The 134,030-nt window shown below is 54.0% G+C and overlaps 4 protein-coding genes across 5 annotated transcripts in view; 3 read left to right on the forward strand and 1 right to left on the reverse strand.

Annotated features, from left to right (window-relative positions):
- Positions 1-40,111: 40,111 nt before the first annotated feature.
- Positions 40,112-42,923, forward strand: MAP10 (microtubule associated protein 10; the record flags this gene model as incomplete). The annotated part of the gene is made up of 1 exon (XM_081114292.1): positions 40,112-42,923. One exon carries the CDS (start codon positions 40,112-40,114, stop codon positions 42,818-42,820), a length of 2,709 nt encoding a protein of 902 aa, XP_080970418.1. The 3' UTR covers positions 42,821-42,923.
- Positions 42,924-56,292: 13,369 nt separating this feature from the next.
- NTPCR (nucleoside-triphosphatase, cancer-related) lies at positions 56,293-61,692 on the forward strand. Of its 2 annotated transcripts, none has more exons than XM_081114320.1 (5): positions 56,293-56,425; positions 57,788-57,950; positions 58,573-58,666; positions 60,164-60,373; positions 61,091-61,692. In XM_081114320.1, the coding sequence occupies exons 1-5, from the start codon at positions 56,392-56,394 to the stop codon at positions 61,157-61,159; spliced, it is 570 nt and encodes a 189-aa protein (XP_080970446.1). In that variant the 5' UTR covers positions 56,293-56,391; the 3' UTR covers positions 61,160-61,692. The 2 variants fall into 2 exon arrangements, with proteins under 2 accessions (XP_080970446.1, XP_080970447.1); XM_081114321.1 differs by having other exon boundaries at positions 58,646-58,666.
- Positions 61,693-62,376: 684 nt separating this feature from the next.
- PCNX2 (pecanex 2) lies at positions 62,377-120,777 on the reverse strand (the record flags this gene model as incomplete). The annotated part of the gene is made up of 34 exons (XM_081114324.1): positions 62,377-63,266; positions 63,989-64,434; positions 65,225-65,409; positions 66,253-66,527; positions 67,200-67,430; positions 67,850-67,994; positions 70,221-70,333; positions 72,212-72,445; positions 75,345-75,598; positions 76,105-76,320; positions 78,504-78,562; positions 80,736-80,865; positions 83,522-83,630; positions 87,270-87,447; positions 88,650-88,791; positions 90,256-90,406; positions 91,562-91,654; positions 92,711-92,807; positions 94,107-94,216; positions 96,869-96,960; positions 97,499-97,609; positions 99,606-99,777; positions 102,971-103,003; positions 103,089-103,242; positions 105,193-105,338; positions 106,809-106,941; positions 108,880-108,973; positions 111,150-111,295; positions 111,441-111,576; positions 112,373-113,524; positions 114,140-114,176; positions 115,317-115,437; positions 116,117-116,322; positions 120,625-120,777. The coding sequence occupies 34 exons, from the start codon at positions 120,775-120,777 to the stop codon at positions 63,108-63,110; spliced, it is 6,213 nt and encodes a 2,070-aa protein (XP_080970450.1). The 3' UTR covers positions 62,377-63,107.
- Positions 120,778-125,351: 4,574 nt separating this feature from the next.
- MAP3K21 (mitogen-activated protein kinase kinase kinase 21) overlaps positions 125,352-134,030 on the forward strand; it is a gene marked incomplete at its 5' end in the record, with an annotated part of 25,528 nt that continues 16,849 nt past the window's right edge. Inside the window, one exon of the mRNA XM_081114291.1 lies at positions 125,352-126,171. Within this exon, the coding sequence (XP_080970417.1) occupies positions 125,352-126,171 (820 nt within the window). The remainder of the gene's footprint in view (positions 126,172-134,030) is intronic.

The following is a 134,030-nucleotide window of genomic DNA, read 5'->3' on the forward strand; positions in this document are numbered from 1 at the left end:
GGTAAAAAGATCCCCCACTGGCAGACAGGTGTTTTACTGAGCTCAGGTCTCAAAAATTCTTCAAAATACCATTGTAGTCCTGGGGTGAGGGGTGAAGGATGGGGGGTGGGGGTGGGAGGACTGACAAACCCATATCACACAGCTCTAACTGCCAAATCAAGATGCTCTGATAATCCCCCTATGACATTCCATAAAAGGAAAGCTCTCCGAGAAAGGCTAAAATTTGAAAACAGAAGAAGCATTTGAGCTCAGCTGGCGTAGCTCAGGCATTGAGCATTGACCTATGAACCAGGAGGTCACGGTTTGATTGTGGGCTCAATTCTCAGTGTGGGGCCTGCAGGAGGCAGCCGATCCATGATTCCCTCTCATCATTAATGTTTCTCTCTCTCTCTCTCTCTCTCTCTCTCTCTCTCTCTCTCCCCCCTCTCCCTAAAATTTATATATGTATATATTAAAAAGCATCTGATTAAAAATATACACTTAGCCCTAACCAGTTTGGCTCAGTGGATAGAGTGTCGGCCTGTGGACTGAAGGGTCCCAGGTTCGATTCCGGTCAAGGGCATGTACCTTGGTTGTGGGCACATCCACAGTGGGGGGGTGTGCAGGAGGCAGCTGATCAATGTTTCTCTCTCATGATAGCTCTCTCACCGATGCTTCTAACTCTCTATCCCTCTCTCTTCCTCTCTGTAAAAAATCAATAAAATATATTTTTAAAAAAATAAAAATAAATAAAATGATAAAAATATACACTTAGACCAGCTGGAGAAAACCGGGCAGCTTCGCCTCCATACCTGCAATTTATCTCCTGCTTTCTTTTCAGGCCCAAACGCTTACGCTGCTCGTTATCCGAATTGGCGTCGCCCCATCTATAGGTAGCATGTGGGTACTGATAAAAGCTGTTTCTGATTCCATTTCCCATTTCCCAGATGTTTGCTAGCGAGTTCTTTTTTTTTTTTCTTCCCCCTTCAGCTATTTATGAATACGCTCTGATTTAGAACAAACAAACTCAACATGTTATATTTTAAGCTGAGCGAGACACACAATAAATGACAGCTACCAAGATAATTGCAAAATATCTCTCCTGCTTATATAAATACGTTTGCCTACCTAGGCAAGATTTGGGCAGGTTGCCGTGGTCTTGCTTTAGGTAAAAAAAAGCACTTATGACAGGTAACAGAAGCAGCTGCTGAAATGGCCAAGTGTAGGCTATTGTACGTCTCATAAAAGGGATTGTGCTTAAAGGCGAAAAACCAAATATTAATTATCAGCTGGGGGGGGGGGAGAAAGCTGTTCCTCACGTAATTCTTGGTATAAAATCATGCACACCTACGTCCACTACATCCCTTCCCCAAATGCATCCCTGGTGGAGATTTTAGCTTGAATCAATTCCATTACCGATGGTATCCAAAACTCAAGAGGGATCCTGTCTCCCCGTGAATACATTCTCATCCACCTCTCGGAATCCAGCAGTGAACTCTGAAATCCGGGGGTCAAACCTCAGTGGAACTGTTTGAACAGAATGACAGATCTCGGGGGAGAACTCCGAATTCTGCCCATGAGGACACAACCTGACACGGACATCCTTAAACCCTGGGACGTAGAGGCAGGACCCAAGCTGCCTCTTCGCATTCATCTTTGGGGAGGCCGACATCCTAGGCCGCCTCTTGGGGATCTCCATAAATACTGGTTTCACAGGGAAGTAACACAGTTCTTAGAAAGTGACGCTACTGGAGTTTTTGCCCCCCCCCCCATTATTAATTATAAAACTGGAAGGAAAAAAAAAAAACCTGATTGCAGAGACTAGGCGACTCGAGATCTCAGTTGCCTCCACGCCTGTCATAAGAAAGCCATCTAGTGTTAACATGTAGCAACGAGCGCTGCAGACAAAAGAGGCAGGAAAGACGTCTCTGAGCGACTCATTTGGAACTTACTGAGCAGACCTAGGAGAACCGCCAAGTCTCTTTGTTTTTTTAAAAAAAATAAAAATAAAAAAAGGCCACGCTTCTCAAAACCAAGTCGAAACCTGAGCAAAAAATCCAAAATCTCTGCCATTGCACGTTGACCCCGACCCCCTGTGGAGGCCACGACGCTGTCTGTGCGCCCAGCGCACTGGAGGGAGGTTTGCAGCCCGCGCGCCGGAGCCGGAGCCGGGCGGCGGCGGCGGCTGGATTCATTGCACCGGAGCCGGTTAATGATGACAAATCCCTCCCCGGGGGGCGATGACAACTTGTGTCCCTCCCCGCGGGGCCCGGGCTCCCGCTCCCGGAGGATGCACCGAAATGGATCGCGCGGGTTTGCCGCCCGGTTGCAAATTCATTGGAGGTGCCCGTGGGGACCCGACCCGGGGGCCGGGCGCGGAGGGCGCCGCGAACCTGGACGTCCGGGCGGCGGCGGGGCGTCCGACTCCCAGGGAAGGTCGCGCCCAGTCCGAGGGTCGCCGGCCACTCGGGGTCCCGCGAAACGGGGGTTCCGGGGGGGGGGCGGTGCCGGCGCAGCGGGGGCTCGGGCACCGGCTCCCAGGGAGGGAATCGCCGCGGCAAGTTCGGCAACAACCCCGCCCGGGCGCCCTTTCCCCTTCCCTCCGGGGTCAGTCACCGAGGAGGCGCCGGGCACCCCGAGGGGGTCCCCCTTCGTGCGCGGGTCACTGAGACGGAAATAACCTTCCAGCCGATCGATCGGCAACTTTGGGAGATCGGAGCGGCGGCGGCGGCTCCGCTTGCACCGGCGGGACCCCAGCGAGCCGGACCCCAGCGCCCAAGCCCCCCCCAAAGCGCCTCGCCGCCAGCCCCCCGAGGCGCCCAGGGGCAGCCCCTCCCCGCGGAGCAGTTCTCGCCGAGCCCGGCCCCAGACGCCACCCGCGGGCTCCCGTCCGCTCGCCCCAACACGCACCTCAGCGACGCGGCCGCCGGAACCTACCGGGGCCGCAGCCTGGCCGCCCGCCGCCGCGCTCTGCCCATCGGCCCGGACTCGGCCCGCGCCGGGCTCCGCTAGAGGCGGCCGGACCCTCCAGGAGGCGGCGCCGGAGCTGTCGGCCTGCGATCGGGCGGCCGGGCGGCCGGGCAGCCGGGCAGGGCGCGCGCGCTGCTCCTCCCGCGCCGCCGCCGCCGTCCGCGTCCTCCTCGCGCTCCGCCGGCTCTGCCCCGACTCCAGACGCCGCCGCCGCCCGCCCGCCCGCAGTCCCGCCCCCCGCCCGCGCCGCGGCCTCTCATTGGCCGCCGCTTGCAGGCCCCCTCGGCCCCGCCCTGCCATTGGGCGCTGGCGCAGTCCGTCCCGCGGGGTCTGGGGCATCGGGAGCAGCTGGTGCGCGGTTCCCAGACCCCGGAGCGGGCGGGAGGGGAGGGCACCGGAGCGGCTCGGCCCCTGCCCGGGGCCCGGGCTGCGGTCTCGGGGAGAGGGTGCAGCCACCCTGGACCGGCCCCCCAGAAAGCCGTCGCCGTCCTCCTCCGGACCCCTTCGCCTCTCCCGCAGGGAGACGTGAACCCCGAAGCGGGCCCCGAACTGGCCCCTGCGCAGTCGCGACCCCGCCCGCACCCTCGGGTCGCTCGGGTCCCCGCGCCTCGAAGCTCTGGGTGTCGCCGCCCATGAGACCCAGGCAGCCGCGGGCACTGCGCGGGGACCTGCCCTGGACGCCGCAGGGTCACCGGTGACCCCAAGAAGAACTGCATCACCGTGTTCACCGGACCGCAGAAGGGCAGCCCTACTGTGTGCCAGCCCCTACACTGTGCCAGCCCCTACTGTGTGCCAGCCCCGAGGACCAGGCAGGGAGCGCTCTGGACCTCCCAGGCAATGCCCCTGCTCACCGTGGCTGGGGTGGGAGGTTGCACTGAGAAACCCACAAATAAGTAGAACTTTAGAATGAGGTTCTGTAGGTGGCCGAGCTCAGAGACGCTAGGAACAGGAGACCTTTGGGGGTCAGGAGGGAGGCTGGGAGAGGCACGCAGTCCCCCCTCCCGGCCCCTGCCGCCAACCCTGCCCTCCAAGCAGGCCTCAACCCCAGGAAGCAATGCTCCTGGATCTTTATTCCCACCAGGAAATGAACGATTTATACCCATCCTCTCTTTCTTTTCAAAGTATATTTTTATTGATTTCAGAGAGGAAGGGAGAGGGAGAGAGAGAGAAACATCCATGATGAGAGAATCATGGATTGGCTGCCTCCTGCATGGCCCACACTGGGGATCGAACCCACAACCCGGGCACGTGCCCTGATGGGGAATCGAACTGTGAGCTCCTGGTTCATAGGTCGATGCTCAGCCACTGAGCCAACCCGGCTAGGGTTCCGTCTTCTCCATTTTCCTTGAAGATGTCGCTCACCCAGGGGGAAGCAGGGCCTGAAACGATTCGTTGTAGGTGGTTTCACACTTGCTTTGGTTGCGGAAACGTTAGAGGATCTCTGGAGATTTATGTAAGCTAGACTGGAGCTGACTCTGCCTACATGGTACAGGGGGGTCCCAGCCCCCCAGCAGGAGTGGCCTGGTATGGATAGCTCTCACTTACCTTCCAGCCCCACCATAGGGGTTCCTGAGCCGGGATTAGGGGGCGCTGAGCTTCCTGAGACTGGATTGGGGTTTCCAGTTCCTCCCTTTCATAACCTGAGAAACGTTAGAGGCGGCCCCTCCCACGCTGTATTTCTCCCTGATCTAACGCGTGGACAGATTGTCCAATCTTTTCGTCTCTTTATAAAATATGGGTACAATCCGTGGAAAGGGGAATAATAAAAACCAGCCACAGAGCAAGGCGACGACCTGGGGAAATTCCTGCATTCTCCGGGTTTGGATGGGCACCCAACTGTCCCCCATCATTCTCAGCATCTACAAGATTGTCATTTCCCCTTTCAACAGTTGTGGAGACCGGGGGACGTTCCAGAAAGTGCTCGGCACAGCAGATATAAAGCTACATAGGACGTAGACCCCGGGCTCCAGGAGCTCACAACGGGTGGGAACAAAATCCCGCAGGGGCAGCCATGGAGGGACATACTTTGCACCATGGCCGGTATCACCCGCACATCTCACACTGCATGTAATTGCACGTGTGGCATTGTCTCTCCCACTGTTCTGTCTCAAGGGCCACCAGAATAGAACCACAGCCCTGGCTGGTTTGGCTCAGTGGATAGAGCATCGGCCTGTGGACCAAAGGGTCCAGGTTTCATTCCGGTCCAGGGCACGTACCTCAGTTGCAGGCTCCTCCCAGGCCCGGGCCTTGGTCGGGCGCGTGCAGGAGGCAACCCATCGATGTGTTTCTCTCACCTCGATGTTTCTCTCTGTCTTTCCCTCTCTCTTCCACTCTCTCTGAAAATCGAAGGAAACATATCCTCGGGTAAGGATTTTAAAAAAGAAAAAAATGACATGTCCCACACGGCGCTAACTCCTGAGGCAGTGACTGCCTGACTCCATGGCTTGTCCCTGTGGTGGCTCTTGCGAAGGCAGCTACCATTGTCCATTGTCTGAGAAGCACATTCGGGGTGTCCCCCGATGTCCCACACAGAATGAGCCGATCAGGAGGTCCCGCCAGACACTCTCAAAGACCGTGTTGCCCGTAATTCTCTCCCTCTCCCTGCTTCCCACTCTCCTCCTGGGGTTTGCAAACTCCAGTGGAAATATCCTAAGTTCTTTGACCACTAGCAACGTTGGTGGCATTTTGTAAAAGTCCATGAGGGTTTCTCAGAACTCAGGACCCATGCTACCCTCCATCATCAGAATATTCCCCCAGGCCGGTGTGGCTCAGTGGTTGAGCATCGACCTAGGAACCAGGAGGTCACAGTTTGAATCCCAGTCAGGGCAGGTGCCCGGTTGCAGGCTTGATCCCCAGTGTGGGGCGTGCAGGAGGCAGCCGATCCATGATTCTCTCTCATCATGGATGTTTCTATCTCTTTCTCCTCTCCCTTCCTCTCTGACATCAATAAAAAATATATTTTAAAAAAACCAGAAACAGAAACCTCTCACCATAGAAACATGTTAAGATATGATCTTGTGCAGTAAAATAGGTAGCCAGTTCTGCTCCAATTTTATTGCTTTAAATATAATTTTAAAAAATATGTGTGTGTGTGTTTTTTTAAATATAATCAACCACTGAGCCACTCTGGCCAGGCATCTGCTACAACTTTAAAAACTGGTTGAGCTGCAGCTGAGAAAGCCGGGCTGCTGGGCCTGGTCTAGCAGCAGCCCTGATGGACATGAAGCACAGGTTCTTCTCCATGCAGCCCCGTGGACTCATGTAGGAGTCGCTACACAATGTACTAAATATCACATCGTCTCCGCAGGAGCCTAAGGAGAAACCCATCTAATAAAAAAATCAATGCTGCAATTATATGTGGAGGACCACTGAGTGCTCAGTTCTGCTTGGGGAGGCGGAAGATTATTCCGTCTAAATATCGAGACCATCCTCAAGGAAGCACAGTGCAGCTGAGCTGGCACCTTTCCATTGGAGATGATTCTAAGGACAGCGCAGCTGGTGTGGCTCAGTGGATAGAGCCAAAGGGTCCCGGGTTTGATTCCAGTCAAGGGCATGTACCTGGGTTGCAGGCTCCTCCCCGGCCCAGGCCCTGGTCAGGGCGCATGCAGGAGGCAACCAATTGATGTGTTTCTCTCACATCCATATTTCTCTCTGTCTTTCCTTCTCTCTTCCACTCTCTCTCTCTCTAAAAATCAATGGGAAAAATGTCCTCGGGTGAGGATTAAAAAAATAAATAAATAAGAACAGTGCAAAGGTGGTGAATTCACATTTTAATTTGTCCAGATGAGTGCCGTGGACATCTGGAAAGACAGTGTTGATGGAGGGGTCAGAAGTCAATGACTGATACCTTTCAGATAAAAATGGTTTCTTATTTTCTTTTTTAAAAAAAATATACATTTCTATTGATTTCAGAGAGGAGAGGGGGAGAGAGAGAGAGAGAGAGAGAGAGAGAGAAAAACATCAATGTGAGAAAGACACATCCATTGGTTGCCTCCCGTGACCGGAATCGAACCCGGGACACTTCAGTCCGCAGGCAGACGCTCTCTCTACTGAGTCCTCCAGATTTTATTCCTACTTGGGACTTAGAGTATCCTTTGATCAGCGGTTTCGGCTCTACTTTTAAGAAATAAAACAAGGTGATAACATGTAAATTGAATTGATCTGTGAGCGCTGCTATTCTATACCACTAGGTGGCGTCTATTAATAATAACTCAAAACTACCGCATACTAAGCTGGGTAACAATTCTAAAGAAATTAATACAGAAAAGGCCAGGGATCGAGCCTGCAACCAAGGTCCGTGCCCTTGACCGGAATCGAACCTGAGACCCTTCAGACCGAAGGCCGATGCTGTATCCACTGAGGCACACCGGCCAGGGTCCCCTTGGGTATTTTTCTCTTCGAGTGTGGACCACGGTCCTAAATGAGCTCTTTGTTTTCTGTGTCCAAACCACCGGGGAACACACTACTCCAAACACACTTCCGGTTCCAAACCCTTCCTGAGTTCCGAGCCTACATTCCCCTCCGCTGGCTGACAGGTAGGCCTCCCACCATCTGGCTCCATCAGCTCCCTGCCTCTCTCGGTAACAGTGGCCACTGCAGACTCAGCCCAGACCCGCAAACAGCACTGGTACATCCGTGGCCGTGCCCTGCGGGAGGTGGCAGAAGCAGCTGGGCCTGTGGGGGGCCTGGGGCAGGGAGGAGGGGGGCCAGAGAAGCTCAAGGAGGTGTTGGAATGGGACAGGTGTGGCTTTACCCAAACCCAGAAAGGAAGCTGCGGTCCTACTGGCTGCAGGGGCCCAGGAGCTGCCATGCACCCGGTGGGAGCCCCAGAGACACCGGTAGAATCAGTCTTGTGCACTGAGGCCCCCCCTTGAACTTGTCCATCACGGTGTACAGGTGGGGGTGAGAGCCAAAGCAAGACCTGTGAGCCTGGCTGGCGTGGCTCAGCAGATGAGCGTCAACCTAGGAACCAGGAGGTCAGGGTTCGACTCCCGGTCAGGGCACAGGCCCAGGTTGTGGGCTCCATCCCCAGTGTGGGGTGTGCAGGAGGCAGCCGATCCATGATTCTCTCTCATCATTGATGTCCTTATCCCTCTCCCTCTCCCCTCTCCCTTCCCCTCTGAAATCAATAAAAATACATTTTAAAAAAGAAAGGTAGACCTGTGATTATCTGAGCATGGCCCTCTGTCCCTGAAGACAGCCTGCGCATCTGTGGTCACGTTCAAGTTGAGTGTCTGTGTCGCCACGTGGTGCAGATACCATCTCCAGTTCCTTGTTATCACTGTAACAGGTACAATCCACGTCTCGTTTCTCTAACCACATTGGATAAGAGACGTAGATAGATCTGTCAGAGCGGCTTGGCCACGGCTCAGGAGCGCTGAGGGCTGCTATGCGGGCCTGACTGGTTTTTGAGAGGACAGCCCGGAGGTGGGCCGGAAGCAGACATTTTTGCACCTCTGAGGCATCAAACCTGGAAAATACAAATGGGCTTTAAAATTTTTTTTAGTAATATATTTTATTGATTGTTTTTTTTACAGAGAGGAAGGGAGAGGGATAGAGAGTTAGAAACATCGATGAGAGAGAAACATCGTTCAGCTGCCTCCTGCACACCCCCTACTGGGGATGTGCCCGCAACCAAGGTACATGCCCTTGACCGGAATCGAACCTGGGACCCTTGAGTCTGCAGGCTGATGCTCTATCCACTGAGCCAAACCAGTTAGGGCACAAATGGGCTTTTTTTTTTTTTTAATCCTCACCTGAGGATATCTTTCCATTGATTTTTAGAGAGAGTGGAAGAGAGAGGGAGAGACAGAGAGAAACACTGATGTGAGAAAAACACATCGATTGGTTGCCCCCTGCACGCACCCTGACTGGGGCCTGGTCTGGGGAAAAGTCTGCAACCGAGGTACGTGCCCTTGACCAGAATCGAACCCAGGACCCTTTGGTCTGCAGGCCGACGCTCTACCCACTGAGCCACACCAGCTAGGGTGGCCGGGAACCCTTTCTAATGTTAGTGCGCTGGCTAAGACCGCTTCTGACTGCCTAGTAATCGCCCAGCCGGGGACCGTCTCTGTAGCTGGCGTTCTCCAGGCAGGGAACAGACGTGGCATCTGAAGTTCGCAGCAGCCCCGACGTCATCCGACATCCGACGGCCGAGATCATCAGTCAAGTGCCCCAAACATGCAGCCTGGCCATTCATTACCAGACCCGCCGTTAACTATGACTCAATAGTCTCCCCGAGTAAAGCCCCACCCCAAAGAAGAATATTATAACCATGTTGACGTCTATCTATATAGCTACACACACATTCGTGGCTCCAAGAATACACCACAGGCCATTCCATCGCCCTCGTTCAGCGGTTTCTCAGCGAGGACCTATCCAGCCACGACTGACAACATACAATTATCACCGTCAGGATCCCCGCTTGGAAAATTGACTGGTATTCACGTGGAACAATAAGATCAAATTTGCTGGCACTTGACTCCCAATCATGGATACAAAGAGGGAATCGGACGCAGGGCAGTCATTGTGTAAGAGAGGGGGCCGAAGGCGGGAGACTCCGAAGAGGGAAAGTGCTCCGTGTCAACTGTAAACATGTCGTTTAAGCGCTGAGCGCGTTTGTCCCAAACGTCCTGTTTCCCCCTTTCTGGAAAGTGACACCAGTCATCTCGGTCGCCTACCTGCTGTTTGGAGATGAGAGGATCCCTGTGGCATCATCATTCAACTCTTGGCGTATACCAAGAGTGTGTGATGGATTGGTGGATGAATGGGTGTATACTGAACTCTTTTTTAAAAATACATTTTTTTATTGATTTCAAAGAAGAAGGGAGAGGGAGAGAGAGAGATTGAAACATCCATGATGAGAGAATCACTGATCGGCTGCCTCCTGCACGCCCCCAACTGGGGACCAAGCCCGCAACCCTGGCATGTGCCCTTGACCGGAATTGAACCCGGGACCCGTCAATCCACAGGCTGACGCTCTATCCACTGAGCCAAACTGGCTAGGGCTATATTGAGCTCTTACTGTGTGGTGGGCACCCTCTCGGGAAGAGGGCTGTAATGCCCAAGGTTCAACTCATAGTTGAAACTGGTTCACATCTAGCCCTAGCCAGTTTGGCTCGGTGGCTAGAGCGTCGGTCTGCGGACCCAAGGGTCCCAGGTTCCATTCCGGTCAAGGGCACGTACCTCGGTTGCAGGATCCTCCCTGGTCCAGGCCCTGGTCAAGGCGCGTGCAGGTTTCTCTCACATCGATGTTTCTCTCCCTCTCCTTTCCACTCTCTCTCTCTCTCTCAAAAAAAAAAGCAATGGAAAAATATCTTGGGGTGAGGATTAACAAAACAAAACTAAAAAAGAAACTGTTCACATCTAGAGTCTGGGGATGTAAAATTCCAAAATAGCGCAGGGCACGTGACAAGGATGGAAAGCCAACTGGGACCCATGCCCATTCATTCATTTTCTTCCCTTCACCCAGCCACCCATTCATCCATCAATCCATCACATCCTCCTGGTACTCGCCAAGCATTGTGCCAGGCCCTGTGGTTGCAAAGATAAAGGAGAGCTCAGAACATTGTGGGAGAGACAATAAGTAGACGAATTCTCCTAAAGCAAAAAAAACGTTGCGGGGACTTGAATCCGTTCCAGCAGCCGGGAAGGGGTGGGGTGCTAAGTCAGCTCCAGCGTCAGCTGTAAACAGTGCCAGGTGCTAACCAGGTGGGGAAGGAGCCTGCTTTGGATTGAGCCGCCCTCCCCAGGTCCTCTCCAGCTGTCACTTTTCTCTGATTTTCACCGATTCACTCCCTGACTCTGACAAAGGCAACATCTCCCCGCATTTTAACTTTTCCACTGGCCGCGGCTCAAGGTTATTGTATAACAAGGTCATTTTTAACGAAATCCAGTGAAGTGTTTTCTAGTTTAGAGCTAACGGGAAAATAATTCTTCTGCTCTTTAAGGTGAAATCTCCTTAACCTAACTTGACATGTACCACTTAAAGGTTTTAAGCTGGTCTTTTTATCTGAAATGGTTGCTTCACTAAAGGATACATCTTTTAAATATATATATATTATTGATTTCAGACAGGAAGGGAGAGGGAGAGTTAGAAATACCAATGAGGACAGAGAATCGCTGATCTACTGCCTCCTGCACGCCCCACACTGGGGAAGGAGCCCACAACCCAGGCACGTGCCCTGACCGGGAATCGAACCGTGACCTCCTGGTTCATAGGTCGGTGCTCAACCTCTGAGCCATGCCGGCTGGGTTACATCTTTTTTTTGTTTGTTTTATTATTTCTCCCACTTTTACATGCCGACTGCAAAGATGAGCAAGGAACATTCAATTTAATTGACAGATACGAGGAAATGTGAAAGTTAAGTCTCTGAATACCACATAAACCCATCTATGTGGCATAGACACAATTTTCAATCCTCCTTAAATTCTTAAATACTATCTGATCCATTCAGTGATTTCAGTCTGAATAAGCATTTTTTTTTTTTTTACTGAAAAGCAACCTGAGCATAACCACTTGACCTTGAAATTTACAGTCAGCATTTGTACTAACAGAGTCATTGAACTTTATACAGAAATTCCGTTTGAGAGAATACAGATGTTATGACCACTCTTATGTGCAGGTTCTACTGACGTGTGCCTACAGAACTATTATAACCCGCTCTCCCGTCCCCCTTCAGAACATAAAACTTGCTAACCGAGCCTTTCTGGCTTTTTCCAAAGGAAACATGACATTATATCAAAACATAATGCAAGCCCGGCTGGTGTGGCTCAGTGGTTGAGCATCAACCTATGAACCAGGAGGTCACGGTTCGATTCCCGGTCACAGCACATGCCCAGGTTGCAGGCTCAACCCCCGAGTAGGGAGCATGCAAGAGGCAGCTGATCCATGATTCTCCCTATTCATTGATGTTTCTATCTCTCTCTCCCTCTCCCTTCCTCTCTGAAATCAATAAAAATATATTAAAAACAAACAAACATAATGCGGTTTGTGGCTGCTGTGAGAAATAGCTTCTTCCAGGTATAAGTAGAAACATAGACAGGGCTACTTTCTTAAAAAGCAGGTGAAGGAAAGAGACAGCAAATCTGAGTTCCCGCTTGGGAATGGCTTGGACACCATTTCACAGAGAATGTGACAATATTAGCCGTCTCTGTTGCCGCCCAGTGATTCACCAGCGACCATTTCCACTCCCACGATTATTGCTCTTCATAACAGAACATTCATCATTCAGGAAAGACGGGTCCTGCTGCCAAAAAGTTGACAAGGAAGACTCTCCTACACAAAGTCCCAACTTTGCCTCTGAGGGAAGATAAACCCATTCAGTCCACCTCGTGCGTAATCACCGGGCTTGCCAGGCGATGCATTATTTCCTCCACTGAGCTGGGAGCCAGTGGTCCAGGGACTAGCTCGGCTCTGCCCCAGACTTGCTGTGGGATTTGGGACTTCACTCTATCACCCAGAACCTCAATTTGTTTTTAATATATTTTATTGCTTTCCCAAAAAATGGGGGGGAGAGAGAGAGAGAGAGAGAATCATTGATCGGCTGCCTCCTGCACACCCCCTACTGGGGATCGAGCCTGCAATCCGGGCATGTGCCCTTGACCAGGAATCGAACCCTGACCTCCTGGTTCAAAGATCTATGCTCAACCACTGAGCTATGCTGGCCGGGCTCAATGCTATGATTTTATTCACTCAGCTCTTCTATAAGGTAAGTGAGCACATGTGATTACTAGAATGCAACAACCAAAGTAACGATGAGCATGACCAGCTGATTTCATAAGACACCTGCTGATCGACCGTATGGCGCAAAGATGGCTGCAGCTCCTACCGGTTCCAGCTCCTACTTGCTCCACCCCTGCTAGGAGATGCCATTTATGCCCATCCCCCCGGAGCCTGGGCAGGCGTCTGTGGCTGCCTCGATGCGTTGAGCGTGGTGGCATCGGAGGCTGGATGGTACAAATGCCACGCACCAGGCCCTGGTTCTCTTGCTAACGCTCCCCCTGGGACTCCAGCCGCCATGTTGTGAGGAAGCCCAAGCAGCTGCAGAGAGACCCCCGCGGAGGAGAACATAGGCCCCTCTCTTGCCCCCACAACCAGTCATGCGAGTGAGTGAACCATCTTGCAGTGTGTCCTCCCGTCGCCTCCTGAGCGTCTCAGCTGACACCAGTTGGAACAGAGACAAACCAGACCCACAGAGCCGTGTCCAGATTACAGATCTGCGAGCAGAATTGGGGGTGGCTGTGGCTGTGTGAGCCACGGTGCTTTGAGGGGACTTGCTTGTTCCACAGCAACGGGAAACCACAGCACAGCCGCTGGGCAGGGAACACGGGCTCGGAATGCGCGTGGAGAGCAGCCGCGGGAAACCTGACTCGGGGGGCCGGCGCGAACAGGGCTGTGCTGGCTCGCTCAGCAGGAAACAGAAGCCGAGGCTGCGGTCTGGAGGCCCAGCTCTGTCAGGACCATCGCCGCTGAACATCTCTGGTCCTTTGCCCCGAGTTTGTGGTCTCGGTGGAACAGGGCAGCTGTCCCGGCTCCAGGCACCGTGTCTGTGTGCCAGGGCCGGGCAAAGGAGAGAGGGGAAGAGGCCCTGGCTGGTGTTGCTCAGTGGATAGAGCGCTGGCCTGCGGCTGAAGGATCCCAGGTTCGATTCCGGTCAAGGGCACATGCCCGGGTTGTGGGCTCGATTCCCAGGAGGCAGCCGATCCATGATTCTCTCTCATCATTGATTCTTCTCTCTCCTTCTTCCTCTCCTCTCTTTTTCTCTCCCTCTCCCTCTCCCTTCCTCTCTGAAATCAATAAAAATATATATTTTTTAAAAAGGACGAGAAACGGAGACCCTGAGAAATAACAGAACTTGCCCAAGGCACGCGGTTAGGCAAGGTCATGGCCGCCGGGGGCTCTTGGCTCCCTTGGCAGCCGTTAACCCGTACGGGTTCTCTCCAGCCCCAGCACATATGCTGGCTCGGAGCTGGGCATCTGTGTGCGATCCAGCTTCTCAGAGCGTGTCGACTGGGAGCCAGTTGGATGGAAGTACAAAGAGAACAGAAAACTCTTTTTCCTGGGCAGCTGGAAAGTTTCACTGGGCATTTATTTTTAGCATCGCGTGCGCACGTGGGAGCCGCCATGGCAACAGAGGCACCGGGAGAACCTTCTGGAGACACTCACAGGGACAAGGGACGGGCACAGAGCACCGGGGGAGGGGGGGCGTGGGGGGCGCTGCTTTAGCTCCTCGGGGAATCGCTGGACACGTCCCACCACTAGGAACCTCATCACCAGGGAAGAGTCCACTCAGAATCAGCAGGACTCCCCTCCATTTAGGCCAGCGGTTCTCAACCTGTGGGTCGCAACCCCTTTGGGGGTCGCACGACCCTTTCACAGGGGTCACCGAAGACCATCGGAAAACACATCTATAATTACATACTGTTTTTGTGATTCATCACTATGCTTTCATGATGTTCCGTTTGTCACAATGAAAATACATCCTGCATATCAGATATTTACATTACGATTCATAACAGTAGCAACATTACAGTGATGAAGTAGCCACGAAAATAATTTGATGGTCGGGGGTCACCACAACATGAGGAACTGTATTAAAGGGTCGCGGCCTTAGGAAGGTTGAGAACCGCTGATTTAGGCCGTAAGTGACTGATGAGAGCATCCATGTGAAACTACCTTCCCTCCCTCTCCCCCTCCCCCCCAGCACTAAACCACGCGGAAATAAAACTAAAACAATGATCTCCGACCTCCAGGTCTGATCACCTGGCATGTCCAACTTCTGGACCACGGAGCATCAGGAGAGGCAATGAACCCTTCAGGACGGCGGCCATCCTTTGGTGAACTTGGCAAAGGCGTGCACCATCTCCCTCACCTCACCCAGGATGAGCCCTAGGCTCCCTCCCTCCCCTCAGGGCAGGTGGCGGGAAGGCTGAGGGGCTGAGAGAGAATCTGCAGCTCAAGCAGACTTTGCATGTGTCTCTTTTCCCCGCGTCCAACTCTTCAGTTACTTGTGGGAAAGAACCCGGGCCCATTTGGTAAATTCTCCACTTCCTGAATGTCTCTGTCCGGGGCTCAAACATGGACAGACCCAGCCCCTGGTCTGTCAAGGTCACGGTTGGTACATTTGGGGTTAAACTCTCGCTTCCTAACCTTCATACCTAAGACCCACCACCATGCCTCTTCCCCATTGGGGGGTTAGCCACAGTCACTGAACCCAAGCTACGCAGCTGGCGAGCTGGCTGAGCCCATGAAGTGGGATCTACTTCAGCCCAATCTTGCTCGTTTAGCATTTCTCTGCTTGGGAGCTTTTTATGATGACTTTTCAGAAAACCTTTACCCAGGCCCGGGTAGCTCAACGGTTGAGTATCGACCCAGGAACCAAGAGCCCACTGGTTCCATTCCCGGTCGGGGCACATGCCTGGGTTGCGGGCTTGATCCCCTGTCGGGGGCGAGCGGGAGGCAGCTGATCCATGATGCATCTCTCACCGATGTTTCTCTCTCTTTATCCCTCTCCCTCTCTCTCTAAAAAAATCAATAAAAAAAATCAAAAAAATAAAAAGAAAACCTTGAGTGTTTCTAATTAAATTTGGTTCCTTTCCAAAGGATAGAAAGATAGGAATGACGTTGAACTTGTGCTTCAGGGTTATCTTGAAACATGATCATGACTCATAGAATGTTCCTCATGGACATGTCTTCTATGATTTTAAACGCATTTCGGTAAACACCTAAGTGTCATGGGAAGAGCCCTGGGTGGAGGCCCCAACAGTCCTCTCATTCAGTCGCATTCAAGACCCGGGGACAGCGTTGCTCACAAAGAGGCATTTAATAAATAATAAATAGAGCCGGCAAAGAAGCCCGTCATTATAGTCACGTGGCTGGGAAACCTCTATTGATCTTGACTTCCCCACAAAAACCACATAAATATATAATGGGGTTATTGAACCAGCTTCCTGCGAGCAAATGAACTCTGGCATTTCTCAGGAGGTATCCATGGATATCATGGAACAATATCCTAAAAATAAAAGAAGGAGACATAGAAATAAAATAAGAAGTCTGTTCTTCTCTGAGCCCCAGAGGAGCAGGATGGGAGGAAGATGTTCGATGTCTTTCTACTTGCTGTTCCTAACAGATTCTAGGAAACATTATCCATGCTCAGAGGGGAAGAAATCCGCAAAAGGAATATTCATCATTTGTTGATCCCCCCCCATAAATTTCTAGACACGGAGTATAAACCCCGTGTCCTATTAGGGCGAGTCAATTGCCAATTTAAATCTCTGGTCAACTACTGTGCTCACGAGAGGCTAAGCCAGGATCCAGAGCAAATAAAAATATATATTTTTTTAAATTGATTTCAGAGAGGAAGGGAGAGGGAGAGAGAGATAGACACATCAATGATGAGAGAGAATCATGAATCGGCTGCCTCCTGCACACCCCACATTGGGAATGGAGCCCACAACCCAGGCATGTGCCCTGACCGGGAATCGAACCGTGACCACTCCGTTCATAGGTCAACGCTCAACCACTGAGCCACGTCGGCTGGACTCATCCTTGAGTGTGGCCAGTGTGCCTAAGTATTACCATTCACAGCGGCTCCATCCCAGGCACAAATGTGGGACAGTAGGCCACCAGGGCAGCAGCAAAACAGAAACATTCGGCGGAGGTTCCACGTCAGTAGGAACGATGGTGTTAAGAGCGGAGCCTGTTGTTAATTTAGAATATTCGCAAGTGTCGGTATTAGACAGGAAAGCTGTGAATGGAAAGCAAATTCCCCTACACATGGCAGGTTGGGAACTGGCCACCAGATACCCTCTCCACGAAGGGGATGAGACTGAATTTCAAGTCCTACGGTTCCGTCTGCCAAAAACCCAAAGCCTTCCTTGAAACAGATTGGTCTCCAAATAGATAGTGTACAACTTTGAATTCGACATAAAGCAGCTGTGGAGCCCTAGCCGGTTTGGCTCAGAGAATAGAGCGCCAGCCTGTGGACTGAAGGGTCCCGGGTTTGATTCCCGGTCAAGGCACATGCCCAGGTTTTAGGCTGGATTCCCGGTGCGGGGCATGCGGGAGGCAGCCGATCCATGATTCTCTCTCATCATGGATGTTTCTCTCTCTCTCCCTTTTCCTTCCTCTCTGAAATCAATAAAAACTTTTTTTTTAAAGGCCTGCCTGGAGACGGTGGTGTCTTCTCACCTCCAGCCGATGGAGGCCACGCGGCCGAATGCTACCAGAATTCCCCATTTTTCAAGGACAAGCTATGACCACAAGGGTTTATGTGAAATCTCGTGAGTTTTCAGTGTGAGCTGCCATTTCGTGTCTTTGCGACGTCTGCGATGGGTAGCTCCGGTATTTTGTGGTGACTAATGTTAACCGGGATCTCAGACCATGAACATAGGTGGTTTAGTCACCGACAATGCCTCAGGCTGTAACGGAGTTGTCTGCCTGACTCAGCTCGCCCTCCAGCATCCTGCGGGGCTTCTGCGGTGCAGCTACCATTGAGTTGAAGCCGATTCTAAATAATGCGCCGCCTGGCCAACAGCTATAATTCATTGTAATGGACAGAACCATCCAATAGATGAAGTCAGAGATATTTACCTTCCTAAACTCAGGCACAAGCCAAGTCACGTGACTTTAATAATAACAAGGACGTGGTTATCATTTCTGCCTCGAGTACAAGGCACTCGGGAGAGAAACGTGAGCTTTGAAATTGCCCGTGTGGAACTTGGCAAGCCTCTTGGAGAATGGTCAGCGCTGGGCTGCGGTAGCCAACACTATCGATTGGCGTTCCTGGTCATGAATAGTCCCTTTCCATGTCTACGTGCTGTTGCTCTAGTGCAATGGTTCTCAACCTTCCTAACGCTGCGACCCTTTCATACAGTTCCTCATGTTGTGGTGACCCCCAATTTCATGGTTACAAATGGAACATCATGAAAGCATAGTGATGAATCACAAAAACAATATGTCATTATAGATGTGTTTCCCGATGGTCTTAGGCGACCCCTGTGAAAGGGTCTTTCGACCCCCCGAAGGGGTCGCGACCCACAGGTTGATAACCACTGCTCTAGTGCTTGGCGAGACAATCAGGGACCACCCGGCCGGCGTGGCTCAGTGGGTGAGCATCAACCTATGAACCAGGAGGTCATGGTTCAATTCCCGGTCAGGGCACATGCCCAGGTTGCAGGCTCGATCCCCAGGGTGTGGCCTGCAGGAGGCAGCCGATCCATGAATCTCTCTCCTCATTGATGTTTCTCTCTCTCTCTCCCTCTCCCTTTCTCTCTGAAATCAAGTAAAACATATTTTTAAAAAACAAAAAGACAATCAAGGACCAATAGCAGAAGTGCCCTGCTGTGTGTCCTGGGGGGCCATCTTCCCACCACGCACCGAATGACAAGCACGTCTGACATGAGGCTGGCGGACACCGAGCCCATGATGGTCTAACCGTGAAAGGTCTGCTGCGAACGGCCGTCTCGCAATCAGTTCTCATTTAGATCCAGGAGTTGACCTCCCTGGAGCCAACTGGAAACGCACACGGCATGTGATTTATGTTAGGGGCAGGGAGATGGGGCGGGGGGAAGCCCATTAAAGAAGAGAATAATTGAACCCAAGTGCTGTAAGATTGGGGGCGACGGCAATTATCTCGTGTTGTCCCTTTTCTTCTAGAAGGGCCGATTACTGCCATGTAATTTATGGGCCCAGAGAGAGCCATAAAGCCATGGAGAAGAGAAAACAGATGAATCCGGGCTATTAAACAACGTGAGGTAAGGCTGCGTATAGACCCCCATCCCCTCCTTTTGTCAAAGCTCCCTGGAACTTAAATACAGGGCAGGAGAAAATAATGGCGGCTCATTATAAAGACTGCTCTGTCCGCTTCGCACGCATTTTTACCGATGAAGAAAAACCACGCCATCACTGCAGCCCTTTTCTTAACTGAACTCCGTGTTTCCATATCTTGGACAGTTTCATAGGGCCTGGAAAAGGGATGTCCATTTGATAGACTTGAAAACCATCAGCCAGAGAGGCAGCGGTGTTCATATTCCCGTGTCTACGTTGGGGAGTTATTAAAAGTGTTTTGCAAACACATGTCCCGACTTTCCACCGCACCTCCCCACCCAGGGCGAGAGGGGAGGAGGGAAAGCAGGCGTCTACCAGCTGCAGCCACAGCCCGCGGAGCCAGAGAGCAAATACCAAATCGCGTCCAAGAGAGAAGACCAAGAGCCGGCAAATAGGAAACAGAAGGAGGAGCCGGGGCTGGTTTGGGGAAGCTGGAGTGTGGGGGTCACGGGGTTGGAGAACCAACACAAGGGCCTGGGAATCAAACAAGTGAGAGTGGAGGGAGTGGCCGCGCGATGCTTGAGATTGTGATTAGTACTTTCCACGGGGAGGCGCCTTGGAAAGGAAACAAGATGGAAGAAGCACTGCATTGGTCATGTTTTTCTTCTACGAGGCCTGGAGCATGACTGTCTTCTATGTTTTTGTTTTGTTTTGTTGTTGTTGTTGTTAATCCTCACCTGAGGTTATTTTTTCCATTGATTTTTAGAGAGAGTGGAAGGGAGAGGGAGAGAAAGAGAGAAACATCCATGGGAGAGAAACACATGGATGGGTTGCTTCCTGCACGAGCCCCGACCAGGGCCAGGGCCTGGGAGGAGCCTATAACCGAAGTATGTGCCCTTGACCGGAATCAGATCCAGGACCCTTTGGTCCGCAGGCCGATGATCTGTCCCTTGATCCAAACTGGCCAGGGCACATGGCTGTGTTCTAGAAGAGCCTGCTCCAAAGTCATTCTCTCTAGGAGTGTTTGTCTCGTCAGCTCTCTTGCATTTGGCTTGAATATGTACGCTTTGTCTCCTCAACATGAATATACCCAGCATGCATCACCGAAATCGTTGCCCAATTCAAAGTTTATCAGAGTAAGCATGAGTTAGCTATCAGACATCTATATATTCTGAGCACAAATATTCTAGATTTTTCCATATTGTCTTAAGATACACAGATGTAAAAACTATTATTCTAAACAAAAGCATAGTGAAAGTAAAAGCTAAATAAAAGCACATTATGTTTTTCCTTTCTAGAAAGGCATTCTGTTTCATTCTATTGTTTTATTTTCTTCATGCTTTTAGGATTTATTATTATTTTTCAAAATATATACTCTCATGTAAGCTAAGTACTGAATTCCTTCCTTCTTTCCTTCCATAATGAATTTAAAAATATTTTTATTGAGAAGGATAGAGAGATAGAATCATCAATGATGAGAGAGAACCATGGATTGGCTGCCTCCTGCATGCCCCACACTGGGGATCGAGCCCACAACCTGGGCATGTGCCCTGACCAGGAATCGAACCGTGATGCCCAACCACTGAGCCACACTGGCCGGGCTCCTTCCATATCTAAGTGAATATTTATTCTACGTTAACTATAGACTTGCTGTATGGGTCTGTATGAATGTATATGGTAATCTTTCTCAAGACTTATGACAGTGTGGCTGGTCTTTAAGAAAGCCAAAGTAGCATCAAGTTATTTTTTAAATAAGCATATGTGTGCTTCTCTACTAGGTTATAAGCTCCTGAGGACAATTAAAGGCACATTCTACACATTTTGTATTGTTGGAATCTAGTGTAGTAGGATTCTAATTCCAAATAGGAATTATGTAATAAATCAATGAGCATTTATTGGTGAATGCATTGAATATGTGACCGTGCTCTTGTGTGTGTGGTGTGATGTGTGCGTGTGCATGTGCGTGCGTGTGTGTGTGTGTGCGTGTGTGTACATCTCCACATGCTGTAGGCCTCCCTTCTCTCCTCTGAATTCCTTATATTCCAGCCAATCAGAATTACTTATTGTCACCTAATAACCTCATACCTTCTCTATTTTTTCCTTTCTTCATTCAGAATTCCTTTCATTCAATCAGTTGTTTGCCCAAGAAAATGGTTCTATTTTCAAAGTGCTGAAAGAAAGTATCCAGTGAAAACGTCTTCAAAAATTAAGATAATAGCCCAGCTGGCATGGCTCGGTGGTTGAGCGTTGACCTATGAACCAGGAGGTCACGGTTCCATTCCTGGTCAAGGGCACAGGCCCGGGTTGTAGGCGTGATCCCCAGTGTGGGGCGTGCAGGAGGCAGCCGATCCATGATGCTCTCTCCTCATGGATGTTTCTACCTCTCTCTCCCTCTCCCTTCCTCTCTGAAATCAATAAAATATATTTTGAAAAAAGAGAAAGGAGGAGGGACAGGCTGTGGCTCCCCCAGGGTGGCCTTGTACCAAGGAAATTAATGAAGTTCATCGTGAATATGGGGTAAACTGGAAAGGCAGCATGGATAGTGGAGATAGTGTGACAACTGGTTTTGAGGATTTTGGATCTGAATCCTTATCTTAATTTGATCCCCACGGTGGCACGTGTGAGTCTACTCGGGCCATTTCCCGGATACCATCCTGTTTTTTGCCTCTGGCCATGTCTTGCTTCTTTCTGGTTGTGATCCTGATAAAGATGGTCAAGCGATTTTTATTTTATTTTATTTTTTTACTTCTGTAGGAATTTCTTCAAAGATTAGGCACATTATGTTTGATTGAGCCAGGAAGCGGCAGAGAAATGAGGAGCAGATGTTGACGGTTGATTTCCAGTTGGTTCATTCTCCATCAGCTGGCAAGCTACGCTCACCCTCACTTCGGCGACAGTTCCCCTTTCAGCCAATACGTTGAGTTTTTAAAAAAATTAGCAATGTAAATGAGACCAACACATCTGGATGGTAAGCGAATTGGCCAGATGCTTTGGTGGTTTCTCAATAAAAGCCAGAAAGGAAAAAAGGGTAAGAGTATAGGCGGGGTAGCTCCCCCACCTCCTCCAAGTCCATGGGAAAGGACACTGTGTGAATCATTATTGACAAGGTGCAATTAAAGGGATCATCAATTCTGGAACTTAGCCCTGAGCCAAGACAAGTGGCCTTCCTTGTATTGAGGACAAAGGGAAGGTTGCGTCAGACTCTTCTGTATCTAGAAATTATTGCTCAATTACTCATAATTTTTGAATTATATTTCTATGTTTTCTTGGAGCCAAGCCAAGGTATCAGTTCTCTGAGCGAGCTGGATACTTTGCCAAATTGGAAATAGATTTGTTTCCCATGTTGGGATTACTAATGAAAATCGCAGGCATAAATTCCCGCGCCCCCCCCCTTCCTTTAAAAAAAAAGGGGGGGTGAAATACATCTTGTTTTGTCCAATTGCTTTTTTCTCAACACAACACATGCTACTGAATAATTCTTGAACAGTTTGGGGGAGAGATCTCATTTGGGGATAAGTTTGTGTTCCCATTCAGGCTCTTTGCTTTTAAGCTTTGGGCAACTTAACCTTTGAAAGCTTCTGTTTTTGCTTCTATGAGATAAAAACAATCAGAATGACCGTGTAAAGTTATTTTGAGAAATAAATGATTTCACAAAACTCCAAGCACCTTTCCTATGAAACCTGCTATCTACTGTCTGTGATTTGCAGGTGAGTAAGTCAGTTGGGGGTAATGACCGCCCCACCCAGACCTAAACATCAGGTTTACCAAAAGCTGCTGTCATGGATTTAAGCAGAAAGAAATGAGAGCAGAATAGAAAATTATGCTGCAGACTCAGGGTGGTGAACACACGATACAATGTACAGATGATGTGTTCCAGAATTGTACATCTGAAACCTATATAATTTTATTAACTAATGTCACCCCAAGGAATCCAAGAGAAGAAAGAAAGAAAATTATCCTGCAGATCTGTATGTGAGTTAATGTGATATATTGAAATAGAAATATTCCACATGTATTTTCATTCATTCATTCAACAAGTATTCACTGAATACCTATTATAGTCAGAAATGGTTCTCGCTTGCCCTAGCCAGTTTGGCCCAGTAGATAGAGCGTCAGCCTGTGGACTGAAGGGTCCTGGGTTCAGTTCTGGTCAAGGGCCCATGCTCGGGTTGAGGGCTCGATCCCCAGTAGGGGGTGTGCAGGAGGCAGCCGATCCATGATTTTCTCTCATCATTGATGTTTCTATCTCTCTCTCCCTCTCCCTTCCTCTCTGAAATCAATAAAAATATATATGTATTTTAAAAAAATTAAGTCCCTAACCGGTTTGCCTCAGTGTATAGAGCATCAGCCTATGGACTGAGGGGTCCTGGGTTCGATTCCAGGCAAGGGCATGCACCTTGGTTGCGGGCACATCCCCAGTAGGGGGTGTGCAGAAGGCAGCTGATCGATGTTTCTCTCTCATCGACGTTTCTAACTCTCTATCCCTCTCCCTTCCTCTCTGTAAAAAATCAATAAAATATATTTAAAAAAAAAAACACATTAAGGTGCTCAATATGAAATACATTCAAATCAGCTCGATATCGTGAATACCTGGTATTGGGAGTGAAGTACAAATGCCTTTAGGCACACAGAAGCCCTGCTGAGATTTGAACTCACTCCCTCACCCCTGATGCCCAGGGCGGTGCCCAAGGCTCCCACTGGTCCTGCCCAGAGCCCTCTTCTGTACCGCCTTCTGCAGGCGCAGCTATGCTCCCGGCCTTGCTCATTGCTTCTGGAACCTTCTGGGCACTCTGGTTTGCCTTGTCCAGGGCTCCCCCCGCCTGCCCACATCCGCAGAAGGTGGGGTCCCCCTCTAGCTCCTCTGAGAGCGGCCCGTCTCAGCTGGGACCCAGTGACAAGGAGGCAGCCTGGTCGCCCCTCCCTGCACCTCCTCCATCAGAGCGCCCTGCACACCGCCAGGCCCCGAGGGACCCGGACAGCTCAGTTTTTTGCCAACACAGGTTGTTTCAAGAGGCCAAGCCCTTTCCTCGGAACATTTTCAAACACAAGGCGCCCACAGAGCAGCCTTTAAACAGAGCATGAGAGCGGTCTCCTCACACCTCGGAGAGGCTGTGGGCCCCGGGTGAGTCATCCGCCCACCCGGGAGGTGGGGAGCTGGGATCAACAGCTCCTGTCCCCCCAGGCCCTGCGGGCTCCGGGGGCTGGGACGCTGTTCCTGCTGCCACAGCCTGTGTGCGCCCTGCGCTCTGCTCACGAGCGGGTGTGCAAATGTGAGTCCCCCGTGTGCATGCGCTGATCGAGTCCCCGGCCAACCGTGTCTTCCTAGCTTGGCAATTAGCTAATTAATTGAGAGCCAGGGTAAACAGTGGAGCCCAACGTCTAAACTGCATTAATTACTGTTTATAGAATCCAAGGGAAGCCTGCCGGGCAAGGTGCGATCTAACTGGAGGTCCTTGTGATCGTGGCCATGGTGCCTGCAGATGCCAGAGGAGGGGAGGGGGGCAGGGAGGGCTCCAAACAAAACGCTCATCAGGGGGCTGGCTTCCCAGCTGTGCCAGGAACTACACCTCTGGAAAAAAAATATACATATATTTTCTGTTGATGTCAGAGAGGAAGGGGGAGAGAGAGAGAGAGAGAGAGAGAGAGAAATATCCATGATGAGAGAGAATCATTGATGGGCTGCCTCCTGCACACCCCCACACTGGGGATGGAGCCCGCAACCCAGGCATGTGCCCTGACCAGGAATCGAACCGTGACCTCCGGGTTCATAGATCGACGCTCAACCACTGAGCCACACCGGCCGGGCCCAGTGACTACACTTTAAAGGAAGTAACTTCGTGTGTAAATCTAACCCAATATGCAAAAAAAAAAAAAAAAAAAAAAAAAAAACAATCAAAATACTTAAGATTCTTGGTCAGAGACCTGGGGTGACCAGAAGCCAGAAGTGCGTTAGTAAGCCGGCAGTGGGGTCATCGCATTCCTGGTGTCCAGATGAGGAAGGTTTTATTTTTTATTTTTAAATATATTTTATTGATTTTTTTTACAGAGAGGAAGGGAGAGGGATAGAGAGTCAGAAACATCGATGAGAGAGAAACATCGATCAGCTGCCTCCTGCACACCCCCTACTGGGGATGTGCCTGCAACCCAGGTACATGCCCTTGGCCGGAATTGAACCTGGGACCCTTCAGTCCGCAGGCCGACGCTCTATCCACTGAGCCACACCGGCCAGGGCCAGATGAGGAAGGTTTTAAACAAACAGCACATACACTGGCATGCACCTGAGGCTTGTCCTTCAGCCATATCAGGGGGCTTTGCCGTTATTCACGCCAATGCCGTGGACATTTACTCAACACCAACTGTGCTCGGCACTTACAGGAAGAAAAAGATGAGAAAAACACTCATTTGTAGGCAAGCTGCACTCTGGCGATGAAGCTGAGACATGCACACAAACAAGTAGGCCCTGGGACACGTGCTAGAAAGTGCTAGAAAGTGCTAGAAAGTGCTAGGATTAAGGTCCAAAAAGACACGAAGATTGGCTGAGGCATGAGCAAGGTTTTGTGAAAGAGTTGTCCATGGATAAAAGCTCTGAAGGATGGTAATACTGGTGTGTTTTTTGTTTGTTTGTTTGTTTATTGTTGGGGGGGTTTTGGGGGGAGGGGGGTACGAGGGGGGAATGGGAAGCGATGTAAAATGCCTTCAAATCAGAGGAAGCAGAAGATACCCTGACGTCCGCCAGGGACTCTGCGAGGCTTTCCCTACTCTTCCTTCCCTCCCCCTTTCCCGTCCCATCCGCGCCTTCCCCGCCCATGAGGTGCTGAGTGAAGTCCCGCCACTTCCTCTGTGGAAGGCGGTGTGTTTATCCGGGGTGTAGACCGGGGCGGGGCGGGCGGGCGAGGCGAGGCGGCTTGTTGGATCCAGAACTGGAAGGACTGAGATGCAGGCGGGTTTGGCAGGCGCTGCCGGTGTAGGCAGATAAAGGGTCAGTGTGTGCAACCGATCCAAACACTTCTTCTCATTCAACAGACATGTGCTTAATGCCTAATGCTTTTTTGTGGGGTTTGTGTGTGTGTGTGTGTGTGTTGTTTTTGTTTAATTTTTTTTTAAATTGATTTCAGAGAGGAAGGGAGAGGGAGAGAGAGAGATAGACACATCCACGATGAGAGAGAATCATGGATCGGCCGCCTCCTGCACGCCCCGCACTGGGGATGGAGCCTGCAACCCGGGCATGTGCCCCGACCGGGAATCGAACCGTGACCTCCTGGTTCCTAGGTCCACCTTCAAACACTGAGCCCCGCCTGCCGGGCTCTGTGGCGTAATTCACCTGCCGAAGAGGCGTGAGCAGATCCGCATACTTGACCTCGAGATCTGGACCTTCTTGGAGAGCAAACTTCCTTTACGTCGTCCCCGGCGGCTTTTCCTACGCGTGGGCCCGCAAGGCTGCCAAGTGGGGTGACCATGAAGTGGCCCCAGAGTAAGCCACGGAGCAGAAAACGAAGAAACACCCCCGTTTTCTCACTTTCAGAAAACACAACTCCGGTTTTCGCACTTTTAACAAGTTGGGAACTTGTTAAAGCTTCTTGTGATGTGGCTGGAAGTGCAAAAACTGCTTTCCGTGAGAGGAGAGAGAATCACAGGCCCTGAGCTGGGAATTCTTGCTGCTGCCCCTCTAGGCCAGGCTTAGGTTTTGATACGCTCACCCTCGGCGTAGCCTGGAGGGTTGCGTGTCTTGTTTCCCATATAGGATGGTGGTCGGAGGGTCTTTAAATCTCCAGGCCCTGCCCTGGCCAGTTTGGCTCGGTGGATAGAACATCGGCCTGCGGACCGACGGGTCCTGGGTTCAAGTCTGGTCAAGGACATGTACCTAGGTTGCAGGCTCCTCCCGGGCCCAGGCTCTTAGTTGGGGCTCATGCAGGAGGCAGCCTTTCGATGTGTTTCTCTCACACCGATGTTTCTCTCTGTCTTTCCCTCTCTCTTCCACTCTCCCTAAAAATCAATGGGAAAATATCCTTGGGGGAGGATTAACAAAATAAATAAGTAAGTAAATACATACATAAATCTCGAGGCCCTATCACCCCAGTGGGTATCACTGCAGAAGTTTATGGAGCTCCGCGCTCCCCTCTGAGCAGGAATATATATTACACTGAACTTCTGCTCTTGGGTGAAGATGAATATTAATCAACATAAAAGAAACTGTGTTGCCTTTGGATTTCCAAGTTATCTTATCTATAAATCTCCTATAAAAAAAATTACTGCTCAGTTGACAATTGCCAGAATTGTGTGTGTGTTTGTGTGTGTGTCTGTGTCAGTATATTTTTATTGGTTTCAGAGAGGGAGAGAGAAACATCAATGATGAGAGAGAATCACTGATCGGCTGCCTCCTGCACGCCCCATACTGGAGATCGAGCCCGCCACCCGGGCATGTGCCCCAACCAGGAATCGAACCGTGACCTCCTGGTTCATAGGTCGACGCTCAACCCCTGAGCCACGCTGGCCGGCGAAACTGCGTTTACTTGTTTAGCCTGGTGTCTTTCCAAGCGTGGTGAGCACAGATAACGTCTGATCATCCCGGGAGCGAGTCTCTCTTGGTACCCATGTTGGGAAACGTCGCCTTGCGAACATCCCCCTGGAAGTGTATGGGACCCCACACCTCTCTCTTCAGTAGGAGGCGTGCCTGTTGCCACAAGATGAGCTAATAGCTCACGACAGCTCAGCTCAGCCTCCTGGGAGCAGACAGATCGATGGGTTCCCGTTCGGGCTGTTTCTCCACTTCAGAAGGCCCCGGGCCCGAGGCAGTGGCTCTCTCCAATCTGCCTCCAATTTGCACGTTCGCCCACCAATCTGGCTTTCAGGTAAAGCGGGGATGAAAACAGTCTTTTTTTCCATGGAAATCTGCCTTTTGTAAATGTCTGCCATTTTCTGGCTCCGGATCAATCAGAAATGCCCCGACAAGAGCTGTCTTTGGAGCCTTTGGGGGTTTTTCATCACCGTCTCCGGAAAACAGCCTAAGATGTGACTCCCAAGTCGACAGAGCTTCGGGTTGGTTTAATTCCATCTCTTCGGTCCTCCTTCCAACAGGGAGAGGGAACTGGGGAGAACGGGAGCCTTCGGAGTCACATCTGGGGAGCAGGGAGGGGAGACAGAATCGCACTCTATCGAGGAATCCGGGCAGCCAAACCCCCAGAGGAACTGGTGCCTCTGGTCACATCTCTCAGGGGGGACTGGAGCGGGACTGGGGGTGCAGGCGGCTCCTCCTCCACTGGGCAAAGCAGGAGGAGCTATTTGCAACGTACTTTTTCTCCTGACAACCTTTCACATCCCGTAACTTCAAATTCCTCCTGGGACCCAGCTGGCGTGGCTCAGCGGTTGAGCATCGACCTATGAACCAGGAGGTCACGGTTGGTTCAATTCCCGGTCAGGGCACATGCCCGGGTTGCAGGCTCGATCCCCAGTGTGGGGCGTGCAGGAGGCAGCCGATCCATGATTCTCTCTCATCATGGATGTTCTCTCTCTCTCAGCCTCTCCCTTCCTCTCTGAAATCAATAGAAATTTATTTTAAAAAATAATAGAATAAATGTCGGCAGTCCCTAAGGTGAATGATGCACCCCTGGGGGGCCCAGGTCCAAGGCGAGGCACACGTGCCAGGGAGTGAGACAGGGCCCCATCTGGGAGCATTCCTGGGGGGAGGGGAGGCACTGGTGAGCCAGCTCCATCCTGCCTGTCCCCCCCGCCCCGCCCCCCGCCACACCCCTGGGGAAGCTGTCTGTCACCTCGTAACTCGCAGGTGTGTGTTCGTCACTGCTCCCTGGGCGTTGGTTCTGGATGACAAAGCACAGGTGTTGGCTGCATCCTCTGCTTCTCACCTCCTCCTCCTCCAGCACCGGAGGACGCGTCTCACTGCGGGTCTCCCGGGAACCACCAGGTCAGGAACCAGACAAAAGAGCTCACCCGAGGGGCTGTCCTACGCTAGTGCGATGGGGTGGGGGGCCCCAGCCTCAGACCTGTGATACGGTGGATCTCCTCAACTCAGCAGGCCCCCAAGTCCAGCTGTCTTCCCCCCCGCCCCCCTGTAACTCAAGCCAGCCTGCCAGGGCCTCCTGCTCTGATCAGCCCTGTGAGACGGGACCCCTGGGAGGTGTCTTGGTGTCGTTTTTTAAGGAAGGTGTTTTGTTTCATTTTTTAATCCTCACCTGAGGATATTTTCCCATTGATTTTTAGAGAGAGTGGACGGGACAGGGAAAGACAGAGAGAGAAAGAGATATCGATGTGAGAGAGACTCATCAATGGGTTGCCTCCTGGACCGCCCTGATCAAGGTCCAGGGCCAGGGAGGAGCCTGCAACCACGGATCCATGCCCTTGACCGGAATCGAACCTGGGATCCTTCGGTCCACACACCCACGCTCTCTCTATCCACTAAGCCACACCGGCCAGGGCTAACGTATGTGTTAATTGATTTTTCAAGAGAGAGGCAGGGAGAGAGGGAGAGAGAGAAACATCAATCAGTTGCCTCCTGCACGCACCCCAGCAGGGGACTGACCTTGAACCCAGGGCACGTACCCTTAACCGGGAATCAAACCGGCGACCGGTTGGTGCGTGGGTCGATGCTCAACCGAGCGAATGGCCAGGGCTCCCTGGACACTTTTCATCTGACGGCTGAGCGAGCGTGGCATCCTCGCGAATGATGCTCTGTTAATCCTTCTCCATTTGTCATCCAGCACTGCTGTCGGGAAAGACTGATGTCCGTGAGCTGTCCAATTGCCCGGGAGCACAGGGGCAGCGGGACAAATGTTGGACCCTTTGCCAGTTTTCACAAGAGCGAGTTAGTTCCCAGCCTCTGCCGACGGCAGCCGACGGCGGTTTTCCTGTTCGGTCTCGCGGTGCCCTCGGGAATACGAAGGTACCGGAGGCCCTTCCGTTCTTTGCAGTTCTTCTTCGTTTGTAAAACCAACCTGTCCCATCTTGGGTGAGTGATGGCCTCTGCGGGCTGGATCCGAGCCCTCGGGCCCGGGCTCGGGGGTCTGAGATGGATGTTCGCGTTGTCTGGGCTGAGACGTCCCCGGCTCACCCTGTCCATTTCCTGGACCAGCTCTGAAGCAGTGATTTCCCCCAAGAGCCGGGCAGCAGGAAATGAAACTCGGGGATGACAACATGAGCAGAGGGCGGTCCGGTCCTCCTGGCCGTCCTTGCTCTCCGGCTCTGTCAGTAGACAGAGCTGGGAAAGAGGCATTTTAAAGAGAGAAGAGACAAGAGCATCATGGGATGGGCAACTGAACTGGAAGCGAGAGTCTTTTTAAAAAATATATATATTTTATTGATTTTTTACAGAGAGGAAGAGAGAGGGATAGAGAGTTGGAAACATCGATGAGAGAGAAACATCGCTCAGCTGCCTCCTGCACCCCCCCCCCCAATGGGGATGCGCCCGCAACCAAGGTACATGCCCTTGACCGGAATCGAACCTGGGACCCTTGAGTCCGCAGGCCGACGCTCTATCCGCTGAGCCAAACCGGTCAGGGCTGGAAGTGAGAGTCTTAACTCCCTGGTTTTGTATTTGTAACTCCAGTCGCTTCTGATGAACATCTTGATCCCAGAGACGTCAACGTCCTTACTCATGTATGTTATCTAATGTGTGTTCGTTTCAGAACCTCGCTGGGTAGACCCCTCTCACCTTTTCCCACACGCCTTGGGCTTCCTGGCTTTGTTTTAATATATTTCCTTATTGATGTCAGAGAGGAAGGGAGAGGGAGAGAGAGAAACATCAATGATGAGAAAGAATCATGGATCGGCTGCCTCCTGCACGCCCCCCCCATTGGGGATCGAGCCCACAACCTGGCATGTGCCCTTGGCAGGAATTGAACCCGGGACCCTTCAGTCCGCAGGCCGACGCTCTATCCACTGAGCCACACCGGCCAGGTGTGTAAATGCATCATTCCGGTCTGTCGCCACGTGGCCGCCTCTTCCTGCGTCCAGCACGGTCCTCGTCTCCTCTCCTGTCGTGTTGGGTGGAGGAAGGGCTCCCCTGCTCCAGTGGGACCTCATCGGAATGCATGACGCTTGCGTAACCCTGTTGGCCAGCCAGGTCCGGTTCTGAAGTGCTGGGGGTCAGGACTCCAAGTCATCATTTTGGGGGGGGACACAGTTGACCCTATCACACCCTTCTTCCTCTGTGGTGGCCAAGGATTCTGGCTGATTTCTGTGTTCTCACTGCCCCCTGTTGGTCATGTTGGCTCTTCCAGCACCTTCCTACCGAGTTTCGAGGATTAAATTCCTTCCCTCAAGCTCCCTGGGGTGGGCCATTGCTTGTCCTTCAGGCCCGATGGAGACGGCCTCTCTGTGGGTTCACTCAGGTGATTGGAGTCCACATTGAGGTCTCTTTGGTTCCAAAAATAAATGCCCAAGTCACTGGGTTTGAAGGACTGGACACTTCAAATAGTACTTCAGTAACACAAATGTGGTTCTGGAAAATAGGAAGGGTTAGAAGAGAGAGAAACTGGAAGCAGAAAACACACTCCACCGGACACTTGCTGGGCGTCACCTCCACCTGGCTGGCCACCCTGATTACGTGTCTCTGAATGAAAGTAGATGGGACATATGCCAACTGCTGCAATCATTAAAAATTATTCTTGTGTGTGTTCTGTTAATGGTAGTTGAGAGAGTATATATATATGTGTGTTTATATATGTATTATATATCATATAATAAATGGCATTTTCTATAATATGATATGTAATAACTTTTATGTATACATAATAATTTGTATATATACATATACAGTGATCAAACTTTTTCAAAAATATATTTTTATTAACTTCAGAGAGGAAGGGAGAGGGAGAGAGACAGAGAAACATCAATGAAGATAGAGAACCATTGATTGGCTGCCTCCTGCACGCCCCGCACTGGGGATCGAGCCTGCAACCCAGGCATGAGCCCTGACCGGGAATCGAATGTGACCTCCTGGTTCATAGGTGGACGCTCAACCACTGAGCCCCGCCAGCCGGGCTACAGTGATCAAACTTTGTACTGCCAAGGCCATTTGAAAAGATTGTCCCTGTTTGTCAGGCAGACTTCCGGTAAACATTCCTACCAGGAGAAAAACCCTGAGTCGCAGGAAGCAGAGCCTGGAATGGTTTACACTGCAGCGGTTCTCAACCTTCCTCATGCCACGACCCTTTCATACAGTTCCTCATGTGGTGGTGACCCCCAATTTCATGGTTACAAATGGAACATCATGAAAGCATAGTGATGAATCACAAACACAATATGTAAGTATAGATGTGTTTTCCGATGGTCTTAGGCGACCCCTGTGAAAGGGTCTTTTGACCCCCAAAGGGATCGCGACCCACAGGTTGAGAACCGCTGGTTCACAGACAGCCCTTCACCAACCACCTCCCTTCTCCTCCGGCCCTCGCTCTCCTGGTCGGGGATCTACAGTGAGTAGGTTTACAATGTGCCTAGCTGGTGGTTTCCCATCCCACAGAAGATGACAAGCGGGAAGTTCAAAGGGAACAAAGGGTAGCACCAGAAGTCGGAAGCTAAAAGCAGGAGAACTGCCTGCCGTGGCCAAAGACACATGGAAATCACGAAGCCACGGCACCAGGTGACCAGCGAGAGTGGCACCCACTGGGCATGGCCTGATGCACACAGGGCTCATTAGGTGGCGTGTCTACACTGAGAAACCAGAGACCTGAGTCAATCTGTTTCAGCCTTTATTTTTTATTATTATTATTATTATTATTATTGTTATTATTTAATCCTCAATTCCATGCCCTTGACGGGAATTGAACCCGGGACCCTTCAGTCCGAAGCTGACGCTCTATCCACTGAGCCACACCAGCCAGAGCTCCCACCTTTTATTTTTGAACTAAAGGCCCAGTGCATGAATTCGTGCACAGGTGGGGTCCAGGCGGCCCTCCCCGATCGGGGCTGATCGAGTGGGGCTGACCCGGGGTAGGGGTTGCAGGGGGTTGGCCAGCCGGCCCTGGCCCTGGTCGAACTCCTGATGGAACTCCTGGTGGAATTAGCCTTTTACTATATAGGCTAGAGAAGGTTTAATTAAACAAGTGGCTGGAGACAAAGAGCTTCTTGCCTGACTCTGAGATGGTGCGTGCAGGGCATGAGGAGGGTAGACTAAGCACAGATGTCTCCCACCCTGCGCCTCCCCTCACCCCGCCCCCCCCCCCAATCCTTTTAAGTGACGGGAAAAAGAAATCTTTTCAAGACGAAATTCCTGACAGCACGTGGAGAACAGGGGTGGCACGGAGGGGTCCTGAACTTGTGAGGAATTCCTGGAAGACAGAAAGCAGATGGGATGAAACGGACACGGACTGAGGAGCCCACAGCCCGACACATGCACAGAAAACAACCCCACGGGGGAGATAAGAGCAGCTGCAGAGGAACCCCAAGCTCCTGGTGTGGCTCAGTGGATAGGGCGTCGGCCTGCGGATCCAAGGGTCCCGGGTTCGATTCCGGTCAAGGGCATGTACCTCGGTTGCAGGCTCCTCCCCGGCCTGGGCCCTGGTCAGGGCGTGAGCAGGAAGCAAACCATCGATGTGTTTCTCTCATATCGATGTTTCTCTCTGTCTCTCCCTCTCTCTCCCAGTCTCCCTAAAAATCATTGGAAAAATATCCTCAGGGGAGGATTTAAAAAGATAAATAAATAATATAAAATTCATATGGAATCTCAAGGGACCTTGAATAACCAAAACAATAAATAATAATAATAATAATAATAATAATAGTAATAAAACAATGCGAGCAGAAGGGCCCTCAGCAACCACTGGGGTAACGAGAGGACCACACATGGAAGTCGTTAGCAGTGGCTTCTCCTCAGGGACGAACAGACCCTCACTGGCTCCTCCAGGCATTGATCAATCTCATGCTTCCCCTCCAGATGTAAGTGGACAAGCAAGGACCCCAGACATGCGGCGTGGAGACCATCACAATAAAAAGGAAGGCGGAGCCTGGCCGGCATGGCTCAGTGGTTGAGCGTCAACCTATGAACCAGGAGGTCACAGTTCAATTCCCGGTCAAGGGCACATGGCTGGGCTGTAGGCTCGATCCCCCGTGTGGGGCGTGCAGGAGGCAGCCGATCAGGGATTCTCTCTCCTCATGGATGTTTCTCTCTCTCTCCTGCTCCCTCTCCCTTCCTCTCTGAAATCAATAACAATATACAAAAGAAAGACACTTCCTTGGTCTCCATTGTGGTAACCATGTTGTCTTTAACCTCACACCGGGGAAAAAGGTGGAACAAGCCATGTATGTGCCATAGTTGTCCGTCAGAGGCAGCCTCCAGCACATGGGCCAGCTGCCCTTGGACTAGAACGCCTTGGGCATCGTAGGAATTTGTGAGACCGCGCTTTCCAAGGCCGTCATTGGGAATAAGGCTGGGAATCCTGAGAGAGACGCTTCTCCTTCCCTTTTGGCCTGGCCTTCCCTTTCGGTCTGGTCTGGTTTGGTTTTGAATCTTGGCTTCCTAGACTGAACGAGGGTTTTCTTCGACGGACAGCGAAGCAAGACCTTCCCAAACCATCCCCGCTCATGTTCCACCCAGCAAATATTTAGAAGCAAAACACATTTCCTCCGAGATTCCATTCTCCAGCAGTGCTTTCCTGGGTGGATGCAAATCGTCTGAAGATGCAGGAATCCAGTTCCCCAGCCTCGCCTGGGATGTGCTGAGCCTGAACACACACACACACACACACACACCCAGCCTCTGCCTCCGTGTATCAATTGGCAAACAGACCTCTCCCGGTGACAGGCCCAACGACCTGCTGTTTTCAATTACTTCTCGCTTGATAAATGCAGGGGAATCGGCGTGTGTCGTTTCTGCAAACCCCGCGCAGGGCGGGGAGAAACCTTCAGGCGTCACCCCGCTGTGGGGGGACTTTCAAAGGCATCTGCCCTGACCGTGGGGAGGAGGGCCTGGGAGGGATTTCGTGTTAATAAAGTTGTCTTACAAGAGGATTTGCTCCTGGGCCCCGCTCCCCCCCCCCCCCGCAAGTTGCTTCAAAGTGGTTTCTATTCTGGGGGTTTTCACTCTGGGGCGACCAAGGAGACCTATATGGGGGGGGGTCTCTGGCGAGAACTTCTGTTTCTAAAGCTAATCTAGACTCTCCCAGGAAGGGGGTTCGGTGGCTCGTTGGAAGTGTCTGTAGAGGGCGTTTGCTGCTGTTAGTTTTAACTCCTTGAGTCTTAAAAGACATGATAAAACATTTGTGTTTCCCCTTCGGAGAAGGGACTGCCAAGCGGATAAAGAAAAGGGAAAACTGGTCGGGCTGGTGTGGCTCAATGGTTGAGCTTCGACCCATGAACCAGGAGGTCACGGTTCCATTCCCGGTCAGGGCACAGGCCCGGGTTGCGGGCCGGATCCCCAGTCGGGGGTGTGCAGGAGGCAGCCGATCCAGGATTCTCTCTCATCATAGATGTTTCTCTCTCTCTCTCCCTCTCCCTTCCTCTCTGAAATCAATAAAAACATTTATATATTTTCTTAAATGGGCATCTACATCCTGAATCATTTTCATGTACTATTTAGTCCAGTTTAATGTACTTTGTGATGCACCACACACATACTAAAATTTTAAATGATCCCATGAAAATATATATAATGGGATATTCTAATATCGCCCTTCCTCACCCCAGTGGGTCACCCCAAGGACACGCCCACTTCGGCATCAGCAGCCTCAGGTGTTTGACTGGCTTGCCCATGGTCACGAGAGGGAGAACAGAGCTGGCACTGTGGTCTTCCCATTCCAGGTGGCATTGTTTGCTGCGATAGTGACCTGTCTCCTTCCAAATATATGCTCTCGAGAACTGGGCCACGATCGACTGGGTTAATAGTTTCCACTCCTGTAAACTCTACCCTTTGAAATATCTGGTTACCACAAATAGCTGAACTTTAGATTTCAGGCTGACATGAAAGGCACACGTTGGCTAAACTTAGAATCCCTGGAAATGGCTTTGAGGTTATTTCAGAGGCAAAGCTTTCACTTATTAATTTGCTGCCAGGCTGGTGTCACCCTGGCTGAAACCTCTGGTGTATTCTTAGAAAGGTCCCCCACCCCACCCCTCCTGCATGGTACTGAACCAACATTAAGAAACCTAGAATCAGCCGAAACCAGTTTGGCTCAGTGGATAGAGCATCGGCCTGCGGACTGAAAGGTCCCGGGTTCGATTCCGGTCAAGGGCACGTACCTGGGTTGCGGGCATATCCCCAGTAGGAGATGTGCAGGAGGCAGCTGATCGATGTTTCTCTCTCATCGATGTTTCTAACTCTCTATCTCTCTCCCTTCCTCTCTGTAAAAAATCAATAAAATATATTAAAAAAAAAAAAAAAGAAAAGAAACCTAGAATCAGCCCAGCCGGTGTGGCTCAGTGGTTGAGCATCAACCTAGGAACCAGGAGGTCATGGTTCAATTCCCAGGCAGGGCACATGCCCGGGCTGTGGGCTCAATCCCCAGTGTGTGGCATGCAGGAGGCAGCCAATCAATGATTCTCTCTCATCACTGATGTTTCTCTCTCTCTCTCTCTCTCTCTCTCTCTCTCTCTCTCTCTCTCTCTCCCCCTCTCCTTTCCTCTCTGAAATCAATAAAAAAAAATTTTTTAAATATATTTTATTGATTTTTTACAGAGAGGAAGAGAGAGGGATAGAGAGCCAGAAACATCAATGAGAGAGAAATATCAATCAGCTGCCTCCTGCACACCCACTACTGGGGGATGTGCCCACTTCCAAGGTACATGCCCTTGACCGGAATCGAAACCTGGGACCCTTCAGTCCGCAGGCCAACGCTCTATCCACTGAGCCAAACCGATTAGGGCAATAAAATTTTTTTTAAAAAAAGCCTAGAATCATAACACAAAGACCCTTCTTTAGAAACATAACTTTGTCTTCTTGTTTTGGCGGGGAAGAAAAGCCGGCAGGGGAGGGCCGTTGGGGGCGACCAGGCCCGCAGTGGGTTTTCCTAACCCACCTTCCCCCAGTTGCAAATAACCTTACAATCCCATCAACGGAATCTCTGAAATGGATCTAACTGGATCTGACCAGAATTCTAAATGAAATGTCCTAAGCCCGGAGCGTTGATACTTTAGAAAGTGCTGAGAGGGTTCCTGGACAGTTATTCCCTTGACACTTGGGTCAGTCTGGCTCTGTCCTCATCAGAGCCCCCGGTGCAGCACGTTTTCTGTCTCATTGGCTCTGGGTTTCTCTTTATTTTTAAAATATATTTTATTGATTTCAAAGAGGAAGGGAGAGGGAGAGAGAGAAACATCAGTGATGAGAGAGAATCATTGATCAGCTGCCTCCTGCACGCCCCCTACTGGGAATCGAGCGTACAACCCGGGTACGTGCCCTGACTGGGAATCAAACCGTGACCTCCTGGTGGGAATCAAACCGTGACCTCCTGGTTCACAGGTTGATGCTCCACCACTGAGCCAGGCCGGCCAGGCGTGATTGTACCATTTTATAATCCCACCCACAGTGCACAGAGTTCCAATTTCTACACAACCTGGCCAACACGTCATTTTATTTTCTGTGACAGCAACAGCAGCCATCCTAATGGGTGTGAGGTGTGACCCTGGGCCTTCATGAGGGGCCTGGGGAATGAGCTGAGTGGCCAGCCCTATATATCCAGTCTCTCTATTGATGGCAAGGAGTGCTGCCCCATCACTGGTCAGGCTTTGCAGGGGGGGAAGCAGAGAAACAAAAGAGAAGGCTGAGGTTGCAAAGAGAGGGAGCACTGATTCCAGAAAGTCTAGGCTACGTGAATACGGCGTCTATTTTTAGCGGGGCCGGATCCCTGCTTCCTGCTGGGGTTGCATACATTTCCAATAACCGTTGAAAAGAAGCAGAGCTCACACTCGCAGGGTATCGAGGGCAAGCCCAGCTGTGGCTGCAGCGGGGCCCGCCCACTGCCGTCGGGTGGGCACCCCCCCCCCCAGCCCTCCTCAGTGAACGTTCACACCCGCTGCTCCCCGAACAAAAGGAAACCCGCAGAGACCCCGCGTCACAAAATGGCCCTGGAGAGATCAGCACTTAATCCTGTTTCCTTTAATCTAACAACCGAAGGCCACGGATCAGTCAACCGTCACTGCGCAATCTAAGGCCCATGGAACGCAGTGGGGTCTCTTTGAAAAGGCCCACGAGTTCTCTGAAGTTGTCTTCGGCTTCATAAAACTCTACTCTGGCCCTCACGGGTTTGGCTCGGTGGATAGAGCGTCAGCCTGCAGACTGAAGGGTCCTGGGTTCGAATCCGGTCAAGGGCATGTACCTTGGTTGTGGGCACCTCCCCAGTAGTAGGTGTGCAGGAGGCAGCTGATGGATGTTTCTCTCTCATTGATGCTTCTAACGCTCTATCCCTCTCCCTTCCTCTCTGTAAAAGAAATCAATAAAATATGTTTAAAAACAAACGAACAAAAAAACTCTACTCCGCACGGAGCACGCTGCACATGGGGAGGAATCAGAGCTTTCTTGTCAATATTCACATTGAACGTTTTTAGCTCAGATACTCCCCAAACTGTGTATTCTACACAAGCAAGGCCCAGAAGGGATTAGATTCTTCATTTACACATACACCACATATGTACACATCCCCTGGACAGAAGCAATTCGCTGTGTTCCCTGTAAGAGAGAACGTTATCAAGGAGCTTACAGAGAACCAGGGCCATGACTCACATGTGTGAGAATGATACCACAGAACAGAAAAATGGTGCACCAAGGATTGAGTGTGACGGGAAAGGTTACTCCAGCCAGGACCAGGAAATGACTTCAAAAAGACTTTGAGCCTTCGCCATTTTGGCTCAGTGGATAGAGCGTCGCCCTGCGGACTGAAGGGTCCTGAGTTTGATTCTGGTCAAGGGCACATGCCTGGGTTTCGGGCTCAATCCCCAGTAGGGGGCGTGCAGGAGGCAGCCGATCAATGATTCTCTCTCATCATTAATGTTTCTATCTCCCTCTCCCTTCCTCTCTGAAATCAATAAAAATATATATTTTTTTAAAAAAAGGCTTTAAGTTAGCCCAGCTGGCATGGCCCAGTGGTTATATGAAAGGGATAAAGAGGTGGTTCTGCATAGTGACAGCAGAGGCCCCTCCCCCTCTCCTTTTGTATGTATGTATTATGCATATACTATCTTTTTAAATTTTTTTTCATGCCCTCGACTGGAATCAAACTTGGGACCCTTCAGTCCACAGGCTGACGCTCTATCCACTGAGCCACACCAGCTAGGCTGTATAAATATAGTACATTTTAATTGACTTCTCTAACTTTCCACCAGCTATTTGAGGGCACGGTTTACATCTAAAGGTTGTTGGGTTTTTTTTTAATTAAAATATGCATGTATTTATCATGTCTTGAGAATTGGCTCTGTAGGTACCCTTGTCACCTGGTAACACCATGGTATATATACATATCACAGTGACCCCATTTTAAAATAATATAGGAATCTCTAAGACTAGATCCCAGCCAACTTCCTCACCCTTCTTTCTTTTTTTTTTTTAAAAAATATGTTTTTATTGATTTCAGAGAAGAAGGGAGAGGGAGAGAGAGAGACAGAAACATCCATGATGAGAGAGACTCATTGATTGGCTGCTTCTTGAACGCCCCCTACTGGGGATCGAGCCCACAACCCAGGTATGTGCCCTTGACTGGAATAGAACCTGCGACCCTTCAGTCCACAGGCCAATGTTCTATCCACTGAGCCAAACCGGCGAGGGCCTCACCCTTGTTTCTAGCATTTAAATGGAACCGTGTGCTCTTTCCTCCTTCATACGTGTGGTTTCCTCTTCTCAGGGCTGGATTTACAGCTGCTTTTCCTCCGCCCAGAATACTCTTCCTCCCGCAGATCTCAGGCTTGAGCTCTCTCTTTAAAGTTTAACTCAAGACCTTTGCAAATTTTAAATACACACACACACACACACACACACACATAATCGATTCCAGAGAGGAAGATAGAAACATCAACGATGAGAGATCATGATCATCTACCTCAGTGCTACCTTCATTACCCAGACGGAGGCGACTGCAGACAGTTCACTGACCCTCCGTAGCCTGGGGTCTGGAAAGGGAGCCCCTATTTCCTTTCAATATTTTTCCAGACAGGTTTGATCTGACACCAAATCTTGCACGGGGTCTGCAGTGCTAAAAGCACGACCAAAGCAAAAATAAAACATGCATTTTTGCGGCTGCCACTCGGAGCCTTGGTATTAACATCAGCAATTGCACGAGGGCAGGTCTGCACGGCCAACTACATTCAGCGGCGAAAATCCCTGCAACAGCCCCAGCGCAGACCTCCGGGGGCGGCCCCTCCCGCTCAGCAGCCCGGACGCGCATGCGCAGGCGCCGCTTCTCCCCGCTCTCGCGAGACCCGAGGTTTGCAGAGACGGCGTCAGCGTCTCCCAGGGCAACAGCAATGGCGGCCCCCTTGTCCGAGCGGCTCTTCTCGCTGGAGCTGCTGGTAGACTGGGTGCGTCTGGAAGCCGGGCCGCCGCCGCCGCCCGTAGTCGAGGCGGAGGAAGAAGAGGAAGAAAAGGAGGAGGAGGAGGGGGAGGCTTCCTCGCGCTCGCTGTGCCCCGCGGTGGCCTTCCGCCTGCTGGACTTCCCCACGCTGCTGGTGTACCCTCCCGGGGGCCCCGCCGCCGCCGCCCCGCAACCCAGGCCTGGGCTGCTCAGCTTCGGTCGCGGCAAGTCCTGCCTCTTCCGCCTGCACCCCTCCACCCTGCGCTGCCGGCTCCTCGCCACCCCGCTCTACACCCTGCTGCTGCGGCTGCCCCCCGGGCGCCCGACTCCCGCCCCGCGGCTCCTGGGCACCTGCAGCATCTCGCTGGCCGCCGCCGCCCTCCAGGTCCTGGGGCCGGCCGCCTCCTGCTGCTCCCACGGGCATCGAGGACGCTTTCCTCTGCACAACCACGTGGGGGAGCGGGTGGGAGACATTTCGCTGGCCTACCGCCTGACCGACCTGGGCAGCAGCTTGCTGGGCCATCTGGAGCGGCCAGTCCCATCCACGGCGGGTGAAGGGCAAGATCGGGGGGTACAGAGGGCCGTGGAGGGCAGCTCCCCAGCCCAGCAGGAGAGACAGCTACCGCAGCCAAACACGGACCCAAGTCCAAGGGATCCTGATGGGCCTCCGAAGGGTTTTCACAGCCGGGAGGCACAGAGGGATTTGAAGAAAGTCGTTTTCCACCACGAGGCCAACACAGGTAGCACGGGGTCTGTGGAGAATGGTAAAACCAAGTCTGTCTGTTCAAATGCCAGCGGTGTGGGCAGGATTAGCCCCCCAGACCAGGAAGTCACAGACTTGGACCTTGAGACGAACACATTTTGCCCTCCTCCCCTGTATTACACTCACGTGACGCCAGAAAAAAGGCCTCCCCTACAGGGTAAGGTCACCATTAAGCCTCAAGCGAATGGATCTGAAGAATTGGATGGTACTTTTCCAGAAGCAAAACTTGTCAATCCCCCAACACATATTCATCGTCTGAACGGTACAAATTCTGCAGCACATGAGACTCCTGTGGTGCTTAATCCTCCCCGTGCTCAGGACGTAGAAGCAAGTCATCAAAGTACAGGTCACCCTCAAACGGAGCAAAATAGAATGAATACCATAAGGCAGTTGCCTTTGTTAAATGCTTTGCTGGTTGAGTTGTCCTTGTTATACAACCAACCTGTCGAAAGCCCTATGCATATCCACCCTCACTTAGCCTGGTTATATAGAACTGAGGAAAAGAAATCACCAGAATCTTCTGCCAAATCCATAGCTAAATCTGAATCAAGGAAAGGGACGTTTCCTGTGGGAAAGGATGAAAAGCCAGTGAGCCTTCAGTATAAAAAGAACCAAGATGAAAAGCTTAAGTCAGGTAAATATTTTGAAAAGAACCACACTGCTCCCTCCAAAAAGGCTCCCAGGGGTAAGCTACTCTATGGTTTAACAAATACACTTAAGCTACGTTTAAAGCAAACAAATCCCAGTATGTTGGTGGTACATGAAAAGCGAGAGCAGTATAGAAAGATGCAAGTGCAAATGTTCGGTGCAAAACCCCGAACCCCATCATCCAAAGTTAAAATACTAGGCTTTGCAGAACAACACCAGAAGCCACACCAATTGCCTAAAGATAAGTATTTAGAAGCAGATACATCTTTCGCTGAAAATTGCCATTCTTTAAAGCTGGTTAGCGGAGTTGTTGACGACCCTAGCACAACCAAAGAAACGCAACTGATATGCGCAACCGAAAAGACAATTGACAGTGGTGAACATCGAACCAATGATGGTTCATTGGAAGAAATTGTGAGTCCTGCAAATCCCATCGTTCCAGAAAGATTTGCTCATACAAATATTTTGGAAGGAAAAGTGGACATGAAAGTCCAGAGTCCATTTGTTTTCCAACAGGTTGCAGCTGTTGACAAGATTGTAAGAGAGAAAGATACAGAAGACAAAGCCACCGAGAATGACGTTCTTACTGCTGATGCGAATGAAAGTCAGCCAAGTAAATATAGTTGCTCTGAAAGCATCTCAGAACTGAAATATTCAGATGACTTCACCAGCCCTTGCTACTCTGAAGATTTCTGTACTGATGATACCAGTAGAATTTTACAGGCTCATGATAGGAGTTCATCGGCAGAAAATCCAAAACAGAGTCAATATAACAGTAAGTCTAGTGCAACTAGATTGTCCATAAGGAAAAACAGCCATGAACAGAGTGTTATTCCTACCCCACCTTTTTCAGCCGGATCACCAGTGCACTCATCTAAAAGATTTCATATTTCGAAGACTCGAGATGAAAGTTTGGAGGAAGCGTCTACTCTTTCTACCAGTGACTTATCTTCATGTTGGACTGAGGAAAAAGAAAACCAGCTAGACCAAAATAGCGTGAATCCTTCTAAAGTTACAAAGATGGGTGAAGACAGCGCTATGAAAACAAGAACTGATTGCAGGTCTTTAGAAAGAAGCCAGTCAATTCGGACATCTCAAGTGAGTTCTTATCTGCCATCGAATTTGTCAGAAGGCAGTAAATCCGAACGCTTTGAAGAAGACAGCGATGAAATTGCTTCACTAAATATTTCCGAGCAATGCAAAGATATTTGTGAATTACTAGTAAATAAACTTCCAGGATATACGGTGTAAAATCTGGTTTTTTATTTTAAAGCATTTAACTTTTATAACCTATGTGTATGGTTAGTGAAACAATTTTTAATAACTTTATTTTTAGCCCATAAATAATGTGAATAATTCTTTTTAAGAGATATGTTTGTCATTTCTTTGATTTTTAGTGCTCTGCATTAAATCTGACAGTGTTGATCATGAACTCACCCTGTAATCTGGTAAGACTTAAGTTGTTTATCTTATAAAAATAAAAGTACCTATTTTTCTAAACTATCTCTCTCTTCTTTTTTTAAGTATGTTTTTATTGATTTCAGAGAGGAAAAGAGAGAGAGAGAAAAACATCAATGATGAGAGAGAATCATTAGTCGGCTGCCTCCTGCACGCCCCCTACTGGGGATCAAGCCCACAACCTGGGCATGTGCCCTTGGCAGGAATTGAACCCAGGACCCTTCAGTCCACAGGCTGCTGCTCTATCCACTGAGCCAAACCGGCGACGAGGCTGTAACCTCTTTGATGACAGAGACTGACAAGTGTCTCATTCCCCCTCGTGTACCCAGCTTTTCACACAGCTCCATGTATTCGGGTGCAGCTACCCTTGATAAATGTCTGTTCGACACATAGATACTTAAATAGTCAAGTGGGGAAGAGCGAGTCGTGTTTGCTTAAGAGGTTCACAATAAGTGGCAATGGAAATGGAAGGAATCATCTTCTTAGAGAGGGAGAGAGAGAGAATATATATTCCTTTCCCCCCGGGGAACGATCAGCATTCAGATGTTCTTACGCTGGGGAGGATCCAGGAAAAACACTTTGCTTGAGAGGAAATTTCAATTACACGGTGGAGATTAGAGTTTCAGCCCTTGGGGATAATTACAGCCATGTTTCCCATTATATATGCCCAAGTAAGACAAAAGAAAGACACGCAACCCCAACGGAAAAGCATTGCAACTGGTAATCAAATGGTTTGCCTTTATTGCAGTCCCAGGAAAATCATTTCAAAGCCTCAGTGCTTTGCTCTAAGACCCGAAGACTCATCGCTTAATAATGTGGTTAAAAACTCCAAGTCTTGCCTCCCAAAACACTTGGCTTGGGCAGGAATGTTTTCAGCTATCAGGCTATTACTAGAACCATGAAACACAGGGATGATGTCTGGCTAACACACAGATGGATGTGTTATTTGTACAACTTGCCACTTGGTATTCTTAGCCTTTCGTTGCTTATTCCTCACTGCGGTGTGATACATTCTGTGGCTAGAGATGTGCTTTACTTATTTATTAAATACTAGAGGGGCCCGGTGCGTGAAATTTCATGCACTGGGGGGGGGGGGGTCCCTCAGCCCAGCCTGCACCCTCTCTAGTCCGGGACCCCTCGCTCCTTACGGTCCACCTTCAGTGGAGGCGGGAAAAGCTCCCGCCACCACCACTGCGCTCACCAGCCTTGAACCCGGCTCTGGCTGAGCGGCGCTCTGGGAGCGCACTGACCACCAGGGGGCAGCCCCTGTGTTGAGCGTCTGCCCCCTGGTGGTCAGTGTGCATCATAGCGACCGGTCATTCCGCCGTTCGGTCAATTTGCATATTAGGGTTTTATTATATAGGATGGTTTTATTGATTTCAGAGAGGAAGAGGGAGGGAGTGATAAAAACATCAATGATGAGAGATAATCATTGATTGGCTGCCTCCTCCACGCCCCCTACTGGGATCGAGTCTGCAACCCGGGCATGTGTCCTGATCAAGAAACAAACTGTGACCTGGTTCATAGGAAGATGCTCAACCACTGAGCCACACTGCCCGGGCTAGAGATGTGCTTTAAACTTCTTTTGTATTGCCTAAGTAACCTTCTAGAAGGCTGGGTTAAACATCTCTTAATCTTGCTGCTCAGACTCCATTCATTTTCTTTGGGTGACATGTTTATGGTAAAGAAAATATGTCATAATTTATACAACTGTTTTACGTAAATATTTCTGTTTCCTTCTAGGATGAAGCCGGAAGGAAATCAAATGCAGTCAGATCATCTGATGGGACAGTCCCTGTTCATTCCTGGGTTATTCCAGCGAGAGAAAGAGCCCGTTCTCACGTCAGACCCCAGCTGCCTTTATGGTGAGTCTGTGGAAGAGAGAGGGAAAGACAGACACATGGATGTGAGAGACACACATCAATGGGTCGCCTCCTGCACAAGCCCCAACCAGGGCCCGGGCCGGGGAGGAGCCTGCAACAGAGGTACATGCCCTTGACCGGAATCGAACCTGGGACCTTTAGGTCTGCAGGCCGACGTTCTATGTGCTGAGCCAAACCTGCCAGGGCGACTGAGGATTCATGTCAATACAGTCTTAAGTTAAATGAGGGAAAGATAGATATATACTTGCCCAAAGTTGACATGTTACTTATGATGGTATCCGTGGTATAACTAGGAGTAATAGATTAAAATGAAGAAAAGGACATTTTTCGCAGAAGTTAAGAAAAATTCCCTAGACAGCGAGACCTACTAGACTGTGAAATAGGCTTTCAAGTGCAGTGATGGAAGCACAGGCCCCCGGGACATTCTAAACAAAGGACGCTGGCTGGGCAGTCCTTTGCGGAGAGGAATTCTGCCTGCAGACCTGGAGCAGGAAGAGGGCAGGGGATGGAGATAGGACCCTGTGGCTACTCACAGGCCCTGTGGTCTGCAGGGAGCGGTGGGGGGTAGGCTCAGGTGGGGGAGGGGGGGAGGAAAAACAGTGCCTCCAGGGGGAGGGGAAGTACAAGAGTCAGAATGAACAGGGCCGCAGCGACTGTGTCCAGGTCTGTGCAAAAGGCAGCTGGAACCAAAATTTGGCAGTGGAAACGGAGTTTGGGTGGAGACAGTAGATCCAGATCCAGAGGAGCTTGCTGGATTAAAAGCGTTTAATGGTGGCATGAGCCGGCCGGCATGGCTCAGAGTTTGAGCATTGACCTATGAACCAGGTGGTCATGGTTCGATTCCCGGTCAGGGCACAGGCCTGGTTTGCAGGCTCAACCCCTAGTTGGGGGCGTGCAGGCGGCAGCCCACCAGTGGTTCTCTCTCATCATTGATGCTTCTCTCTCTCTCTCTCCCTCTCCCTTCCTCTCTGAAATTAATAAAAATATATATTTTTTTTAAAAAGACATTAAGCCGAAACCGGTTCGGCTCAGTGGATAAGAGCGTTGGCCAGCAGACTGAAAGGTCCCGGGTTCGATTCTGGTCAAGGGCATGTACCTGGGTTGCGGGCACATCCCCAGTAGGAGATGTGCAGGAGGCAGCTGATCGATGTTTCTCTCTCATCGATGTTTCTAACTCTCTATCTCTCTCCCTTCCTCTCTGTAAAAAATCAATAAAATATATTTTTTAAAAAAGACGATAAGCTTTGCAGTAGGCTGCAGGACAGGTCAGAGGACAGAGAGGCTAGAGTTGGGGCATCCCTGGAGGAGCCTCTGAGAGCATGACATAGCATACTGACTTTCCAACATTCTATGCAAGTGGGAATATGTGTCATGTGATCACACACACACACACACACACTCCCCTACACATGCACATGGCTGCCACAAAACAACATACAAAATAATGTCACGTTTGATGTGGTTGAACTTACTTTTGTATTCTGTTTCTTTCTTTCTTTTATTAGAGATAGGGAGAGGGAAAGACAGAGAGAAACAGAAATCTGAGAGAGACACATCGATTGGTTGCCTCCTGCACGTGCCCTGACCCGGGCTAAGGCGCGAGCTTGCAACCGAGGTACGTGCCCTTGAGCGGAATTGACCCCAGGACCCGGCAGTCTGCAGGCCGACACTCTATCCACTGAGCCAGACCAGGTAGGGCTGTTTCATTCCTTTCTGATGCTGGCTGGGATGCACACGATTGATTTCATGACCGTGTGATGCTAGTGGGCCACAGCCTGGTCCGGAGGGGAATAAACGCTACAGTCAGACAAGGCAGCGAGCAGGATGCGTGCTTGAAGAAGGTGGTGGAGTACAGCCTTCCTTAGGTGGGAAGTTCCCCGAGGCCGACCCCCCTGGGCCAGACCAGGGAGCCTCAGTCAGTCACGTGGAGCAAAGGCCCTGTGACCTCAGGGAGGCCTCGTGACCTCCGGGAAACGGTGCAAATTGCCCATTGACACCTGCCAGGGTCTTCGTTGTTCCTTCCAAACTCAGGACTCACAACGTTTTTTAGGAAAGTTGCTAGGGACACAGGGTGTGGGAATGGGTGAAACACTAGCTGGATTGTTTTGATAACTCAGAATAATGCCGGCACACTACAGAAATCTATACCTTGGGCAGGAAATATACGGGGAGCCTTCTGATCTAGGACGTGGTGGGAGGGGTAAGCATTCATCACACCGAGCTTTTCACAGCCCCGACTGTTTGCTCAGTGGCAGTCTCCTCTCGCGATCTTCACAGCTCCTGGTAGCCCGAGTCCCTCGGATAAATGTGTTTATAAATGGCTCTACTTTCCCGTGGCTCTTCCCCCGGCAGACATTTCCCTGTCTTAGCTTCCTAATGGGCTTGTTGATCTAATTCTCCCTTCATTCCTTGATGGGTTTAGAACGATCCTCTCTGGGACTCATTTCTCTCCTGACAGTACAATAAAAGGGCATTTTCGTCCTTTTTCCCTCTGGCTGGCAATAGCATCTTCTTTCCCTTTCTGGTCCTTTAATTGGCGTTGTTTATACCCGCAGGGACCCCTCTATTCCTCTCCCTTTCCAAAAAACACTGCCTCTGCTCACACCTCATTGGTCTCGGGAATTCCCCCGTGAGCCCCTGCTGGCAGCGCTCGGTCCCCTGTGCCCTGGAAGCTCATGTTCAATCTTGAACGTTGGCTTCCCCTCCGGGTCTTCATTATGCGTTTCTGAAAGTTCTTCAGCTTCCATGTAGACGTGCGGACGGCAGCCCAGGGGTTTCACTGAGCGGACCCTCTCGGAAAGACCTTTATAAGCCTTTAAAGCAGCGGTTCTCAACCTTCTGGCCCTTAAAATACAGTTCCTCATGTGGTGACCCAACCATAAAATTATTTTCGTTGCTACTTCATCACTGTCATGTTGCTACTGTTAGGAATCGTCATGTAAATATCTGATATGCAGGATGGTCTTAGGCGACCCCTGTGAAAGGTTCGTTCGACCGCCAAAGGGGTTGCGACCCACAGGTTGAGAACCGCTGCTTTAAAGGGTTTGTGCTGCCGAAACCGGTTTGGCTCAGTGGATAGAGCGTCGGCCTGTGGACTGAAGGGTCCCGGGTTCGATTCCGGTCAAGGGCATGTACCTGGGAGATGTGCAGGAGGCAGCTGATTGATGTTTCTCTCATCGATGTTTCTAACTCTCTGTCTCCCTTCCTCTCTGTAAAAATCAATAAAATATATGAAAAAAATAAAAAATAAAGGGTTTGTGCTTTTTAAAAGGCAAAACGAAGCAGTTGCCCTAGGGAGCAGTGTTCGTTTGCTTTCCGGCTCAGTGGGACCAGGTTGCCCTTCACCAGGTGACAGCGACAGTGCTGGGTCTGTGTGGACGAGCTGGACGAGTATGAGTTAGAGGTGGACAGACTTGCCTTTTATTTTATTTTACTAGAGGCCCGGTGTACGGATTCGTGCACCGGTGGGGTCCCTCAGCCTGGCCTGCGCCCTCTCGCAATCCAGGACCCCTCCGGGGATGTCGGAGTGTCAGTTTCGACCTGATCCCCACAGGCCAGACCAAGGGACCCCACTGGTGCGTGAATCCATGCACAGGGCCTCTGGTATGCATATGAGATCTTTGATTAATCTCTTCCCGCCCTCCCCCCTCTCCTCTTCCCTGTGAGATTCATTAGTCTGTTCCATGTTTCCATGCCTGTGGACTCTGCTCCTGCATTGAACATCTGCCCCCTGGTAGTCAGTGCGTGTCATAGCTACCAGCCGGTCGGACGGTCGGACAGTCGCTTAGGCTTTTATATATATAGTTTTTTTTATTTCAGAGAGGAAGGGAGAGGGAGAGAGAAAGAGAGAAACACCAGTGATGAGAGTATCATGCATTGGCTGCCTCCTGCACGCCCCACACTGGGGATGGACCCCGCAACCCGGGCCTGTGCCCTTGGCCCGAATCGAACCGTGACCTCCTGGTTCATAGTTCTTTCTGTGAGTATTTGGGGCTGTTGAAAATTACAAAACGGCCCTATACGAGAACTACTCTGTGGATTAGACAAAAAGAGAAACGAGCCTGGGAGATCATGAATTAATTTTGGCAAACCATGTTGTAGAGAAATGTTTAAAAATGGCAGAAAGAGACTGAGGGAGAGCGAAGCACTAAATAATAGAACACAGCAGAGGACTATGGGTTGACATATGAAGACTTTGTTTTAATTAATATTTTAGGTATTTTATTTCCCGTTCTTGATTGAATATGCAAGTCAAGTCTGAAATCGGGGGGTGTAGCAATTGTACAGAAATTGCAGTGGAATGAACTGAAACATGCTAAAGGACTGTCATTCTGTAATTTTCTGCTTTTGTTCTCTCGGGATGGATTTGAGGATGTTTGCCAATAGGGTGGGAAATCACTTGTAATGGCATCGGGGGCGGGCGATTGGCTCTCCCGTGAATGGGCGGGGTCAGCAGGCCACCCCGGCACCTGCAACCACTGCACCTGCCAGTCCTCCTCCTGGAAGGACGCCCTGAGGCCGGCTTTCCACACTCGGCTGCCTGTTAGAAGCTCTGGGGAGCGGTTACAGCTGTCAGTGCCTGGGGCCCACTCGGCACCAATTACATAGCACTTGGGGGGATGCGGGCTAGGCATCCATCGCTATTTTCTCAGATCTCTCCAGGTAATTGTGATTTACAGACAGGAGTGGAGAACCATTGCCCTTGGGAGAAGCCAGCCAGTAAATGAAATTGCCTGTGAGCCTGACAGGGACCAAAGAACAGAGAGGGGACCAGTGGGAAGAGGGGCCAGAAGAAATGAGTACGAGAGAGAAGAGCAGCGGAGGATGCTCACATTTGGTCCAAAGTGGGAGAGAGACCAGAGCATCACTGTCTCTGACACCTGAAGCCCAGAGATCCAGCGAGGAGCTGGGCTGCTGGTGGAATTCCCGGAGCTGAGTGGTCCCTAAGAAGTTTTATTTTTTAAAATATATTTTTTATTGATTTCAGAGAGGAAGGGAGAGGGAGAGGGAAACATGATGAGAGAGAATCATGGCTGCTTCCTGCACGCCCCACACTGGGGATCGAGCTGGCAACCCGGGCATGTGCCCTGGCTGGGAGTTGAACCGTGACCTCCTGGTTCATAGGTCAACGCTCAACCACTGAGCCACGCCGGCCGGGCCCTAAGAAGCTTTAAAGCACAGTGGGCAAAGGGCCCTTCAGACAAAGCTCCTGAGAGTCTTTTTAGTTCCAAAGAACTCTAGCCAGTGGGCAGCAAAGCTTCCGAGAGCCAGGATTTCTCCACAGGGGAGCGAGGTCCCCAGGCAGGCAGACCAGGTTTCTCCTGCAGGAGGCAGTGAGGGAGGTAGAGGAGCCAACCCCCAGGCAAAACTCTCAGTAATAGAGACCCCAGTGATCTTCAAAAGGCATTTATGGCCCAGCCAGTGTGGCTCAGTGGTTGAGCATCGACCTAGGAACCAGGAAGTCACGGTTCGATTCCTGGTCAGGGCACATGCTGGGGTTGCAGGCTCCATCCCCAGTAGGGGGCGTGCAGGAGGCAGCCAATCGATGATTCTCTCTCATCATGATATTTCTATCTCTCTCTCCCACTCCTTTCCTTTTTCTGAAATCAATAAAAATATTTTTTAAAACACACCAGGAGAGGATCATGTCTGTCAGGAGTGAATGCTAATAACCCCTCTGGGAAGAGGCTGGTGTGTTCAGGGGAGGTAAAAGAAGGAAGCTAAATAGAAGGGGAAGGTTGACAAGATGGCCAGATAGTAGTCCAATGGGATCTCTGGGGTATGGGCCGCTGTTCCTAGAATGGATTCTGCAGAATTAAGCAGCCTTGGAGCCTCCAGGAAAATGCCAGGTGGCTGTCTGTGCCACTGGTGCTCCTCCCTAGGGGGCAGGCCTGTGCCCATTCCTTTTGGCAGGTAGAGGTTCTCTGATGGTGGGTGACCACACACAGGGTGGTATTTTCTTGACCAACAAGATAATGTTGGCAGAAGGATTTTGCCTCCTAGGAGCAAAGGTGACGTGCGGACATGGGCATGCATTCCCAACCACGGAAAGCTGATCCGATGAACTCATTAAATACCATGAGGTAACCGCTGGCTCCCAGTCCTAAAACACAGATCCCAGCTAACTCACGTAACATGCTAATTTTCTGTCCCGATGGGATCTTTGAAATGAGTTTTTAATGATTATTTTCACAAAGCACCTGCGGATCTTCAGATCTCGGGACACCGCTGGCTTGATTCTGTGTGTTTGTCAGCCAGCATGATTGCGCATCCCTGGAAACAGGAGCCCAGAATTCCCAAACTAGTCAAGTCCCCCATTTTCGACACCCCCTCTGCGTTTGTTGGTATCAGCCACAGCCTGTCATTCTCCACAGAGAGTGAGTTTGCTGGTCCCCTGTCAGCACTCACACAAACAAGCATTACTCGTCCTCCCGTGCTCATCCGTCTAGGCCTTCTCATTCGTCAGGCAGCTGTCACCGGGGGCAGCCCTGCTCATAGCCTTTCTCGGCTGATTCTGGACTTGATGCGCCCACGCTCTGTCCTCGAGCCGTCACTCTGCATGAGGGGATGCTCCCGAGGTGGACATGGCCACCTTTCATCCCCTGCTTCCAACGGACATTGGTCCTGTTATGAAGTCACTGGTGGATAGCATTTGTTCTTGCTGTGACCTGGTAGACAATTGTACGTTAACATCGTAAACTGACAACAACTGGCACCCAAATTGCAATCCTTCTGTTATGTCCCAAAGAGAAAAACAAGCCGGGTTGGCGTGGCTCCGTGGCTGAGCATTGACCTGTGAACCAGGAGGCCACGGTTCGATTCCTGGTCCAGGGCACACGCCCAGGTTGCAGGCTCCATCTCCAGTAGGGAGTGTGCAGGAGGCAGGCGATCAATGATTCTCTCTCATCATTGTTGTTTCTATCTCTCTCTCCCTCTCCCTTCCTCTCTCTGAAATCAATACAAATATATATATATATTTTTTTTTAAAGAGAAAAACAAAAGGCAAATGTACCAGGAAACAGTGGGAACAAAGGGAAGATGTTTGTTCGTGTTGAGTGGCCAGCACTGCGCGGCTGGAATTCCAGGAGCAACAATTAGCTCTGAACTCAGCCAGTTGTACTAAATGCTTCCCTTTTGGCTCATTTTCGTGGCGGGAGTGACTGCCTCCTCTGTTGTTTTCTGTGCAGTTTCTCTCCCAGGCAGCTGCCTGCCGTGTTGTTTCCGTTCACGGTGCCTCTGGGACTCGGAAATAGATTGAGTCCTAAGGAGACATTGGAAGGGACGTGCCTGAATGGCAGCTGCATTGTTTGCAAGGCCCCGAGGTGAGAGCTGGATGTGATGATCGGTCCTTCTCCCCACGAACCTCGGGGATTCAGACACAGGCAGCACTTGCAGCTGGTGGTGCCACTTCCTGGGTCAGCAGTGTTTGCCCACAGTCAGGACGCTTCTCACAGCCACAGAGGGTCAGCCCTGGAAGAAGCTCTAAAGATCACCTACCCTAGCTGGTTATTATTATTATTGTAAACATATTCTTATTGATTTCAGAGAAGAAGGGAGCGGGAGAGACAGAAATCAATGATGAGAGTGAATCACTGATCGGCTGCCTCCTGCACGCCCCACCCTGGGGATCGAGCCTGCAACCCGGGCCTGTGCCCTGACCGGGAATCGAACCATGACCTCCTGGTTCCTAGGTCCACCCTCCACCGCTGAGCCCCGCCGGCCGGGCTGAACCTGTATTTCTTGATGAGCTCAGAGTGACTTGCCATTGAACAGCCCCCGGTGATTTCTCCTCCCTCAGCATTTGGACGAGAGGATTGCAGCCCAGGGAGGCCTCGCAGGCACACGGAGGGGCAGGGGGCTTTCTCATGTCCCAGGCGAGGAAACCCGAGATGCATGGAGGCGACAGGATGGCCAAGGTCAGACAGGAGCCGAAGTGGAAGTGGACGAGTCAGCAAAGTCCGGGACGGGGAGGAAATGTGATGGGGGGGGGGAGGCGGGGTGGTAATAGATACACTGTCCAAGCGGAACCACGTGAATGTGCAGTGTAAATTCTTCAAATTATTAAAAAACACACATGCAAAAAAATTCCCCAATTGAAACCGAATCAGGACTGTATTGTGCAAGCTGGGACACCGAAGGTCGAGGCTTTGGAATTAACGCTGCAAATGTCCCTTCACCTGCCTCCTAAAATACAGCCAGCCCGGCCAGTGTGGCTCAGTGGTTGAGCATCGACCGATGAACCAGGAGGTCACGGTTCGATTCCCAGTCAGGGCACATTGCCGGGCTTGTGGGCTCGATCCCCAGGGTGGGGCGTGCAAGCAGCAGCCAATCAATGATTCTCTCTCATCATTGATGTTTCTATCTCTTTCTCCTTCTCCCTTCCTCTCTGAAATCAATAAAAATATATTTAAAAAATAAAAAGTGCTCTTCTCAGTGGTGCTGTTTTGTGAATTCAATGAGATGATGCCTGCAAAGCATTAAACATTGAGCTCAACACCAGTGGACTCCGTTTCTGAACTGGTATCAGAAGCTTCCGGTTTCAAAATGGAAACCATAGTGAGTTAGAGGAAAAACACTTTATAAAAGTTATCTATCCCTTTAAAACTTCTCCCCAAATCCCAAAGGCTTTGGGGAAGGGAGGGGGTTGGGAAAGCAAGTCCCAGGGCTTTAAGGGAAGTGAATTCAGCGGAGGACAGTGGCTCCTCTTTGAGACATAAGAAGAAAGGGAAGATTAATTTTCTCCCCAACTTAAAACAGTGCCTTTGTTTGTGTAATTAAACTACCGCTTGTTTGTGAGACCTGGCAGACAGGCGACATGGGCACATCCCAAATTTGCAGTTGAACAAAACATGTTTTAAGTAAAGCAAGGAAAGCATGAATTTTGAGTTTGCTTGTTTACATTACAGTAGGAGATTATGAGGAAGTTTCAAAAAGCTCTTCGGTTTTCTAAGGAGGACTCCTGGCTTCGAGTTCGTGAGAAGCTTGCCAGGAATTGATACCCATGGAGGCCTAGACGGGTGCTGAGAAGCTCTGAAACCCGGGCACCTCCGGCCCCATTCACCCTGGCCCAGAGGCAACGAAGTCAGCCCTGACGATGTGACGGGGGACTGGGGAGCGGACATCCTGTCCAAAGAGCACAGAGATTTAGAGCAAAAGTGCCCATTTCTGCCATTTTCCTTGGCATGAAAGGAGCCTGGAAAGTCCTCTGAAAGAAACTCACAGAGCTATTGATTGCTGAGCCCTGTGTAATGTCGGTCTCCACCCCTCCTTCCCTTCGTTTTCTCCACTTTTTTCCTCTTTTTTAAGTGGAGCTGGGATTCCAACTCAGGAAGCTTGTCTTCAGAGCCTTGTTCTTTTTTAAAATAGATTTTTGTTGATTTCAGAGAGGAAGGGAGAGGGGGAGAGAGAGAAAGAAGGAGAGAGAGAAACATCAATGATGAGAGAGAATCATTGATTGGCTGCTGCTTGCATGCCCCCTACTGGGGATCGAGCCCGCAACCCGGGCATGTGCCCTGACCGGGAATCGAACCGTGACCTCCTGGTTCATAGGTGGACGCTCAACCACTGAGCCACACCGGCCGGGCACATCAGCTGCTGTTGATTGCAGCTTGTATGGAGGTGAAAGATGAACCTAGGTCAGTGATGGCGAACCTATGACACGCGTGTCAGAGGTGACACGCAAACTCATTTTTTTTTTGGTTAATTTTTCTTTGTTAAATGGCATTTAAATATATAAAATAAATATCAAAAATATAAGTCTTTGTTTTACTATGGTTGCAAAGATCAAAACATTTCTATATGTGACACGGCACCAGAGTTAAGTTAGGGTTTTTCGAAATGCTGACACGCCGAGCTCAAAAGGTTCGCCATCACTGCCCTTGGTGCAGGGCCCTACATTACCAGTGATGCCTTATCAATGTTGCAGAGATGCTGGTGATGGCTACACGGTACACATCTAAATGTTTGTAGATGATTCCTTTTTAAACAGCAAGAGACACAGGCCACCTGACCGGTGTACACGGCGGTCCCTGGCGGTCCCAGGTGGCCACAAACCAATTAAGTCGCGCTCTCCCTGAAATTGCTTTCTCAGCCAGGATGGAGCATGATTGATCACAAGTCACGCGCTACACGTGTTGGGCTGAAAGAGTTTGCAGGTAAATCTGGCCCCAGGCCACGCACGGCCACTTCATCTCGCCGCGGAAACGCCACGTTGAGTGGCTACGTGAAGGGGAAGCCACTTTATTCTTTGCACGGGGAGATCCCCCAGCTGGGTCTTGCGTTTGTCCACGCTCGGGGCCTGGAGACAAGAGGGGGAGCTGGTCTTCCTAGCAGAGCTGAAGCGGGGACTCCGCCTGATGAGCGTTCTCACCTCCTGTGGGTTGTAGGAATCGCCAGTTTGGGTTTTCTTGGCTTTTTTATTTTTCAATGGCAGTTGACACTCAATAGTATGTTGGTTTCAGATAGCGCAGGGGTTGAGACATTTACATACCTTACGAAGTGATCCCACCTGGCACCATGTATAGTTATGGCAGTATTACTGGCTGTATTCCCTAAGCTGCACTTAACATCCCCATTGACTATTCTGTACTTCGCAATCCCAGCACCTTCTCCAAACTCCCTCCACTCTTCCAGGGGGTGGTGGTGGTGGTGAATATACTTTTATTGATGTCAGAGAGGAAGGGACAGGGAGAGAGAGAAACATCCATGATGAGAGAGAATCATGGATCGGCTGTCTCCTGCACGCCCCACACTGGAGATCAAGTCCACAACCCGGGCATGTGCCCTGACGGGAATCAGGGAATCGGACCGTGACCTCCTGGTTCCTAGGTCATCGCCCATCCACTGAGCCAGGGCCCGATGGGCTTGCCAGGGAGTTTTGAACCAAGGAGACCCAGATGCCCAGGACTGGCCAGGACCAATGACTCTGACGCTGTGCAGGCGCAGCCGGGCATCGGCAGGTGCAACCAGGGCATCCCCCTTTGCAGCTGTGGCTGACTCCGCGGGGCAGGCAGTTGGAACCCTTGGCAAGGCCTCCTCCTGAGGAAGCTGCCGGGACTCATGCCTCCTTCAGGGCTGGCCCCCAGCCCGCGGCCCGCGGCCCCCAGCCTCGTGACCGGCAGCCCCCACGCGCGATCCCAGGGCGGAATCCAGCGCCGGTGCTCGCGTGGAGCAGCCCTGGCGTCGTCACTAACCCCCCACGCGCGCCTCCTGGCAAACAACCCACGCGAGCCCAGCACCGAGGCAGGACCACCACCCTCCCAGCCCCGCCGGCGCACCCCATCCCCCGAGGCTGAGGGCGCATGCGCAGACCGAGGCCCGGCGCGGGAAGAGCGCGGTGGGCGCCTGCGCAGCGAGGGCGGTGCTTCCGGCCGGCGGGGGCGGGGCCCGCGCACGTGGTGGGCGGGACTTAGGCCGCGACCCTTTCCGGGATTGCGTCCGTGACCCGAACCCGGCCGTGACCCCCTCTCTGGCGGCTCCTGTATGGCCCGGCACGTGTTTCTCACGGGGCCCCCAGGTAACCCGCCTCGTCTCCGCCTCCCGGAGGCTGAGGGGTGCGCATGGGGGCGCGCGGGGAAAGGACGCGCAGGGGGGGCGTGCCGCGCGGGGGGGTGCGCATAAGGGCGTGTGGGGTGGGGAGGCCGCCTGGGGCGCGTGGGGTGGGGTGGGGTGCACATAGAGGCGCGCGCAAGAAGAGGACTCGCAGGGAGGAGTGAGCGGGGGAGGGCGGGGGGGGATGCGCATAGGGGCGTGTGGGGCGGTGGGGGTGCGCATAGGGGCGTGTGGGTCAGTGGGGGTGCGCATAGGGGCGTGTGGGGCAGTGGGGGTGCGCATACGGGCGTGTGGGGCAGTGGGGGTGCGCATAGGGGCGTGTGGGGCAGTGGGGGTGCGCATAGGGGCGTGTGGGGCGGTGGGGGTGCGCATAGGGGCGTGTGGGGTGGTGGGGGCGCGCATAGGGGCGTGTGGGGTGGTGGGGGTGCGCATAGGGGCCTGTGGGGCGGTGGGGGTGCGCATAGGGGCGTGTGGGTCAGTGGGGGTGCGCATAGGGGCGTGTGGGGCGGTGGGGGTGCGCATAGGGGCGTGTGGGGTGGTGGGGGCGCGCATAGGGGCGTGTGGGGTGGTGGGGGTGCGCATAGGGGCGTGTGGGGCGGTGGGGGTGCGCATAGGGGCGTGTGGGTCAGTGGGGGTGCGCATAGGGGCGTGTGGGGCAGTGGGGGTGCGCATACGGGCGTGTGGGGCAGTGGGGGTGCGCATAGGGGCGTGTGGGGCAGTGGGGGTGCGCATAGGGGCGTGTGGGGCGGTGGGGGTGCGCATAGGGGCGTGTGGGGCAGTGGGGGTGCGCATAGGGGCGTGTGGGGCGGTGGGGGTGCGCATAGGGGCGTGTGGGGTGGTGGGGGTGCGCATAGGGGCGTGTGGGGCGGTGCTGCGCGCATAGGGGCGTGTGGGGCGGTGGGGGTGCGCATAGGGGCGTGTGGGGTGGTGGGGGTGCGCATAGGGGCGTGTGGGGTGGTGGGGGCGCGCATAGGGGCGTGTGGGGCGGTGGGGGTGCGCATAGGGGCGTGTGGGGTGGTGGGGGTGCGCATAGGGGCGTGTGGGGCGGTGGGGTGCGCATAGGGGCCTGTGGGGCGGTGGGGTGCGCATAGAGGTGCCCGGGGTGGGGGCTGCCGGCCTGGGCTCTGGGAGCTGGCCATCTCCCTTCTCAGATTATGGATTCTGTGAGTGCCCTCGTGGGTCTCCTGGGCACTTAGCATTTCTCCCAGGGTCAGCTGTCCCCCCTGGACCCACCTAGGAGGCCGTCTCTGCTCCCGGGAGCCCACTCTGCCGGCGCACAGGGCAGCCTGACAGCCGGGACTCAGTGGGGTTTTCTTTCTTTCCTCAGGTGTTGGGAAAACAACTTTGATCCAGAAAGCCAGCGAGGTTTTAAAGTCCTCCGGGGTGCCCATCGATGGGTTCTACACGCAAGAAGTCAGGCAAGGAGGCAGGAGAATAGGATTCGACGTGGTCACGTTGTCCGGCCTGCGGGGACCCCTGTCTAGAGTCGGGTACTGAGATTTCTCCTCTCGGGTGGTGCGTTCCCCCTGGGCACAGCGGTGAGCCACGTGTTCTCTCCTCCCTGGAAGAATCTCAGCCCCTTGGAATTCGTAGAGCAAGAAAACAGGTTGAAGTCATCATCTGAAAAACAGTATAAGAATACCGCCTTTCGCTCAGGCTTATTCCACGGGCTGATAAGCTCTTCTCACGCGTGATCCTAGTCCCGTCTCTCATGATGCTTTGCAGGGCTGGTGGGTGCAGCAGCTCCCCGGAGCATGGGGGTTGGTCCCACCAGGCCCGTGGCTGATGGTGGGCACCCTTAGTGGTAGCCCTGCTCTCAGCTCTGCACACTTCTGCTGTTTGTTTGTTTTGAGAGAGAGAGAGAGAGAGAAACATTGATCAGTTGCCTCCTGTATGCACCCTAACCAGGGATCAAACCCGAAACCTAGGTGTGTGCCCTGACCAGGAATTGAACCCCCAACCTTCTGATGCTCCCATCCCTGAGCCACCTGGCCAGGGCTGGGGGTGGGTTTAAGGATGACGTAGCCTCCGTGGAAGGTCAGAGGTCAGTGGGGTAGCCAACCACCAGAAACCCGTGCAGGGGCCTTTCAGCGGGACTCACTGTCTCCCCAGGGCAGGGCCTCCGCCTGGAACACGGGAGTGCCGGGTCGGGCAGTACGTGGTGGACCTGGCGTCCTTCGAGCAGCTGGCGCTTCCCGTCTTGCACGTGAGTGTGGGTTCTGCTCCTGGAGCCCGTCTGTTGCGGTGCATTGTGGGAACTGCTGGCCCTGGACCGCAGGGGCTTTGCGCTTAAGGAGAGGCCCGTTGAGCATTTTACAGTTTAAAAGTCTTGCCCTGGCCGGTTTGCTCAGTGGATAGAGCAGGGGTCCTCAAACTTTTTAAACAGGGGGCCAGTTCACTGTCCCTCAGACCGTTGGAGGGCCGGACTATAGTTTAAAAAAAAAACTATGAACAAATTCCTATGCACACTGCACATATCTTATTTTGAAGTAAAAAAACAAAAACGGGAACAAGTACAGTATTTGTATTTGCATGTGGCCCGTGGGCCGTAGCTTGAGGACCCCTGGGATAGAGCGTCAGTCTGCAGACTAAAGGGTCCCGGGTTCGATTCCAGCCAAGGGCGCATGCCCGGGTTGTGGGCTCGATCCCCAGTAGGGGGCGTGCAAGAGGCAGCCAGTCAGTGGTTCTCTCTCATCATTGATGTTTCTATCTCTCTCTCCCTCTCCCTTCCTCTCTGAAATCAATAAAGAAATATATTTTTTAAAAAAGTCTTCAAGCGATTGAGCTTTGATAAGGATCCGCCACATAATTTGCTGTCGCTCTGAAGTATAAGTGGATTCCTTGTCACATAAATTCAGCCCTGGCCCTGCATGGGTGGGGGCTACTCAAGGATGGGAACCTGAGGAGCTGGGGGTCATTGGGGCTCCTGGCCCCACCCCTGTTCCTAGTGGGGTTTTTTTTAAATATAGTTTTATTTCAGAGAGGAAGAGAGAGGGAGAGATAGATAGAAACATCAATGATGAGAGAGGATCATGGATCGGCTGCCTCCTGCACGCCCCACACTGGGGATCGAGCCCGCAACCCAGGCATGTGCCCTTGACCGGGAATCGAACCCTGACCTCCTGGTTCATAGGTCAATGCTCAACCACGGAGCCACGCCGGCCCGGCCCTAGGGGGTTTTCAAGGACACGGAGTAAAGTCATCGGAAAGGGGATCCAGGATTTTAAAGGACACAACCCCGCTCACTTCTTTCTTTTAACCAAGACGCCTTTTGTTTTAATTTTTCCTTCTTTCCACCGACCCTCATGTTGCAGATTATGAGACACAGGCCTCTGCCTGCAGCCTCCCCCCCCCCCCCCCACAGGGTTATTAAGAAGGGCTGAGGCCTGTCTCATGGCTCTAAGCCTCAGGCACGGGGCCCTGCCTGCTTCCTGGGTGTTTGTAAACACACAGTGTGGCTCTTATTGAACTGTCCTGGGGGAGGACCAATTGCCCGGAGAACTAGGAGGGTCAGGAGTGGGGTTTTCCGGGTGGGACAGTCTCCAGGGCAGAGGAATTTGCAGCGACCTGTCTCGCGTGGACTGGGAGGTGCTCTGTCTTCCTGGCGTAGCTCACTCCCTGGTGTGACGTTGCTGCGTGACTGGGGGGGGGGGGGGGGGATGCCTAATGGGCCTTGGGTCCCAGCGACCGTCTGTCCTCCCAGGCAGGTGCCGGCAGCAGCCCGGGGCCGAGAGTGTGCGTCATCGACGAGGTGGGGAAGATGGAGCTCTTCAGCCAGCCCTTCGAGAAGGCTGTTCGGCAGACCCTGGCCGCCCCGGGGACCGTGGTCCTGGGCACCATCCCGGTCCCTAAAGGGAAACCGCTGGCCTTCGTGGAGGAAATCCGGAGCCGGGCGGACGTGCAGGTGTTCAGTGTGAGTACAGACGCCGCCGTGGCTGCGGGCGGCGTGAGTGGGTGACCTGAAACCGCAGTGGCTCTCAGTAGACCGTGGCTTTGAATGGTCCCCCTTTTAGCTCTAGGACGGAGTGTGGGTGAGCCTCCCTTTCGAGGAAATGACCTCCACTCCCTGTGCAGACAGACCTCAGGGAGGCCTCGGGGCCCAGCTGGCTCTCCCGACTGAGGCTGGTTCTCAGACGGAGCAGCCTGGATGCTGAGGAGCCCCCACCTCACACCTGGCTCACACCTGGCACCCGGCTCATCCTTGGTCCCTGGTCCTACTTCATCGCATACCTCACCCCTCCCGGCCTTGCGGGCTCTTGTTCTAGAACAAGCATGTCAAACTCAAAGGCTAACACAGCCCCAATAAACAAGGCAGGCGGCCCATGGGCCACGAGTTTGACATGCTTGTTCTAGACCAGTGGTTCTCAACCTTCTGGCCCCTTAAATACAGCTCCTCATGTTGTGATCCAACCATAACATTATTTTCGTTGCTACTTCATCACTGTCATGTTGCTGTTATGAATCGTCATGGAAATATCTGATATGCAGGATGGTCTTAGGCGAGCCCTGTGAAAAGGTCGTTCGACCGCCAAAGGGATCGCGACCCACAGGTTGAGAACCGCTGCTCTAGACCATTGACGGAGGCACAAAGGGAGGAAAGGGGCTCTGAGGCCTCCTGCTTCCCCCGCAGGTCACCAAGGAGAACAGGAACCTCCTCTTGCCGGATATTGTGAGGTGTGTGCAGAGCGGCGGGAAGTGAGTGATGGGCTCGCCCACCTGTCCAGCAGCCCGGCCCGAGGGCGCTGGGTCCCTCCTGCCCCCCCACCCCCCCCCCCGCCCCCCGGCTCTGAACCCAAGTGGGTTTCTGCAGGGAAAGCCTGCAGGTGTTTCCCATAAAGGGTTCAGGGGGCGAGTCGGCCCGCACGCTGGCCCCCCGCAGGCCTGGTCACGGCCGTGCGTATCCCTCGGCTGTTTATTTCCTCTGCGGTTGTGCGGCTGATTGGGGTAAATGCTGAGATGAGGAAGGTTCCGGCACCAGATGGGATCCGCCCCAGTGAAGCTGATGAATGTGTGTGGGGGAGGGGGGTGACTGCCTCATCTGTTCTGCACTTCGCCAAAGTGAAGCCCTCCCAGGTGCGTCTGCATCGCGTGCAGCCTGAAGCGTGAAGTTACTTGATTTTTAAAAAGGATTATTTTGAAAGAAGAGCCTTTCGGGCCCTCCCCCCACCATCTTTTACTGTTTCCTTGTTTGCTTATTACTTTGTGAAATAAAGGGAGCGTGATGGTTGCAGACACGTGGGTGCTTGTGTGGAGGGATGCAGCGTGGAGCGGCCCCTTGGCGCTCGGTAGGTGTGGGCGGGGTCAGGGGTCAGACCAGGGCTCCACCTTGGCCCGGTCCTTAAACCTTTCTGTGCCTTGTTTCCCGCCCCGAAAACGGGAAATGTGTCGTCACGGGGCAGCTGTGGCCACCATGGGAGGGACCCCCATTACCCCCCGCTTGCTCCCCGGGGAGCCCAGGCCAGGCCGGGCTGTCAGATGGCGGTGGAGAGAGAGGGACAGCCCGCAGCCGGCATGGAGGAGCCACTGGTCCCCGGAGTCGGAGGCTAGCACTGCCCTGGAGTGGTCGGGGCTGTGGTGTGATTCAGTTTCGTGCGTTCTGGTGATTTCTGGTGAAGATCTAGGGATTTCTGGGACTTCTTAGCAGTTAGCATTAGCTACAAACCTGGCTGGCGTCGGTGCCGGGTGTGCAGTGAGGAGTGTGTACGACTGTTTCCACTGTAAGTGTTTCTAAGTACTGCTCTTCCGAAGGGAGGTTCCGGGGGAGTGATGGGTCCCTCAGGGCGGGAGCCGGCCTGCAGCTCGGCCCTGGGACACAGCGGGGGAAAGTCCCAGGATCGGCCCAAATGCTCCTCCCAGGAAAGGACTCATTTTAAGAAATGACAAGTTTCGGCAGAACGCAAAGAACTGGAAACAGCAGTAACTACAAACCCTTTAATTCCAAAAATACAGGCGTGTGCAGGTGGCCGGGGACCCGGTGGGGACTCCTTGGCCTGGGGAGCAAGCGTGTGTCCCGCGAGGACCCGGCCCGGCGGCTTTGGGACGCCGCTCTGGCGAGTGGGGCACCGCGTCCTCCCCGGTGGTGTCCGTCCGCCCGGGCTGCACGTCCAGCTCTCACGCGGGGATGTGGGCTGTCACACGGGGCCGTGGACATGGCTGCATGCACGTCACCATTCACACGCACCCAACGTCGGCGTGGACGCTACAGAGCAGGGAGTGTCTGCGTGGACGTGACCTCAGCACCTGGCCCGTGGCTGGTGAGGTGGGGTGGCCACTAGCTGCTCTTTCTTGGTGACGGGAGTGTGCAAAGGTCAGCTGGTCAGCATGCGGGTGTCGGATTCCGTCGGGCCGGGAGTGGCGGATGGGCTCTGGGCTTTGGTTGAATCCAAATTCTGGAGATTTTTGGGTCTCATTCCTGCTGTAGGGCAGTGGGCGGGAGGCCTGGTCCACTGGTTTTGTCCATCGTGTGAGACATTGTTCAAGAACCTGAGATAAAGTCAGTTTCCACACCAGCTCTCACTCGTCCACGGGGAGGGCCCACGTGGATGACAGTGTTGGCTGCTTTTGGTTTTGGGGGGAGCAGAAGGGAGAGGAAGGCAGGCGGAGCCGTGGGGCACTCGGTCTCTCCCACTGCGGGGCCCCTCCTGGCCCTACTGCTCGTCCGAGGCGCTGTGCTGGGAGGCCGTGTCGTCCAGGCCCATGTCCTCCTGGCTGGCCCTCCTGCAGACCACACCGAGGCCCGCGGCCAGGCGCCCGCCACGCTGCCCCTGCTCGGCGGCCTCGGTGGGGTCGCACGGCTCGGAGAAGTGCTTCCGGAGAGAAAAGAGAAGCTACGGCTCAGCAAACAGGTACGGCCACTTCCAACGCGTGTGCGATGCTGCCTGCCCAACCTGCTGCCCGCCAGTGGCAGGGGGTGAGCGCAGGGGGACCCCAAGGGGAGGAAGGGGGCCTGATCCACCTCCAGTAACTGCCCCGGGGCCGTGAAGGAGCCTGGGAGCCTACAGTCCGACACGGATGTGCGTACCCCGTGCCTCCCATGTGCCCTGACGCCTCCCGCCCCGGGACAGGAGAGGCGGCCGGGTGCCGGGCACGCGTCTCCGTAGCTGGCTGGAACCCTGGCTGGTGACAGTCCCCTGGGGGGTGTCCCCGGAGCTCTCTCTAAAGTGTAAGCAGACAGGTAGGCGGCCTCGGCACTGAGCGGACCTCGCGCGGGAATGGGTGGCGATGGAACCCAGTGCTGACGTGTGCCCTGCCCTGTCCCTCAGGTAGGGCGTGGCGTGGTCTGAAGAGAATGAGGTGGCCCCCACTCCCGCTGCTGGATGAGGGGGCACACCCCCAGGTGGGTGCAGGCTCGGGGACTGAGCTGTGATACCCGCCTGCCTAGCGTTACCCAGGGCGTGACTAACGTTTGTCAGCCTCAGCGCGGCAGACGCCTCCTGGCTGACCTGTCATCTGTCACTATCGGGGGAGAAGGGGTCTGGGCAGCTGGACGGGCCACCAGCCAGGATCCCGGCCCCCGGGCGCCCCTTACCCTGGTGGCCTGGCCGGCGGCCCGGGCCGAGGGGCCGAGCGCCAGGTTGACGCTGCTGGAGGACTGCGTGTCGCTGGTGGTGCCGCCCTCGGCGGCCGAGAGCCCCGAGATGACGAGGGCGCTGGAGAAGCTCCTCTTGCCGAAGAGGAAGCTGAGGGTGGAGCTGCTGGAGGAGCCCAGGCTGGACCGGACCAGGGCCTCGGCCCGCTCGCGGACGCCCAGGTGGCCGGTGGTGGCGGGCGGCGGCTGCGAGTGCAGGGACGCGGCCGAGGAGCGCAGGGAGAGCCGGCTGCCCTCGAGCCGGGGGGCCAGGCCGTGGGCCGACGAGGACGTGGGGAGGAAGGCCGGGCGGCTCTCCAGGATCGGGCCCGACGAGCTCAGGAAGGGCGGCCTTGGGCTCAGCGCCCCGCGGGCCTGGACAGACTGGCTCCTGCCCTTCCTCCGGCCTTTAAAAGAAGCAGCGCGGGTTGGCATGCGGGTGGGCACCCACGTCAGTGCCAGGCAGGGAGGTGGGCGTCCTGCTCTGCCTGGGCCCCACGGAGGTCTCCCTGAGAGCCGCACGCTGGCCCAGACCCCCGCAGCCCCAAGGCCGGCAGGAGGCATGGGTGGGGGCAGCAGCCAGGGTGAGGGACCCGCCCCGTTTGCCAGGACTTTCCTGGCTTTGACACTGAAGTCGCCTGTTCCTGGGAGTCCTGGTCCAACACGCCAGCAGCGTCACCCACCCCTGGTCACTAACCCCTGTGCCTCCCACACGCAGTGACAGAACCATGAAAGGGGCCACCCCCATGAAGCTGCCTGGGCCGCAGGCCGGGGTTACCCCGCTAGGGGGAGCGTGGCCGCCTGGCGTGGGGGTCTCACGGGGCCAGGCCCCTCTGCAGAGTCCCTACTGATACTCGGACAAGTTCCTCTCGCAGAGGAAGGGGAGGGAGGAAGGGACCCGGCGAGTGAACGGGGACAGGATGTTAGTTTCCCTGCAGCCGGGCAGGGCCAGGCATCTGCTGGGGTTTACGCAGCGCGGGCTATGACCCGAAGGCTCGGCCGTCACGGCAGGTCCGTGCCGCTGCCACTGAGGGAGGACCACCCGGTGCCCAGCACATTCCAGAGACACATTCTGAGCCTCTCAGCAACACAGGCCCTGGGGGTCACAGGGCCCCCCGGACTCTCTCAGCAACACGGGCCCTGGGGGGTCACAGGGCCCCCTGGCCTCTCAGCAACCCCGAGTCCCGCTGCACCCACCTGTGCTCCGTGTCCCTTCCCGGGGTGACCAGTGGTGGGTCCCCTCTTTTCTGGGCTGCTCTGTGCCGCCCTCCTGGCTGCCCCCACTCGGGGCGCTGCTGCCGCCTGCAGACGGGGCCCCCCCTGCGTCTCCGTCCTCAATGTTGCCGCCTGCACGCTGCTCAGCATGGCAGTCCTTGCGCATCCTGTGGTGGAGAGACGCTGCTGGGGTTCTTTCTCCCCAGGACATTCTAACACCCCCAACGCCCCCACCCACGTCCGCGCCAGGAGGAGCTGCGCTGCGGGTGAGCTGCACGCCTGGGCGGCAGGCGGACAGAGGGCTCTGGTCCCCAGATCTCGGTCTAATGAGGAAACCCTCACACCCGCTCCCGTGAGCTCTGGCCTCAACCTCCACAGAACCTCAGCTCTGAGCCGGAGGACAGGGGCCACATTCAGACAGAACTTCTTGAATTCACTCCAAATAACCAGAGACCACCCGCCGACCAGCGTGGCTCAGTGGTCACGTGTTGACCTATAACCCAGGAGGTCATGGTCGTATGCCAGGTCAGGGCACATGCCCAGGTTGTGGGCTCGGTCCCCAGGAGGCAGCTAATTGATGATCCTCTCATAGTTGATGTTTCTCTCCCTCTCTGAAATGAATAAAAATAGAGGAAAAAACAAAAAAACTACTAACCAGTGACCGACACAACCAGGGGAGGAGACTGAGAGGTGAGTGCTGGGGACCCCGGCCTGGTGCCTAAGGCAGGTGTGGGTCCTAAAGACCCCGAACCTCTGCAGCTGCGAGCGCTCACGCAGGCGCGCAGCGCGGGGACGTGGAAGAGAACGGACGCCCCTCTGGCTGGGCTGCTCGCCGACCAGCCCCGAGACTGCTGACTGAGACGTGTGATCTGTAGGTGGCGCGTGGGGGTGGTGGCTGTAGCCACATGAGAACGTGGCCGTGGCCGTGGCCGGGAAATCCCAGCTGGAAGCCGAGCGCGCGTACCGGCCCCTCTCCAGCGACCAGGTGATGCTGTGGGGCCGGGACCTACCTGAGCCACTTGGTCCGGAACCAGGCCCTGAGGCCGTCCAGCGTGACGGGGCCGCACCAGAGGCCCCTCAGCTGCCGGTGGGTGCCCAGGTAGGAGGTGGTCAGCGGGGAGACGTACATGGGGTAGCCCAGGGGCTGGTCGCAGGAGGAGCAGATGAGGTTGCGCAGCACCTGCCGGTTGTTCTGGATGCTGCCGCGCTCCGGGTTGCGGTTGCGCAGGAAGATGAGCTCCTGCTGCTGCCCGGCCCACAGGGCCCGCACGCACTCCTTGTTCACCTGCGGGCGGGAGGGGGCGGAGCAGGTGGCGGCGGCCGCGCCCTGGGCCCACCTGCAGCCAGAGCCGGGCTCCGGCTTGATACCCATGATGCCCCGCTTTGGCCCAGAGCCGGCTGTGTGGCCGGGCACCGCGCAGGCCTGCCCGGGGGAGCGATGCCACTCCCAGGGCAAACGCGGAGCAGAGGAGAGGAGGTGAGTGTGTTTCAGCCAGTGGCCAGTGGTGGGAAGATTACGGAAGGAGAGCCCTTGGGAAGGAAGTTCTCGTGCCCAGGAGTAGTTCTGAGAGAAAGATCTGGAATTTTAGGGGATTAGAAAGTCTTTTTTTTTTTTTAATGGGGTGGGGGGAGAAACATCAATGATGAAAATCGTTGATCGGCGACCTCCTGCACGCCCCCCACTGGGGATCGAGCCCACAACCCGGGCATGTGCCCTGACCGGGAATTGAACCCTGACCTCCTGGTTCATAGGTCGATGCTCAACCACTGAGCCACTCCGGCCGGGCTTTAAAAATAAGCAGATGTGCCTCTACCAGGACTTGCTGAGGCCCTCGCCTGTGCACTGGTCATCGGAGGCGGGAGTGGCCACTCTGAGACTGACTGTGAACAGACGCCCGTGCCAGCCCCGCTCCTGCCGCTCACACCCCGGGCCCGGGTGCCGGGACCCGCTCGGTACCTTGATCACCTTGAAGCGGAGGAAGCTCCGGTGCAGCATGATGACCTTGTACTCGTCGGCGCCCTCGTCCACCACGTGCCGCAGGGTGAGCAGCTCCGCCCTGTTGGCGAGCACCGCGCCCCGCCAGGCCGGGTCGCCCTCGTGGCAGATGACCACCGTCCGCTCGAAGGACCGGATGGCCTCGAAGAGGACCGCGGGGTCCTCGTACTCGTCCGGGCAGGTGAACTGGTCCTGGGGGGAGGGCGGGGCCGAGGCTGGGGGACGCGGCCAGGACCCACTCCCAGGCCTCACCCTCTGCTCTTTGGACCCTGAGCTGGACAGAGGACGCCTCGTCCCACCATCCCAACCGCTGGACTTGCCCGGGGAAGAGCTGCGAGGCTCACTTTTCCGGGACTTCCCAGGACCATGGGGCGCCTCTGGTTGGTCCCCTTCTCTAGCCAACTCCCCCCCATACTCGTCAGCATCCCCAGCCCTAACCGCTCTGCAGGGCAACCTGCGCTGGCCGGTCGGGAGCATGTGGGCTGCCTCGGTACTCCGTCCCCAAGTCACAAACCCCCTTGTGAACGTCGCGCGGGGAAGGGGACCGCGTTGTCAGAGCTGAATTCCTCTCGTACGGCTTCAGGCTGGTCCTTGTAAAGGAGGGTGCTGACCTGGTGGAGCTTGAGGGCCATCCTGATGGCCGGGGCCACCACCTTCTGCAGCAGGTCCATGTCGGCGAACACCCACTCGTCCCGGGCGGCGACCCTGAAGTCGCCCTTGAAGAGGGCGTGGAGGCCGTGCAGGAAGGAGTCCAGGCTGCAAGACAGGGTTTCTCAGGGAGTGTCCGTCGGAGCTGCGTCAGGGTCAAGTCAGAAGGTGTCCCAGCGAACGAAGCAGAGCTGTGCCTACGCTGGGCTGCCGTGCAAGGCTGACCTGGGAGTCAGTGTTCCAACTCACCTGGTATTTTTTTCCAAAGATTTTCTCGTGGGTTTTGAGAGAGAGGAAGGGAGAGGGAGAGAGTGAAACCCATCACCTGCCTCCTGCACGCCCTACACGGGGGATAGAGCCTGCACCCGGGCATGTGCCCTGACCAGGAAATGAACCAGCCACCCTTCAGTGCAAGGACGATGCTCAACCACCTGAGCCGCACCGGCCAGGGCCATCATCTGTCGTTCTTTAATGTTAAATATGTGAGAATCACTTGTTAGGTCGCATAGGTACACCTAAGGGCACACTTCTGATTTTAAAATTACACAAGGATGGAGCGCACACACACACACCATGAGCCGCTCATGCATTCAACATAAACTATAAACATTAGCGAACTGAATACATTGTTACAGAAAAAATAATGTATCATGACCACGTACAGCTTATCTCAGAATGGTAAGGATGTGGAAAACGATTAAACATTTCACTCAGAGATTTAAGGAGAAGAATATCACCGGAATGTGCCCCCCAGATTTTGAAAGACTTGACATTCTTTCCCGATAATATCATGGAAATAGCTCCTAAAGATCAATATCGAACAAAAAATGGGGAGAGCATAGAAGTGGGCAGGCAATTCACAGGGGGAAAAAATGTGATTGACCAATAAACATGAAGAGTCTTAAACCCTCACTGGCAATAATGGAAATACAAATGAAGGAAGAGGGAGATACAGGATTTTACCCATGAGACTAGGAAAATGAAAAGGATGAACTGTCCAGCGTTAGTGCGGCTGCGACACAGCACCCTTGGAGAGCGTCCAACCTGGGGCAGCCTTTTGGGGGACCACTTTCGCCGAGTCTCTTAAAATGACGCTTAGAAATCATTTGAGCGCCAGAATCAATTCTTTGCAAGCCCACCCATGTACTGAACTCTAGCATATGAAATGCAGGGCACAGCTGTTGGGTTGAAGCAGAGGTGGGGCTCCAGCCTCCCTCACACGGTGGGCCTCCCGCCCCCACGATCTACCCAAGAAGTCAGAACCTCATGGATCCGAACACTGGCCTGGGGCAATGTGCATGCACCATCAGTCACCTGCAAGTCATGGCTTTACTGAGAATGGGGGGCAGGGCTCACAGGGGTGGGTCCCCCGGAAAGCGAGCCTCCCCCCAAACCACTGCATTGCTCCCAGACTGATCTCATCGCCGCCTTTGGAACGCGAGGGGCTGTCACAGAGGATTAGGAGCTGTTTGAAACCCAGGAAATCCCATCAAAACCAGGCTCGGAAAGCAGCTGGAACGCATGGTGCTTAATCAGGGAAAATAAATAAAGCCGGGCAGGCGAGGAACACCTGGTCAGGGACCTCGGCGGAAGCTACGCCAAGAGCCGGCCCGGGGAAGCCTTGGGAAAGCGCTCGGCTCAGCCCGCAAGAGCGAAACCTCTGCGGCCTTTGGTTTGCAATTTGTACAGGAAATTGAAATTTCTAGAAACCTTCGAATCGAGGGACGTGCAGATCACGGCCGGGGTGCGCTGTGATTCGAGCCGTGAGCCCTGTGAGCGGAAGGCCAGGGGCTCCCCTGTGAGTCAGAGATCAGACCTGGGTGACAGGGTGAGAGGCTGGGAGGGTCAGGGGAGCTTCAATTTGCTTTTGTTCTTTAAGAAGAGACACTTGGGCTGTTTTCGCGCAGAGAGAGCAGGGCCCGTGGAAAGAGTTTGAACAAACAGCAGGGGCCTCCATTCGGCAAGGCCGCCAGGCAGAGCAGGGTGCAGACGGGAGCAGGGACGTGAGAGACGACAGGAGGAAAGGGACGTTTACTGAGCAGGGACCTTTCCGGGCTTTCATGTGCACGATCCCCTCGCATCTGCCCAGCAAACCTGCACGGACCCTCAACACAGACGCCCAGGGTTCCGGGGTCTGGACTGTTCCCCGTTAACGCCAGGTTCAAGTCTAACGCTCGAAGGGGTCACTGATGGGTCTGTCGCTGCCCTACAGGGTCACTATGGAGGGACCGTCTGAAAGACGCGGGAGCAGCCCACGTGCAAAGTGAAATGATTGAAAAGGTCTGTCAAAGCCAAGCAGTGCCGGTGCCTGTCCACCCCCCGCCCCCCGCGTACCTGAGCGCCATGCTGTGCGCGGCCGTGCCCAGCGCTCTCCTCCCCAGGATGCAGAGGGCGAAGGCCAGGGTCACCAGCGGGGAGTCCTCGTCGCTGTCCAGGGTCTGCGAGGCCTGAAAGAGCAGGGATGTTACCTCGCCCGTCACAGCTGCCCACGTGCGCCACGGCGTCACCCGTGTGCGGCCGGGGCAGGTGAGGTCCGTTCAGCGTCAGCAGCCTCCGCCGGGAGCGGCTCTGGGCCGCTGCTTCCTGCCTGAGGTCGCCTCTCAGGTGGCTCACATGCCAAGGGAACACGTGAGGGAGAGGAGCTGGCATGTGGCTTGCTGACCTCGTCGCCGGGAAGTTTGCATATGGCACCTCAGGCCATGACGATGGTCAGAGGTTAGAGTCAACTGAATGCCCACCTTCACCCCGTCCGTGCCCACCTTCACCCCGTCTGTGCCCACCTTCACACGGTCCATGTCCACCTTCACACGGTCCATGCCCACCTTCACATGGTCCATGCCCACCTTCACCCTGTCCGTGCCCACCTTCACCCAGTCTATGCCCACTTCACATGGTCCATGCCCACCTTCACCCTGTCCGTGCCCACCTTCACCCCATCTGTGCCCACTTCACCCTGTCCATGCCCACCTTCACCCCGTCTGTGCCCACTTCACCCTGTCCATGCTCACCTTCACCCCGTCTGTGCCCACCTTCACACTGTGTCCACCTTCACACGGTCCATGCCCACCTTCACCCTGTCCGTGCCCACCTTCACCCAGTCTGTGCCCACTTCACATGGTCCATGCCCACCTTCACCCTGTCCGTGCCCACCTTCACCCAATCTGTGCCCACTTCACATGGTCCATGCCCACCTTCACCCTGTCCGTGCCCACCTTCACCCCATCTGTGCCCACTTCACCCTGTCCATGCCCACCTTCACCGCGTCTGTGCCCACCTTCACATGGTCCATGCTCTCCTTCACATGGTCCATGCCCACCTTCACCCTGTCTGTGCCCACCTTCACACTGTGTCCACCTTCACACGGTCCATGCCCACCTTCACGTGGTCCATGCCCACCTTCACCCTGTCTGTGCCCACCTTCACACTGTGTCCACCTTCACACGGTCCATGCCCACCTTCACACGGTCCATGCCCACCTTCACCCCGTCCGTGCCCGCTTCACCCTGTCTATCCCCACCTTCACACTATCCATTGCAAAGAGGCTTTCTGTTCTCCCTCCGATGAGAGCCCCCTGAACTGACCAAAGTCCACAATTGGCAACTAAAGTACGCGACTCGCCCGAGTCGGCTGTAAGAGGCAGCAGGAGGGGACGGGCAGAGGGCACTTCAAGCCCAGGTGTCTTTAGCAAGAAAAGGGGAACGAATGACCTCAGGAACCAGCTGAGGGGAGAGGAGAGCCGTCCTGGGAGCAGTAGGAATCTCGACAGAGGCCCTTGTGGTTTCCAGAGAATTCCCCTCCGAAAGGCCAGCGCCTGGCCTGGAGAAGTAAACTGAGGCAGGAAATGAAATCCAGGCCCTGACCCTGAGCACGGACCACGGAGACGGGCCTTCAGGCTCCTCCATCGGAGCTACGGCCCGTGAGCTCTTTCCACGGCTAACATTTACCAGATGCCAATGCTTTTCTGGCCTTTATTTTATTCGTCTACCAGGGAGGATAGGAGAGAGACTGGCTGTACAGTTTTCCTGGTTTCTTTTTTAAAACAAAACTATTAATTTCATAGAGGAAGGGAGAGAGAGGGAGAGAGAGAAACATCCATGATGAGAGAGAATCATCAATCATCAGCTGCCTCCTGCACGCCCCTCACTGGGGATGGAGCCCACAACCTGGGCATGTGCCCTGACCGGAATCAAACCGTGACCTCCTGGCTCATAGGTCGACGCTCAACCACTGAGCCACACCAGCTGAGCAGTTTTCCTGTGTGGTTTTTTTTCCACTTAAGAGTCAAGGCCCCAGCCCCGCCCCCCCCCCCCCCCACACACACACACCTCCTGTGTCCTCTGCGCGCAGTGCTGGATCCACTCGAGGTAGACGCTGCAGTAGCTGGCCCGCGTGACGCCCTGCAGACACGGCACGTAGTCCTCGTCGATGTTGATGTTGAACACGGCGAGGTCGCGCTCGATGTGATGCCACTTGGCAAAGGGCTGCAGCGCCGTCAGGAGGGACGCGTTCTTGATCCAGGAGAGGAGCTTGGGGGACGTGACCAGGTAGTAGATGATACTCTGCGGGGAGGAACCAGGTCTGAGCCCTCGCAGCCGCTCCGAAGCCAGAGGGCTTGTTAGTCACTGGAGCTCCTCACGCCAGCAGCTGTCAGAGAGGCAGGGGACACGCGATGGCCACGTGTGTCCTGTGTTTCCTGCGGGGGTTAGTGACAGAGCCCACGGGAGACATTCCCAAACCTCTCTAAGGGCCCCTGCGGGGACGAGGGAGAGGGGAGAACAGGATGTCACAGACCGACAAGGACCGACTCTGGGGGGAGAGAGAAGGACAGCCAGCCCTCTCCTGGCTGGGACGCACGTGAGACCCTGGCTTCTGTGGGCGCCAGGCTGGGCTGATCCCCCAGGGACGGGCAGACCCTCCTCCAGGCCTTGCCACGCAGTGTTTGATGCACTAAAACAGCAAAGCTGCCCTCGGCCCTCTGAACCAGGAGGTCAAGGTTCGATTCCCAGTCAGGGCACATGCCCGGGTTGTAGGCTCAATCCCCAGTGTGGGACGTGCAGGAGGCAGCTGATGCATGATTCTCTCATCATTGATGTTTCTATCTCTCCCTCTCCCTCCTTCTGAAATCAATAAAAATATATTTTAAAAAAAAAATAGGTTGGCTCAAAGTTACAAGCACATGAGGCTCTGTGACCGTGGCCAGAGTGCCCGCGTCTCAGCTGACAGTTACAGGGGGGAAGAAGTGTGTGTGTCCACACATCTGGCTCCAGCCCACATCTGGCCTCGTTTCCCTGGTAGGTCCTAATCACGTGTCCCCGACAGGAATAACAAACAAATCAAAAGACGGTCGTTTCGCTTTCCACTCATTTCCAAGGAATTAAAATACCCTCCACGGATGAAGTCCAGAGGTCAAAACCCCTTCCCCCGGTTCTGGCAGAACCCTACAGCCTTGACTTTGGAGCGTGACCCCAGCCGGGTGCTCAGCTCTCCCGGGTGAGGGGACTGGGGACCATCCTTCTCACCAGGAGGAGAGGGGACACGCCAGCAGCTGCAAACCGTACCCCATTTCCACTTCATTTAGGCAGAAATTCCGTCCGGAACGCGGACGCTGTGAACCCCCCCGAACCTGTCAGGATGAGATGGACAGGCCGCTGAGTGAAACTGACAAGGAACCAACTGCACGTGAGAACCAACTGCGTAGACCCCGATCCGGGCTGGAGGCAGGACCCCTTCTGGCGGGACCCTCCGGCTCCTCATTTTAATTGCAGATCAGCGCGTCCTCTCACTCCCGGACGCGCTGGGGTGGCTCCTGTGGACCCAGCTGCCAGGCCAGCGATAAGCCATCTCCTTTGTCCGGAGACAATGGCACCGGGACCCAGGCGCCTCGGGAAGCCGCGTCTGGACCCACAGGAGGGTTTTAGACCCGAGCGAATGGAGAGATGGCGGGGACCCAGGGGACCCTCCGGCCCGGCGAGGAAATGACTTCAAATGGATGCATGGGGGGCCGGGAGCTGACCCGGTTCATTGGGAGATCAAACAGCCCTTCTGTGCGAAGGAATCAGCCTACGCTTTCCTGCCAATGAAAAACAGTATGGAGAATAACATGGACCCCGTGAGAGCTGACGAGATTCAGAGCCACGAAGGCGCCTGCAGTGAGCCAACAACCAAAGAGGGTGTTCCTCACCTTTCACCCCACAACGCTGCTCCCTCTAACGGCCGCGCAGCCTCCCGAAACCCTCACCTCCCGCCACCAGGGAAGGAGCTCGGGGAAGGACAGTCCCGAGACCTGGACCCCGAGGTGGCCTCACGGCGAAGGCGGTGAGGACGAACCACGCGTGTTTTAAAGATTCCACCACGGAAAAGGGCGTCACAAGCACTCCTGGCTGCAGTCACGTCGGGGTGTGGTACGCGTTGTTGAACCTCCGACCTCACAGTCTGTCTTCTGTCTCCTGTCACTGTCAGCACACGCTGGGGCGCCCCGGGGCAGCCCCTCCAAATTTCCAACTGTCCTCTGAGCTGGTGAACTCCTGACCCTCTGCGCCTGGGATTTTTGTCTTGTGTCTCCTCGTTGCTGCCTCCGCCTCGGCTGGCAGGGAGTTTGGGGTCCCAGGTGAATGGGGGTCCTCACCTGGAATGGCTCTGAGGATGCTCCCATCATGCAAAGTGCTCCCTCGGAACAGGAGCCACCCCAGGGCCGTTCTGAGCCACAGCTGACCCGTGGCCCCTCCCCAACCTGAGAAAAAACCTTCGCCCCGCCCAGCTGTCACCCTCCGACCTGGGTCCAGTCTCACTCTCGTCCTCCAGGGATCTGGGTTCAAACCGGCCCGTCTTCCGAGCTGCATGTGCATTGGGCAGACGGTACCGAGCAGGTAAGTGATGGGCGCTCAGTCCCCACACGCGGAGGAGAAGGGCTGCTGCGGCTAATCGGGAACGGGTCGCTTAGCTCTGTTTTTGAGTTAAGTTTAGCTTGAGACGTCATTCTGGTCATTCTCAAGGGCAAATGCGCAGAGCATCTAAATGGACACTTGTAACGTGTAAACGGCTGGGTCATGTTTTCAGGATGTTGCCACTCATCACCACCAGCATTACCATAACTGGAGCCGTGTTAGAAGAGAAACAGCCCCGCCGGCGTGGCTCAGTGATTGAGCATCGACCTAGGAACCAGGAGGTCACGGTCTGATTCCCTGTCAGGGCACATGCCTGGGTTGTGGACTCGATCCCCAGTGTGGGGTGTGCAGGAGGCAGCCAATCAATGGTTCTCTCTCATCATTGATGTTTTTATCTCTGTCTCCCTCTCCCTTCCTCTCTGAAATCAATAAAAATATATTTAAAGAAGAAGCAAGGAGACAGACCTGGGTGAGAAGCGGACTGCCTGTTAGAACCTGACTCTGGGCCTGGACTCCGGCTACCCCACAGCCTCGAGGGTTTCTCACAGGCCCGGCTGGGCCCCGCGGCGCGTACCTTGACGTAGTAGCGGATGAGGATCCTGCGCAGGTCGAACACCTGCAGCATGGTGGCCGCGTTGTTGTCCAGGACGCTGTAGCCCTCCAGGATGTACTGCGTCCGCGTGACCTCCCAGGTGAGCCAGCGCAGGTGGAAGGCGGCGTTGCAGGACAGCAGGTGGGGCAGGTGGCCAGGCTGGCAGCAGCAGCAGCCCCGGTCGTCCTCGTCGCCCTCCATGATGGCCTCCACCTCCCTCTGCTGGCAGTAGGTTCCTGGCGGAGCAACAGGACGTGAGTTTTATACAGAGGCCGGGGCGGGGGGGGGGGGGGGGGGGGGGCGGGGAAGGTAGGGGAGCCTGTGCTGAGAAGGGACTTCCCTCCTGCCTTTTTTTAAAATTATTATTGATTTCAGAGAGGAAGTGAGAGGGAGAGGGAGAAACATCAGTGATGAGAGAGAATCATTGATTGGCTGGTTCCTGCACACCCCACACTGGGGATCAACCCCACAACCCGGGCCCGTGCCCTGACCGGGAATCGAACCGTGACCTCCTGGTTCAGAGGTCGATGCTCGACCACTGAGCCATGCTGGCTGGGCCCTCTTGCCTTTTTTGAGGGACGATGACCACTTATAACTGGATGACAGCAGCTGGGCCACGCTATTTCTCATACTACCAGCCAGGCATGCAGTCCTTCCTCGTTAGAGGGGACTTCTTAAGTTTTATGTGATGATAACTCAAGTCACTGACTCCCAGCAACCTCCACACCCAGGCGATCCTCACCTCGGAATTCCAGCCCTCGGAGCTGGAAGGTGACGAGGCCGTTTCCGACCTCGATCAGGTGGACAAAAGCGTTGAGGTAGTCGGAGGCCAGGATAAAGCAGTCGCCGGAGCTGTAATTCCCCCAGCGCCCAAGGATCAGGTCTCCGCAGAGGGACTCCTGGAGGGACCGCGTCAGGTGCTCGTAGAAGATGGAGTTGAGGTTGTTGTCATCACTCGCTGAAGACAGATGAGACACATGCCAGGTGAGCGCTGGGTTCTGCACCCTCAGACCCAGGAAGCAGAGCTGTCATGTGATCAGGGCTAAATCAGGCTTTTCAGATACTTCGCCATCTCAGTGGATGTGGTGGGACCCACCTGTTTTTCCCTGACACATGTTCTACGCTGTCTCATCTACACAATTGGACTGAAGTCGAGTTAAATGCAGAACACCTACAAATCCGTATCTCCCGCAGGGACCCCCTGTCTGAGCTCTAGACCAGTGGTCGCCAACTTTTCAGACCTCAGGGACCACCAGTGGTCCACGGGTCACCAGTTGGTGACCGCTGCTCTAGACCTTAAACCCACGTGTCTACTTCTCCTGTGTGCCTCAAATGCCTCACCTTCAACATGTCCCAGGCGGGCCCCTCTGTTCCCCGACTCAGTCAGCTATAACCTCGGGGCCTTTGTTCCCGCTCCTCCACACCCAAGCCTCTCCCTTTTCCTTTCTTCTAACATTTTCCGCATCTTCCTACCTCCCTCCATTTCCAGGACCTCTGCCTTCTTCCAATCTACATGATTGTCTCAGGTGGACACCCACACCCGCCAGGTGGGTCGCCTGTGTATCTTCCCTGGGACCTTATCTAGTGGATTCTCTACACCCAGGCTGAGTCGGCTTTTCAGATCTAACAGCTGGGTGTGCTAAGGCCCTGGTGGAGAATCAGTGCTCTTAAGATAGTGATGAGCTTTCTTTTCTATTTCTTTTTCTTTAATCCTCACCTGAGGATATTTTTCCATTGATTTTCAGAGAGTGGAAGAGAGAGGGAGAGACAGAAACATCGATGTGAGAGAAGCACATTGATCGGTAGCCTCCTACACAAGCCCCGACCAGAGCCCAGGCTGGGGAGGAGTCTGCAACTGAGGCACATGCCTTTGACCAGAATCGAACCCAGAACCCTTCAGTTCCCAGGCTGATGCTCTATCCACTGAGCAACACAGGCCAGGGCGAGACAAGATTTCTTCACGTCACCTGTCATAGGGGCCCATGTCACTCATCATCCATGTGGGCTGAGCCATGTCACGGAGTCTCATGAAGCGTCAGTCAGCACACTTGGTTTCTATGCAGAAGAAGCTGCCTGACCGCCATTTCATTCCTTTCCTATGATGATTCTCTGACACTAAATAGAGATGTGAGTCTCCGGCAGTTTTAAAGGAAGGGCCTGAATGAGAAGTTTAACTTTTGCCTAGTTGTTCAACTGATTTGATGTTTAAATAAAACAAAACAACTTAATCCACCCAAAGTGGAGACCTCCTCAGAACACACTGACTACATATCTGCATAATTAGATTAAAATGAGATAAAATTATGCATAATTAAAGGCACAGTGCACTCAGGACACTGTCCATCTGCCCAGTATCAATGGCCCTGGAATGTCACTGCGTCCCACAGCCGCCCCGAGAGACAGCTGTACCCACCCGCAACTTGTACTGCCAGGAAGTTCAACCAAAAGTAAACCTCTCTCTCCAGGTATTCTCAAATTTCATGATGAGTTCCAATTAGTCATGTGCACGCAACTCAAATACAGATAATGAGCGGCCTACAGTTCTCCCCAAACAGAATTCCTGGCCCGGGGGAGGGGGAGGTGGGTAAAAATAGAAGTTAATATTTGCATTCTGATACGAGAAATAAAAAGGAGGCAGAATGATTGCAAATTAGGTAGATTATGGAAAGAAAGAAAAAAAAGTGAAATAATGTTCTAGCAGGTCAGTCCTTCCATAGCTTCATGCTGAAGGAAAGTTCCGGAGGCCTCTGGACCCTAGAGCGTGGATGGTGGGATGACCTGCCTTTAGGGACAGGCCACCGTCCGAGCCTGCTGCGTCACCACATGATGTTTCCTAGGAGACCAAGCTGCAGCGTCTGTACGTGATGTTTATCGCACAGACACAACCATGTCTGAACGAACAGAGGCGTTCGATGCTGAGTTAATTCTACGTGACGACGAATTCACTTCCACACAGAATCGGCCCGCGTGCCCCGCCTGTCTGCCCAGCTTTATCTTTACGTCGGCATATTGACCAACACGTGCGTGGTCTCCGCGGTAATTTCAAAGAGCAAGTACTTCATCCCCTGGTTGGATCGAAGGACTCCACCCACAGGACAAAGGACATTGTTTGAATAAAAGAGAAGGAAGGGGACGTCTCACCTGGGTCCCTCTCCATCTGGACGGCCAGCCTGGTGTTGGAGTTATCCACGCGCCTGGTGCTGTAGGGGCCACAGAACAGGGAAAAGTCACGGTGAGACCCCCGCAGGCCAGAGAGCTGGTTTGCAGACGTGGCCGTGCAGGTGGGGAACGCACAGGAGGTGAGGATGATGGCTCCAGTTTGACAATGCCGCAGCGAGGGGTCCCAGGGAACAGAGAGAGGGAAACGCATAGGAAATAGGCGGAGGGAAGAGATGAGGAGTTCTCAGGGTTAGGGAGCACGGCCTTGTGCCTGCTCAGTGTGGAGTGCCCGATCCAACCAACAAAAGCCGGCACTGGGCTGCCTCCGGAGTGTCCCTCTCAGAACTCGGTGCACCCGTAGCGCCTTTCTTTGCCACGATTCCAGAGATCATGGCGAGTGCTCAACGTCTCCGCCACTTGCTTTCAAGAGTTAGGGGGCAGCCCAGCCAGTGTGGCTCAGTGGTTGAGCATCGACCTACAAGCCAGGAGGCCACGGTTCGATTCCCGGTCGGGGCACATGCCCGGGTTGCAGACTCGATCCCCAGTGTGGGACATGCAGGAGGCAGCGGGTCCATGATTCTCTCTCATCATTGATGTTTCTATCTCTCCCTCTCCCTTCCTCTCTGAAATCCATAAAAATTTATTTAAAAAATAAAAAGAGTTGGGGGGTGTCCTTACAGGCCTTTCTTGGGTTGAACCACAAAACAGCTCTCACCAATTTAGGAGAAGACGGATTGGTGGTAGCCATGGTAACAAGCGGCCGCCAGAACCAGTTTAAACCTCTTCAGTTATGAGCGCTCACTGCAGTCACAGCTTCCATAAGCCGGCCAGTCCATGGCGGCCCCTTGATTTCAGAGCCATCAGGTGAGGGACAGACTCACCCCAGAGGGGTGACCGCCAACGACAGTCTCCCCAATAACTGCCTGTGCAGACGGTGCCACCCCACCGATGCCCCTAAAACGCCACCAGGCCTTGAGTTTCCCATGAACCCGAGCCCCTCTGCTCAGAGAGCCGCCAACCCCAACACGCTGTCCTATTCCCGCTTCACGTCCCCTTTGAAATACCCTCAGATCAGCCTTGGGGATGAGAGAGCCCGGGGGGCAGGAAACAAAGCAAACAACAAACTCTCTCTAATGAAGGCCCAGATCCCACGCCGACACAGGGAGTCCCTAGATGGAATTTTAATTTCACCTTAAGACCTAGGACAAATGGAATTTTCAGCAGCGGAATCAACAATTCTTAAAGTGGGACTGAGCTAAAGGGAAGTCATTTACCAAACTCCGCAGGGAATTCCAACACCTAACGCAAGCTGTCTCCCCAGGAGGCGGCGGGATGCAGGCGCTGAGATCTGAGCAGTCATCGCTAAGCTGCCTGCGCGCCCAGGGCCCTGCCCCCCACCCGCCCCCACATACACCCCTCAGAAGGGCCAGGGTGTCTGAGCTCTTCTCAGCGCTTTCCCTGCACATGTGGGGCCCCCCACTCACAGGTGCCAACTAGCTCAGCGACTGCGTTTCTGCCCCACTGCCCCACAGCGTGAGCGTCCATGATGCTGCTCAGAGAGCGAGTGGGCTTGCTGTCTCCTCCCGGACCGCAGGGGGGACAGGGTGTGGGCCTGCTATCAGACTGCACTGTTTGACTCGTGAGCACGTGGCCCTGTGGCCGGAATGTAAAATCATAAAGGCAAGAGTATACAGTCATCCACCAATACCACCCACGTCTCCAAACAGGAAGCTGGTAATACACGTGCTGTTTTCTCATGGAGGGGTGCAGCCCTTAACAAAGCCCATCGCCAGGGACCTCTCCCTTCCCAGGAGGGCGATGGTGACAGCTGAGAACCTGGGCGGGGGACCTGGGCCGGGAACCTGGGTGGGGGACCTGGGCGGAGAACCTGGGCGGGGGACCTGGGCGGGGAACCTGGGCGGGGGACCTGGGCCGGGGACCTGGGCCGGGAACCTGGGCTGGGGACCTGGGCCGGGAACCTGGGCGGGGGACCTGGGCCGGGAACCTGGGCCGGCTCCAGCAAGCTGTGTTCTGTCAGGGGCCCGAAGCCCCTGGGCTGAGCCCCTGAACTGGGGGCCCCCATGAGACACCTGCTCTCCGCCATGTCCCCCTCCCCCCAGCAGAGCAAAGCAAGGAGCCTGGGCCTGCGCTGAGAGGAGGCCCCAGGAAGCGCCTAGAGGAGGAAGCGAGCCCACAGCAGCCTTAGGGTCTTACTTGTAGTTCTTCTCCCAGAACTTCACCGGCCGGACGTACGACGTGATGAAGAGGACGCTCCCGAGGAACGGGCTGAGCGGCGTGGAGAAGACGGACGTGGCCAACGTCTGGAAGAAGAGCAGGGCCGAGTCTGGGAGCCGGGAGCTAAGGCAGGTCATCTTTTCACTGTTCCATGTCTAAGCATCACTGAGATTCTGACTGGCTTATAGTCCAGCCGTTTTCTCGCCCAGAAAGAAGATGACCGCGGGGTTTCATTTAGGGACGACCAATGAGCCACAGCAGGCTCGGGGCAAAAAGGTAAGACTTGACCACGGTCGCTAAGGAGCGACAGGGAACTGGGGCTGAGACAGCGGGCACCTGCGGCCTCCTTTTTTTAAAAAAATACGTTTTTATTGATTTCAGAGAGGAAGGGAGAGGGAGAGAGAGAAACATCAGTGATGAGAGAGCATCATGGATCGGCTGCCGCCTGCACACCCCACACTGAGGATCGAGCCTGCAACCCGGGCATGTGCCCTTGACCGGGAATCGAACCCTGACCTCCTGGTTCATAGGTCGACGCTCAACCACTGAGCCACGCCGGCAGGCCACATGCAGCCTCTTTATGTCCTACCGACAGAGCCAAGAGGTCAACCTAACAGGTCCATGGTAACACCTTTCAAAGCTGCCTTGGACCCAGTACATTTAAAATGACAGCATCAACGTTAATACTTAAAAAAAAAAATCAGTAGAAGCTCAAAAAGAGTAGAAAGCAGCCACCCTAAGATACACACTTAACAGATCGTCTGGCTGCATCTGGCTACCCATCCGAAGGCCAGGGTCTTGCATGGTCTCCACACGTATTACAGGGGCGAACAGTCTCCTCTCTCCCTGGGGGTTACAGGCTTGGAAACTGACAGAGGCTCCTGAGGGAGGAAACAGGCCGGAACTGGAAAAAGCAATTTACCAAACAGCGCCCCGCCAGCCCGAGAGCGAATTCAATTCCCCAGCGGAGCTAACCAGCCCCCTCCCCACGCCAGGATGGACCCGCAGGTCCTAACAGAGGGATACAACAATGAGCTTTTCCAAATGACTCCAGCACCCAGGGCTGGCATGCAGGGGCCTGAGAGCTGCGTCTGGAGGGCCTATCTGTCCAGTTTCCTGAACCATCTATCCCAGGACATCCTGCTCGCATGGCGCTGGGCTCCACCCTGGCAGCTGATCGAGGCTGGGAAGGTGACCGTGGCTAGCGGGGGTGTCACCAGAGAGAGAGCTTTAGGAGCCAAGCACGGAGACTGACCGAAAACGACTGCAGTTCCAGGAAAGGGCAGTGCACACGCTTACACTTTAGCCCAGGGGTGGGCAAACTTTTTGACTCGAGGGCCACATGGGTTCTTAAACTGGACCGGAGGGCCGGAACAAAAGCATGGATGGAGTGTTTGTGTGAGCTCATATAAATTCAAAGTAAACATCATTACATAAAAGGGTATGGTCTTTTTTTTTTTTAGTTTTATTCATTTCAAACGGGCCGGATCTGGCCCACGGGCCATAGTTTGCCCACGGCTGCTTTAGCCACTTTTCCCTGTAGCTTGTTCTGCCGAATAACCTTGCGGAACTTTAGAAATCTCAGTGCCGGTCTAAGAATAGACACACAGAACAATGTGCACTGTGAGCCGGCTTATGGTTTGCTTAGAAAAGGTTTTTTTCACACATGAATCTGCAGGAGGGCATTTTAAATTAAAAAAAAAAAAAAATCTAGAAAAGCCCTGGCTGGTTTGATCAGTGGTTAGAGCATTGGCCTGTGGACTTAAGGGCATGTACCGGGAGCAACCAATCGACGTGTCTCTCTCACATCAACGTTTCTCTCTCACTCTCCTCCACTCCTCTTCCCTCCCTTCCACTCTCTCTAAAAACAAAACAAGCCCTGACCGGTTTGGCTCAGTGGATAGAGCATCGGCTTGCAGACTCAGGGGTCCCAGGTTCGATTCTGGTCAAGGGCACGTACCTTGGTTGCGAGCACATCCCCAGTGGGGGGTGTGCAGGAGGCAGCTGATCAATGTTTCTCTCTCACTGATGTTTCTGACTCTCTATCCCTCTCCCTTCCTCTCTGTAAAAAATCAATAAAATATATATTTTTTTTAAATGGAAAAAATATCCTCAGATGAGAATTAAAAATAAAAAAATCTAGACTACGGTATCACTAATGATGACCCCAAGTACTATTCCATCTTTGCACACGAAGTTCAAGTCCCAGGGACTCCTTACAAACGTGCGTGCGAAAGGAAGCCAAGCCGTCCTCAACACGAGCCAACGACGGGCTGCCAGGGCCTAGAACTGGGGTCACAGACATCGGGGGGATACGATCCACCAGGGAGGCTTGCGAAGGTGGGGATCCCAGGGTCCACCCCTGAGATATGGGGTGTTAACGTAGGCGCCAGGCTGAGGGGTCTATTTAGCAAACTCCCCCAGGGGTCCCGGTCCAAGTAGCCCGGAACCACATCCTGGGAAACAAAAATGTAGCAAGTATTAAATCAGATGGGTTGCCCGGCCGGCATGGCTCAGGGGTTGAGCGTTGACCTGTGAAACAGGAGGTCATGGTTCGGTTCCCGGTCAGGGCACATGCCCGGGTTGCAGGCTCCATCCCCAGTGTGGGGGCGTGCTGGAGGCAGCCCATCCATGATTCTCCCTCACCGTTGATGTTTCTATCTCTCTCCCTCTCCCTTCCTGTCTGAAATCAATAAAAATATATTTAAAAAAGAGAAAAGCTTACATCCAGGAAATGTGGGTAAAAATAGCAGCGGAAAGGATACGGGGGACTGCAAAGAGCTGCGCAAACACGTGGAATGATGACCCCCAAGCCATCTGCCAAGGAGCCACGTAGGCCATGACGAACTGTAACTTCTGGAGCAGGTCCCCGAGCTGAAAGCAGAGGAAAGAGATTCATCAGAGGTGACGACCATGGTGCAGGGGCGCCAAGGTCACCGGAAGCACACACGGGTGTTCCGGCTGGGACGGGCGACTACTGCTGGCATCTCCCTCCTACCTCCCCTTGTCCTACATCAGGCACCTGCTACGAATAGGTTAGAACAGCCCGGCTGGCGTGGCTCAGTGGTTGAGCGTCGACCTATGAACCAGGAGGTCATGGTTTGATTCCGGTCAAGGGCACATGCCCAGGTTGCGGGCTCAGTCCCCAGTGGGGGGCGTGCAGGAGGCAGCTGGTCCATGATTTTCTCTCATCCTTGATGTTTCCCCCTCTCTCCCTCTCCCTTCCTCTCTGAAATCAATAAGTATATATTTCAAAAAAACAATAATTAACCTGTGACTGATTGCAAACATAAACAAGATACCTCGTGTGATGTCTGACCCCTCGAATACCCTAAACAGGAAGTTATGGAAAGTTACTCCCGCTGGGTTCCAGGGCAGGACTATGTCCTGCGAGGTTTCCATCCGCCTTCTGAGAAGGCCTGGAAGTAGGTCAGGCCGAGCAGCCACAGGCAGACAGGCAGCCCCGGGGCCGGCCTCGTCTGCCCGGCTAAAGCCCTAACAGGCCCCACTGCGCGGCGCTGTGACTGCACGCATCCGTCACAATTATGTTTTGCTGAGCTCGGAGGCTGGTATTTCCACATAAGCAAAGCCAGAAGGAGAGACTCGCTCTCACGCTCCAATGCGGCTGAAGTGAGAGCCGCCGAGAAAGGGCAGACGCTGCAGGGAAGGTGGGGAGACCCTTGGGGGGCCCAGGGGAACAGGTTAAGGAGCTCAGCTGGGGTTAAAGCCAGAACAGAACAACTGGGGAAACTACCAGACATTTTGAGGCAACGGTGGTGCTGTGGGGAGTAGGAAAATGAGCAAGAAGGAACGGGTGGACATGGATTCATGGCATGAAGGGACCAGATACACAATATTCCATTTCCAAAGCTCTAGGGGGAAAAGGGGACTGAAGAGAGCCCATGCTGGCCAATACAAGATAAGGAAGAAGGAGTGGGGGTGGGAAAGACAAAGAAAAATCACAAATATGGAACAAAAAATACAATAAAAAGCATCAGTGATCACAGTAAATGTAGACAGATACAACCTGCCTATTACAATATAGATTCTCAATCTGGATTAAAAAGAAAAATCCTGCTTTTATAAGTGCTTTTATAAGAAATATTAAAATAACTCAAAAAGTTTTAGATAAGAGAATTTAAAAAAAAGACACCAGCCCTGGCCAGTTTGGCTCAGTGGCTAGAGCGCCGGCCTGCGGACTGAAGGGTCGCAGGTTCGATTCTGGTCAAGAGCACATGCCAGGGTTGCTGGCTTGATCTCCAGTGGGGGACATGCAGGAGGCAGCTGAAAAATGATTGTCTCTCATCACTAATGTTTTTATCTCTCCTTCTTACTTCCTCTCTGAAATTAATAAATATATATATATTAAAATTAGACAAAATAGACTTTTACTCTAAAAAAAAAAAAAAAAAGGCAGTACATAATGGTAAAAAGGAAGAAGGAAGAGTCACCAGAAAGATAAAATAACTGGAATGAATATACTTAAACACATAATTGCAAGATATCAAAAACAAAGATGGACAAGATTAGGGTAAGATGAACAAATGTATTATAATAGGGAGAGAATTTAAGACATACATCTCAGAAAATGATAATTTAATAAATAACCATATAAAATAGTTTGCCAACAGAATCAATAAGCTTTATCTAAGAGATAAGTACATGAGATCCTTGCAGCTAACCAAAGAGAATTATATAATTTTCAAGCATATGTACATTTACAAGATATAACTTCCTAAACTAAAAAAGAAGTCTTAACCAAGGCTAAAAAAATGATAGCATGCAAATTTCTTTGCAATGAAATTAGAAGTTAATAGTAAAAAGAGGACAAAATAGCAATAGCCATAATAACCACAAATTTTGCATTTGGATATAACCACAAAGACAACACTGAACTAACTGAGAGTAAATGGTAGTCAAAATGACAAAATATTTAAAAATGAACGACAGTGAAAAGCAGTAGTATCAATCCTAACTTGTGGGTCTCAGCTAAAGCAGTTTGCAGAGGAAAATACGTAGCCTTCAGATGCCCATCATAGAAAAACTTCACGGTTCACACTGGGAGAGTATTCTTTCATATTAAAGTAAACAAGAATAATATACATGTTCTCACCTATTAATATAAACGCAAAATTCCTCAATAAGATATTTGCCAAGTGAACCTATAAACGTATAAAACATATGATCAAGTTTGGTTCATCTCATCATGTTTTAACATTAGAAGAAATGTCAGTATATTTTAAAAAGTAAGGAAGTAAAAAAAGAAAAACCATAGGATGCTCAATGAATGCAGGAAGAATACTGGAAAATAAATCAACTCACTCACAAAAAGCCCCTTGCAACCCAGTAATAAAAGCGTTTTCCTTAAGCCTGATGAAGGCTGAGTGCTATATGGCAGTAAACACCATATTTACTAATAAATGCAAAACCACAGAATTTTTCAGGCAAGAGGTATCAAGCAGTAGGAATCTGATTAGCCTACAGCAATAAAGTGAAAATAGAACCTTAAGGGCAGGAAACACTAAGAAAGGAGGGAGCCACCAGGGTGACAGTTTGTCATCCGTGAAGTGCACTTTGGAAAATTGTCACAAAAAAGAGAAACGGGGCTGCAGAGGGAATGAGCGCGCCCAGCAGGAGAGAGCTACTTAGGCAAATGAGTGGGAGCTAATGAGGGAAGTGCGACAGCCTGGGTCCTGATGAGCCGGCCTTATGCAGCCCGACGATTGAGACCCCAACGGGACGGGACAGGAAGCCTCAGCCAGGGTCCTAGTTCATAGCTGCTCGTTAGCGTATCCGTGCATGCAAATGAAGTCACCAGGGCACAGGGGCATGTTACAAGCGGCCAGGAGGCAGGAGCGCACACCTCTCACAGGTCCTGTGGAGACCCCCAAGGATTAGGGGTTACATGGAATCCTGAGTCGGTGAGCGTTTCTGGCTGTGCACGGGGTCAGGGGTGGGTCCCCTGAAGGAGGCTAGGGTGGACGACCACAGGAAGAATCAGGTGATGGTGAGAGAGAGCTACCTTGTTCTTGGGGTGCAGTGTGATAATAATAGGGTTTATGCGGCGCTCTGCCTTCCTTCCAGTTCCTTCATCCTTTATATCCAACTTCTCTCTCTGATGCAGATTCCCTGTCCTTGTTTTGGGTTTTATTTAGCCTTTTCTTCTCTATTTTTGTTTTGTTTTCTTGTTGTTGCTAATCCTCACCCGAGGATATTTTTCCACTGATTTTTAGTGAGAGTAGAAGGGAGAAGGAGAGACAGAGAGAAACGTTGATGTGAGAAAGACACATCGATTGGTTGCCTCCTGCACCAGCCCTGACCAGGGCCCAGGCTGGAGAGGAGCCTGCAACCGAGGTACATGCCCTTGACTGGAATCGAACCTGGGACCCTTCGGTCAGTGGGCTGACGCTCTACCCGCTGAGCCACACCACCTGCGTCAGAAAAGCAAGGAAGAGGCCATCCGGTCAGAAATGCACCTTGGAGACCCAGTGAGGGGAAGGGCCGCGGACTTGCCTTGCTGAACAGGATGGACACGAGGAAGAAGTCCAGCAGGAAGCTCTCGGACAGGCCCCTGCAGTCGAAGTGGAAGAAGAGGACGGCGAAGCCCAGGGGCGCCACCTGGCGGCCGGGGTGGCAGAAGGAGGCGCGCAGCAGCTTCATGCCCGCCACGATCAGCAGGAAGGTGTCCCAGCTGCAGGCAGAGACGGAGGACAGTGAGCTGCGCCGGCGCCCAGGGCTCACGGGATTCGCATCCCCTGCACCTTCTGCACCTGGTCAATCGGGTCGACCCTCCCCTGGCAGAGCAGGAACGGGCATCTCGGGGACTGGGGTCCCCTGTCTCAGTGCTCGAGGGGCGGAGCTGGGATTACACTCAGCCCTGAGGGGATCCCAGCAGGGGCTGCCCCTCGAGGCGGCTCCATGGCCCCCCGTGGCCTTGGATCACCCCCTCCTTCGGAAGAACGGGAGCTTATCTGCAGGCCTAGGGCAGCAACAGGCCGCCACAGTCCCAGCGTCCGCCCTCCTTACCCAGTGAGGCTCACTGTCACCCCTGGACCGAAGCCTGGGATTCTAAGTACCAAAGACAGGGCCTCTTGCCCTGGCCTCCCAGAGCCAGGTCCGGACCGGGAGGCAGGCGGGCAGGAGGTGGCGGGGCCATGCATGTCAGTGTCTGCCGCGCGTGCCCAGGAACCTGCTCGGATCCCAGGACTCAGAGGCCTTGGGGCTTAGCCTGCTCGGCCTTTGGCAGACATTCCGGATCCATCCTCACCCCCGCTGAAAGGACGAGCAGGAGTGGCCCTGCCCGCCTGGGATCAGGCATCAGGGTTGACCTGGGCACGTAACTGAGCCACGTGGCTCTCAAGCACATCTGGGACAGCATCTTCCCCAGCCTCCTCCTCCAACAGCTCACTGGACCAGAACCCCTCGGGCGGAAAGACAAATCCACACATGATCCGGTGGATTTCCCTCGGTGAACCCAGAGTTAATCTGCATGAATGGAACCAGTGACTCCACGGCACACGGGTGCTTCTGCCCCGGGGGCGCGTCTCCTGACAATGGCGAGCAGGGACACCCCCCCGCCAGCACTGCACGCCAGCGCACTTGCTGAAGGAAGTGACACGAGGCAGGAACTCGGGGAGCCCCAGCCTCACGCTTTCCCGTGAACGCTCACTGTCTACGCTGCAGGATGATTCTCAAACTCGCCGACAGTCATTCCCGACACCACTCCCAGCTCCGCCGCCGTCGGCACCCCGGCTGCTCTGCAAACGCCCGCCCCGCTCTGCGAGGTGGGGAACACCCCCACGAAGCCAACCTCCTGTCTCTCTAGAGAAAGTTCACTCGGTCTCGCCAAGGCTGTGAGCCCTGCCGGGAGGAGCTGAGCCATCACCCACTTACTGGGTCCCGAGCCTCCGGTAGTTGCTGATGGAGAACGCATCGATGGTGAGCGCGTTCAGGATGATGGCTGGGTACAGGACGTACTTTTCAAAACACTGCAGCCGCACGTAGAGCCTTTCGAACCACATCAAGTGGGCGGCGTCTGCGGGAGACACAAACCCGCCCAGGACGGCCACGGATCAGGTATGTGTCTTCAGGCGCATGGGATATAAGCAATACCTCCCCTTTAATTCAACATAATAAGCAATAACCCCCTTTAATTCATAAGGAGTAAGAGGTCGCTGTAACATAAACAGTGACCCAGCAGAATGCCTCCCGATCTAGAGTCGGGGGTCAGTAAATGTCCATTTTTATTTCATCCTGTTCAGGGACGGGGGAACTGGGAAGAGTGAAATTGAACAAAAGTTCCTGATACAGGTTCCCTTGCAGCCTATCAGAATAATATTGATTACAAAACCAAAGTCACTCTCACTAGAACAGCCGTTCTCAACCTGTGGGTCGTGACCCCACTGGCGGTCGAACGACCCTTTCACAGGGGTCGCCTAAGATCATCCTGCATATCAGATATTTACATTACGATTCATCACAGTAGCAACATGACAGTGATGAAGTAAACGAAAATAATTTTATAGTTGGGTCACAACATGAGGAGCTGTATTTAAAGGGCCAGAAGGTTGAGAACCACCGCTCTAGAACATTCCCCATGTCAATCGCGCCTAAAAGACAACTAGTTAGATCCGGCTTCCTGCTCCGCGAAACCCCTTTTTCTGATTCCTCAGTTTAGAGGAGCTCGACGCTGTCCGATCGGGGCCGTCACAGCCAGGGCGATGCAGCTGCTTAGGAAACACGTGGACAGAGTCCTGTCGACATCTGTCACCAATTCAGAGACACACGACCCCCTCAGCCAGGTCGCTGCAAAAATATGGAAATGAAGAGGAACAGAAGCCGCCCTCATCCGCAGCGACTTAAAGGAGACATTTGAGCGGCTCCTGGCCAGAGAGGCCCTGGGTACCGGGGGTGGGTGGGTGCGATCGGACTTTCAAATGCTGGTCTTTTGACTTTCAGGACAAGATGTATAGGGTGTCCCAAAATTCACACAAGGTTTGAATTTTGCGTGAGCATTAACAACAACAACAAATAAAAGCCTAATTTTACTTGGTTTATTGAATCAGATTCTAATATCTGTGGCCCTTTGATTTCAATCCCTTCCATTTGCTAAGCATCACCAAGTACCAATGACGGCCCAGGAGCAGGGACCATGAAGACCAATGAAGACCACGGCTTTGTGTCTGTGCCAGCAAAGCCGTGGAGGCCACTGACCCGATGTGCTATTCCACACATAACCCTATACTGTATACTTTATGAATCAATAAAAAATTTATAACTTTTCATTATAAACCTGTGTTTTCTATGAAAATTACTTCTTGCGTGGATTTTGGGACACCCTATAGGAGCAGCCGCCCGACTCCCTCTGGGTCTGAGCCCCCAGCTGAGAGGCAGCGGTCACCTCTCTGCGTGTCGCACGCACCAGCCTCACGGCGACGCGCACTGCGTTCGGGGAAAACAGCTGAGGTCCAGATCCGCCGTACGGGAGCCTGTCACTCACCCGTCACTTCCCGCTGCCGGTACTCCCTGCCCCTCAGCACGGGGTGTGCGAGCCACATCCACGGGTGGTGCTTGCGGAGCTGCGGGAGCAGGTAGTGGGTCACGAAGCCCACGGCGCCGGCCAGGGCGAACAGCACGAGGCTGAGGAAGGGCTGGAGGACAGAGGGCGTGAGCGTGAGCCGGCTTGGCCCCGGGCAGGGCCGCCCGGGGTGACACAGGCCGCCGGCCTCCCCCGGCCCCCTCAAAGCACAGACGCAAGCTCAGGCCTCGCCTCGGGCCTCGGAACGGTGCCTCCTTCATCACGAGCCCCCGCTCTGGGCTGAGAACCACCCAGAACCAAGAAGGTGGGCGGAGAACCAGCCCGTGGAAGTCGTGAGGCCCAGGGGGGTCTGGCCACCGAAGACTTTTAAAAAAAAAAGGAGATTGAAGAATAACAAAACTGCCCGGCCGGCGTGGCTCAGTGGTGAGCGTCGACCTATGAACCAGGAGGTCACGGTTCCATTCCCAGTCAGGGCACATGCCAGGGTTGTGGGCTCGATCCCCAGTAGGGGGCGCACAGGAGGCAGCCAATCAATGCTTCTCTCTCATCAATGTCTCCCTCTCTCTTCCTCCCTGAAATCAATGAAGATATATTTTAAAAAATAACACTAGCTAATAGATTCTGCCTCATTGAAAGAATTCATAAATATGCAACATTTTTATAGAGACAGCAGCTGCCGTCAGAGCCTCAAGCCGCCAGTCCCACTGAGATTTCTCTGCTTCTGTTTCTCTACCGAATCTCTGGTGCTGGCGCTGTGACCTGCGTGTCACTCGCTGGGGCCTCACTCAGCCTGTGCTACTGCTGCTGACCCACCTCACGGTGGTGGGGCCCACAGGCAGGCAGCAACACAGTGCCCACTGGGGGCACGAAAGAGTCAACAAAGAGCCGAACCCGTGCCCTGGCCGGAGTGCTCAGTGGTTAGAGAGTCGGCTCCCGGACCCCAGGGTCGCAGGTTTGACCCCCAGTCCTGGTTGGGGGCATGCAGGAGGCAACCAACTGATGTGTCTCTCTCACATCAATGTTTCTCTCTCTCTTTCCCCTCCCTTCCTCTCTCTCTAAAAATCAATGGAAAAACTTGGGTGAGGATTACCTCCCTCCCCCCCAAAAAAGAGCCAAACCCGCATGCAATTGTGGGCCAAGCCTCAGCCGGGACCCAGTCCCCACCGCCCAGGGCCACCCCCCAGGCCTCCCAGCTGGTTCCTCTGGGTCCCCGTCCCCTCCAGCCCGCGTGCCGCCGCGGGAAGGGGACCGGCGCGTGGACACGTACGCGCAGGGACAGGAAGACGGTGCTGGCGCTCACGGCGAAGGACAGGACCGCGGCCACGGAGCACAGGAGCAGGTCCGACTTCAGGACGTCCCTCTGTGGCGAGAAAGCGGCCGTCAGGGTTATGTCTCTGTGTTTCTCTCGGCAACCCTGCCACCAGGCAACTCAGGCCCCAGCGCAGGGACCCTGGCCAAGCTTCCCCGCGGGGAAGTCTTTATAATATACTATTAAACTTCAGAGAGCTAAGTTCCTCTTCCTTATACTTCTTTTTCAGATTTTTAAAGCTTTTAGCTGCTATTCTTTTTTAAAAAAATATATTTTATTGATTTTTTTAGAGAGAGGAAGGGAGAGGGATAGAGAGTTAGAAACATCGATGAGAGAGAAACATCGATCAGCTGCCTCCTGCACACCCCCTACTGGGGATGTGCCCGCAACCAAGGTACATGCCCTTGACTGGAATCGAACCCGGGACCCTTCAGTCCGCAGGCCGACGCTCTATCCACTGAGCCAAACCGGTCAGGGCATCTTTTTTATTATTATTATTGATCTTAGAGACAGGAAGGGAGGGGGAGAGAGATAGGGAAAGAAAGAGAGACTAGAGAGAAAGAGAGAAAGGCAGAGAGAGAGAGAGAGAGACAAAGAGAAAAAAGAGAGAGAATAAGACGGCCAGAGAAAGACACAGAGAAACAAATCCAGACACAAGGAGGGAATCTTATGCTCACATTACAGCACAAGAATATGATGCATCAAACTGCGAAAGCTGAATCCGATGGTCTCATTAAAATATTATAATTGGGCCGGAAGCCTCGCGGAGAAGGGCACATACATCCCATGACATCCCCTACCAGGACGGCTCTACCTCGTGCCGAGCCTTTCAAAGTGTGCGAGACCCAGGCAGGCACCTCCAGCCACACGCACGAGAGGCCATCGGGCGCTGCTGGCCGCAGCTCCCTGCTCCACGCGTGACTTGTGCCACAACAAAGCAGAGAGCTCGGCCGCCAGTCACGACACGGAGGACCCCCCCGGGGGAGGGGGAGACCTGGGGCCGCGGCTGTCGCTGGCCCTGGCCCGGCCATGCCAGCGCGATCCTGTGTGTGCAGCTCCCCGCGTGCCATGCGGTGCCTGGACTGTTCCCCGGCACACGAGTCTCACCACCGAGTCCCTCATCTTCCCCGGGAGAGGGTCCTCCGCCAGCTCCTCCGGGTCCGGGCCGGAGCGTTTAGGAAACCATCTGCGCTGAACGAAGGACCTGGAAGTGGGAGGACACGTGTTTGACTGTTGGGAATGTGGCCGTGGCCGTGGCGAGACCTCAACGCGGACCCCACACTCACAGAGATAACAGGAGGCTCTCTCCTGCCCCCTAAGGAAAAGGGCCCGCATTCGAGTGATCGCCAAGGTGGCGTCTGATTTCCAACGTCCCTCCTCGCGGAGGCAGGAGAAGTGGGTGCCCCGGCTGTCAGCAGCTAAGCTCGGGGGCGCCCCACCTCTGCCAGCCTCCTCCAAAAACAGCAGCAAAACTCAACCTTCCCGACGAGTCCCCGACAGGGAAGACTGCAGACCGCACCCCCTTTTCCCTTTCCCAGGCCGTCCCCTGCGCTGCACCTGACAGCCTGGAACTGGGGTTTCTCCAGCCCCCAAACGTCCTGGCCGCCTTGCGTCAGCCTCTCCCCGTTTGGACAAGTTACATGGGTGATTGACACCTGATGGCGATGGGTTCGCTGACACGCGAGACTCGGGCATCGCACACTCATCAGAGACTTAACCATCCGACCCCAGGAGGTGAGAGGGTTTATTCCCAGTGACTGAGGACGGTGCACACCCCACCCCACACCCGGAGGGCGCTGGCTGCATCGGGAGCAAAAGCAGCACAAACCCTTCCTTTCAGAGGTGCCAGCTCCGTCTCCCCGAGTGACCCTGGGAGTCGAGGCAGCGGGGCCACTGGCTGGGTGCAGAGAGGGTCCTGGCTGGGGCAGGCACTTCTCAGACGTTCACCCACAGGAAAGGCTGGGCAGGCTTGGGCTGCGGGCTCCCCACTCCCTGCACCCCTCCCCCACCCCTGCACCCCACCCCACCCCTGCACCCCTGTATCTCTGCGTCGTGTGCTTGTGAGCTTTACTCGGGAGCACAGAGGCACTGGAATGTTTGCTGGCAGCTCAGGGGTTTCTGGTCAACCTGCAATTCCCCCCCTTCCCCCCACTCGCCCAGGGACCAGCTAGGAAGAGTGCGACCCCTCCCCCACCCCCTACCCCCCACCCCCGTGAGAGAGCAAGGCTGCAGGGACCCATGCACGGTGTGTGTGTGTGAGAGAGAGACAGAAACTCACACATGTGTGCGTGTTACAGCACAGGCATATCACTCATCGGCGTGTCTGTTACATCACAGGGCATGTGGCTCACACGCGTGTGTTAGAGCACAGGTGTGTACAGATGTATGTGTGTGTCCCAGCACAGAGCGTGTGTGTCTCAGCTGCGCGTGCGCTGCAGTGTGGAGCGTGTTTCTCGCGTGGGGCGTCACAGCTGCCGGCGTTGAGCTCGGGCGCGGTACTCACAGGAGCACGGACGGGTCGCTGCTCTGCCGGCTCAGGTGGAAGGACAGCGAGACCAGGAGGCCGCAGAAGGCGGAGAACAGCGCGGGGATGTGCTGGGTGCTCCAGGGCTCCTGGGGGGAGACCGCAGAGCCCGTGCGTGAGCTGCTCATGGGGCTCAGAACCAAATTCTCGAGTGGGCGGGTCACGCGTGCCCACAGGATAGGCCGGCGAAGCCAGCGCTGCCCTGGGCAGAGAGCCATTTCACTGCGCCAGCCTCACTTTCTTAGAAATGAAAACACATCTCCTGCCTGGCCGGTGTGGCTCAGTGGTTGAGCATCGGCCTATGACCCAGGAGGTCAGGGTTCGATTCCCAGTCAGGGCACAGGCCCGGGTTGCGGGCTCGATCTCCAGTGTGGGGCATGCAGGAGGCAGCCGATCCATGACTCTCTCATCATTGGTGTTTCTCTCTCTCTCCCTCTCCCTTCCTCCCTGAAACCAATAAACATCTATTAAAACACATCTCCTTCCTACCCCACAGGGAAGGCGCAGGGTCCCGGCAGCAGCATCTGGCAGGGAGCCGAGCCCGGGGCCTGCAGCTGCAGAGTCGGGGGGAGTCTGGCCCCAAGGCCCATCCCCCCACCAGCCCCGCTGAGGGCCGCCCGAGAGCCTCTGACCACCCTCATGGGCCTTGGGTTGACCCTCACAGGTCACCGAGTCTCCACTGTCCCTCCACCGGTCCCTCCCCCTCCCTGTATCCAGTGGGCCAGGCTCCCATGGTCTCCGTCAGGACTGCTGCTCACAGCGCCCGCTCGTGGGAACGTGAATGCCAACCCCGCAGCCCTCCCTCCACAGACCCGGCTCCCCCTCCACATACCAGAGGGTCCCCTCTCAGCCACGGCAAACCAACCCCACGGTGGTCCTCCACGCGGTACTTTCCACGACTCCTCGACGACCTCATCAAACCTCCTCCACAGGGAGGGACGGAAGCCCCTAGGATCGGACCCTCGTCCACATTCCAGCCCCCTTCCTCACACTGAGGGTACGCACAGCCCCCAATCCGGGAAGGCACCCGGCTTCCCGTCCCCCTGCCTTTGCAAACAGGGTTCCCTCTGCCCAGAGGGCTCTTCCACTCGCCCTGCCTACACCACGGTGCCTGTGAACTCCTACCCATGCTGCAGCGGCCAGCGTGAAAAACCCACTGAGTTGGTGCCGTCTCCCTGACTTCCAGGGAGAAGCGTTGGCCCCTGTGAGGAGCACACGCGTGAGGAAGGCAGACACGGGGTCTTGGGAAAGGAAGGCCACGTGAGAAACTGCAGCCAGGAGTGACAGGCGATGGGACAGCGAGGTGCGAGGTGCCAGGCACTCAGAGGGCAGGACGCAGAGGCTTGGGGGAGTCACGAGCGTGGCTAAGTGGGGCCCCGACAGAACAAACGGGAGCCTGGTCCTCCCCCTGCGGGGCTCCGGCCAGGGCAGGCTCGGTCCGCGGTGCTGGTGGGTGGACGACGCTGTCCGAGGCCTCCTCGCAGACACCTCTCCACTCCCCGCTCTGGCCACCGCCCACGGCCTCCCTCCTCTCACTTCCTGCCTGGCTGGTCCCAGAAAATTCTAGGGAAGAGCAAGACTCCAAAGGCAGAAACCTGCTCCATTCCATGTCCTTCCATGGACCCTCTGCGCTTGCCCACGCTTCTGTCCATCACTGTCAACTCTCGCAGCCAACGAGGGAGTCTGTTTAGGTGGGACTTGCTACCGTCTCGGATGAGTCAAAGGAATATGAAATCAGAAGAGGAACCAAATGTTCTCCTTAATTAACATTCCAGGGAGCAAAATCAACCCCCAGTCCCCCGATCTGTCCTCTATCGAGCAACAATAGTAAAAATGCAAAAAAGCACAGCCGACACGCTGACATGGGCGGCAGGGCCCCTCTGTCCACTGCAGCGCAGGGATGGAAGGGAAAGTCAGTCCCGGGGAAACGGAGAGCAAGCACAAAAGGCAGAAACAACAGCCTTGTTAAACCGGCAGCAGGGCCCGGCTCCAGGTGAGGCGGCGAGATTTCCTTCCTCCGAGGGGCCCCCTTGCGGATTGGCTCACCTCGTTCCTTCAATTTGCAGCATTTAACAGGCGTTGCACTGAGAGCGGAGAGTCCGTCTGTGACTATCCGGAGCCTCAGGGCTTACACATGAGAAGGGAGAGATGCAGATGGCTCCATTTTTACCAAAATGTTTCAAAATATGGACAGAACGTGAAGAATCTGGAACCACAGGCCAGATCGCTTCTTGCAGGCGGTATTGCTCTGTGCCGAGCCAGGGGACGCCGGGCCACCCTGGGGTGCCAGGACCTTTCCGAGGCGCCCAGCTCCGTCCGGTCCCAGGCGTGTTTCAACCCGTAAGTGAACCCCAGAGCCCCTGCGTGCGCGCCCTTTCCTGGCACACAGCTGGCCGTGTGCGCTCCAAGAAGAGCCCACTTACGATGGCCCGACGGTCACTTACATGGACAGCACGTCTCAAGCCAGGATGAACAAAGGAAAAAGCGATTCCAGCAACAAAGCCTTTGTCTCCTGACCGACCGGGCCAGAGAGAAGCCTGTGGGGGAGGCCCAGCCTGGTGGGCCCTGTGCGCCCAGGTGTCTGAACACCCGGCCTCCCTCCGCTGAGGCCTCCTGCCAGGCCTGCTGCCCCTGACGCTCGGAGGGTCCGTGTCTGTCCGGCCTGGAGGCCACATCTGATTCCCGGGACCATCAGGGGGTGCCACGGGTGCTGGGAGAAGGCAGGGCGTCCGCTCACCTACCTTCACGGCGATGAAGCAGAGCGCGTGCAGTGCGGTGGCGGCGACCGCGCTCCGGGCCACGCTGCAGACGGCCGACGTCATCCCAGAAACAGCTGGAACAAGCAGCAACAGGCCTTCCTAGACCGTGGTCCCCACAGCCGGGGCGTGGGGTCAGGGCGCGGGGGAAGGCCGCACACTCAGGCATCGGTGCCTGGGTCCGAGTCTCACCTGCTCGGCCCAGAGGTCCCGGGAGGGGGCAGCCACACGTGCCTGCACAGGGGCCCACCGACCACACGCGCAATGGCACAGCCCACGCTCGAGTTCACACGCTCCCGGACGTGGCCAAACGCACACGCGCCACCCTGACACCCACTCACTCTCGTTCACACACATCCCGGCGCGTGGATTCTCCGAGGAATGGCCAGCGGGGCCCCCAGCCCACTCCACGGCTCCGAGAGCCCACCCCTCCCTGGTTCCTGCCTGGCTGGACCCAGCAAGGTGCGCCCCTCTCGGTTGGGCCTTGACCGAGCCCACCTGAAGCAGGTCAGGCGCTCAGGTCAACAAGAAACCACCACCCGTGTCCCGGGAGTTCCAGCCCGAGGCTGCTGGGCCGACCCGGCACCGGAGGAGGAGGAGGAGGAGAACACGTACCAGAACCGCCGAAGACCAGCATGTCGATTTGTTCTAAAAGGTAAACGCAGAACGTGTTGATCTGCGGGAAGAGGCCCAGGAGGGACATGGCCGGGAAGCAATACAAGAACCCTGCGAGGGCACAGACAGAGGGGCGGTGAGGGGGCGCTGCACCTGGACCCCGCCGTGGTCCCCTGCCCACCCACTACATCCCTCCCGATCGCCCGGGACCCCACAGGCCGTCTAGGCTGAGCCCAGCGTGTGCAGTGGAAGCCAGAGGCTGCTCTGAGACGGAGCCAGCAGAGAGGCCCCGGCCGCCCGGCTGAGCGTGACCTCGGGATGCTGGGAGCGGGCTGGCCTTCAGTGACCAGGGGGATGTGGGCTCGAGGCAGACGAGGGTGGGAGAAAGCGGCCCGGGAACGTGACAGGAACATGGAAATCCCAGGGTGGCAGTTAGGGGGGCTCTTCCTGTCGGGGACGGGGGGGGGGGGGGCAACAATCGGAGCCCAGGGGGGTCCCTGCTTTGTGTGTCTGTCCTCGGAGCCCGCAAGTGGCCAAGAGTCCTGAACACTGTAAACGTCTGCTGGAGCCCGGCCAGCGTGGCTCAGTGGTTGAGCATCGACCTATGAACCAGGAGGTCAGGGTTCGATTCCTGCTCTGGGCACATGCCCGGGTTGCGGGCTCAATTCCCAGGGTGGGGCGTGCAGGAGGCAGCCGATCCATGAATCTCTCTCATCGTTGATGTTCTCTCTCTCTCTCCCCTTCCTCTCTGAAATCAATAAAAAATTATTTAAATAAATAAACCAACAAACATCGGCTGGAGACTTAGAGTTCAGTCTTGACTCCAGACTCCACAGGGAGCCAGGGAGACTGGTGATGAATTAAGAGACTCCACACACTGACGCTGGGGCACGGAGGGCCGCCTCCCCCAGCCATCGCCACGCACTGGATAAAGCATCCATGTGCACACAGCTTGGCGCTCTCTCTCTCTCTCTCTCTCTCTCTCTCTCTCAATTCCATTTCCGCCAGGTTTCACAGAACCACGGAAACTCGCGTTAGTAATGCTAGGGCGCATCTGTCCTCCTTGCCGTCTCAGTGTATTGGGTAGAATGTCAATGGAGTTGGATCCTGGTAATCCTCAATAAAACAAAGGAAATTAGATTTGAAACCCAATAAGCCAAACAGGGATTATGTCTAAACCCTATACATCAACTAGTCAACAGCGGGAGTAGATGCCAGGGGGATAGGGGGGAGGCGGGGGGAAGGGGGGGCGTTCAGTTATTGCTGAAAAATCGGAAATGCAGGCTTTCCCGGTGAAATGGTAGGAACGGGAGATTTCCGTGTCCTTCTCTCGCTCGCAGCGGGTTAAAAGCAAGCAAGCGAGGGACGAATCCCTCTAGAGCTGGGCCGAGAGCTGGGCCAACAGCTGGGCCAACTTCGTGAGTAAAAGGTGACGGACGAACGAACGTGGCCATGAAAAGTGGGCCTTCGCTCGGCATGGGGTCACAGTTGGATGCTCACGGTGAATTCGTTGCAATGTTTTCAGTGGCGAGATCTGAACTACCGTCACCGGCCAAATAATGACATTTTGGCCAACAAAGGGCCACATCCGTGACGGTGGTAGAGCCTCCAGCCGAGGTGTGTGGGCTACACTCTGGTGGCCGATGCCATCGCCTGAGGACACTTCTCAGGGCCAATCACTTCCCTATGTGGCACTTGACGGTACAGCGTGGGGCTCAGGCAGGTTTACGGTTGTTGGTAAGGAAAAATTACGTCATGATTAATACATAATAATACAGCCCGGCTGGTGTGGCTCAGGGGTTGAGCATCCACCTGACCAGGAATCGCACCGTGACCTCCTGGTTCATAGGTCGATGCTCAGCCCCTGAGCCACGCTGGCCAGGATCAAGACCCTTTAGAACGATCCGGCACTGGAGGCTCTGGGGCCCTGGCACCCACGGTCCCCCAAAGGTGGGCAAGCCCAGAGGAGAATGCACAGCTTCGCCCCATACCCTCGTGGGGAAGTCTCTCCCATCGGGGAGTCTCTCAGAAGGGACACGGAGCCCAGACCCTTGCTCCCCCGCATTCCCACCCACACCCCCCCCCCAGCCCCCCGGGAGGCGCTCACCCAGGAGAAAGTCCCTGGCGGACTGGAGTGACCCCGGGGAGCACAGCTTCAGGCCGTACACGACGTAGGTGGGGGGGTGCCTGGCTTTGGCCCCTGCATCGAGAAGCAAAAGAAGGCCACACAGCACACAAAAATAGATTGGTCTGCTGTATGCAATGATTTGGTTGTGTCCCTAGAAAACAAACACAGTGTCTGGATGGCACCTTTCCTTTTGATTAAGTGACAAAATTCTCACAGTCAATTGCTTAGCTATACTAATAAAAGGGTAGTATGCAAATTAGACCAGACATCTTCCGGACAACCTTCCGGACATAGCCACGGTGGCGAGAACAAGGCAGAAGTGGTTAGGGGCGATCAGGCAGGCAGGGGAGAGCAGTTAGGGGGATCAGGCTGGCAGGGGAGAGCAGTTAGGGGGATCAGGCCGGCAGGGGAGAGGAGTTAGGGGGATCAGGCCGGCAGGGGAGAGCAGTTAGGGGGATCAGGCCGGCAGGGGAGAGCAGTTAGAGGCGATCAGGCAGGCAGGCAGAGTAGTTAGGGGTGATCAGGGCAGCAGGCAGGTGAGCGATTAGGAGCCAGCAGTCCCGGATTGCGAGAGAGGGTGCAGGCCGGGCTGAGGGACCACCCCTCTCCCCAAACCCCCGCGCCCGTGTACGAATTTCGTGCACCGGGCCTCTAGTACCATGTAAAACAACTTACACCATAAAACACACACCCCCCACCCAATAATTTATACATGGGAAACACCAGGAAAGGCGGGGGGGGATGCTGATTATGTCAAATAAGAATATCAAAAAGCAGGTTTGACCTCATGGATTCTGCAAGTTTACCGGGAATTTTAATTAGCACCTTTGGATACAATCTAGATCTCATTCAGTGCTTTCCTAACAGTGAAGGCTCCCTTGCATTGTTCTTCGTGTGCAAGACTAGTTTAAACCGTTAAACTAGTTTAGACCACTAACTTAGGCTACGTGGTCTACGCTGAGCTTCACTGTTAACAGGAAATGGAATTGCGTGTTGTGGGCTTCCTTCTCCTATGTCTCTGAAAGCGAGGCGACACCCTAGCTCAGGGGTCCTCAAACTACGGCCCGCGGGCCACATGCAAATACAAATATTGTATTTGATCCCGTTTTGTTTTTTTACTTCAAAGTAAGATATGTGCAGTGTGCACAGGAATTTGTTCATAGTTTTTTTTAAACTATAGTCCGGCCCTCCAACCGTCTGAGGGTCAGTGAACTGGCCCCCTGTTTAAAAAGTTTGAGGACCCCTGCCCTAGCTGATTTGGCTCCGTGGATAGAGCATCGGCCTGTGGACTGAAGGGTCCCGGGTTGGATTCCGGTCAAGGGCACAGGCCCAGGTTGCGGGCTTGATCCCCAGTAGGGGGCGTGCAGGAGGCAGCTGATCCATGGTTCTCCCTCATCACTCTCCCTTCCTCTCTCTCTTAAAATCAATAAAAACATATATTTTTTTAAAAATGAGGTAGGGAGAATATCTTTGCAATCCACGAACGCCTTTGCGTATAACAAGCAGAGATGAAAGTGATAGGGTTTCAGACGTGAATTTTTAGCCGCTGCCTCGAACGTGTTATATTTAGAAATGCAATTTAAATCACCGCTGCCGCTGTCATAGCAGCGGCCCTATTCCGAGCCCATCCTTTAATAGGAAGGGGGAGGGGGCGGGCTGTCTGTGGGGGCTGGCGAGGCTTGGCCCCGAGTCCCAGCTCGGTCTTCAAGGAATAGCTGCGCGCGTGTGAAATTTCCTTTTGGATCCGCGTAGGGCATAGGTTAATGGGTGTGGGAATACCGTCTCAGCATTAAAAAATGGAAAGCAGCCGAAGCCGGTTTGGCTCAGTGGATGGAGCGTCGGCCTGCGGACTGAGGGGTCCCGGGTTCGATTCCGGTCAGGGGCGTGTACCTGGGTTGCGGGCACATCCCCAGTGGGAGATGTGCTGGAGGCAGCTGATCGATGTTTCTCTCTCATCGATGTTTCTAACTCTCTATCTCTCTCCCTTCCTCTCTGTGAAATATCAATAAAAATATATTTTAAAAAAAAAATGGAAAGCAAAGCCCTGGCCAGTTTGGCTCGGTGGATAGAGCGTCGGCCTGCGGACTGAAGGGTCCCGGGTTCGATTCCGGTCAAGGGCATGTACCTTGGTTTGGGGCACATCCCCAGTAGGGGGTGTGCAGGAGGCAGCAGATGGATGGTTCTAACTCTCTCCCTCCCTTCCTCTCTGTAAAAAATCAATAAACTATATTAAAAAAAAAAAAGGAAACCAAATCCCAAGTTAAACCCGAATGCGTTTTTCATCGAGCGAAGAGCAGAGTGAACGGGTTGGCACAGAGACCTGCTCAGTGGACAAACGCACCCGCGTCTGCAAGGCTGCTCCCACCCGACTCCGCTGAAGGAAAATGTGATGAGGCCGCCCCCTCCCGCCTGCCCTGGTGCTCCCTCTCACGAAAAGGTTAAAAATGAGGCCTTCGAGGACCTGGAAGCCTTTGGCCGTGAACGAGTGCGAGACACCGTCTGGGATCGGCCGCGTCACACCTCATTTACTGGGCGTGGGAACCCTGTCTTCGCATCTGTCATTTCTGAGACGAAACCCAAGGCTCCCTGAGAGAGAGGCTGCCCTCGCCACCCTCACGCCTCATCCCTCATCTCCCTTCCCGGACGCATCTGGGCCCCCGAACAATTCCGAGAGCACCGCCAGCACACGCACGGGAGTCGCCGTTATCTGCCTGGGCCCCTCGGCGCACCTGCTAATACCAGTTCCCTGCTCCCCTTCCTTCCTTCCTTCCTTCCTTCCCAGGCGAATCAATCACCGAAAGCCCCAGGGGGACTGTTTTCATATACATATAAATAGATATTGATTTCAGAGGGGAAGGGAGAGGGGGAGAGAGAGAGAAACATCCACGATGAGAGAGAATCATGGATCGGCTGCCTCCTGCACGCCCCCCGCTGGGGATGGAGCCCACAACCCGGGCCTGTGCCCTGACCGGGAATCACGCTGTGACCTCCTGGTTCATAGGTCGACGCTCAACCACTGAACCACACCAGCTGGCCTCTCTTTTGCCTGCTGAGTAGATCAGCGGTTCTCAACCTGTGGGTCGCGACCCCTTGGGCGGTCGAACGACCCTTTCACAGGGGTCGCCTAAGACCATCCTGCATATCAGCTATTTACATGACGATCCATCACAGTAGCAACATGACAGCGATGAAGTAGCCACGAGAATAATTGTATGGTTGGGTCACCACATGAGGAGCTGTATTTAAAGGGCCAGAAGGTTGAGAACCACTGGAGTAGAAACTGGCCACTCCCTGTCTTCAACCCACGCAGACAAGACAAGCAACGTGTCTCCCCGGACACTTACGTGGATGGGCGAGGCGGGGTCGGGCTGGACACTCTGGAACACAAATCAGAAGGGGCTGTGTCAGCACCTCTCGGGCTCCCGCGCGCACAGTGGGGGTTCGGGGGGGCGGGGGGCTTGCCTTGAGCAGGGAGTACTGGCAGCTGGCCATCACCAGGCAGAAGAGCAGCACCCACAGGTCTTTGCAGAAGCCGCGGCTCAGCGTCACAAAGCCCAGCAGGGACACCAGGACGACGAGAGAGACCGCCAGCACGTTCTCCTTGACGTCCTCCGTCCTGCGCGGGGCGGGGAGGTACAAGCAGAGGGGGGACACGGTGGGCGTGTCTGTCTGTCGCCAGGGAACCCCGCGTGCTCCAGGCAGACAGAACCCCGCCAGCCGGGCAGCTCTCTCCGCGCCTTCACACCTGCCGACAAGGCTTCAAGTTTCTTTCTCTCTTTTTTTAACACGATCGTAACTTTAAAAAAAAAATCTTTGTTATTGAAAGTATTATTTATGTGCCCTTTCCCCTGCATGGACCCCTCCAGCCTGCCCCGGTTTCTTTCTTTCTTTACAAACACAATTTTAACCCCCGATTTCTCTCATTGAAAAGAATGAAGAATAAGCCCATTGGGTCTCCTTGGCCACTAGAGGGGGTTTCCTGGGAGAACTACCTGCTCCTCCCACAACAGCGCAATGCGTCCCAGGTAGGGCCTCACCAGCTCCTTTAAATGGGGGGTAAGGGGGAGCCCGGCCAGTGTGGCTTAGTGGACAGAGCGTCGGCCTGCGGACCAAAGGGTCCCGCGTTCGATTCCGGTCAAGGGCACGTACCTCGGTTGCAGGCTCCCCCCCGGCCTGGGCCCTGGTTAGGGCTCGTGCAGGAGGCAACCAGTCGATGTATCTCTCACACATCGATGTTTCTCTCTGTCTCTCCACCTCCCTTCCACTCTCTCTGAAAATTAATGGGAAAATATCCTCGGGTGAGGATTAAAAAATAATGACAACAAAAATGATAAATGGGGCCGAAACCGGTTTGGCTCAGTGGATAGAGCGTCGGCCTGCGGACTGAAAGGTCCTGGGTTCGATTCCGGTCAAGGGCATATACCTGGGTTGCAGGCACATCCCCAGTGGGAGATGTGCAGGAGGCAGCTGATCAATGTTTCTCTCTCATCGATGTTTCTAACTCTCTATCTCTCTCCTTTCCTCTCTGTAAAAACTCAATAAAATATATTTTAAAAAAAAAAATGATAAATGGGGAGGGGTGCACTTACACCCGGCTAAAGCCGCGGTTCATTTCCAGTCTCCGCAGCCAGAGCCTGGAGCACAGTTTCAGGGGCCCGAGAACTCCAGCAAGAGATGACAGTGCGGGGGGTCTGGCCGAGGGGTCATGACCCCAGTCTCCTTGGCTGGCTTTCTTGGGGAGAATGGGAAATAGAGGGGGGCGGGTAAAGAGGTGGGCTCACCCACAGGTGGGGTGGGGGCGCTGTCGGTGGGTGTGCAGGACAAACAAGGGACAGTTAGGGGGTTGACACAAAGGGGCTGAGGCTGGTCACAGAGCCTCACTCAGGACAGGGAGGCCCTGGGATGGGAGACAGTGGGGGGATCTCAGAGCCGGAGAAGGTATGGGGTCACCTGAGGGAGTCAGAGGGCACAGGAGGGGTGCACAGAGGCTGGGATGCTGCTAAGACATCGGCGGGAGGGCCGGGTGCAGGAGGCGCTATGGGAGGGAGGGGTGGCATGAAGTGAGAGAGGATGACCTGGGCAGGCCATTCACAAGGATTCTGAGTGGATTTCTCACCTCGTCAATTTCTGCTCATGTACTATTGGCCTTTCCCGTTAAGTAAGATTTTTTTAAAATATATTTTTATTGATTTCAGAGAGGAAAGGAGAGGGAGAGAGAAACATCAATGAAGAGAGAGAACCACTGATCGGCTGCCTCCTGCACGCCCCCCACTGGGGATGGAGCCCACAACCCAGGCCTGTGCCCTGACCTGACCGGGAATCGAACCCTGACCTCCTGGTTCATAGGTCGATGCTCAACCACTGAGCCACACTGGCTGGGCCGGCTCATTTCTCCCATTTTAATTGCTAAGCAACCTTGTCTGTCCTTGTCCGGATCTCACTGCTCTGAGAGGTTTGCAGCACAGACGTGTGCGACCCGAACGTGTTCCCGAGAACCTCAGCGGCCGTGTCCCCTGACAGGCGTGCACATGCGCCCGGCCACGCGCCCGCAAGCTCGGCCCCTCACCGGTCCAGCAGCGCCAGCAGGGCCAGGCGGTCGTACCAGACCTTGATCCACTTGCCAGGGAAAATGAGGAACTTGTAGAACTGATCGCGGTTGAACTTCCCTGGGGCCGAAGAGCAGGATAAAGCTTCCAGGTCCTGACTCTGGTGCTGCCGGACCCGGAGAGAAGAGAGAGAGACGGTTCACACCAACCTGGGGCTGCCGTAGAGGCACCTCGTCATTTAAGAGAACGAAAGGCAGATGCTCACGTTCTGGGACGTGAACCAACGTCGTTCATAAAGGCGGAGCCCAAAGACAAGGATAATGGTCCGCAAAAGGCCTCTCTCACCCACACACCTCACTGCCATGATGGTGCGCCATTAACTATGCTACTCACCATATCACAATCCTACTGTTTTATTTATTTTTCTTTCTCTGTTTTAAATATATTTTTATTGATTTCACAGAGGAAGGGGGAGGGAGAGAGAGAGATAGAAACATCCATGATGAGAGAGAATCATGGATCGGCTGCCTCCTGCACGCCCCCCCTCACTGGGGATCGAGCCCGCAACCCGGGCCTGTGCCCTGACCGGGAATCGAACCCTGACCTCCTGGTTCATAGGTCGACGCTCAGCCACTGGGCGATGCCGGCCGGGCTCGCAACACTAAAGCCAAGGAACTGCCCCAAAAGGAATTTCTAGGAACGACCAAAATTCAACAAAAGATCTTAAATGATTTATTTTGTGAAAGGCACATTATTTAATGTCATGTTGAGATAAACAATCTAGGAGTAAAAAGTCTTATTGCCAATGTGTGAGGCCTGATATCAGAAAAACTGAAATTTTTTTCTAGAAAAAAACCCCATCTAAACCAATAAGACAGAAACAGGTGGGGAAATTTAGGCCCCGGTTTAACATGTTTGAACCCCAAATCCACCTGCGATGGGCTCTCATCCAGCGGAGAAGAGTTCAATTTTGAAAAAAAACAACCCAAAACAGGCTTCATGGGTTTGTCTGACGAACACGGAGCGAGGGGCCTGGGAGCCTGCACGAGGCTGGCACAGGGACACGAGAACCCGGCGGGCTCGGCCCTGGCATCCGAATGCCGTACGAGAACCTCCCACAGACACCACGATGGCCACGCTGATTCAGAACCACGAGCGGCAGCCCAGGGCCCAGCTGGGAAAGTGGGGGGACCTCGGTGAGGCCGAGGACCGGCAGGTGGAGGGAGGGACAGGGAGGACGCAGAGGAGGAAGGAGGAACCCAAACGTACCTCCTCCGACACCTGACGCGTTAAAAACAGACGTCGTTAAAACAGCCCGTGACGGGCACTGCCAGGGACTGCGTGTGCCATGAAGAACCAATTAATAGTCGCCCCATTCATTCATTATCGAGGAGGAATAAGATGCTCGTACTGCTCAAAGTCTCAGGAAACTAGAGACTGTCCTCTTTAAACCTAATGTGTTCCAAAATGCGGCTGCATCGCCGCGTGGGGGTCTCCTGGACGGATATAGTGACACAGCCACGACCCAGGGACGTCACACTCGGGCCAGACCTGCCCGACGCGGCCAGGCATCCCCCCGGAAACGGGGCCCGGACGCCTGCCTCCACGAGGCTCCCGCACAGCCAGGGGGACCTACCCGGGGGGCGTCCGGCTGGGTCCTCTGCGCCACCATCAGCAGCAGCTGCTGCTGGAGCGGGCTCACCGAGGCGTCCCCCGAGGAAGGATCGGGGCTCCCGGAGCTGGTGCTGGAGGAGCTGGCCGGAGCGTCTCTGGGGGCAAGACAGAAGCTGGGTTACCCTCTCCTGTTGTACGGGGTTGCGTCTGTCACACACAGCGCGGGGCGCTGGGCCCCCCGACGCAGGCAGGGAGGCCAGGGAGGAGGATGGACGTGTGTGTGCAGAGCCTCTTCCGGGACAATCGCCCGGGCTGTCGGGGTGCCTGGACCCCCAGGGCCGTCTGGGGTGACAGCCTTCGTGTTCCCTATTTTTTTAATATATATTTTTATTGATGTCAGAGAGGAAGGGAGAGGGAGAGAGAGAGAGAAACATCCATGATGAGAGAGAATCATGGATCGGCTGCCTCCTGCACGCCCCACACTGGGGATCAGGCCCACAACCCGGGCCTGTGCCCTGACCAGGAATCGAACCCTGACCTCCTGGTTCATAGGTCGACGCTCAACCACTGAGCCACACCGGCTGGGCAGAAAGGTGCGCTTTTGTACGGGCAGAGCTGGGCCTCACATTGACGGTGATGACATCCCACCACACTGTACTCAGGGGGTTTCATCCATCCACGCTTCTCCAAGTAGCAAGTAATCAAAACACCTCTGCTTCTGTCTGTTCCCACTGACGTGGAAATAAACACCTGAAATGCTTCATCTTCGCCAGATCTCAGAAATCACAGCCGGCCAGCTGAGGGAGGGAGGGAGGGGGGGGGAAGAGAGGGGGGAGGAAGGGAGGGAGGGATGGAGGGGGGGGGGAAGAGAGGGGGGAGGAAGGGAGGGAGGGAGGGCCTTGCTTCCCTGCCGACTCTGTCTTGTGTCTCAAGCTCTCTGTGCAGGGCATCTCAACAAAGCAGGCCCGTTTTGAAACCCCCGGCCTCCTATTTAGACTTTTAACAGGGATTCTTGTTTTACAGTCTGCAAACAGCTCCTCTTTCCCAGGTCAGCAGCATCCATCTGTGCCTTTGAGATGGAGGAACGGCAGAGGGGGAGCCGGGCCGCCAGCACGGGGTCTGGGCGCCACCAAGTGGCCGCCAGGGGCTGTGACCGCCAGAGCGGAACCCCACTGTGTCAGGGCTTCTTCCCAGGGGGGCAGAGGAGGTGACTCGGAGGACAGGAGTCTACCCCGAAGGGGCCTAGGACACCTCCCACCCTCACGCCTCCTGCCTGGGTGAAGGCTGAGCCTCGAAGGCGAGAGAGAACAAAGCCAGGACTGCGGGGGGGTGGGGGGGGATGGAGAAGGCGCTGAGGGCAGCCACGGAAACACAGGGGAGAGGGCACGGCATCGGGGCGGGAGGAACCCCTCAACCGCTCACGGTCATCTTTTTTTTTTTTTAAATATATTCTTATTGATGTCAGAGAGGAAGGGAGAGGGAGAGAGAGAGACAGAAACATCAATGATGAGAGAGAATCATGCATCAGCTGCCTCCTGGGGATCAAGCCCGCAACCCAGGCATGTGCCCCGACCAGAATCGAACCCGGGACCCTTCAGTCAGCAGGCCAACGCTCTATCCACTGGGCCACACCAGCCAGGTCCAGGGATTATAATATTAAAAGTGCCTCCTGTACGAGTAAAAACGCTGTAGAGGCCAAAATGCTGGGACACAAGTTAGCAGGGAGGACAGAAGGCACTTCGCCACCTTAAAACCCCAGAAAGTGAGCCGTGAGCGTGCTCCGAAGGGCTCCCACCTGCCCGAGATCGGGGTCTCTGCTCTCCGAGGTCATTGGGAACGTGAGTCCCTGCCCTGCCAGCTACCCTCAACCCGGGCGTGTGCCCTGACGGGGAATCGAACCCTGACCTCCTGGTTCACAGGTCGGCGCTCAGCCGCTGGGCCGCGCCGGGGCCGGGCGAGGCTTTCCTTTTGTTCACACGAAACCCACACACTTTGGCACCTAGCAGTGGCCACGCACAGCCACACCCTCACCTCGGCTACAGTCAGAAGCAGCCACGCGACGGCTCCCAACCCTGAACGCAGAGCGCACTCACCCGGCCGGAGAGAGACCGTCGTGACCCGGTGGCTGGGGCGGGGCAGGGCCATCTTTCTGATTAACAGACTTTAAATAGCAGGATCTAATTTCTCCTGTAAAAACACAACATGTCGGCGAAGAGTATGACGCGCAGTGATCTGTATACGGACCATCTCGGCTTATACCGTTTCCAAGTTAGAGGGGACGCATTTTGAGCTGCTTGAATAAAAACTGCGCCCTGGTCAGTGTGGCTCAGTGGGTTGAGCGTCGCCCCATTACATCCAAAAGGTCACAGGCTCAATTCCGGGTCAAGGGCACTTGCCCGGGTTGTGGGCTCGGTCCCCAGGAGGAGGCGTGCAGGAGGCAGCCCATCGATGTTGCTCTCTCACATCAATGTTTCTCTCCCTCTCCCTTCCTTTCTCTCTAAAATCAATAAACACATTTTTTTTTTAAATTAGCAACCTAGCCGAAACTGGTTTGGCTCATTGGATAGAGCGTCGGCCTACGGACTGAAGGGTCCCGGGTTCGATTCCGGTCAAGGGCATGTACCTTGGTTGCGGGCACATCCCCAGTGGGAGATGTGCAGGAGGCAGCTGATCGATGTTTCTCTCTCATCGATGTTTCTAACTCTCTAACTCTCTCCCTTCCTCTCTGTAAAAAATCAATAAAATATATTTTTAAAAAAATTGGCAATCTAGTTCCATTCCTTACATTTCTCTACAGAATGTGCAAGTTAATCCGTCTTGTTGTACTTCTCTGATCATCATGCTTAGACAAACCTGACGCTGGTGACTTATCCGTTGCTTTTGATTAATTTGTACCATCTCTTAATTCACTTTTACGTATTCCCATCGTGCGTTTTGTGTATGTTCTCTCCATGTGTCAGTATGTTCTGTGCACGCTGGAGCTCGTTGTGTTTTTTGGATCACGTGTAAAGACAGGCTCGTTAAGCGTGTGGTTTTGATTGGCGGGCCACATGGGACGTACCTACCTGTGTGTTTGCAGCTGCGCGGCAGCCACTGACTGCCTGGTAAGGAGAAGCAAGAGGCGGGATTCATGTGCCGTTCACCGAGTCTGCTAAAGAGGGTCAGGGTATTGGGGTGCGCACATCAGCTCGCTTTGCAAAGGGTCTCTCCCCAGAAGAGGTTTTAGGGTTCCTTCTCAAGGTGACACGGGAATATAATTAACCTTGTTGGGAGCAGCTGGAGTGCAGACGGGAGCGCTGGGCTCGACGTGAGGGGTCCTCCCACCAAGAGGAATGTTAGCCACGACAGTCCCGCTGCCCTCGGGGCTGTGACGGGAGTGCCAACGCCTGTGTCGTCTGCCTCGCGGTGTGACAGTCCCGGGCCCTTCTCAGAGGCCAAGCACCTCAAACTGTAAACCACTGCTCTAGAGATCAGGCACCATGTGAGTTATGATGATGGAGAGGGAGAGAGAGACCAGGAATCAAACCGTGATCTCCTGGTTCGTAGGTTGACGCTCAACCACTGAGCCACGCTGGCCGGGCTGATCTATTATTCAAACCAGGATCCTTATGAGAGTAAATTACAAGCATTAATTGATCTGTAAGAGACCCAAGCCAGGGCCCATCCTTGAGAAACCAGGGGCTGTATCACTTACCTACAGAACTTTGAACCTGTCACCTAGTGAGCCTTCCTTCCATCTTCCCTTCCTTCCATCTTCCCTTCCTTCCTTCCTCCCTCCCTCTCTCTCTTCCTCTTTTTCCTTCCTTCCTTCCTTCCTTCCTTCCTTCCTTCCTTCCTTCCTTCTCTTCCTCCCATGTTAAATCCTTTTTATAACAAGGCACCAAAATACATCAAGGCCATATTTTCAACATATATCCAAAATTGCTGACTAGGTCCTGGCCATTGCCTTCCTGGAGTTTACCATTGTGAGGGGGGAAATGCCCTTAATCGCACGATCGTTAAGTCGGTTAAGAATTACAAGCTGTAAGAGGATCCAAGGAAGATGAGAAGCGGGTGTTCGGGGGACACGAAGCAGGACCCGACCAGGTCCTAGGCGTTCAGGAACCGTTTGCCTGGGGAGCTCTCTTTGGACGTGAGATCTGAAGGGTGAACAGCGCATGGTGGGCGTGGGGACACAGCAAGTGCAAAGGCCCTGGGGCAGGAGAGAGCGTGGCCCATTCTAAGAACCTTCCATGTGAACAATCATAGGACTATGTTTCCCTGTTCCCAAGCCTCGTGCTCAGGCCAAGGGACCACGTGGGATCCCACCGAAGCCGCCTGCTTGCCCCTCCCTCCTCACGAGGGGCGCGCTCCGAAGGCTCACCGTGCTCATCGATGAAGACGTGCATAGCGTCCCCGGAGCTCTCCTCTTGCACGGACGTCTCGGGCCCGCTGATGACTTGCAAGACGGAGCTGTCTTGCTGGGACGTGACCCTGTAGATGATCCGTCTCTGCCGGTTGCCCTGGAAACTTAACAGACACGCCAGGTTCAAACGCCGGCAGGAAGGGGACGCCGCCTCGTCCTCGGCAAAGCATGAGAGGGCGCGGCCGGCAAGCAAGGCCGCCTCTCGCCAGGCCCCTGTGTGTAGCTAGACAAGAAGCCAGTTCTCCTTACAGGGCCGTGACCTTGGTGGGCTCCGTGCGCGCGGGGCTGGGGCTGGCGAGCTCTTGATTCTGCACGTCTGGTTTCCCATGCTTGGCGCCGTGTCCACTTTCCGGGATTTCGTTCTTCCTCTCCTGGGAGCCGTTATCTGCAAAGCATGGCTTGACGTGTTCATGTAAGATGGAATGAGAAGTTCACGTGCAAGCACATGGAAATAAGTTACCCAAACCGAAACGAAGGGTAGAGAGAAAATCTAAATGGCTCCTGTGAATTCAGAGGGCGTTTCAATACGCCTTTGGTTGACTACGTAAGTACCTAAACCAGCGGTTCTCAACCTGTGGGTCGCGACCCCTTTGGCGGTCCAACGACCCTTTCACAGGGGTCGCCTAAGACCATCCTGCATATCAGATATTTCCATGACGATTCATCACAGTAGCAACATGACAGTGATGAAGTAGCCACGAAAATAATTTTATGGTTGGGGGTCACAACATGAGGAACCGTATTTAAAGGGCCAGAAGGTTGAGAACCACTGAAATGTATCAGAAAACAGCGTATGTGTGGGAGGCATGATGTAGACGTCGCCAAGCACATCTGCTTCCCGTGCAGATGATGCAGGGACGCCCTTGACGTCGCTCCCGGGACCCTGGCTCCCCCGGCTGAGCATCACCCACTCAGGTTCCTCAGGCACAAGTGGGCAGCATCGGCGAAAACCGTCACGTCCACAAACCTGGCCATTCTGGAGCGAGGGCCCATTTCCCATTTTAAAAACGGATCCGTCTTTTCCCCTCACGCGTTCTCCAAATCTAAGCTGCCAAGCTAACTGGACGGGTTAGGTTAGGTGCTGCTGCTGAGGGCCGGCACCTTCAGCAAATTCCAGCGCCTGGTGGTGGTCCCACTACGCGCAAAACCAAACCACAGAGGCAGACCCCACGGTGACTCACCTCCAGGAAGCCCGCCGTCCTTGCCCGGCTCCGGGGGACCACGCCTCCGGCCGGGCGCCCCCACCTTGGCGGTGCTGATGGACTCCAACAGGGAGACAAACTCCAGGAAGTTGGACTCATTGGGAGTCTGTCCCTCCTTCGCCTCCAGGTCGGACTTGGACGTGGGCATCGCTCTCTCCTTCTCGTGATCAATCTCGGCGGGGCTCCTGCTCAGGAAGACCTCGGTGCCGCTGTCCACGCTGAGCACCCGGGCGTGTCGCTTCTCCTGGCTGCTCTTGCACGACGAGGGGTCGAGGCTGGCCTGGCCGGCCCTGCCCCGCTCGCCCTCGGGGGGCACTGAGTCACAGGGGCGTCCCGGGGAAGGACTGCGGGCCTCGGTGGCATTGCCCTGGTCCCCGGACTCGCAGCCGGTGGGCTGGGCAGAGGGGGCCTCCACCATCCATCTCTCAGGCGCCCTCGGGTCCCCGTCCTCAGACAGCTCCAGGGTGATGACGGGGACTCTCTGCTCCACGTTTGGGGGACTGGTCCTCCCAGGGCCGACCCCCTGCAGGTGGAGCGAGCTCTCCAGGTCCGTCACGGAGCCCCGGGCGCTGCTCATGGTGATGACGATCTTAATGGGCTCGTGCAGACTCAGCGGGTCTCCGGGCTCAGAGGTGTCAATCAGAGTCACGGCCACCTCTCCCTCGGAGATGTCCCCTTGTAGGTTCGAGGGCGGGTCCGCCTGCTGGGTGGGGTCCGCCTGCCGGGAAGCGTCCCCCGGCGGGTGCCCGGGGTTGGTGATGACGGCGTGACACTGCGGCCAGCTGCGGCTCAGGCTGTCCAACTGGCCCCTGGCCGAGCCCTGGGCATCATTCCCGGGCTCCGGAGTCAGGACTGAATTCTCGCTCCCCCACGGCTGGTAGGAAACCCCTGTCCTCGGGGAGACCTTCTCCTCCAGGCCGCCCTCCGACCGGTGGCGGAGAGGGGGCTGCCCCCTGCCCCCTCCGCCCCTCCCTCTGTCGGCTCTTCCTGCCACGCCTGGCTTTGCTGGGACGGCTGGCAGGGTCCCGGCTCCCGGCACGGGGGCTTTAGAAGGAGGGGAGCTGTCCGTTTTGACGCCAGGTGGGGTGGGTGACACGGGTGCCACAGGCTGGTCTTCTGCCAGGATGACACCTGCCATCAACAACAACAGCAACTTTATTCGCGCTGGAAACGGATGGAGAAGGGCCCGGGCCAAGACCTGACAGCAACAGAACTGAAAACGGCACCAGCGCCAAAGCGAATGGACGCTTATTTGAAAAATGTCACCTTCGCTGCGAAAGTGTTCTTGACATCTCTATACTGAAAAAATATATAATAATTCAGACTTTGTTTAGCTTCTGCTGTTTTGTGGCCTTGGGAGCCTGGCTGGGATGGGTTAAACTACCTGTTTGGGCCCGGCCACCCTGGCTCGGTGGTTGAGCCAATTTCAAGTCTGAATGTTGATGATACACTCTACTCTACACCTGCTATGATGCGCCCTACGGAACGGGGACCGAACTGGAGAAGGGACAGTGAAATATGACCGACACAATGTCACACTTTGGATGCGGACGTGACATGCAGATTCCGATGAGAAATCATTAAAATGAAGAGTAAAAGAAATGAAGTAAAACTGGAACGATGCAGCCTGAGGCATGGCTCGCATTTCCAATGATTTCACGGGGATTCTCTTTGACGACATTGTTTTTCACTTCGCGGAGGACCGTGCTGCGATAAAATATTAAAGGATGACCACAGACACTCTACCTTTGAGATCTTCCACTGTTTCCTGTGCCGGCAGCTCCTAAGTAAAGGAGAGAAGGAAAATCAATACATGACTCAGCTCACTGCCCACTTCCAGGCAGGCAGCAGCCACTGTCCTTCTCAGTGACGCTGCTTAAGCCTCCAATAAGATGGACAGCAAAAAAAAAAATGCAAAATCATCCGCATGGAGACACCCACTACGACCACTGCCCTGTGATAAAAGGGCGTTCTCTAGCGAACGGCCATTCAGTCATCCCTGGGCTGTAAACCAGCAGGGAGGAGGTGCATGCAGGAATGTAGCATAGGCCCTGGCCGGTGTGGCTCAGTGGATAGAGCATCAGCCTGAGGACTGAAGGGTCCCGGGTTCAATTCCCGGTCAGGGCACATGCCCGGGTTGTGGGCTCGATCCCCAGTGTGGGGCGTGCAGGAGGCAGCCGATCATGATTCTCTCTCATCATTGATGTTTCTATCTCTCAATCTCTTCCTCTCTGAAATCAATAAAAATAAAAAAATAATTTTAAAAATTCGAGTTTTCTTTAAAAAAAAAAGAATGTAGCATACGGAGAAGAAATAATGTCCTACTTTATACTATAGTGACTAGAGCCCAATAAAATTAATCAAGAAAAGGGGTGATTTATGCCTGGCCAGTGTGGCTCATTGGTTGAGCATCGACCTGTGAATCAGGAGGTCAGGGTTCAATTCCCGGTCAGGGCACATGTCCGGGTTGCAGGCTCGATCCCAAGTAAGGGGCGTGCAGGGGGCAGCCAGACACTGATTCTCTCTCATCATTGATGTCTCTCTCTCCTTCTCTCTCTGAATTCAATAAAAATATATTTTTTAAAAAAGGGTGATTTATTGACCTTCTAACAGACAGGGGTGGATTAAGGTGGAGAGGTGGAGCTGACTCCACGAGAAGGGAGAGGAGAAGAGGGGGGAGTGAAGGTCTGCAATGGGCTCTTCCAGCCAGAGAGGCAGGCCGGGCTGGTGGGTGTTTCCAACACACGACCGGGTGTCTCTCCCACGGTCCCAGGTCACCTTCTTGCTCCGAGACGGGCTATTCCACAGGCTCAAGGGCCAGGGTTCAGAGCGAGGTGCAGGTAAGCTCAATCACAGTGCACGCGCCCAGTCCCGGCGGGCTCCGCACCCGGCACCCGAGAAGGGACAGGGAACCCACACTCACCAGCAGCCCGGAGGAGCGGTGAGAGCCGGAGTTCTGCCCCTGGGAGCCGCGGCGCAGCGGGGGCGTGCGGCAGTTCCGGTCGGCCTCTCCCTTCTTGCCATTGCTAGTCAGCTGGTTATTGCTAACCCAACAGGGGAAACACAAGGGCAGTGAAATTAGCCATCAGAACTATGACACTTTCCGTACTGGTCCCCAGACAATTTTTCCCCAGAATCCATTTCGTCATAATCACTGTATGCAAATTAAGTTTGTTGTTTTTTTTTAATATATTTTATTGATTTTTTACAGAGAGGAAGGGAGAGAGATAGAGAGTTAGAAACATCAATGAGAGAGAAACATCGATCAGCCGCCTCCTGCACATCTCCCACTGGGGAAGTGCCCGCAACCCAGGTACATGCCCTTGACCGGAATCGAACCTGGGACCTTTCAGTCCGCAGGCCGACGCTCTATCCACTGAGCCAAACCGGTTTCGGCCAAATTAAGTTTTTAAGACAGAGTAATAAGCATGACTTTAAAATAAGACATGAGCCAGGCCGGTGCGGCTCAGTGGGTGAGCGTCGACCTGTGAACCAGGAGGTCACGGTTCGATTCCCGCCCAGGGCACAGGCCCGGGTGGCGGGCTCGATCCCCAGTGTGGGACGTGCAGGAGGCAGGCGATCCATGATTCTCTCTCATCGTGGATGTTTCTAGCTCTCTCTCTCCCTCTCCCTTCCTCTCTGAAATCAATACAAAAAAATAAATATTGTAATCAAGATGAAAACATTTAAATGGTGAGCCAATGCGTGAGCCGGCCGTGCTACCTCGGGGCTTTGTGGTTCGGCGTGTGCTCGCTGTGGGTCTCTCTGTGGTTGCTGGACTTCTCTTTCTTTCCGGAGGGCCTCCGCTGAATCGCTTCTCCTTCGTCGAACATGAGGTGGAGGCGGTAGCTGACGAGTTTGATGATTGCGAAGAATACAGTCACTGAACTGCAGTAGAGAAACACCGTGACGGCGCTGGGAGGAAGAGCCTGGAGGAGAGAGAAGAAAGGAGAAGGTCGCTTGCTTAGAGGACCGTCTTTCTTTTAAACCTGAAAGCACTTTGGGACTATTTATGGAGCACAAACTGGACAAGATTTCAAAGGATCATTCTTAGAACTTTTCCACCTGCGACACCTGAGGAGAAAGAGCGGCTACCCTTTCGTCTTTTAAAAAAAGTCTTTCTTAGCCCTTACCGGTGTGGCTCAGTGGATAGAGCGTCGGCCTGCGGACTGAAGGGTCCCAGGTTTGATTCAGGCCAAGGGCATGTACCTGGGTTGCAGGCACATCCCCAGTGGGGAGTGTGCAGGAGGCAGCTGATCGATGTTTCTAACTCTCTATCCCTCTCGCTTCCTCTCTGTAAAAAATGAATAAAATACATTTAAAAAAAATAAATAAGTCTTTCTTAAAGTTCCTCAGGTTCTGACATAGTCCATGCTGCACTGAAATCAATAAAAATATATTTAATATCAAAAAAAGACTGAACAAGGTTGCACGGTGTGTATGTACCGCATTTTGCTTCTCCATTCATCGGTCAATAGACATTTGGGTTGATTCCACAGGACCGTCTTTCATTTTTTTTTTTTTTTTTTTTATATAATCTGATGTGAAACTGCTGGATCCTATGGTAATTCTGTTTAATTTTTAAAAAATATTTTTTATTGATTTCAGAGAAGAAGGGAGAGGGAGCGAGAGATAGAAACATCCATGATGAAACAGAATCACTGATGGGCTGCCCCCTGCGTGCCCCCCACTGGGGACCGAGCCTGCAACCTGAGCATGTGCCCCGACCAGAATCGAACCGTGACCTCCTGGTTCCTAGGTCGACCATCAACCACTGAGCCACGCCAGCCGGGCCTGTTCAATTTTTCGAGGACCCGCCTTACTGTTTTCCACATGACTGCACCACTTTATGCCACTTCAGGCTTATTAATAACTGATGGGTATGACTCTCCATCGCTTGAGCAGCCTGGAGAGATCCATACTGGCTCCCCGAGGACTGGCTATGGAAAGCACGGTGCCCCAGTGAGAATAAACCGCTTCCACGGGGACCAAAGAGGAGTATCCTACTTCAAACCGACAAATAAAGAACCGTGGGAGGCCCCCAGGTCTGCACAGCCAAGGGGAGGCCGGGCCAGGGAGCAACGCCTTTCAGCATCGCCCGCGGCAGCCCCTTCCCGCAAACCCACCGTTCCAGGCAGGTGAGGGCAGGAGGCAGCAAGTTCAGAGTCAAGTGAATGACGGAGAAACTGCAACGGACGGTGCATTTCAAGGTGAGAATAAAGGAGGCCCCCGGAGCTGGGAGGACCAGATTCAAGTTCAGAGAAGGAAAGCATGGACCACATCCCTCCATGGCAGAAAAACCTAAGGAAAACTAGTTATGGACCCAAATGGGGAGTGGCTAGACTATAGCAGTAACAGCTGCTATACATAGAGCGCTCACTCTATGGCTGGTGACAGGCTCTCCCACTTTGTTATAATTAGAAACCAAGTGAGTGCTGACAAAGCGAGTCTCTGAGGCTGAACCAAAAAAGGAGAAGTGGGAACAGAGCGAGTCTGGCGGGAAGGAAACGTGCTACCCAGAGGACAGGCTTTCGGTGTGAAAATCACAGAAGATGTGCCCTGCCTGGGGGCTTGGAGAATTGGGAAGGTTCCACCCATTTTTTCCACGGCCCAGCTCTTCCTCTGACCAAGCTGCCAGGGGGATTTTTATGGATCCCCCTCTGAGTGCCTCTACTGTTTTGGGGGTTCATGTGCTCTCGTGTGGAGCAGCTCAGGCAGCACCAGTCGGTGGGAAGGCCAGAGACCTGGACACAGTGGGAACCCCAGGACCTCGGCTAACATTCTCAATTTTCCCATCATCCTCTAGATGGCCGTGGCCAGGCCCTCTCCCTGGGCGCAGCCGCTAAAACTACTAAGTGAAACCTATTATCCCCATTTCAGAAGTGATACAATGGAAGAAGTGCCCGGCCGGTGTGGCTCAGTGGTTGAGCGTCCACCTATGAACCAGGAGGCCAAGGTTCGATTCCCCGTCAGGGCACATGCCCAGGTTGCGGGCTCCATCCCCAGTAGGGAGAGTGCAAGAGGCGGCTGATCCATGATTCTCTCTCATCATGGATGTTGCTCTCTCTCTCTCCCTTCCTCTCTGAAATCAATAAAAATATATTTTTTAAGCAAAAAAAAAATGGAGAAGTGACGTGACTCACACAAGGTCACACAATTGGTAAACACCAGCCAAGCGCCGTCAGAACTCATTCAGGGTCAGAGTCACGGCCGGGTGCTTCTGCCCTAAACCTCCACAGGGACCTGCGTTATCTCAGACAGGTTAAGTACAGACCACGTGTAATAAATCAAAGCTTAAATGTCTCTGATGACAAATGCATCGTTCAGTCTGTGCAAAAGGACACGAGGCTGATAATAAAATCTAAGTGGAATTCTTTCCAGAGGATCCAAATTGGCTTACTGTTTGGGGGTGTGTATTTCTGTTTTTGGTTAAAAAAAAAAATGGAATGCTTCACGAATTTGCATGTCATCCTTGTGCAGGGACCATGCTAATCTTCTCTGTATCGTTCCAGTTTTAGTGTATGTGCTGCCGAAGCGAGCTGGGATGTGTGTTTGGAGCATTTCTCATACATATAGAGTTTACGGATGGGAATAAATAATTTTCCACAATATCAACCAAAGCTAAGGCAACTCTAGGGCGTAGCGCTAAGTACTAATACAATTTTAACGTACACAGTCCAAATTCCTCCAGTGAATTCTCCCTACAGTGGACTGCCTGGAGGGAGCACGCTCAAGCTAAACTTGTGCAACACCCAGAAAGGTTCCAGGCCCCTCAAATCACAGAACTCCGAGCAAGCCCCGCCTGTCAGCAAGCAGCAGATATCATTTTGGGCCCACGTTCTTGTAAATTGAACAAACCGAAAAAGAAGTTAACAGCCCTAGCCGGTTTGGCTCAGTGGGTAGAGCAGGTGGACCAGAGTTTGATTCCGGTCAAGGGCACATACCTCGCTTGCAGGCTCCTCCCCAGCCCGGGCCCTGGTCAGGGCGTGTGCAGGAGGCAACCAATCGATGTGTTTCTCTCACATCGATCGACGTTTCTCTCTGTCTTTTTCCTCTCTCTTCCACTCTCCCTAAAAATCAATGGAAAAATATCCTCGCGCGAGGATAACAGCAACGACAAAAAGAATGTGGCCCTAGATTAAACCAGGTCCGAGTGCAATTCCAGGTCAAGCCAGACAGATCGATGGCTTTGCGAGTGGCATCTCATTTAAGCCCCCAAATAAACACTGTACATCTGGTAGTGTCATTTTTCTCGTTTTTGAGATAAGAAACGGAAAAGTATCCGACAGGGTAAGTAACCCCCAAGGCCACAGAACTCGTGGGAAGTTGACCCACAATTTAACCCAGCAGCTGGACTGCCGAGCCACGGTCAAATTATGTTTTCGGAATAAAACCTTTCAACAGGCACATCGAAATTAGATTCTGGGCACGTAAAGGTCAGTAAGCCATGGGGCTTTTCAAATGAACCGCTGTTTCAAGCAGGTGTCTCCAATGTGCCTCAGAGGGTCATCCAGGTCGTCCCTCAGCGGGCACTCCGTTGTGGGAGCCCTACAAAGCCCGCAAGCCCCACTACGTGCCGTAACACTTTGCTCAGCATGAACAACGTTAGATGTGCCCGTTATCCTGTTTGTGCAGGTTTCTCCACACACTGGTGTGCTAAGTGGAGCTGCTTCCTAACTGAACCTGCCTCCTCAAAGCAAATCGGGAAGGGAGGCGAGTGGGAGAACGTCAACGGCTCAAAAGGTTTGAACACTTCATTCTGCCTTTGGGCCACCGTGCAGAATATTTACATCCAACACTGCCCCCCGCCCCCCAACCAGCCAAGAGGCCCAGCACAGGCCCCGACTCCCCAGCTCCCAGCAGAGGCTGACTCATCCTAACATCCAGCATCACAATCCGTCAGGCCTCCGATGCACCCAAAGTCCTTTCCACCTCTTTTTCTGCCCGTGAGTCCCGGTCCACCTTTTCCCCTGCCCTTTCCCTCCCAAATTCCTGGGGACTTTCCCCATCCCACCTTCTGAGTATCAGGGCCAGCCCTGTCCATCAGGAGGCAGACCCCATCGGCTTGGGTAGCTTTTTCCCTCATCCTGTCTCCCCTCCATCCTGTCTCCCCTCCACCCAGTCTCCCCTCCACCCTGTCTCCCCTCCACCCTGTCCCCCCTCCACCCAGTCTCCCCTCCATCCCGTCCCCTCTCCATCCAGTCTCCCCGGCCTTAGGCCGCCCCCCTCACCAGGTGCAGGGCCAGGGGCAGCAGCAGCAGGAACAGCCACAGGTACAGGTGGCAGCTGTTGGTGAACTTGCTGTGCTCGGGGTCGTGGTACCAGCCCCCGGTGAGCGCGGCCCACACGCCCTGGCGGAGCAGCTGCAGCACCTGGGACCCCATGCCTGCTGCCGGGGGTGGAGGCCCCGCTGCCCGCCGCTCCCAGGCCCAGGGCGCGCTCAGCTCTAACACCAGGGTCGCCGGGCCGCGCCCCCGCCTTCTCCGCAGCCCCCTCCGCCTCCCCGCGCCCCACCACGGAAGCCCGGGCCGCCTTCCTGCCCCGACGCGCGGCCTGCGGCGCCGGAACCGGCTGCTGCCGCCGCCGCCGCCGGGCAGGTGAGCGCCATGTCCGCAGGAGGAAGGATTTTCCCATGATGCGCCGCGCGGCGGCTGGGAGGATGCTCCAGAGGCTCCGCCCAGCCCCGCCCAGCGCGCACAGCCCCGCCCAGCGCGCACAGCCCCGCCCAGCGCGCACAGCCCCGCCCAGGGGGAGCCCCTCCTCCTATTCGGGGGCGTGAGGGCGGGGGCGGGCTGGAAGCGGTCCATGGGGAAAGAAGGGACATATGTAATACTTTTTTTTCCCCCCTCATATATTTTATTTTTTACAGAGAGGAAGGGAGAGGGATAGAGAGTCAGAAACATTGATGAGAGAGAAACATCCATTAGCTGCCTCCTGCACACCCCCTACTGGGGATGTGCCCGCAACCCAGGTACATGTCCTTGGCCTGAATCGAACCTGGGACCTTTCAGTCCGCAGGCTGACGCTCTATCCACTGAGCCAAACTGGTTAGGGCTGTAATACTTTTAACAAGGAAGATTTAAAATAAGTAAGTAAATAAGTAAATAAAAATCGATCTCTGGCCCTGGCCGTCTTGGCTCAGTGGATAGAGCGACGACCTGCGGACTGAAGGGTCATGGGTTCGATTCTGGTCAAGGGCATATGCCTGGGTTGTGGGCTCGATCCCCAGTAGGGGGCGTGCAGGAGGCAGCCAATCAATGATTCTCTCTCAGCATTGATGTTTCTACTCTCCCTCTCCCTCTCCCTTCCTCTCTGAAATCAATTTTAAAAAAAAAGAAAGAAATGTTTTTTAAAGCAGAGTGATCTTTACTCAATTGTAACACTGGGTGGCACCAGAACACTGCTCCTCGTACAGTAAAAGGCAGAACCTTTGCTGGTCTTACAAAGCAGGAAAAGACTTTGCACAAAGGGCGGATTCAGGACCCCAGAAAGCTCGCCCCAAATGACAGCGCCACTGTTCCCAGATGACACTGCTCATGTCTCGTGAAGGTCAGTGTGTATTGTGTGTGTGTGTTTTGTCGGCGACTGTTACTTATTTTTTAAATTATTTTTTTCTAAACCTTCTTTACAAATGAGTGTCCCTGGAGAACAGATTAGAAATAATGGAAGCCAAGGTAGATTCTAAATTATAACTAAAGAACTTCTCAGAAATAGAGGAGGACTTCACCTCGACATTAAAAGAGTACCTCATGTCCCCACCCCCAAAATAAGAAACAAAAATGTACCTTCAAATAGATCCTCGGGCAATTACACCTGCAGTCACGGAGTAAGGGCCTTGGTAAACTCACTCGCCCACAAAAACAGAAAATACAGGCAAAGCAACTGAAATCAATCACTTCAGAATCCTGGAAATTAACCAAAGCCAAGGGCTGAACTATACAAATCCTGATTACAGTACAACACACTGTGGGTACAACATAGCTGTTAAAAACAGCGAGGCCTGGCCCGTGTGGCTCAGTGGTTGAGCATCGACCTATGGACCAGGGGGTCATGGTTTGATTCCGGTCAAGGGTTGTGGGCTCGATCCCCAGTGGAGGGCACGCAAGAGGCAGCTGATCCATGATTCTCTCTCACCATTTATTCTCTCTCTCTCTCTCCCTCTCCTTTCCTCTCTAAAATCAATAAGAATGTATTTTCAACACACACACACACACACACACACACACACACACACAAAACATGGGTTGAAACAAGACCACAGGGATACAGAAAAGGTCCGTGGTGTAAGTTTGACTTTCGCTGTGTGTCCCAGTCTAGTTCAGGGACCTCACATCCCCCACATAGAACTGGTGTGCAGGAAACCATGGTTTTCCTGGCGATTAAACAGCATTTCCGAGTAAATCTGTTCAGAGTAAAAAAGTCAACGGGGACCCATGAGTCCACGAATTGGACAGTGTGGTCAGGAACATCAGTTTACTGTATGTTTTCTCATGTGACTAGCAAGCTGCTGGCACTGCATAAAAAGTAAGCATAGCTCGTTTATTCACTATCGTCTCAGGAGGGTGACCTGCTTAATTATCTCTGTCTTGTGTCCTCTGCTTCATATGTCTGGCAGGGTCTGAAGAATTAGAGATCGGATTTGAAAAGAGTCCAGTCAATGACAGATAAAACCGAATGGAACAGGACAAAATGTGCAAAAAATGGCAACCCAACGTGGAAGAGCAACCTTCCTATCTCGGGTCCAAGGTCATGGCTCTGTGGCTTTGCTTCGGGAGGCCTGTCTTCAAGGGTGTAAACAGGACCTTGGATTTCTGGGAGCGCTCAGATATTTACATTGTTATATTATTCCCTGAAGCGGCTCATTGTCCCCGCGAGCAGCCCTGGCCGTCATCTGTACCGGGAAACATGGGCGGGCAAAACTCCAGTCTCGTCCACTGATTAAAGTTACAGAAATTCTGAAATTCACGATTATGCTGTCCAGCGCTGAATGCCAAATGGACCTCTGAAAATAAACAGCAACCTGACACACAGATTGAATTCAAAGCTGCCACACGTACAATCCGTGCTGCAAAGTGTTAACTTATTGTGGCTGTGTCATTAATCATCGTTATTCTTCACTTCACCCACATGTTTATTTTTTAAAATATATTTTAATTGATCTCAGAGAGGGAGGGAGGGGGGAGAGAGAAACATCAATGATGAGAGAAAATCATTGATCGGCTGCCTCCTGCACACCCCCTATTGGGGATCGAGCCTGCAACCCGGGCATGTGCCCTTGACCGGAATTGAACCTAGGACCCTTCAGTCCACAGGCTGACGCTTTATCCATTGAGCCAAGCTGGCTAGGGCCAGTCCTTATTTTTTTTTTTTTTTTAATGCTATGCACACTTCTTTTTTTTAAAAAAAAAAAATGTTTTTATTGATCTTTTAATTACCTGCTAAGCACTTTCCCAAGCCTTGACATGTATTAATTCAGTCTTCCCAACTGCCCTATGACGTTCACACTATGCATTATTGTTCCCATTTTACAGATGAGGAGACTGAGCCACAGAGAAGTAACCTAACTTGCTCAAGGTCACACAGCTACTAAATGGTATAATTGAAAAGATCCAAAGAAACTGGGAAGGTGATACATTTCTCTTTCTGTGATTCACTGTTAGTGGTAGTAAAGAGCCCACACGTCAGGGAACTCTGGCCTGCTACCGACTCATTTCTTCCGAGTTTTTGTCGTTATTTCTCGTCTATCTTTCCAGCCTCATGTGGCACAGGAGCCTCTTGACCTCCAGCAGTTCCCTGAGCCACCACTGACTGCATCTCCTGCCTTTGCCCACACTGCCTGGAATGCCCCCTTTTCTGGGAGTCGCAGTCACACCCAGCTCCAGGGACTCGGGCAGCACCCCCTAGCCACCGGAGGCATACTAAATGGCTCCTTCCCTTTGAGTCCCGGACACTTGGCTGATTCTTCTGCCTGGAACTTTATTCTCTCTCTTTAAAAAAAATTACATTTTTATTGATTTCAGAGAGGAAGGGAGATAAAGAGAAACATCAATGATGAGAGAGAATCATTGATCACTGCCTCCTGCACGCCCCACATGGGGGATGGAGCCAGCAACCTGGGTGCCCGACTAGGAATGGAACCGTGACCTCCTGGTTCATAGGTCGATGCTCAATCACTGAGCCACACTGGCCGGCCATATGCATAAACAGTAAAGTCAAACGCGGGGAATAGCGACCTCTGATCTGTAAAGCGCGCTGCTGGGTGATCTAGTCGGTCTGGCTACCTGGTGGCTCCAATGCGCGCGGCCGGGCACACGGGGCTGGGACCCGCTCAGGTTTGCTCAGCCGCCCGCACTGGGAAGGCTGTGCCCCCCGCCCTCCAGGGACGCCCTCCCGCCACTGCTCTTTAGGGACGAGGGGACTCCCAGAGCCTCGCCGTCGGCTTCATTTAAACTTTCCCGCAACATTTCGGTGCCATGGGCGGGCTCCGCCTCCTGGCCACGTGGGCGCGCGCACCGGAGCCCCGAGCTGGTACTGCACCTCCGGTGGCGTGGCTCCCGCGCCCGGGGTGGGCGTGGCGGCCCCGGCGCTGGGGGCGGTCCCGGAGGGGGTGTGCCCGGCCCGGTGCTGCGGGCGGGTCCGGCAGGAGAGGGGGCGGGTCCTGAGGGGCGGGCGCAGGCGGCGGCCAGGGCGAGGGAGCGGCAGGCCCGCCGCAGGCCCAGCGCCACCATGGAGCGACGGCGCCCGCGGGCGCGGGGACCGCTGCGGCAGCAGAGGCGGCCGACGAGGAGCGGTGGCTGAGGCCGGGGTCCCCGCGTGGGCCCGCGATCCCCTGCCGCCCCCGAGTCCCGCTCCCCGCTCCCTGTCTTCCCGGGGCGCGGCGGCCACCCCGCCGGACGATGCGCGCCCGCGGCCGCCCCGGAGGCTGAGCCCGCCGCCCGCGCCCTCGCGGCCGCCCCCGATGGCCCTGCCGGGCGCCGAGGGCGTGGCCGACCGGCCGGGATCCCCGGACCGCGGCGCCCCGGCCGGCTCCGCGTCGTCGTCGTCCGCCTCCTCGGGCGGCTCGGCCTCGGCGGGCACGGGGCTGTGGGCCGCGCTGTACGACTACGAGGCGCGCGGCGAGGACGAGCTGAGCCTGCGGCGCGGGCAGCTGGTGGAGGTGCTGTCCCAGGACGCCGCCGTGTCGGGCGACGAGGGCTGGTGGGCCGGCCAGGTGCAGCGGCGCCTGGGCATCTTCCCCGCCAACTACGTGGCGCCGTGCGCCCCGGCCGCGCTGCCCGCGCCCCCGCCCGCCCTCCCGCCGCCGCCGCGGCCCGGCTCGCCCGTGCACGTCGACTTCGAGCGGCTGGAGCTGAAGGAGCTGATCGGCGCGGGCGGCTTCGGGCAGGTGTACCGGGCCACCTGGCAGGGCCAGGAGGTGGCGGTCAAGGCGGCGCGCCGCGACCCCGAGCAGGACGCGGCGGCGGCGGCCGAGAGCGTGCGGCGCGAGGCGCGGCTGTTCGCCCGGCTGCGGCACCCCAACATCATCGAGCTGCGCGGCGTGTGCCTGCGGCAGCCGCACCTCTGCCTGGTGCTCGAGTTCGCCCGCGGCGGGGCGCTCAACCGCGCGCTGGCCGCCGCCAACGCCGCCCCGGAGCCGCGCGCCCCCGGCCCGCGCCGCGCGCGCCGCATCCCCCCGCACGTGCTGGTCAACTGGGCGGTGCAGATCGCGCGCGGGATGCTCTACCTGCACGAGGAGGCCGTGGTGCCCATCCTGCACCGGGACCTCAAGTCCAGCAACAGTGAGTGGCTGGGCGGTTTGGGGGTGGGGGGAGGACGGGGTACAGAGGCCATGCCCCGCGCGGCCCACCCCAGTGCCCGAGCTGGGCGGGCCTACCCTGGCCCAGTGCCAGGTGGAGGGGCGGGGGGAGCGGGGAGAGGCGAAGCGTGGCTGCCCGCAGTACCTCCTGGGCAGGGCTTCCAGGTAGACCTTAGGTGACCTGCTTTGGGTGCCTTTTTCAAAATGCGCACCAGCCCGGCCGGTGTGGCTCAGTGGTTGAGCATCTACCTATGAACCAGGAGATCACAGGTCAATTCCCAGTCGGGGCACATGCCTGGGTTGCAGGCTGGATCCCCAGTGTGGGGCGTGCAGGAGGCAGCCCATCCATGATTCTCTCTTATCATTGATGTTTCTATCTCTCTCTCTCCCTCTCCCTTCCTCTCTAAAATCAATAATAATAAAAATGCCGGTGAGACTTGCTTGCACACTTATCACGTGTACCATATCAGCATCTTCTAGAAACTTCATGGTGCTGTTTGGCCTTTAAGTACAAGGGCGGTTCGTTCATTTGGGCAGAACTTTGCAATCCGAGGCCTTCCTGGGATCATGCGGAACCTTGGCCCTTCTGTCTGGCCCAGCGGCTTCATGGAACTGCCTCTTCCCTCAGTTTCCCAACTGGGCATGGCGGTGGCTCTTCTCCCATGTGAAATGCCTTCTGGCCTCTGAAGTTTCCAGGTTTTCCTCGGCCGCCTCTGCACGTGAAGGGTGGTTTTCTTACTGGTTGGGTCGCTTTGAGTGTCGGGGAATAGTCTTACGACAAGAAACACCCGTTTGCCCCACGGTGCACGGTGCATGTGTGGGTTGATGACGGGCGAGTTCGTTGTCCTTGCGCAGCGGCTGGACGTGCTGAAGACTTGGCCTGTATGATTTTCTTTCTAAATCTCGGTCCAGTTTCCCGATGTCCATGAAGAACTGGCAGTTGAACTGAACACAAATTGGATTCTATTTCACCATCTAGAAGAGCTAATAGCTCTCGCCGGTGGGTCTCAGTAGATAGAGCGTCGGCCTGCGGACTGAAGGGTCCCAGGTTCGATTCCGGTCAAGGGCACATGCCTGGGTTGCAAGCTTGATCCCTGGCCCTGGCCGGGGTGCATGCGGAAGGCAACCAATCCGTGTGTCGATCTAACATCGATGCTTCTCTGTCTGTCCCTACCCTTCCCTTCCACTCTCTCTCAAATTCAATGGAAAAATATCCTCAGGTGAGGATTACCAAAAAAAAAAAAAGCGAATAGAGTTGCTGTCTTCAGTTGGTTCTTCGAGATGGGAAATTACTCAATATTCTTAGGATGAGATGAAATCTTAGAACAGATTAGAAGATACAGTCAGAACTGGCATTGGCCGGCCACGGCTGCGTGCGTCCCAACCTCGTAAAACCTGCTAGGACAGGCGCTAACTCGACTGGAAACGCTGTCCTCCTCCAAGTTGGGGAAGGAAGAGGGGCAAGGAGAGACAACACACGTGTTGTATGTGTGTGTAGATATTTTCCCCACTCAAAATCCTTCAGCCCTACAATTTCCTTGAAAAGGACTATTTGGCATTTGGGTGATGGGAGTTATATGGGTGGCTACATGTAAGCATTGGTTATTTCTTTTAGGTTTTATTTTATGACTCCCATTCACACCTCCCCTCCCCCCCCATCTTGTAGTTTAGATTGCTTAAGTGAGGAGAGCAAAGTCTAACAGAATAGGGCAGAGAAAGTGGCCCCGGTGGTTGTCTGTATCAGAGAATGACAGAGGCCGCATGAAGGGCGCCAGAATTACTTTCCTTTGGCCTGTATATAGTAGACACCGTACATATTTTTGTTGTTGTTGTTTATTTTTAAAATATGTTTTTATTGATTTCAGAGAGGAAGGGAGGGAGAGAGAGAGAGAGAGAGAGAGAGAGAGAGAGAAACATCAGTGATGAGCGAGAATCATGGATCCGCTGCCTCCAGCACGCCCCGCACTGGGGATGGAGCCCGCAACCCGGGCCTGTGCCCTGACCTCCTGGGTCATAGGCCGCTGCTCAACCACTGAGCCACACCGGCTGGGGCTACATGAAAAACGTTTAAAGAACTAATACTATTAAATAGTAAAAAGAAATAACATGACCCCATGGAATAATAACTGCGGTGAAATAATTTTCATGGACCGTGGAACAACTTGAACAGGGGAGCCATCTCCTTCTGGGTCCATGGTCAGTATGATGTCATTTGAAGGTGATTATATGCTGCAGCTTCGTTTCTGAAAGTCTTTTTTTGCCGTCAAAATGAGTCGCCAGACTTCCCGGAGCATTTTCATTTCTAGAATTGTCCGGCAGGGTTGCCTGTGTGTTAAATTTCTGCACTTTTAAGAAGACCTCCGTGGCTCGGCCACTCGCCAGGCCAAACGTTTGGTACAATGTGGCCATTATTATAGCTCTTGAATGACTGCGACACGGACATTTTGAATAGGGCCTCGGACGTGCACATCACAGCGTCTGCGACCTGGCTTATGCTGTGGAGACACTGATGTTACTTGGTCGAGGAATCAGTACGGATACTTCGGTGCTTTCTTGTGTGTGGGGCGGCTGTCACTTCTTGTTCTATTACAGAATGTTTTGTTTGACTTTATTGGCTGTTTGCTCATGGTGGGAGGGAGTTCAGGAGAGTGTCAACAAGGTTTTGAAAACCAATATTGAATTTTTTTTTTTTTCACTCTGTAGTCCACTCGGGTAGCGAAGAGTCAGTGTAAGACTCCTTGGAGCCAAGTGAGTGGAAGCCGTGGCTTAAAACAAATGTTTAGATTTGTCGGAGGGAGATGCGGCTCTTCACAGATGTTCTCTTTCCTCTTTTCTCCTCGATCCTGTTTGGTGGTCTCCTCTCGCTTGAGACCATGTTTATGTTGAAACAATAGCCCAGATATTGTGACGGTACAAGCCCTTCTGTCCCTTTTCTAACAGAGAGAGAGAGATTGCACGTTGAGCCCAATTAGCAAGTGTTAGGTATCATTTATGTCTTTAAAATATGCTAGGCCGTGCCGGGCCGGCGTGACTCAGAGGTTGAGCGTCGACCTATGAACCTGGAGGTCAGGGTTCAATTCCAGGTCGGGGCACATACCCAGTTGCGGGCTCGATCCCCAGGAGGGGGTGTGCAAGAGACAGCCAATCAATGATTCTCTCATCATTGATGTTTCTCTCTCCCTCCCTCTCCCTTCCTCTCTGAAATCAATAAAAATAAAAAAATTTTGGCCGAAACCGGTTTGGCTCAGTGGATAGAGCGTCAGCCTGCGGACTGAAAGGTCCCAGGTTCGATTCCGGTCAAGGGCATGTACCTGGGTTGCAGGCACATTCTCACTAGGAGATGTGCAGGAGGCGGCTGATCGATGTTTCTCTCTCATCGATGTTTCTGACTCTCTATCCCTCTCCCTTCCTCTCTGTGAAAAATCAATAAAATATATTTTAAAAAAAATTTGGAAAAAAAAATAGAGAATAGAGTGTGGAGAGGGGCAGAGTGATGGGTGCAGGGTGGAACTCAAGGGAAACGACTCTGAAGATGTCACAGACACGGACCCGTGGTCGGCAAACTGCGGTCCCTTGAGTGTGGCTCTTCCACAAAATACCACGTGCGGGCGGGCACGTACAGTGCGATTGAAACTTCGTGGCCACACTCAAGGGGCCAAAGAGCCGCATGTGGCTTGCGAGCCGCAGTTTGCCGACCACCGGACCAGGAGGAGGCATGCGTCAAGCCGAGATCCAGGCAGAGGGAGCTGAGCCTGGGAGAGGGTGGAGTCGAGGTGGGAGTGGAGAGCGTGGGCCAGGCCAGCATGGTGGGCTGTCCACCTGCAGCCACCTGAGGGCCTTCCTGAGAGCTGGTCCAGGGCGGGAGCCTGTGTACAGAGGAGGAGGGGAAGGAGGAGGAGGAGGGGGAGGAGGAGGAGGAGGGGGAGGAGGAGGAGGGGAAGGAGGAGGAGGAGGGGGAGGAGGAGGAGGGGAAGGAGGAGGAGGAGGAGGAGGAGGAGGAGTGGGAGCAGGAGCCTGGGACCTGATTTCTGTGTTGACGGGATTACTCTGGCTGCTCTGGAGGACAGACTGGGAAGTGGCCTGAGTGAAGGCCGTCGAGGTTGCCCAGGCCAGAGCAGACATCGAAGGCCGCCGAGGTGGTCCCGGCCGGAGCAGGCGTTGGCGTGGCTGAGCGAGGCAGCCGTGGCAGTGGTTTCCAGAAAGCTCCCCGGGAAGAGGAAGGTGAAATCGAACACTATGGCATCCGCTGAGGATGGCTGGAGTGATTAGGATGTCACCGCCGACGTGTTGTATTTATGTTGGCACAATTCAGGGTGGAGAGGAGACGGCATGGCCTGGCTGTGGTTCCTTATGGTTATTATTTTTACATATTGCCACACGGGTTCCATCTTCTCTCTAAAAAGCAGAAAGTAGACCTTCCATGCGGCGCGGAGCCACACGTTTCGGTAGCCGCTTGCTTGTATCATTTCTCTTTCCGTGATTCAGCAGTTTTTATCCTGCATATGTTCGCGTTCTGGGAATCACTAGTATCTAGATCAGCGGCTCTCAACCTGTGGGTCGCGACCCCTTTGGCGGCCGAACGACCCTTTCGCAGGGGTCGCCTAAGACCATCCTGCAGATCAGGTATTTACATGATGGTTCATCACTGTAGCAACATGACAGTGATGAAGTAGCCACGAAAATAATGTTATGGTTGGGGGTCACCACATGAGGAACTGTATTTAAAGGGCCAGGAGGTTGAGAACCACTGGTCTATATTATTCTCTACCAGAGCATCGACCGTCTGTAAATAGATATGTATTATGGAATGCAATTTAGAGCTCTCACTAAAAACAGAAAACTACAAAGAGAATCTGATTTTTTTTTTGGCTTTTCTCATTAATACAATGTAAATAAAGGAACTATTTGAGAAAATTATAGCAAATGTAATCTCTCCAGTGTTTCTGAAGCTTTTAAGAGCCACTTGGAGGAGCTATTAATTAAGCTCCGATCAGTTAGCAGACTGCATCGTCTTCCTTCTCCCTGTGCACCTTTCCCCCCCCCGACGTGTAGCTGCATGCCCCCCCCCGCCTCCCCCCCCCCATGCCCTCTTCCTGTTCCAGGGCCATGGGCAGAGCAGCCCAGGTACCTCAAGGGTCCCAGAGAGCAAATCTGCTTCTGAAACAGAATCAGCTCAAGGGCAGGTTTGTTGTTATTGTTTGTTTGTTTGTTTAAGTATGTTTGTATTGATTTTTTTAAAAAATATATATTTTATTGATTTTTTTACAGAGAGGAAGGGAGAGGGATAGAGAGTTAGAAACATCGATCAGCTGCCTCCTGCACACTCCCCACTGGGGATGTGCCCGCAACCAAGGTCCATGCCCTTGACCGGAATCGAACCTGGGACCCTTCAGTCCGCAGGCCGACGCTCTATCCACTGAGCCAAACCGGTCAGGGCTGTATTGATTTTTTAGACAGGAAGGGAGAGGGAGCAATAGAAACATCTGATGTGTCATCGATCAGATGCCTCCCGCACGCCCCCTACTGGAGATCAAGCTCACAACCCGGGCATGTGCCCTGGACCAGGAATCAAACTCCTGACCTCCTGGTTCCTAGGTCGGCGCTCAACCACTGAGCCAGGCCGGGCGGGCCAAACTTACTCTCTAGTGGACATTTCCGCTGTCACCCGCAAAGCTTTCGGCTCAGTAAGGCAAGGGGAGAGGGGGGCCTCCCTTAGTCCGGAAGGCTGTCCGTGGGCCCTGTCCTCACGCGGCAGGCACACGGCGAGCTTTTCCAGAAGGCTCCGTTCCTGGAAGGACCGTTGGTTTTCCCGAAGAGAACAGCTACTGGAAGTCACTCAGCCCCGTGTTTGAATATTGGCGGCGTCATTTCCGAGCCGTGTGACCTTGAGAGGTTATATAACCTCCTTGGACCGGAATTTCTTGATTTCTGATCCGTCTGCTGAGTCCCTCTCTTGGAGATAGACAGAATCCCGTAGAAAAGAAATCTGTGTCATGTTTCCTTAACCTTTCGAAGGCAGTTGGGTAAATACTGGCATGGTTTGTTTTTTTTTTTTAAATCTATACACATTTTTATAGATTTAAGAGAGGAAGGCAGATAGAAACATCAGTGATGAGAGAGAGTCATGGATGGGCTGCCTCCTGCACGCCCCACACCGGGGATCGAACCCTGACCTCCTGGTTCCTAGGTCAACGCTCAACCTCTGAGCCACAGCAGTCGGACGGAGCCCAGGGCTTTTTTTAGGGAACAGAGAGTAGCCGAGTGTGGCTGGGATGAGAGGTAGACAAGGGGATTTGTGGGCAGGAAATAGGCATTGATCCTGTGCCAGACAATGAGGGCCTTGATTCGAGCAAAGATGTGTCCACTCTCTGAGGGCAAGAGTGAGCCAGGGAGGGTTTAAGGGGGAACGCGGTCAGATCTGCGAAAGATAAACATCAACAAAGAAGAGAAACCAGAGCATGGGGTCATTGGCTGTATGGCTGGACCAGCCTAGATCAGCAGTGGGCGGGAACACGGTATAAAATCCTTGCGCGTGGGTTTGACGTAAGCTGTTTATCATTTATGACCGAGCCCGGTTTTTACAATCGCTGTTTATTTAGTGATTTCACTTCAGGGCACTTTCTCCCTCTGGCTCACCAGAGTTAGAAAATAATGACCAGCCCGGCCACGGTGGCTCCGTGGCTGAGCGTCGATCTGTGAACCAGGAGGTCAGGGTTCGATGCCCCGTCAGGGCACATGCCCTGGATGCGGGCTCCATCCCCAGTCGGGGGCGTGCGGGAGGCGGCCGATCCATGATTCTCTCTCATCATGGATGTTTCTATCTCCCTCTCCCTTCCTCTCTGAAATAAATTTTTTAAAAATACCTATTTTTTTTTTAAAAAAAAGATGGTCTGTAAACAAATGAGTGTGTCTGTGTTCCAATAAAACTTTATTTACAAAACAGGCATTGGACTGGATGTGTCCCAGGAGACACAGTTGGCTGACTCCCAGCATATGTCAGGACCTTTAATGAACTGTAAGACAATCTAAATGTAAGCTGGTGACAGTATACTCATTTTTATATATTGCTTAGAAACACTTTGAGTTCTTTATTCTATATATATATATATATATATATATATATATATGTATGTATATATATATATAATTGATTTCAGAGAGGAAAGGAGAGGGAGAGAGAGAGAAACATCAATGATGAGAGAGAATCATGGATCGGCTGCCTCCTGCACACCCCACACTGGGGATCCAGCCCGCACCCCGGGCCTGTGCCCTGACCCCCGTGACCTCCTGGTTCCTAGATCGACGCTCAACCACTGAGCCACGCCGCCCGGGCTCACTTTGAGGGCTTTTAATATTTCCTGATTTTTAGAGTGTGGACTCACTGATACCTGAACGTTGTCTAGGATGCTTTATAGCCTAGGAACAGGATCATTAGTCCTTCCACAGAAGACTGTGCCGTGCGATCACCTATGTATTCAGCGGCGGGGGAGGGGGCAGGGTCCTGGCACTTTGGCTGACTTGCTGCATCGGGCCAGGCAGCAGGACCAGGAAACAGTCCTGGGCTTTGTTCTCTGTAGGAATGCGGCCACCTGCGTGATTTGGCAGGTCTGCTGGTACCTGGGGGGGGGGGGGTGGTTGATAAGTGGAGGGTCAAGGAGGAGGCACCAAGCGCTGAATTGCTACTGTAACTGTTTCATTCCCAGATCACCTGCCAGTTGGGGAAATAGCTTCATTGCACATAATCCACTAGTTGGTGATTATTATCCATAGTTAATAATAAACTATGAATGAACATGCTTTCAAATTTAAATTTTACGAGGTTTAATTTTATGTCAAGGGGCC

This window comes from Myotis nattereri (assembly GCF_964212035.1).
Source record: "Myotis nattereri genome assembly, chromosome: 20".
NCBI classification, from domain to species: Eukaryota; Metazoa; Chordata; class Mammalia; order Chiroptera; family Vespertilionidae; genus Myotis; species Myotis nattereri.

Bases quoted from the DNA above. Each gene is read 5' to 3' on its own strand.
- NTPCR (XM_081114320.1), top strand. From the start codon at position 56,392: ATGGCCCGGCACGTGTTTCTCACGGGGCCCCCAG. The intron at 56,426-57,787 runs GTAACCCGCCTC...TTCTTTCCTCAG, and splicing joins GTTTCTCACGGGGCCCCCAG to GTGTTGGGAAAACAACTTTG. The intron at 58,667-60,163 runs GTGAGTGTGGGT...CTGTCCTCCCAG, and splicing joins TGGCGCTTCCCGTCTTGCAC to GCAGGTGCCGGCAGCAGCCC.